Consider the following 103,875-nt stretch of genomic DNA (forward strand, 5'->3'; position numbering starts at 1 on the left):
CCTAGATACTAATGACATCCTAAAAAAGTCTTATCCCTCTGTTTCAGCAGAGTTTGACTTTCTAACTCAATGCAAAAAACACTTATAATTCCAGTGGGATCAGTGGTTCAGATCTACCTTAAATTCACAAATATATTTCTTTAAATGCGATCCATTAGTAGCCTAAGAACTTTTCTTCTAGAAAATTATCTTAAGGAAAAATAAAAAATTCAGATGAAGCTTTATCCCAGGATGATTATCATAATATTATTTATAATACTGAAAAACCAGAAACAGCCTAAATGTCTAATAGTGAGTAAACAGTTAGATAAATTATGATATATTCAGAAGATTACTAAGAAACCATTGTAAATATTTTATGAAGAGTATTTAATGTGTACAAAGAACTTTTAATGATGTGGGAGAATGATAGTGATATAATGCTAAAAGAGAAGAGAAAACTTGTTATGAAATGGTACAGAGGATGCCAATCGTTTTTTTAATGCATTAAAAAAATTGAAAGGAAATATCCCAAAATGTCAGAGTAGTCTCTAGTTGAAGGAATTATGGGAGCTAAAAAAAAGGAACCCAAAGCATTCTTTCTACTTTCTGTACTTTTAAAGTGACTTGCTATGTACGTGGATTATTTACATGGTCAAGAAAAAAGTAAAAACTTTGAAAGTGCTGTGTACGTGGTTTCCGCTTTTATTTTCTTTGATGGATGATTGCACATCAGCAAACCTATGCTAACTACTTAGGCCGGTCACGACACACACGTACAGAAGTCACATGGGCTGTGCCCAGCTGGCTGTAGCTTATGTACATCAAGTTACACAGGTGGACTTGCTAGGCTGGTTAAAGTACACCACCAAACGATGGGACACGGTTGGGTCAGGCTGCCTCTCCTGCCTGCCGCTGTCGTTTACAGAGGTCTGTGTGTTGGGCTGGTGAGTGGGGTCCTCTGGCACTCCTTCCGGGGGCCCCTGGGGTTGGGGAAGAGCGCCTGGGTCAGCATCTGCTTGGGGGTCCCCTGCTTGTCTCCCTTGCCTTGGTGATGGAGCCTCTGGCATTTTGCTGCCTCTTCCAAGCACTGGGCATGCTCCAGCCCAGGCTCCATCCCCTCTACTCCACATACCTGGGCAGCCATTGCAAGGGAAGGAAGAACCAAGAGCAAATGGACAGGGTCCCGGTGTGAGCCGTGCCCGGGCATGGGAGGGGAGGAAGCGGGAGACGTGACCGTGACACCACACACAAGCTCACTTTTACAGATGGGCCTCTGCCTCCAAGGTGTGTGGGCTGTGTGGAGCCCTCCAGGGCACAGCCCCTGGGAAAGGACAGCAGAGCGAGGAGGGTAGACGGGGGATGTGTCCAACAGGGTGCTAGGTTGTTGAAAAGTCGCAACTATACACACCTGGGGGTCATGCCCCTCTCCCAAGTCATTTGCACGGTGGGTTAGGTACAGCTAGATAGAAGTGGAGATACATTTTTTTTTGAGGAAGGACCTTTTCCTGGTGGTTTGGATAAACAGTGAGACAGACTCCTGGGTTCGGCATGCTCTGGGGAGGGCCATGCGACGGGGAGGGGCTCCCTATTGCTACACTCTGTACAGGGCGGCTGGGCCCGCCCGCTGCGCCCGCAGCCCCGGCGGCAGTCAGTCACAGGCTTGCCTTCAACCCCTTCCGCCTTTGAGAGCTCTTGGGCCCCAGTGACATGGGGGCTGTGAAGACAAGTGGATGGGAGGGGGAGTCCCCGTGGCCCCAGGGGCACCCCACACGGGGGCTACATGATACTGCACTGGGTAGCCCCACAGCAATCCTTGATGAGTGCCAGCCCGGTCTTGGCCACTGTGGGCTTGCTAGGCGGGGGCTCTGCTTTCTTCTCGGCTCGGGAGCCTGCAGCAAGGTAGGAGCACAGAGAAAGAGAGGGAAGAAGGGAGAGAGAGAGAGAGAGAGAGAGAGAGAGAGAGAGAGAGAGAGAGAGAGAGAGAGAGAGAGAGAGAGAGAGAGGTGAGGTAAGGAGAGCCCTGACCATCTGCAACCCCAGTCCCATCCCAACCCCCAGCCAGACCTTGCTTCACCTGGTGATGTGGAGAGCTGGCATGCATTTTATATGGTCATACTGACTGTTCCCACTGGCCTTTCAGGCCTCAGCTTCCGGTCACAGTTTATAAACCTTATCCTATTCCGTTCTCCCTGCCATTGTATCTGCCAAGCTTATCACAGGGCCTGGCATTCAAGCAGTAGTTGGTGAATGACAAAATGGAAACTTTGTTCAAGTCATTCTAGTCTGAGAGCTCACATCTCATTCATTAGCTGTTCAGATACGTCTTCCACTCAGTCTCTGTTAGCTCTTCTTTGGGAATGTCTATGAGATGTAAGTTGGGCCTTCTTATTCTATCTTCCATGTTTCATTCCTTCTCTTTCATAGTTTCCATCTTTTTGTCTCTGTGCTGCATTCTGGGTGGTTTTTTCAGCTCTGGTTTCTAATTTATGAATCCTCCCATCAACTGTATCTCTGTATCTAACCCATTGAGTTTTTGCTTCAGTACTGTAACAATATTTTTTTTTTAGAAAGCCAGGTGTTTGCAAATCTACGTTTTCTTTCTTAACAGCATCTTGTTCTATCATTTGTGTTGAATTCCTTCGCATTTTAATAATTTTAAATATATTTGTCTCTTTTAATAGTCTGTTATTTCTAGTTCTTGGGAGAACAGGCATTCTCTTTTCTCTTTGTTGATTCAAATGGACTCCATTCATTGTGGCTCCTTTTAATTGGTTTTACATTTTTGGTTATCCTTATTTTATTATTTTATTCATTGATTTCAGAGAGGAAGGGAGAGGGAGAGATAGAAACATCTATGGTGAGAGAGAAGCATCGATCAGTTGCCTCCTGCATGCGCCCTACTGGGGATTGAGCCTGCAACCCGGGTATGTGCCCTGACTGAGAATCCAATCATGACCTCTTGGTTCATAGGTGGATCTTAACCGCTGAGCCACATTGGCCAGGTTGGTTTTATATTTTTATTGAGAGCTTATCTTCATGGAGGTTATCCTATATGTGAACTGTGTACGTATTATGGAATACACTGAAGGGTCCCTATTGAGCAATTTTGCACTTGCTTTGCTGGGGTCCCAGAAATTTCACTTTTTTTTTTTTAATCAGTTTTAATTTTTCCACTTGGGTTCCCAGCACCAGACAAGTAATTTAAATTTGGCCCCACACTTAGCCTCTTGAATGTGGTGCAGGCTTGGTGTTTTGATTTCTTGCTATAACCCTACTCAGAAAGCAAGTTTCCTTACTCCTCCACAGTGCTAGGTGGAGTTTTTCTAACTCCCATGGATTTACAGGGGGACCAGGGACCATGTGCCATGCTATTTTAGGGGCCTGCAGAAGGGACCATGGCTCATCTCTCTCTTTATTCCCCTATTCTTTACAACTGTATTTTCCTGGGATGTTAACGGATGACCAAGGAAAACCGGGCTTACAACTGTAGTCATCAGCGGCGGCTTTTGGGTTTTGTCTTCCTAGCAAGGTTTCTAGCCCTTTTTACTTTGGTAACAGTTGATGTCCCTGTGGCTACAGGAGTGAGCATGTGACAAAGATCTGGCCAATCACAGTATTTTAGCCACTTGATAAAAATGATGGGCCGAAACCGGTTTGGTTCAGTGGATAGAGCCTCGGCCTGTGGACTGAAAGGTCCCAGGTTCAATTCCAGTCAAGGGCATGTACCTTGGTTGTGGGCACATCCCCAGTAGAGGGTGTGCAAGAGGCAGCTGATCGATGATTCTCTCTCATTGATGTTTTTAACTCTCTGTCCCGCTCTCCTCCTCTCTGTAAAAAAAAATCAATAAAATTAAAAAGGAAAAAAAAAATGATGGGCCTAAGACATGGGAACAAAATCCAAGAAAGGCCAATTAGCATCTTTCCCTGATATTTATATACTTACATACCAGCAGAGAGAATCTGTGCTACTGCCTCAGATCTTTTGCTAAGTTTTATGGCTCTGGAGTTTTGGCCTCACAGAGGAGAAAAATGGAGCTAACATAGAGAGAGGGGCACAGATGAGAAATGGAAGGAAAGCAAGGGTTCTAACAGTGTCCAGTCCCTGAAGCCCTGGTTCTTGTTGCTCTTCTTCCAGATCCTCTGTTTTGCTAGGGACAGTTTGAATTGGGCATCCCCTTGGTATAACTGATAGCAACCTCACTGGATCAACAAAGAGAAGACAATTCCTTGACAGCAGGACCATTATCAGCTTATTATGCTAATGAACATTAGAACCTTCCATACAGAGGGTCAAATATGCAGCATTTCCCAAACTTACTTCACACAAAACCCTTTATGCTCTGAGTTTCTTGTGAGACTAATATTCTGAGAAACGTAATTCTGGTTCCACTGCCTTAGAAATTCCAACTCCAATAGAAGCCAGAGCTCCCACCTCCTTGCCTCAGTGGCCACCTTGCTCCTCCTGTAAAACTCATCAAACTGAGTGGTTCGAGAATGGCAGCTGCTGCCAGAACCAGCTCCACAGTTTGCAGAACCAGTGCAAAATGAAAATGCAGGGCCCCCTGTTCCAAGATTCTTAAGAATTGTAAGACAACACTAGCTAAGCACTGATGCAATCACAGGACCTCCTAGGCATGGGGCCCTGGGCAACTGCACAGGCTGCACAGCGATGAAGCTGCCCTTGCCTGCCTTCATCCCGTGCACAGGTTTCACCTCTAAAAAGCATTTTGTTTTGCCTTCTTTGGACCCCACCCCTCTTTTAAATTTCCTTTTCTCTTGGATGGGAAGAGAAGAAATAATGTATGCACTCACTGGCTGGAGATTTAGTTACTTTGTCTAGAGGTTTTAACTTGATTCTCAGGAAATCAGCCATTTCCTTGTCTTCTTCCTGCTCCCTGTGAAGACAGATGTGTAAAGACAAGAGGAAAGTAGAGTAAGCAGGGAAAGCATCAAGGAGCTGAGGAAATGAGGCAAGAGGTTACGTGTGTGGGGCCATGTAATGGGCTTTGTGGGTGGTGCATGCACGTTGTTGTGTGTTATATATGGTTGATATGTGTATGTTGTGTGTTATGTGTGGGTGGTAGTTGTGTGTTCTGTGTTATGTATGTGTGGTGTGCATATGTTTTCTGTGTTATGTGTGCCTGGTATTTGTATGTTGTGCTTGATAAACCTGCTCTGAAGCAGACACATAAGGAAGGAACAAATGCCTAACTGAAGCATAGATGAGACCCCAGGGTAGAGGAAAGGAGTTAACAGAGCCCAGTCTCCCTTCCAGTGTTCAGGGAGCTGGGCAGCACCTCTCCTGACCCTGTACCTTTAAGTCACCCTAGATACCTGTGCTTCCACACGATACTTGGCAAGTCTCAGAGGTGCTTCCATAACATACATGGCAGGTCACCTCACCTCTTCCAACAGTCACCAGGAGCAAAGACAGTGGGCCTGGCTGAGTTAGGCAAGGCGCATCCCAGGGGCCTTGGATGACCCAGGAGGACACACAGAGTAAAGAGGAAGTTGCCCTCTGAGTTCGAAGAGGCCCTATGAGCCCCTCTCCTTGGGAAGGGCTCCAAAGGCTTTGCTCCAGGACAAAAATATTCAAGAGTCATCATTCATGTTTCCTGGGCTCAGCCTCCTCCAGAGGTAAACCATGGCTCCAGGGCCCCTAGTTGTCCAAATCCAGGGGATGGGTACATCTGCAAATAGGAGGGGCATCGGAACCACCAATGAGGAGAAAGAACAGAACAAGGCTAGGAAGGGGACAGGGCAGGCAAGGAAGCAAGTCAGTACAGTGGCAGGGTTTCTGTAGAAACCAACAGAAGTTCCTAGAAGTTGCCTTGATGAGTTCAGAGAAAGGTCAGTGAAGAGAAAATGTGTAGGAAGCACACCTGCATTTATGTGATGTAATTTCTCCCTTCTCACTGCCTTGAATGACATTCAGTTAAGTAAGACCCACAGGCATTTGCAAGACGCTAGAGCTGGATTTGAGTTTCTCTTGAATGTGAAATGGGTTCTCAGGCCAGAAGGCTGGGGTTCATTTGGATCCAGTGTTAGGGGACCCCTTGGATGAGGCCATGCCTGTTGGGCAGGGCTGTGAGTCCCAGGAGCAAACAATGGGTTTGGAAGGAAACTGAGGGCTGTGCTACGGCAGCCTGGTACCCACTCACCTTAACCGCTCGACCTCTGCATCATCCACCAGGAAGTCTCTCTTCTGCACCAGTCTGTGGATCTTCTGGATTAGCTCGTCCTCTCTCTGCTTCTGCAGCTTGGTTTTTTCTTTTTCTGGGAAGAAGAAAGCATCAGCAAAGAAACAATTGAGTGAAATTGGTGGAAAACACTTGCATCTGAGGGGCCAGGGTTGGAATCCTGGATCTACGATTCTAGTAGTTGGGTGAACTTAGAGAAGCAACTTAGCCCATTTGAGCTTCAGTTTCTTCCTCTGTAAAATACAACCAGTGAGGCTTAAACGCAGGGGCATTAGTAAATGGCTTAGCAGAGCTCAGATGTGGTGAGCGCTCAGTAAGTGGTAATGAAGCAGCAAGGGGTTCCTGCTGAAGAAGGCAGAGGGTGAGAAGGGCTCAGTGGGGGTGCTGGGAGAGAAATACTCCATAGCAAGGGCATCCAATCTGTCAGATTCCACGCTGATGGCATGAGTCCTATCCCAATTACCCAGGGCTGGAATGCCAAAGAGAAAACAAAGGAACCAGGACTGGAAATGAGGACTGAGAAAACCACAAGTGCATCAGCTCTCTCTGCTCAGACCCCTTCAGAAGATAAAGTAAATGGGCAGCTCATCCGTCTGCCTGCCTAGGGCTGGCACTGGCAATTTCCTCTAGGTTTAGAGACAGAATCAAGGTGAAGAAAATATAATATTTGGATAAGAGACAAAATCAACTTCTTTCATTAACCAGAAGGAAAGTGAGGAAGGGGGAAGAATTTCTGGCAGCCCCTGGGTTCCTGACCATTGCTACATTGACAATGGTGGCATCGCTCTTCCTATAGTTGGTCCCATGGGCTTGTTAGCATGGCAGAGTACCTTCCAGCCTCAGCAGGTAAGTTCACACAGTGCCCACAGACTCGCCATAGTACCCTGATTGCTCAGCTCTCTCAGGAGGTCCGGAATGACTTGCAGGTCCCCAAGGAAATGAGAACGTCCCTCCCCAAATTAGTCACCCTGTTTTCTATCTCTTTTCCGTTCAGGCATCCCCAGACTCCCAGGTACTCAGCTGCAGCCCTCCACTCATGCAACTCACAGGAAAAGCCACCTACTCAAAGTGGTCTGTGCCAGCTACAAACCGGTTACTTACCCAAGTCTCCATACCACAGGCCAGTGCTACTCACCTGCTTGTGTGTCACATACCTTTTCTGCTGGTATCCCTCACCTGTCTGCAGGCATCATCCACCTGCCTCCAGGCTCCATCCATCTGCTCACTGGCATCACCTACTTGCCCAGAGGCCCACCCACTTATCTGCAGACACTGTCATTGATTGGTGATGTGACCTCTTTCTTGTCAACATCACTCATCTACCTACTTGCCAATAAGAACCACCAGCTTACCAACTTGACCCACTGCTTGCTGCCATCGCACAATTGATTCTTAGCATCTCAATGTGCTTGCCCGTGCGTCCCTCTAACATGCATTTCATCTCCACCAGCACCTCATTAGCCCAGGCCACCATCACCCCTCCCTGGACCAAGCTGTGGCCTCCTCGCCAATTTCCCTGGCCTGTAGCTCCTATCACAACTGTGAGCCCTCCTTGTAGAACCAGACAGTCCTGCCTTGATGCCCAACTTTCTACCCCTCCCAGCTGTGTGACTCTGAGTACAAATGATTAAATGCCCTCCAGATTAACTATTTACTGAACCAAGTACAAAAGAAACACATACTTAATGAAGGAAAAGAAAATCAGGTAACATAAATGTGCAAATGGTCAGTGCTTAGTAATTGAAAACTATTATATTTATACTAGAGGCCCAGTACATGAAATTCATGCATTGGCGGGGAGGGGGGTGGGGGGGAGGTGTCCCTCAGCCCAACGTGCACCCTCTCTAATCCAGGAGCCCTCAGAGGATGTCCTACTGATGGTTTAGGCCCACTCCCCTAAGCTGCAGTCTGGCCTCTCTCTGCAGGAGGCAACCGGGCTGATCATCAGGGGAAGATGCCACCCCCATCAGCTGCTGCTACTGCCACTGCCGGCCGCCTCAGCTTCCAAGGTGTTTTCATCAACACAGACTCCAGTCCCTTCACCACAAAAAAATGACAACTTTCTTTAGGCATTTTCAAGATGTCTCTTTCATAGGATATGACCTTCCTTCCTTCCTTCGTTCCTTCCTTCCTTCCTTCCTTCCTTCCTTCCTTCCTTCCTGTCTTTCTTTTTTCCCTCCCTCCCTCCCTCCCTCCCTCCCTCCCTCCCTCCCTCCCTCCCTCCCTCCCTCCCTCCCTCCCTCCCTTCCTTCCTTCCTTCCTTCCTTCCTTCCTTCCTTCCTTCCTTCCTTCCTTCCTTCATTTTTTTCCTCACCTGAGAATATTTTTCCATTAATTTTTAGAGAATGTATAATAGAAGAGAGAGTAAAAGACAGAAAGAAACATCAATGTGAGAGGGACATTTCGATTGGTTGCCTCCTGCATGAGCCCTAACCAGGGCCCTAGCCAGGGAGGAGCCTGCAACCTAGGTACATGCTCTTGACCAGAATCAAACCCAGGCCCTGCGGTCAGCAGGCCAAGGCTCTATCCACTGAACCATACTGGCTAGGGCAGGAGATGACATTTCTTATCCCCTCCAGCAGCGGACCTTCATTTTTTCCTCCAGGAATGAGGTGGGAAAACCATAGATCACCTTCTTGGATTCTTATTACCCAAGTTACCAAGAACACTGCGAGTGGCTTACAAGGAGCTTAGCCAATGAGCAGTCAGAAAAGGTGTTTCCTCTGCAGCTCACGCACACAGGCGGGATTGCTGGTGCACCGCGGCTGGCAGGCCCTGTTCTCCGTGGGCCTGCGCCATCCGTGGCTTGCCTCACTGCGCACGCCGTCCTTTCCCACCCACCTGCCTGGGCAGTCTCCTCCTGAGCACTCGTGACATTACAGTGTCCTGAACAATTTGCATATACCTCTTTATACTATATAGATTCTCTGAGGGTTTTTTTTTTCTTCTCATTCTCTGAGGTTTTTGTTTTCATTTATTCTAGGTTTCTCAACCTTGACACTATTGATATTTGTGCTGGATAAATCTTTATTATGGGGACTGTCCTGTGCATTGTGGGATATTCAGAAGCTTCCCTGGCCTCCTCCCACTTATGCCAGAAGCACTTCCTCCCCGAGCTGTGACAACCAAAAATGTCAGCTGATTGCCCAATTTGGGGGGGGGAAATTGTCCTGGCTGAGAACCAGTAGTTTAAACCTTTCCAATAATCAGGTGAGGGTGGTACTATTTCTATGTCCAAGGGGAAGGTGACATCCCCTCTACAGCCAGTTCTAAGGCAGCAGTGGTGATGGGAGGATCACATTTTGTCTTGTTCTTGAGAAACCCTCAAGGCAGGAAGGGTCCAAGGTGTTTTTGTTTTTGTTTTTTCTGTAAATTATCTTCTGACCTTGGCTGGTGAAACATAATTTTCTTGGCCATTCGGTGCTCTCTCTCCTTAATATTTTTATTGATGTGTTGCCTGAAGCATCATTCCCTGCCCCTCCCCCTAAATTCAGCTAAATCCATCTAGAAATCTGACACTGATCCAGGGAATACAGGGAAGACTCTTAACAAGGAGTCAGGGAGAAGGTGAGAGAGGTGAGGGGAAATGCAGGAGAAATAAGAAAATGTTAATATCTGAATTTCCACACAAAAGCAATTGGGACAATACAATTTTCAGGGGAATTAATGTGACCGGCATTAGAAACCTGGGCTCTGTAATTAACTGGCCCTATAGCCTTGTGCGGCCTATGTTTCTCAGCAGGACAGTCCATGGCATTTGGAGAGGAACATTCTTCATATGGAACTGCCTCCAGGCTGCAAGTTTTAGCATCCCTAGCCTCTACCCACTGAATATCAGTACTAATTTCATCTTTATTTAAACTTTTGGGTTTGCTTCATTGTGTATTTAAGCTTCAGAGAGATAGAGTGACTTGCCCAAGGTCAAGGCTGTGGCCAGAATTAGGACTTGAAATGGATCTGCCTGACAGTTGTGTTTGAATCACAGGATCAGGGAGCACTGCACTGCAAGAATGTGGTCGTGTTAGGAGACCAGATAAACACTGTCTTCCAGCCCCAAGGCAGTACAGATGGGGGGGGGGGGGGGGAGCTCTGAGCAGCTGGAGTCCCAGATGCTTACCTGGGATGGCAACCAAGTTCTGCAGCTCCTGCTTCAGGTCCATGATGTCGTTGCACAGCTGAATGTCATCCATCCTGGGGAAACAGCACACCGCCGTCAGCAGGTTACACTGAAAAGCATTCCACACCCTGAGCACCTCCCCAATTTCAATGAAAGGAAATTGTGGGAAGGGGTGGCCTTTGTAAAGGCCATACATGCTTTTGTAGAAGTTTTCCCCCAAAAGAAGAAAAATAAAGATTTCCCTATATCTCACTACTTAGAGATGATCAGTCACTACTACTAACACCTTGATAGTGTTCCTCCCAGTCTTCATGTGCCTGGCTTTTGTTTGCTTGCATGAGCAAGCTCCGTCCGTGGTCAGCAAACTGCGGCTTGCGAGCCACATGCGGCTCTTTGGCCCCTTGAGTATGGCTCTTCCACAAAATACCATAGCCTGGGCGAGTCTATTTTGAAGAAGTGGCATTAGAAGAAGTTTAAGTTTAAAAAAATTTGTCTCTCAAAAGAAATTTCAATCATTGTATTGTTGATATTTGGCTCTGTTGACTAATGAGTTTGCCAACCACTGAGCAAGCTTATGTGGCAGGTTCAGTGTATTCTTTTATCATCTTGTTGTTAAAATGTTTAAACATTACAGAAATTCACAGCATAGACAGGGAAAATCTCACTCTGTCCTTTAGAGATAACTATTTTCAACAACTTTGTATATATTCCTCCCGATTTAAAAAAAATGTTTATGCTTATACTACCATATAGCATATTGTTGTTATTATATCAACACACATGTTGTAACTTTCTAAAATTTAATGATATATCTTGGGTATCTTTCCACATCAGAACATGCAAATCTTCTCATAATGGCTGTATACTATTCCAGTGTGTTGCTATTCAGTGATTTATTTAACTGTTCCCATATTCCTAGACATCTGGGTGGTTTCCTCATACATTCCTAGGATAAATTCCTAAAAAAGTAAATTCCTAGAAATGTAATGGCTGAGTCCAATATCATGAACACGTGCATTTTAATAGCACTTTTCAAACTGTCCACCAACAGTGTGAAAGGATGTTCACTCCCATAATCTCAGTAATCAGGTTTCATGGACAGTTTGCTTTATGTACTGTGTGTGTGTGTGTATGTATGTGTTTTTTTGCAATATTAACTCATCTTATTGTAAACTATATTTGTAATGGCTGCCTGAAATTTCACCGAGTAGATTTATTGGGTCTGTTTTCATTATGCCTGCATCTTAGTTTATTTGGATTATTTGGTGTGTGTGTGATGGCAGCTATAGAATCTCAGAATTGGAATGACTGAGTACAAAAGGCTTGGCATGTCTGGGGCCATTGAGATACATTATTAAACTGCTTCCCCTTGAAGGAGGTGGGGGGTATATGCCTTTATTCTGCAAGTCTTTATTGAGCATTTACTACGTCCGCCACTGTCATAGGCTCCAGGGAGGCAGCAGTTTCTCCTGCCCTTATGAGCTGAAATGTAGGCAGAGGAGACAGTGGGTAAACACAAAACAAATGCTAAGAAGAATAAAGCAAGAGCGGGGATAGAGTGGGCCAGTTTGGACACAGCATCCTACTGTCCCAGGAAGAGACAGAGGGAAGCATTAATATTCTCAAAGGGCTCAACTGTGCCCACACCACATATGAGGGTGGGGCTGGGACTAGAAATTAATCCAAGTCCACTGATCTGCCTCCTTCCACAGCATCTTGGCCAAGAACTGGTCTGTTCCCTCCACGGTGTCATCCACAGACTAGCCCTTTGCTGGTCAAGCATTGCCCATGTTACCCTTTTTAATCCCAGTATCCCAGCTTTCAGGACAAGAGGCATGGACATCACACTTTAGCCCGTGTCTCCTGTTGCCAGAGGCACTCCAACCATTTGTCAGGCCCTGTCCTGGATCGTCCTGAGGTGGCAGCTGCCTCGAATAATCTTGGGGAATTGCCAGAAGCATACACACTGTTCCCTTTGGTTTCTATCAGCAATAGTTCAACTAGTGGAGCTCCCTGGCCCTTTTCCACAGCTACTATGCAGATCAGGTTACATCGGTGGTTCTTAATGGGGACAATTTTGGTCCCCAGGGACATCTGACACTATCTGGAGACATATTTAGTTTCTATAACTGGGTGTGTGTGGAAGTGCTACTGGCATCTAGTGGGTAGAGTCCCAGGATGCTGCTCAGCACCCTGTAATGGGGAGGATAGTTCCCCTCAATAGAGAATTATCTGAGCCAAGATGTCAATCATGCTGAAGCTGAGAAATCTAGGGTTGCACCATGCAGCTGACACAGGTCCCGATCGATCATTTTTCCCCCCAGAGATCAGAGAAGGAAAGGTGGCGAAGTGCTTAGAGGCAAGAGTACTAACACCAAACAGCTCCAGAGGGGAGGGAGGGGGGCTTGCGCCAGTGATTTAACATCTCTGAGTTTCTGTCCTCATATTTAAAATAGAAATTTTAATAGCACTTCTCCCTAGGATTATATGCACATCAAGCATTGAGACATCCATAGTAAAGTGCTTGGAAACTGTTATTATAATATCATTAGCTGCTAGAAAGAAACAGGGAGGAAAAGGTAGAAAATGCTGCTGGACAAGCAGTTTATTTGACAAATGGAGCTAACATGCTCAACCTTTTAAAAAACAAACAAACAAACAAACAAATACACACAAACACACACACACACACACACACACACACACACACACACACCACCAAAAAACCTTGATTATTTTTCTCTATGAAAGTTTTAAAATAACATTCCTATCTGATCATAGAACAGGTCCCTGATCACTAGAAATTTTGAAAAACAAACAAGTATGAAGAAGGAACCTAAAATTATGCCTAACCTTGACCCACGTGCACCCAGAGGTCAATGTTCACTCCCAAGTATTTTGGTGTATTTCACATCAATTATTTTTATGGATGTAGCCCAGGTGTAGCAGACTTGCGCCTTGGGTGACCTTAGTCCATCTCTAAACTGCACTCAGCATGAGTTTGAGTCCTCCCAAACACATCCAAATCCAGCACACATTAACAAGCGAAATGGAGTTCTGATGCTCTCACAGGGAGTCAGCACTGTGGTTTTCCTCAACTCTCCCTCTTGCTGCCAGGCAGTTTCTCATCTTTCTTTCTCTTCTTCCTCTTCCAAATGCCTCATAGTTAAAGGAGGGTCAGCTTTGGTCGTCAACTTAAAAACCCCAATTGGCAAAAGCAAAGATTAGTGGTTTTTAATATTTCCCCAGGAAAGGAGCTTGTCTTCCTCCCCCACCTCCCCCAACACACACACACACACACACACACACACACACACACACACACACACTCCAAGCTGTCTATCAGAGCATTCCACTAATGAAAAATCAGGTCATTTTCTGGAAGATGGAGGATGGGTTTCACCAATAAAGAAAACAAAAAGTCAACGTTTACTGAACATGTACTATGTGCTGGTCATTGTCCTCACCACTTTCCATGCATAAACTCATCTAAATCTTCACGGCAGTCATGTGGAAGAGGTATTGTTCTTATCTCCATTTCACAGAAGATAAAAAAGAAGTCAAGCAATGTGCCCAAAGTCCCACACTGGCATGTGGATGCTGGGATTTAGCCCAAGTTCGTGCCCTTGATCACTTCCCCATGGTGTCTCCCCTCCTCTTGGCTGTATGAGTTGCTGCTGACATGGTTGGTTGCCCACATAACCGACCTTCCTCTTCCAAGAGCCCTGACTTGTTTGGGAGGCAGTGTCTCCATCCTTTGATGGAAGCCAGTTACCTCAGCCTGTTCAGGCTGCTATAACAAAAATACCATAGGCTGGGTGGCTAAACAACAGTCCTTGATATCTCAGATCTGAAGAGCTGGGAAGTTCAAGATCAAGGTGTTAGTTGATTTGGATACTGGTGTGGCTTCTCTTCCTGATGTGCAGATAACCATCTTCTTGGTGGGGAACGAGATCACTCATCTCTCATTCACCAGGGCTTTGCCCTCGTAACTTATCACTTCCTGCCCTGGTCAGGTTGCTCAGGTGGTCGGGGCATTGTTCCATACACCAAAATGTTGAGGGTGTATGTTTAATTCCTGGTCAGGGCACATATGGGAGGTACCAATCAATGTCTCTCTCTCTCTCTCTCTCTGATCCTCCTCCTCCTCTCTCTCTCTCTCTCTCCCCCTCACCCCTCCCTTCCATTCTCTAAGAAAAAAAGCAAGGAATAAAATATATCCTCAGGTAAGAATTAAACCCCCTCCTCTCCCCCCAAAAAAAGAAAAAGGAAAAAAAAAGAAAGAAAATGACCTAGTTGGAAGCCTAGTGAAAACCAGCAGAGACAATGAAGTGAAAGCTGAAGCAGACTGACAGAGGAAAGGAGTGACTTTTTAACATTTATTTGGATCCTTCTTTTATAATTTGTGGATGCGGTGGACATCTTGGGATGGCTGGGAAGAAGAAATGCCTGGTCATAGAGATGGAGCATTGGACCTGAGTCCAAGTCCTACCACAAACCTCCTCTATGACTAAAAGAAAAACTCTGATTTTCTATACACTCTGCACACTTGACACCAAATGTGTGGGTTTTATGGGGTCCCACCCCATGTCCTCTCCCAAGCAATTCTCCAGTTCCCAGTGGACACTCACTAGGTGTCTACACTCTAACTCAATTCTGATACTCACTGCCCAGAGTTATCATAGACCCTGTAAGGCTCAGGCCTACTTCAGACGCCAATCAAAAGTCCAGGCCACCAGTACTTCTGACCAACTCACTATGAACTGGGGGTTGCGAGGAACCCCTCTTCAGGTTCTATAATTTGCTAGAACTGCTCACAAAACTTTTACCTGCATTCACTAATCTTATATAATAAAAGCCTAATATGTTAAGTGTCCAAAATTTGTTCAACTGTTCAACCAGTGCGGCTATGACACACACTGACCAGCAAGGGGAGACACTCCAACTAGTAGGTTAGCTTGCTACTGGGGTTCACGGATGGGGACTGGGAGAGATGGGCTGGTCATGACTTGGAGACCACCCACAGTTCCTCTCCCCAGCCCCAATTGTGCACTGGTGGGGTCCGTCGGCCTGGCCTGTGCCCCTCACAATGAGGATATCAGAGAGCCAGTTTTGGCCTGATCCCCACAGGCCAGGCTGAGGGACCCCACCAGTGCACGAATCTGTACACAAGGCCTCTCATTTATTATAAAGGATACTAGAGGCCCAGTGCATAAAATTTGTGCACAGGTAGGGTCCCCAGTGGCTGTTGGCTGCCGGCCGGGGCCTCCCTTACCCCGGCTGCCTGCTGTCACCTCCAGCCAGGGCGTTCTTTTGCACCCGCCTTGGCCTGGCACCTGCTGCTCACCTGCTCCACCATTCTACTGCAATCCTGCTCTCATAGGGGCCCATCAGGGCCAGCAGCACCTCCACAGCCACCTGCTGCGGGCACTGCATCGCCACCCCCTGGTGGTCAGCTCACATCTAACTCCCACCCCGAGCTCCCACCCGTGTGTCAATTTGCATATTAGCCTTTTCTTATACGGGATTATAAAGGATACAGATGAACAGCCCATGGAAAGGAACATAGGGTAAGGTATGGGAAAGGGGTATGGGGTCCCACCCCATGTCCTCTCCCAAAACCTTCCCAACACATCCACGTGTTCACCAATGTGGATGCTTTCCAATCATCATGTTTTAGGCATTTTATGAGGCTACATCACATAGGCATGATGATTAATAACTCAATCTCCAGCCCTTCTCCCCTTGCCAAAAATGGGGGATGAGGCTGGACGTCCCATGCTCCTAATTATGTCTTGGTCTTTCTGGTGACCAGACCCCATCCTGAACCTGTCTGGGGCCCCACCCATCTCATCAGCACACAAAAAGACACTCTGACCACTCTGGAAATTTCCAGGGTCTCAGAAGCTCTTGTGTCAGGAGTGGGAGTCAGAGAACAAATAGAATAAAAGGTGTTTCCATCGCCCTTATCACTCAGGAAATTAGAAGAGTTTCAGGAGCATTTTGCCAGGAACTGGGGGGCAAAGAGCAAATACATTTCTTATTATACCACGATAACTTTGAACAAGCTATTCCCCTCCCCAGACCTCTGCTTCCTCATGTGTAAAACGAGGGGTTTCAATGATCCCTAGAGGCCTGTTCTGTCAGTGCATAGAGGAATTTTTAAAATGCTTTAGAGCCAGTCAAGTGCGGATCTCAGTTCCACCGATAATTGGCTGTACAACTCTGGCAAGCCCTAACTGCTCTAGGTCTCACTGTGGAAAGGAATAATACCTTTGCCTTGGGATTATATGAAAATGAAATAAGCGGGCAGTCCTGAGCTTGGTACATACATCATAGGTACATAGGAAAGGCTACTTCTGTCCACCCCTCTGCTCTGGGTAAGTAAGGTGAGTCACTGAGCTGTCAGCTGGCAGACACTCCTGAAAAATATTAGCCAACATTCCTACGTCAAAGGATTAGTCTCCTGTGCTATTTCAATTTCCTGAACGCTTAATGGCCCTGAGATGATGAGTGTGTACATTTGTTTAGTGTTCTCTGATTAATGAGCTTAAACGCTCTTCCTGAGGGAGAGTAAGTGCTGAGACAGCTCCAGGGAGCCTGTGAGCTCAGCCATCTCTCAGCGTGACACTGGGGATCCTGTGCTCAGGTGACTCATCCCTGAAAGGGACACCTTTGTGATGCATTGCTGGAGACCATGCTGCCTGTTTCTCCCGGTGGCATGCTTATGGTCTGTGCGTTAACCGGCTTCTCACTGGGTTGTAAGCAGACCCTCATTCCTGGATGTGACACGGTTTCTCCAAAGCATGTCACCTCCCTCAAGCACAGATTATTCCTCTCTGCCAGGGGTTTTCTATACTGACTCCATTTTGATTCATCCTAGAAAGAAAATTACTAACAAGGAAAAACTCATCAAACTTAGGGTTTCTGCCCTTTCCTGTATGTTCCATGTCGATGACAATTTCACCTGAAAAAATTACCAACTAAATATTGTTTAGGGTTGTTTTAAACTTAAAAGGACCCTAGCTGGTTTTGATCAGTGGTTAGAGAATCAGCCCTCAGACTGAAGGGTCTAGGGTTTGATTCCTGTCAAAGGCATGTACCTTGGTTGCAGGCTCCATCCCTGGCCCCAGTCAGGTGCAGGAGGCAACCAATTGATGTGCCTCTCTCATATCAATGTTTTTCTCTCTCTGGCTCTCCCCTTCCCTTCCACTCTGCCTAAAAAAAAAAAAATCAATGGAAAAAATATTCTCAGGTGAGGATTAACAAAATAAGTAAGACTAAAAGGATACTTTTAGTCTTTTCAAAATTATATAACTACTAGAGGCCTGATGCATGAAGAATCATGCAAGAATGGGCCTTCCTTCCCCTGGCTGCTGGCACCTCCTTTGCTCTGGCTAGAGCCGCCTTTCCTCCTTCCCATGTTGCCCAGAGGCCCGGAAAGGCTGGGGCAGTGCAGAATGCCTACGTTCCGCCCAGCCCCTGGCCATTCGGCACCCACGTATGAAAATTAGCTGGCCATCTTTGTTGGGTTAATTTGCATATTCACTCCTGATTGACTGGTGGGTGTCACAAAGAAACCAGTCAATTAGCATCCTACTCTTTTATTAGTGTATATTATATAAATAATACCTCCCTGTAAAAAAGTCAAACAAGCCAAAACTGGTTTTGCTCAGTGGATAGAGCATCAGCCTGTAGACTGAAAGGTCCCAGGTTCGATTCCGGTCAAGGGCATGTACCTTGGTTGCGGGCACATCCCCAGTAGGGGGTGTGCAAGAGGCAGCTGATCAATGATTCTCTCTCATCGATGTTTCTAACTCTCTATTCCTCTCTCCCTTCCTCTCTGTACAAAATCAATAATATATATATATATATATATATATATATATATATATATATATATTTAAATATATTTTATTGATTTTGTACAGAGAGGAAGGGAGAGAGATAGAGAGCTAGAAACATCGATGAGAGAGAGAGTCATCGACCAGATGCCTCCTGCACACCTCCCACTGGGGATATGCCCGCAACCAAGGCACATGCCCCCGACCGGAATCGAACCCGGGACCTTGAAGTCCCCAAGCCGACGCTCCATCCACTGAGCCAAATCGGTCTCGGCTAAAATATATATTTTAAAAAGTCAAACAATATAGAATTATAATCATAGCTGACATTTATTAATGTTTTTATACTATTAATGCCAAGTTCTGGGCCAAGAATTTTATATAAATTATCTCAATGAACTCTCACAGCAACCCTATGCGGAGGATATTATTTTTATTACTAAAGGCACGGTGCACAAAATTCATGCAAGATTGGACAGCTACTGGCACCAGCTTTTCTCTGGCACCTGGGACCTGGGCTTCCTTCGCAATCCTGGCTTCATCATGAAGGATATCTGGTCTAATTAGCATATTATGCTTTTATTATTATAGATCCCTCAGGTGGTGTTAGGAACTTGCTCAGGTCACAGAGTGATAGGAACTTGAACCCCAGAAAGTCTGATCTCTCAACTGAGAATATGAGTCCCATGTGGTAGATGGAGTTCAGGGACGATGGAAATCAGAGTAGTTTGGGGGAAAGCTTCTCAACTTCTGGTGCCATTTACAGGATGGGCACAATCTGGATGGCCAGGGGAAAAGGGTACCTCACACTCAAGTCGAGGGGGCAGTTGAGTCAAACACCAACTGCAGAAAGGGGTGTGGTATCCCGCATGTTTGACGGAGAAGAGACCAGCCAAATAGGATGTGTTAATGACATACAAGTCTGGGTTCTGAAGGACTTAACATGGGAGCCCTCTTAGGTTCTAGAGTGAGAGCATGGCACAATGTGTCTATGAAAGCCAGTTTGGCAGACACAGTGATCATTATGTGTGCATCAAGGAGCAAGAGTTTCCTCACTCTGAGTTTCTGTTTGAAGAGCTCACTGGACTTCCTGGAAGACAGGTTTGCTCATAAATTTTCAGCAGGACTGATAAATTATGTCCCATGGCCAAATCCAGTGCCTGCTTTGGTATACAATCCATCAGGTAAAACTGGTTTTTGCATTTTTAAGTGGTTGGGGGGTGGGGGAATCAAAAGCAAAATGACATTTTGGGATACATTAAAATTATATGAAATTCAAAGTTCAGTGTTTATAAATAATGTTGTTGTTTTTTGTTTTGTTTTTTTGGAACACAGCCATGCCCACTCATTTACATGTTGTCTTTGGCTGCTTTTATGCTACAACAGCAGAATTGAACAATTGTGACATAGACCGTATGGCCTGCAAAATATAAACTTTTTACTAGCCAGCCTTTTATAGAAAAATGTTGTGGGGTCCTGACCTTCAGAAAGAACCATCAGAAGTAATTAGAAACTAACCAAATTGCTAGAGATGGAAGAGCTCTCATCTTCCAAGGATGAAAAAATGAATGCCCAGAGAGAGGAATATTAATTATTGATTCAGTGATTTGCTGACTCATCCAATAAATCAATGATCTCAAACACACTTATTGAGAGCCTAAGGTGTATCAGGCTTCCTGACTCAATTTTCACTTCCAAGAGACACCAGGAATCGAGGCCTGCTATCAAGGCCACATGGCCGAGACAGCAGGGCTCTCAATGCTCTGCAGCTTTGACCGAAGGTCCAGAGCCCACTCCCACCTTCTTCTCTGGGTTCCAGCTGGGAGCTGGACTGTGCCCAGTGCATATAAAGTTGGCCAACAGATTTCCTGAGGACACCTGCTGATGCAATCTGGAGTTTCCACAACAGCATTTGCCCTTCACACCCTTTGCTTCACTGAAGGAGATATTAAATGTCTTCATTTCTTAGTTTCTACTTTTATCCCCCAATCGCTTGCCAAGATGGTGCCTAGACTGAGACATACAAGTTATCCCATTGGATGGCTCAGCAAGCTCTGAAGGAGAGAGAGGTTCTGGCCCTGGGTTTCTCTAATCCTAGCCCTGAGGCCCTGGGCTGAATGACTGGAAAAGAATTAAAGATGTGGACAAAGATTAAGATCTAAACAGGTGAGAGAAAGAAAAAAGAGGAGGAAAAGGTAAATGTGAAAGAGGAGGAGAGAGAGGGGGAAGACAGGGAGGAGGATGAAAGGGAGGGAAAAGGGAGGGGAAAGGGAGAGAAAGGGAGAGGAAGAGAGGGGAGAGAAAGGGAGCAGAGGGGAGAAGAGAGGAGGGGAAGGGAGAGGAGGGGAAACAAAATGAATGTCCAATAAAGTGCATTGGTTACATACATAATTTTCCAACTATATAAGGAAAAAATCAACAACTATTAAAAAAATTATTGTTTGCCAGCTTTCAATATTTTCTCAAAAGAAAATTGAGAAATGTAGAAAATATAATTGAGAGTGGAATAAAATTGAGAAAATACAGCCAACACAGACTGAGTCAAGTAAGACCCTAAGTGCTAGGGTAGCCAAATTTGGCAAATCATAACACAGGGTGCCCAGTTGGGTTTAAATTTCAGATAAACATCAAGTCATTTTTTAGTATAAGGAGGCCCCCATGCAATATTGGGAACATACTTTACAATGAAAAATGACCCACTGTTAACCTGAAATTCAGATCTAACTGGGTGACCTTTGTTCTCTTTGGCAATCCTAGGTGAGGATTGCGTTTTCTAAACAGGCATTAGCCCAGGAGGCCAGTTTTGTGCTTGGGGAGGAGGAAAGTCTGCAGGCCAGAATGGTTAGAATAATGGCCAATCTCCTATCTTAGTCCTCTCCATTTCCACTGGAGAGCCCTCTGTTGATGAGTTTCTAGAGATGTGGGGGTTTGAGAAAACAGCAATGAAAAGCCCCAAGGAGAATTAACAAAAATGGCCCGTGAAGTGATGGGAGTAGAAAATTGGAGACAATTTGGAAACATATGTCAAGGGGTTTGAAAACATTTAAATTCTTTAGTTATCCCATTTCTAGGATCTCATCCTAAGGAGATGATTCAGGGTACCATAAAGATTTAGCTATGATTATGTGCAATATAGCCTAGCTTGCAATAGCAAAAAAGCTGAAAGCGACCAAAATGTCCAACAATAGAAGGGACTGCTAAAATTATGGTATGTATGCATAATAGAATTCCACATTAAAATGGTATGCAGAAGAGATGTTATTGATATTTTTAAAAACTGGTTAAGAAATATGGATCCAATTTTTCCAGTACATATACATAGGAAAAAAAAAAAGATAGCAAGACTTCATTAAAATTTTGCAGTGATTATTGTGAAGAAGTTTTTATTTCTTTCCTTTGCTGTCTGTGTTTAAAATATTTTTTTATAATATGCATGTATTACCTGAATAATTTTTTTAAGTTTTATGTTTTACATTACTGTGGACTACCCCGTTTGTAAGAAATGTTCACCTGTCTGAATTCAAATAACAGACGCGGAGACAGAAGTTATGGCGAAAATGAGACTTTTAAATAGGTTCTCGAGAGCGAGTGTCTGCCCCTGAGCACAGCCTATTTACCAGTCCCTCCTCCGATTCCTCATTGGCTGAGTACCATGGGGTCACCTGTCTCCTCACAGGTCACCTAGGTCTTATTGTCTGCTATTGGGCAAACGGCTGAGGCCTTTTCTAGTTGCCTCCCTGTCCCCCTCTCTAGTTGAGACTGGCACCTTGGGGGTTTCCACCATGATGCTGGCTCACACCCACAGTTCTTTGTTCTTATATCCTCTTCCTCCTCCCTACCTCTTGTTTGCCCTGGGGAAATTCAGTAACCTTTTCCGTTCAAAGTTGACTACGCTGGAGATGGATCCCAGAGGCCTATTTCCTACACTTTCCTCAGAAGCACACACAGCCAGTCTTGGGTTACTACAGCCCCAACAGAAGCCCCTCTTGCCCTGGTCTCCTCAGCCTTATCTCTAGCCATAGAGATCACATTGAGCTGGCAGCCCATCTGCATGCTTGTGTGAATCCCGATCTGCATCCTTTAAGCCTTGGCTCCCTTCAACTCCCCTTCCCACCCCAGAACACCGCTGTCTCAGACTAACTCCTATGCATCCTTCAAGACAACCTCAGCACTCTTCTGGAGCCTTCCTGATGCTCCCAGCCTGGATCAGCTCCTCCGCCTTCATGCTGCCCCAACCCCCGGGGGACCATACCACAGCTCAGCTTCCTGATAATCATCTAGGCACTTGTATCTCTCCCTAAATAGACTGTGTACCCTTTAAGGGACTTTTGACTCTTCCCTCTGTGGTTTGAGCTGTCATCCATGCCTGACACATGGCAGGAAGCAAGTGATGAAGAAAGGAAGACAAGCTGGCAGGCGGGCAAATAGGAGTGAGTACACACAGTCCTGGATTTTTATCGAAACAAGGCCTCATGACTACAAGTGCATGATGGAAAATTTTCAAAGCCCATGATAGAGTCCCCACAAGGGCAATAGTATCAATCAAAGGCAGTGAGTCACAGGGCAATAGTATCAATCAAACACAGTGAGTCACTCCCCCCCGAGAGAAATCCAATTAAACATTGTAATCCAAGTGATCCTGCTTGGCATGCTGCTCTCAATGCAGTTTCTATTCTGAGCTCCCTCAGCATTTGGGCCCTTCTGTGCCTTCCATTCTCCACTACCTGCTGAGTTCCTGCCAGTGGGATGTCTCCTCTCCCAAACCTTTCCTCCCTGCCCCCACATCCATCTCTCTCTCCCATGCTGATACCAGCAAAAGCATTCATTTGACCCTAGTACTATCTCTTTTAATTCTACAATCTGTAGGGCGGGTTAGGTAGAAAGCTGGTTAACAGCCCCAAAGGCAATAAAACTATACGGCTAGCTTTTCTACTGAACAAACACTAATATGGGAATCCATGAGTTTGTAGTTGGCTAGACAGAGTGTGGGTGGCCCAGAACTTCAGATTGGCATCTGGATTGAAGGCAGTTTTGTGGGAGTGAGCCCTGAAACTTGCAAGATCAGACCGTAACTCCAAGTAGACAGTGTCAGAATTGAATTGAATTTTTGGATATCCAGTTGGTGTCATGAATCGGAGCATTGGTGTGGAAAACAACACATATTTATTTATTTTTTAAAAAATATATATTTTATTGATTTTGTACAGAGAGGAAGGGAGAGAGATAGAAAGCTAGAAACATCGATGAGAGAGAGTCATTGATCAGCTGCCTCCTGCACACCCCCTACTGGGGATATGCCCGCAACCAAGGTACATGCCCTTGACCGGAATCGAACCCGGGTTCCTTCAGTCCCCAAACCGAAGCTCTATCCATTGAGCCAAACTGGTCTCGGCAAAACAACACATATTTAATGTCAGGAGAAAAGCATGTTTGGTGTCAGAAGGGGTGATAAAGTTCATTTGTATAGTGGAACACACCAAAGAGGGCCACCCCAGTGACCTGGCCCCCAAGTCACGGATCTACACCTAAGTCAGCCCGTACTTACAGGAAACACCTGTTGAGAAAACCTAACAGACACCAATCACAATCCTCTAACTCAGCTTTGGCTAGCTTCGTTTATCCTAGAAAACAGGACCTGCTAGCCTTAGAAGGAGATCCTCAGCCACTAGCCAACCATGCCGTTTCATCTCTTCTAACACGCCATACAACTCACTCTTGCCCGAGATCCTGGAGGAAGAGTGCTCCACTAACTGTGAAACACTGCACTACCCCAACCCATGGACTGTTTTCGCTGGGATAAAGGACATCATACTTGTTTCTAAATTGTTTTTGTTTTGTCATCTGATAGTAGTGTCAGAAAACACTATACAAAGGAGTTTCAGAGAAGTAAAGCAATTTGCCCAAGATCACCCAGCTTACAAGCATCTTGGCAGGGACACCAGCTCTTAAACAGGCAAAACCCTGAAACTGGATCACTGTTTGTGCTGTGCTGACTACCTCCCACCACCCACCAGAGGCGACAGTCACATGGCCCTTGCTCATTGTGGCTAAGTAAGTGTTTTCCAATCATCAGTCATTTGCATCTGGAAATGTCTTCCAGATCTTATGCCCTCTCCACTATTACTTACTCAATATTTTTCTGAATATTACTAATTCAATATGCTTCCTCACAGAGAGGAAGGGAGAGGGATAGAGAGTTAGAAACATGGATGAGAGAGAGACATCAATCAGCTGCCTCCTATACACCCCCTACTGGGGATGTGCCCACAAACAAGGAACATGCCCTTGACCAGAATTGAACCTGGGACCCTTCAGTCCGCAGGCCGATGCTCTATCCACTGAGCTAAACAGGCCAGGGCTCAATGTTTTTCTTTTCTTTTCTTTTTTTCTTTTTTTAAATATATTTTATTGATTTTTACAGAGAGGAAGGGAGAGAGATAGAGAGCTAGAAACGTCGATGAGAGAGAAACATCGACCAGCTGCCTCTTGCACACCCCCTACCGGGGATGTGCCTGCAACCAATGTACATGCCCTTGACCAGAATCAAACCTGGGACCTTTCAGCCCGCAGACCGCAGACCAACGCTCTACAGCTGAGCCAAACCGGTTTCAGCTCAATATTTTTTGTTACATTGATTCACTTTTCATAGAAAATTTTAATGTAAAACTTTTTACAACATCATAAATGGAAAAACCAATATTTTTCCTTAGAAGACATGAAAATTAGTTAATGTTTTCCCAAATACTACCTAAAATCATCCCAGTGTGCACCCCAGTTCAGGAAAAAACGGGACCACCTGAATCTCATAAGGTCACACAGCCAAGATATCAACCAGGTCCCATCTCCAAGTCTAATCCTCTTTCAACCAAAACATGAATCCCTCGACAGTGTTTCTGGTTAACTATGCCAGGGCAGTAAGCAGAGTGGAACTAAAAGTCCCTCAAGATGGCCCAGTGTAACCAAAAGGAAAACCAAACAGAGACGACAGACAACAGATGGTCAGAGGGCTGATTCCTCCAGGCAGATACTGATGCCCTGGGCAAGGCTCCCTGAATTTAATCGCCGGAGCACGCAGGGGCTGAAGCAGACCTACTCTAAGCTGTTCTAGGAGCAGATGGAGTTTCCCCAGAACCGCTCGAGGACAGTTACGGTGGCCCTAAGAGGCAGCGGAAGCACCTGCAGACACGGACTATAGTAGATAATCACATGTTCAATGTGGGCAGAGGGTGCCGAGTTCCCTTTTCTTTTTTCTTTTATTTATTGTTTGATTTGAGAGGGAAGGAAGAGAGAGAGAGAGGGGTGGGGTGGGGAGGGAGAGAGAGAGAGAGAGAGAGAGAGAGAGAGAGAGAGAGAGAGAGAGAGAGAGAGACTTGTTCTTCCATTTATGTATACATTCATTGGTTCTTGTATGTGCCCTGATTAGGGATCGAACCCACAACCAGAGTTCCCTTTTCATGATCTGGAACAACTCATCAACCTTCATTTGGAGAAACCTCATGTCAAACCAAAATGTCAGTTTATTTAGGCATTTTCTAAAGTGTTGCTTTCAAAGTGAAATCAAGATCTCATTCTGTAAATGAACAATTTTTTTGTCTTGGTTCAAACTCTAGCTTCAAAACTCTTTCATAGGTTGCAGGAAGATTTACCTAAGAATTCTCACAGCTAATATGTAGAGGGGAACTTATAAAGGGCTAGGCTCTGTACTAAGTTATTTTCTTGTGTTATTTCATTTAATCTTCACTCCAACTCTATAAAGTGTAAACTGTTAGTGCAGCAGTTGTACAGATGAGGGACCTGAGACTTAGAGTTTACACATTCATTTAATTATAGGGCTGGGATTACATTTATGCACATCCTGCTCCAGAAACCACCTTTATTATTATTACACTCTAATCCCAAAAGCCCTCAGTGAAGAAGCTCAGAAATTCCATGTCTCCCAACTCTTGGCTTCCTCACTTGATCGCTTTAAAAAGTAAGGATTAAAAAGGAGACTGTTGTTTTTTTTAGAGCTTGGAATGGAGTGAACTGAAAGCAATCATTGCTGAATAAATTCCAATTCTGTTTATAAGCTTTCTGAAAGCTTATCATAATTTTATTGGTAAATATACCATCAGGTTCAACTAACGGGTTTTTCAATGGATTTCGAGGACGGATGTGATAATGAAGACAACAGATGGCATCGGAATTCTTATATACCACAGGAGACCTCAAACATGCATTTCTTTCTGATTCTGATCACAATTCTAAGCTAATGGAGGGAGAGGCACCTATTGCTGTGCAAGGAGACAAGCCAACACAGGGCAGTTTTGATACTTTTAGCCTGAAGCCAATTTTCATCAAGGAAAAAAAATGTTAAGAAAATAAGATGAGCCATTTGTAAGCAGCTGATGGACACCAGGATTCTTTTACTCCACCCAGAGAAGAGGTTAGGGGATGGGGGCCTATGCAATGGGGGTTGGAGTAATCACCCCAACTGTTTTAAAAACTCCCAGTGGCCAGGCCACACCCTAGACCACATGTGTCAAATACAAGGCCCGCGGGCCAAATCCAGCCCACCAGGCCTTGCAATGTGGCCCGCACCTCGCTCTCATCACTGCACTCCGCTGTCAGTTTATGACATTGTCAGTTTATGACTGTTCAGTAAACCATTCGGCCCGCGATTTAGGCTGGATTTTAGATTTTGGCCCCTTCTCTGATTGAGTTCGACACCCCTACCCTAGACCAATTAAATAAGGCTCTGGGAGTAAGGTCCGGGCATGAGTGTTTGTTTTTTAAACTCCCCAGGTGATTTCAGTGTGATTGCTTGACTCCAGGAGAGTCAAAATTAAGAACCAGTGCTCTTGGGAAACTGGCAGTAATGCTGGTGGGTGTTTCTCGGCATCTAGAAGGGTTCAGGAATCTGGAAAAGGCACTGAGGCATAAATTAATAAAGAGACTAGAATATAAATACAAATTTGTAATCCATGGAGGAGCCAGAGGAACTTAGCTGTAGGAACCAAGTTCTCTGAGTCTCTGGACCCCTAGCTCTTTAATTAACACAAATTGTCCTAAGGCAAGGCAGATATACACCTGAAAGGTTTTGGTATACAGTAGGCATTGTTAGTTTTGGGGGAACTGTCTTCAGCTGTTCAGGTGTTTGGCCAGCAGGAAGCAATAACATGTAGATTAAAATGTCCTCAGTGTCTGGCAACAGGCAATAATACATGCAAATCTTTAGGTGTGGGAAAATGCCCTTGGCAATTCCAGCAGCAGGTCATAAGTATTCAGCCATGTAGAACCCCCAAGTTCCATCAACCTTTTGATGAAACTTCTTGCATTTATGACATGCTGGAATTAGCTTCCGGCCTGGCAGCCTACTGAAAAATGGACGTTTCACTGCCTCCAGGCTCTGGCTGCTGTCAGCCAGGGCTCTATCAAGGTGGCAGAACCATAAGTTATGGGGACAAGGAATTAGACCTTCCACAATCGTGGGAGGAGCAGAGGAGGCATCAACCAAATGCCCTGGCAAGTCAGGCCGCACAGCTAGCCAGGTGGAGCTACAGAGCGGGAGCAGGTGGATGGGCCTATGGGAGGCTGTGCCTAGTCTGCCAAGCGTCTAGAACACATGTGTCAAACACAAGGCCCGCGGGCCAAATCCAGCCCGCCAGGCCTTGCAATGTGGCCCGCACCGCGCTCTCATCACTGCACTCCGCTGTCAGTTTATGACATTGTCAGTTTATGACATTGTCAGTTTATGACTGTTCAGTAAACCATTCGGCCCGCGATTTAGGCTGGATTTTAGATTTTGGCCCCTTCTCTGATTGAGTTCGACACCCCTAGTCTAGAAGATATGGGTTTGCTGTTGGTCATCAGACCTGGTGGTCACAAAGACAAGCCAGATGGGAGCTGGAAGAGAGTGAGGACAAGCTGGAACCTCTGTGGCCCTCTTGGTCTGGTTACCTCTAATCTAACCAGGGGCCCTTAAAGAGCAAACACTGCTGCTTCCCTCTGCCTCCCAGATCGCCTACTGTTAACCTGGGCCAGACAGGCATAGGGATTCTAGGAAAGAGAGTTCTCAGCGTAGCTAAGTTTTTGATAGAACATTCTAATTCTAGCACAAACTAGAAGGAAGAGAAATCTACTCAAGCTCACTTAATGAAAAGACAGTTTGGTAAAGGTGTAAGAAAACGGAAATAAATGTTATTACCTTAACAGGTGGCACCAAAATTCATCTTGGGGAAGAAATGGTTTTTGCTTAGGATCATACCTTGACAAACACCTGGGGGAGTGTTCCTGAGAGCTCAAGAATGTTTTGGTACCATGGCTTCCTGGAAGAGGGCAAAACTGCCCTGCATAAGACAGGGAGAGGAATCTGTCTTACTTCAAATGAAGTAACATAACTGACTGACATAAAGGAGAAGAGCAAGAAAGATGGTGAGACGGGGCCTTGTGTGTGGAAAAAGTCAAAGGGAAAAAGGAACTGTCTTGGTACAGAGTTGTAAAAAGGACCTCATTAGCCATGAATGTCAAATGTGGATTTTAAAATGGTTTGCTGTGAAGAGTTCAAGGTGATCCCTTTCTGTGATCCTTAGTTCAATGACTCCTCAAATGACCTGTGGGTTTAGCATTGGGCTTTATTATGTTTTGTTGTTATGGAAACTGGTGAAGCATATGAATTTCATACCCATATGGAGTGGGGTACAGAACCCAGGAAACCAAGTGTAGGAGCAGAGAAGACCTGTGAATGAACCCAATGGAAATTCAGACATCTTCGTGGTGGATTTTGGATTTCCCCAGGCTGTGGCAACATGGGTGGGCGGCATTTCTCCAAGGGTCTGGAGAAGATCTTACACTCAGATGCAGTTGTGCTATTTTTTCCCTCCAAAGACAGCTTACTCTGCTCATCTATAGTCTTTGATTTGCAAATCTCTCATCACCTAACTGGCCCAGTCTCTCTATAACCCAGAAGACAGACTTTGATTGGCCCAGACTGAACCAATCTAGACCAATTGGCTCTGGCCTGGAAGAAGAGCATGAGAGAGGTAGGAACCCCTACCTCTAAGGAGGGGCAGTGGGTAGGAAGGTAATGATTGGCACTGGATGAATATACCAGAGCCAGGCCCTGGGGTCAGCTGATCTACTAGTTCTTAGCTGGGTAACCTTGGGCAAGTCTCTCAACATCGGTAAAACTCAATTTCCTCATCTCTCAAATGTGGCTCACAATAGTATCTGCCCCATCAGGTTGCTAGTAAGTTGATATCAGGAGATTCATATAAAAATTGAGCATTGGCCCAGTCAGTGTGGTTCAATGGTTGAACATGTATCCACGAACCAGGAGGTCCCGGTTCGATTCCCCATCAGGGCACATACCCAGATTGCAGGCCCGATCCCCAGTGTGGAGCGTGCTGGAGGCAGCCAATCAATGATTCTCTGTCATCACTGATGTTTCTATCACTTGCTCCCTCTCCCTTCCTCTCTCTGAAATCAATAAAAACTTTTTTTAATTTTCATTGTACCTGGCAAATGCAAGTGTTCAAGAAATGTTAGATACTAATGATGACAACCTTAAGAATTGACAATAGTATCTCAGCACCTGCTCTCTTACCTCACCACCTATCTAAGGCTTCCATCAATCACACAGGAGTCATCCAGCTTTTGTTTCCTCAGCTGGACTCCATGGGGCAGAGCCCTCATCTGTACTGTTCATTGCTACATTCCCTGTAGCTGGCACATCTTATGGCGATTCTACCATAAATGATTGTTGAATGAATGAAAAAAAATAAATAAATGCTTGAATATTCCCAGATATGAAAATTCATTACATACCAAGATTTCAACTTTTCATAGCTCTACGTAAATATTTGGAAAGACCTCTCTCATTCTAAGAGAGGGATCTGATTCACAGCGGCATCTGTGTATTGGTTCTAGTTTCACATAAAAAGAACAAACTCCTTTTCCCACATGACAATCCTTTAGAAGTTTCAAGAGAGCTCAGGTGCCCCTTGAGCCTTGTCTTCTTCAGTCATGGAAGAGATCTTTACTCCACTCTCCAATCTCCTCCCTTCTCCTATGCCCCCTCTTAAAAAATAAGAGCCCGGGCCCAATGTCTGCTCTTATCAATGCATTTGTTAATTTCCAAACTCAATTCTTCCTGGAGGAAATGAACATCTAATGAGCACTTACATTATGGCAGGAACTGGCAGGTGCTTAATATACATGATCACTTTTATTCCTCATAATCACCAGTTGAGATATTGGATGCATTTCCCATTTGACAAATGAGGCAACTGAGGCTCAGAGCAGTGAAGGTATTTGTCTGAGGTTGCAAAGCATGCCAGTACTAGTAAATGGCAGAGCTAGAATTCAAACGTAAGTGTAATTTAATCTGGAGCACATGCAGGTTTCTTTATTTTATTTTATTTTTTTAATCAGAAAGCAGCCCTGTCAAAGACCAGCTCATCTGGTAATGAAAAAAACAGGTGGCCCTTACTTTGGCAGAACTCAACCAGGAGTGTCTTAGATTGACCTAAGCAGATTCAAAACCCCTGAGGATTTTAGGGGACTGAAGACAGAGGACCAAGAGTGGACCAGAATTCCAGGAGAAAAGAGCTATGTAACTGATCACTCAATGAGGAGCAGCCAACTAAATAAAGTGAAAGATATAAACCAGATATTGTCTTAATGAGTGACGGGGGCCAGCATGCTTATGTAGACCCAAATACCATGGCATCTCTGCTAAATTATTTATATCTTTCCTCTCCTCCCATGTGTCTGAACATCCTGTCCCAGAAATATTAAGAGACTGTGGTTCTTATCTGAAAAAAAAATATGTGGAAATGAGGCCCAGCCAAGCATTATCTGATTCTAGACTAAGAACAGAGCAAAAAGCTGAGCCCTCAATTGAGACCATCAAGTGATGTGGACAAGCACTTCTCAACCTCTGCTGCCAGTCAAATCAGCATTGCCCAGAAATAAGCAGTCAAACCGCTGTACATGCATTATTGCAATCCTCTTTTCTCTTCTCGCTCCTCTCTCCTCTCCTCTCCGCTTCTCTTCTTTCTTCCTCCTCCCAACCCTACTTTTCCTTTGGGAAATTGCAAAGAATGATGACAACTCACCATAAGATGAAGCAATGTGTGTTCTCTGCACAGTGTGTGCTGCTTAGCCTTGCAGTGGCCATCTCTGTGACTGTGGTCAGCTGAACAATGTCTCTCAAAGTTATCTGTGTCCTAGTCCCTGGAACCTGTGACTATATTGTTGTATTCATGCAAAAGTGACTTTGCAGCTGTGATTAGATTAAGGAACTTGTGGTGGCAGATTATTCTGGATGGGTGCACAACACTATGAATGTTCTTAATACCAATGGACTATATACACTTAATACCAATGGACTATACACTTAAAACTGGTTCTGATGCTAAATTTTATATTAGATGTATTTTACCACAACAAAAATGTTGGAAAAAATACAGGAGTAGGCAAAAGTAGGCTTACAGTTATAAGTACAAGAAACACAGTTTATTCTTGTATTATTCTTTATTAATTTTTGTGTTATTTTTCCATATGAACAACTGTAAGCCTACTTTTTCCCACCCCTGTGTGGGTGTATTTGTGTATGTGTGCATGTGTTTAAAACATGTGCATAAAGTACATATTCACAGTTAATGAAACAATGAATAGTTATGTTGCCATCAGCCTGCTTTAGTATTAACCTGTATAAGCCCATTAGAAACCCTGGTATACCCTATTCCCTGGTATTTTTCTCATTCCCCCAGGGGTAAGACCTACTCTGAATTTGGGCTAATGCCTTTTATTTGTAAAGTTAACTGTCGCTATATGAATGCCTGCACAATATGTTAGTTTTACATATTTTGACCTTTACCCAGTCAAGTTGACACAATATTCGCCATCACATAGAGCTGATATGGTGATTTCCCTCTCAGCTCACCATAATCCAGGAGTCTCAGAAGAGATCCTTGGAGCCAAGAGAATGTAATACATTTATGGTGAGACAGAGCTCCCAGAAAGAAGAATTTCCTTCCCTGGAGCTTGTTCTGACTTCAAAAGGCAACTTGTAACAGCAGAAGCTTGTCCAGTGGGGGACATGTCTTTCTCCATTTGATCAGCCCAGACCCCCACCTCATCTCTACCCCCCAGTACGTGTAAAAATTAAAGAGGGTTCATACAGAGGGCAACTGACCGATGTTTCTTTCTCACATCAATGTTTCTCTCTCACGTTTATGTTTCTCTCTCTCTCTCTCTCCCCCTTCTCTTTCCAAAATCAATGAGGAAAAAAAAACAAAACATATCCTCCTTGCTCAGTGGTTGAGCTTCGATCCATAAACCAAGAGGTTACAGTTCGATTCCCAGTCAGAGCATATGCCCAGATTGTGAACTCGATCCCCAGGGTGGGGCATGCAGGAGGCAACCAATTAATGGTTCTCTCTCATCATCAATGTTTCTATCTCCCTCTCCCTTTCCCTTCCTCTCTCTGGAATCAATAAAAAGGTATTTTTATTTTATTTATTTATTTATTTTTTAAAAAGGTATTTTTAAAAATAAGGGAGGGTATGTATGGGGGGAGGGGGCAATGTTAAAATATGTACACAGATAATAATTTAATTATAAAAAAATAAAAATAAATAAAAATATATACTCTTGGGTGAGGATTAAAAAAAGTAAAAAATAATAAATTCAGGAGGGTCCTTCCATCCAGAGGTCTAACCTGGAACATTACCATCCTCTCTCTTCTCTCTAGTCTCTCCATCCCTTCCCTCTTTCCCAGAGGCCTCCTCCCTCCCTTTCCTCCCCAACTCCTCAAATATTTTGTTCAAGACAAATTACTTTTTAGATTTTTCTACAATTAAAGGCACCCACCCCCGTTATGTACAGTGGTTCTGGCAACAATGACCTGTTCTTAGGAGATGCTGTTTAGAACCCAGAGTACAGCTGGTGTGACACAGAGTGTGGCTGAGATGTGTCAAGTCCCATAAATGCACATGCTTCATTTTGCCCCCCCGGCTTGAAGCTTTTCCTCACAGACTTCAAAATGATCAGATCATTAAAGGGAAAAGAAAATAGCAGGCGAATACAATTTTTAAAATAATAATAAAGTCAGGGCTGAAGGGTAGAATTTGGACTTGATGGTTGAGAGCCACTCCCCAGATTCTCAGCAGAAGAGCAGTTCCTCTGGCCATGACAAAGCCGCCCTGGTCCCCTGCTCCCCCTCAAAGCACAGCTTTGACAGTTAGAAGAGGGAAGGGAAAATTTTCAGTTGCTTACTTCCTTGAGTCAACCACCCACTTTCATGTGCCCTCTCTTTTCATCCCTAGCTATGACAATGCCAGGGAAACAGTATTGTTCCATTATATAGATGGGTACAACTGAGACTGGAACAGGGCAAAAGATGTGCTCCAGTCCACAGAATTGGTAAGAAGTAAAACTGTTACTCAAAACCAGTTGAGAGACCGTGTAGCATGATGGTTGAGATCATGGACTCTGGATCCAGAATTACCTGGGTTATAGCACTGTCTGCCATTGAATGGAACCTGTGCAGCCCCAAGAAAATTACTTGACTTCTCTGTGCCTCGGGGTCCTCACCTATAAAATAAGGGTGGGTCATCTGCCTAGATCAGTGGTTCGCAAACTCATTAGTCAACAGAGCCAAATATCAACAGTACAACGATTGAAATTTCTTTGGAGAGACAAAATTTTTAAACTTAAACTTCTTCTAATGCCACTTTTTCAATATAGACTCTCCCAGGCTGTGGTATTTTGTGGAAGGGCCACACTCAAGGGGCCAAAGAGCCGCATGTGGCTCGCGAGCTGCAGTTTGCCGACCACAGGCCTAGATGGTTGTGCTGAGAATTAAATGATTTAATGCATGTAAGAAACTTAGGAAACTGATCAGCATAGCCAGTATTTGAAAAGCCGCTATTTACAACTCAGGCACTTTCTACTACCCTATCCTAAATCTCTGCCAGTTCTAGGGCCTGACCGCTTTACCACACTTGGAATTTGTGTTTTGTATTTTTTTTGTTTTGAAATATATTTTATTGATTTTTTTACAGAGAGGAAGAGAGAGGGATAGAGAGTTAGAAACATCCAATGAGAGAGAATCATCGACCAGCTGCCTCCTGCACACCCCCCACTGGGGATGTGCCCGCAACCAAGGTACATGCCCGTGACCGGAATCGAACCCGGGACCTTTCAGTCCGCAGGCCGACGCTCTATCCACTGAGTCAAACCTGTTTCAGTGGAACTTTTTAATAAAATGAACTCACTGGGGTCCCAGCTTAGGCTCTGGAAGTATTGGAACTCACAGGCTGAGCTCCTGAAATCTGCCCCTGGCCTGCCCGTCTCCCCTGCCTGCTGCAGTTCTGACTCTCGCTTGATTAAAAGCCACCCCTGCCCAGAGCAAGTGGAGAGACAGTGCACACCCTCCCTTTTATGAAAAATCTGGCAAGCGGTTATAAAATGAAGATAACCGCCACCCACCGCCGTTTAGAGGCCGAAGAAGATACCTAATTATCAGAAACCCAGATAAACAGCAGGATTAGGGCGTACGGAGGATGCAGAGAGCTGAGGCGGGCACCCGCAGGAGGAGTTATGAAAAGCTAATGGTGTGATTCAGTGCTGGAACTGGGGTGAGAAAATGAGTCTGAGGCTGTGGACAGCCTCCAAAGGACAGGATGGTGAGAGGCACAGAATGGGGCAGGAGCGGGAGGGACCAGGGGAGGGTGTGGGAGGCGGGGGGGGGGGGGGGGATGGGGGGAGGATAGTTGCGGGGCTGGGGGGGGGTGTCAAGGATGGAACAAAGCAGGCATCAAGCTTAATCTCCTGGACATTCGGTGCCTATTACAGAGATACTGAGGAGTTTATTGACTCATTCAAATGAAGCTCATAAAATTGCCGCACTTCAAGAGGGAGCCCTCTCAATGCCACTTAGCAACTTGGAAACCAGAGGACAAGCGAAGGGAAGACAATGAGAGAAGATGTATTGTGGGTGCGGAGTAGGGACATGTACCCTTCTCTGAACCTGACTTCATGGGCCTTCCCCAGGGCAAGCAGGTATGCTGGAGGTGCTCCTGATTCGTCCTCCCTTTAGTAAGCACTTCCTGAAGGTTATGTAACAATTCTTAGCACAGGGTTGGGCCTGTAGCAAGGGCTCAATAAATGTCGACTATTGTGGTCGCTAAGAACCCCTATAGGAAGAGGATACTACAGCAAACTGTGACTTTCCAAGTTGGATCTCATTGTTTTAGGTTCCAAACAAATCCTTTTTCTCCAGAGAAAGGGTACGGAGAAGCCCAAAGTCAGACTCAGGAGAATCCTCTCCATCTCCATCCACTACACCTAATTCAAGATGCTGGAATGCAACAACTCCCAGTGTGGGGCTGTGGGATTGTGGGCACTCAACCAGGAGTTTGCTTTTGCGTTCTAGGAGAGCTGGACAACAGAAAAGGGTCCTTGTGTTGGGAATAAAGTTCATAAACTAGGGTAAAGGGTTCTGCCTCTAGGACAGACACCTGGGATTCAAATCCCAGTTCCTCAAACAAGCGATTTTACCTTCTCTAATCTCAGTTTCCTTATCCATAAAGTAGAAGGAATAGATCCCACCCCCTCAGGGTTCTTGTGATGATGCAATAAACTAAAATAAGTGAACTAACGCACATAATGCATGTAGCATGTGTGTGGCCTATCAGTGCCCCTGATAAACAGCAGTTCTTAGCATTCTGTCATGTGTCCAAGGTCAAGACCAAAGGCATGGGAGAGCCAGGATGACCACTAAGTCCACTTCCCATGAGTTTACCTTAGTTCTCTGAAAATGAGTAAATCCCCCTCTTCTACTTCCCCACTATTCTGGCAAGGGGACAGAGAGAACCATGAGAGGCTGTGAGTCCCAGGGGAAAGGGCAAGACAAGAAAAGAAAACCCATGAAAGAGTAATGCTCAATGTTGGGTGTGTTGGAGCAGCAGCCATTAGATCTGTTCTTAATAGAGTTGACATGGCAGGAGACCATGAAAGTGAGAAGACACTCTCAACCATGAAATATGGTCTGACTCACACAGTCTCCACGGGAGCTGATGGATATTAACTTGATTACTTCCGAGCAGGTGTGACAAAGCCAATGTCATCCCTGTTATTACAGCTACAGTCACTGGGACTGCTTTAGCCAAGGCTGTCACATTCCTGTCACTCAGCGCTTCCTCACTTGAGCCAGTAAATGCCTAGTACGGTCTGAATTTTCCCCTTCTATTTCCCCTCATACTCTAGGCCAAGAGTCGTGTGTGTGTGTGTGTGTGTGTGTGTGTGTGTGTGTAAAGGGAAGTTGTTGAGATAAGAATGGAGTGTGAAAGAAAAATGTATTGCACACTCAACAAATATTAATTGTTTAATAAGTGCCAAGTACTGTTCAAGATGCTGGGAAGATATACGTGTGGAAGGTGGATAAGATTCCTGCCCTCATAGAGCTTATGCTCTTTAAGGAATTATCTTGGTAGATATATTCAGAACTCCCTTCCTCTCTCCCTTTTTCCCTCCCTCCCTTCTCCCTTCCCTTCCTCTCTCCCTTTCCTTCCCTCCTTCCACCCCACATTCCCTCATTTAATAAATACTCTGGAGTCAGACTGCATCCTCCTTGGCTACTTATTAGCTAACGCAATCTTAGGCAAATTTTAAACCTCTAATCCCCTCTTCTCTAAAATGGAAACAAGAATAGGACCCATCTACATGGTAATACTTACAGCTAATGTGAGGGCCTAGATCTGAGAAATGGCCAGGAAACTGAATTTAAGAATAGCTCATGCACAGCCTGTTAACTTGGGAGGCCAAGGAAGATAGATGAGGCTTTTGCCCAGGTCTGAATAGGCCGTGATCTCTACCCTGGCCATCCCAGAATCCATCATGCACCTCTGAGGTCTATGAGGTGGGTGTACCCCCAGGCCAGGCTCCATTCTGTACCAGGCTAGACCTGAGGGGGATGTGAGGGACTGTCATTATCATCCACTGTCATCTGCGGGTTGCTAGGGAGACTTCAGGGGCCTGGAAGCTGGCCCCTCCCCTGGAAAAGGTCTAAGCCACGCTCTATATCCTGACTACACTGACATCTTTCTGAATCCTCTGGATAATTTGATTTATTTAAGTGTCTACTGTTGACATTTATCCCTAAGTGATTAGACTCATAGGCACAATGGGGAAATTCAGCGAGGTCGTAAGTCAAGAGCTTAGCGCAGTGCTGGCCCAGAGCTAGAGCTTACCTGTTAGCTATTGCTGTCTCATTAGGCATGGGCCAGGTGGTGGGAATAATGCATGCATGCATGTGTGCATACACACACACATGCACATGATGCAGAGGTCAGTGAGTGCAAAGAAACAGCCTTTGTTCCTTGCAGCAGCAAAAGCAACCTCTGGCCCTTCTTGAGCACCTGCAGGTTTCTGTACCTTAAAGCAAAATTCATGTTCCCTGTTTTTCTTCCTTTAAAAGCACAGGGAGGGTATTGTGAATGCAAGAGATGTGTATTTTATGTTAGAAACAATCTATAGATAAGAACAGTAGTTTAATTATAGTTGTAGAAATGCATGTGTGTGTGTGTGTGTGTGTGTGTGTATACACACACACATAAGAAGTAAAAGTTGGAAACAGAAAATAGAAAACAGATGCAAAAGCAAGACCCAGGTACTAATTTCATCATTATTTATAAGAGGGAGTTAGTACATCCTGACTGTTTATATATTAATAAATGAAATAGTAGTCATAAAAACACCCATCAGAATTAATAAATAAAAACCAATACTATTAGCATAGGTCACCTCTATGGTATGTGGTATTTGGTATGTATTATTTATAGACTATGATAATCCCAAACCTTCTTGTTGCCACTGAACTCTCAGTTATTTCACATTTTTTCACAAAAACTTTGAGATCTGGCTTTCCCCTTTAACCCAACTTCATCTAAAAGGAGGAGCAGTGTGGAGATTTCAGCATCCCCCAGATCCAATACTTGGATTGTCACTGTCTTTTATGTAGGGTGACTGTACCCATTACTTCACGTCAGTAACTGCTGATATCCAGGTGAGCCCCTAATCTCTGTTATTAGTTCAGTGGTTTCCCCTACACGCCAAACTCAGAAACAGAACTTCCTATCACTCGTATCAACGTGCTAACCCCCAGGCATTTCAAAGTCATCATATCCAGTCTTGGAACCACCTGACCTAATAGAACATGTGGCCTGAGTTGATTCTTCTCCCACCCAGACAACACTACAAACTCTTTCAGGGAGCAAAAAACCCTGGGGAGGGAGGGATTGCTTCCAAATACTCATGTATTGGTTTATCATATTACCAGTGAAAGAGAGGATGTTTCTTATCTGTAAAGTGGGAGAGGTTCTAGAACCTTCCTCTATGGACTCCCATAAGGAGGAATCGTGCGTGTGCATTTAGCACAGGGTCTGTCCCATATATAGAGCTACATAAATGGCCACTATTAATACTGCGGTCCATTTCATGGGATGAGAGAGAAGGGCAAAAAAATGTAATTGTGAGAATATGGGTTTTGAAAGCAGGAAGAGCTGGGCCTCAATCCTAACTCCCTCTTTTAGTAGCTGGGAGGCCCTGAGAGAGTTAACTTGCCTGAGCCTCAGTCTCTTCATCCACAAAATGGGATAAAACCTTAACGGCCTCATGGCATTGAGAGAAACAGGTGACAGAATGGGTGAGAGGAGCTTAGCACACGCCTGGAATGTGTGATGTTGCTGCTGCTTTGAGTGGAGTTTGTGCTGGGAGCTGACAGGCAGTGTAGAAAATTTTCCTCTTAAATGGTCTGTTTTTATTTTGTTCTGTTTTGCTTTTAAACTCTCACTGTTTCTCTTCAGAGTTCAATTTTTAAAATTACAATTTTTTTTCAAAAAGACTACCTGTAATTCTTCAGAAATGCTGTGCTCTATAGACAATAGATTTTCAAATCATGTGAGTCTAAGGCTGCTCAGATCCCAGGAGAGAGGTATTATTTTCCTCCCAATTTACAAATGAAGAGAGGCTAAATAACCTGCCAATCTCACCCAGCAGGTTATTTCCTGCTGGGTGAGATTGTTTTTCCAAATCTCAGGCCTATCTGAACCCAGAGTGTGTGCCCTTAACCACCTCTGGTCCCCACCACACTCTCACCCCAAAATCTCCTACCCCCATCTATCTCCTTCCACTTCTCCTCACAATGGTAGCATAGAAAGAGTTTAGGCTTTGGAGTCAGACTGTCCTGAATTCAATTCCAACTTCAGTGTCTTGTTTAAAACACCAGATTATGCCTACTTCTCTAGGCAGTAGTGAGAATCCAATGAGATTTATTTTTGGAATTTTTCTAACGCCTTTATCGCAGTGCCTGGCATGCAGTAATAAAACAGTAAATGTTAGCCTCTTGGGTATTCTCCCCCTGAACCTCCTTTTTCCTCTCGGCTGCTTCCCCAGACACTCACATAAACCTGAGCTCTGACTCCCGTCGGACCAAAACTTCCCGGAGACGCTGGATTTTCGCCATTTCCAGTTCGATCTCCTCTGGCATCATGGTTGTCTCTGCCATGGAGATGATGTCCAGCTGACCTGTGTGGGAGACATGAAATGCAGGGGTCAAGGCCCCAAGTGTACACTGGTTTGCAAGGATTCCCTCACTTCAGGGAGCAGATTCGATCCAGCGACCTTCACACATGGCAGAAGCACATGGTCTCAGCTTTCACAGCAAGTGTGTGTTTTCCAGAAGGCCCTTCGGAAGCTGGAAAACACACTTTTCAGAGGGAACCCTGTTACGATGGCACATGGAGGCTCAGGTGGGCTCACCAAAACTTGCTCTCAATTGTGTCTGTGGCCTTGACAGTCCCTGGCTGTTCCCAGCTCCTGAGCCTCTGCTCCCCTAAACCATGGCCACTTTGCCGGGTCCCGGCCCCCAAGACCAAGTTCAACTTTATAGAGAATAAAGTTTTATAATAATTATCTTATAGTAATACCATTAATTATCATCTTACAAGAATACTAAGTGATATAAGCAATAGTAATATAAAATAATACAAGTTTGTTGTAGAAAATTCAGATAACACAGACAGACAAAAAAATAACAAGGTAAAAAGTCACCCACTACCACAATGCCTAGAGAGAACCACTATCCACATTTTGATGGGCAGTCATCTGGTCTTATATTTATAGTTAATTATATATATTGTTATATATTAAAAGCATAGTTAAAACATATATAACTATATATATTATCACATACACATTATCATCTATATAGAGAAAGACACTACATATATATGTATATATACACATACACACATACACTGAGTGGCCAGATTATTATGATCTCTGAATGCATAACAATCTGGCCACTCAGTGTATATCCTATATAACAAAAAGCTAATATGCAAATTGTCTCCTCAGCCAGGAGTTCAACCAGCAGGCAGGCTGGCCAACCACCCATGTCCGGACCCCACCCATGCACGAATTCATACACATACACACACACACACACACACACACACACACACACACACACACACACACTGAGTGGCCAGATTATTATGCGTTCAGAGATCATAATAATCTGGCCACTCGGTATATATACAACTAGAGGCCCAATGCATGAAATTCATGCAAGGGTAGGCCTTCACAGCACCAGCTGCCTTACAACCCTGTGGCCCCACCCCCCACCCACTGGTCACAGAAGGTCTTTCTGGCATCTGGTCTAATTAGCATATTAGCTCTTTATTATATAGGATTATATACATAATAGACGCCTGGTGCACAAATTCATGCACAGTCCCAGGGAGGGGCCGCAGAGGTTGGCTGGCTGGTTCCAGCCCTGATCAGACCAGTTAGCCAGCCAAAGTATGCATCATAGTAACTGGTCTTTCTGGTCACTTGGCTTTTATATATATAGATACATTCACTATTTTATAGGTCTGTTTTTTGTCATACTGTATGATGTTAGGGTCTCACATTTTCCTACCTGCTCTTTTTTACTTAATAACGTATTATGAGCATTTTTGCATGTCCTCAGATGGTCTTCCCCAGCAGCAGTGCAAAAGGCTGTGTAGTTTTCTATTTGCGGCTGTATCATGAGTCACTTCACCAACACCCAGACAGTTAGGTTGTTTTCTATTTTCCCCACTAAAAAGAGCCCTGTGATGAGCATTCTCAAAACTTAAATCTCTGCGTGCATCTAAGAGATTCCTTTAGCCCACATTTCCAGAGGGAATCCTGCAAAGGATGCAATATTTTAAGGTCTTTCCCAGGGAGAGAAAGAGACCCAGGGGAGGGGATGTTCTTGCTCCACTCTAAGGCCAACATCACATCTCCTACATCGGCTAACTCCTTCCATACCTGGCCCCTCAGTGCTGCTACCCTGCAGTTGTCTTTTTCCTTACATCCCAGCCAGTGGTTTGGAAAGACTACCTGTCTCTCTTCTATAACGTGGAGCCCTGACCCAGTACACCTGCCCAGGTACTGTGATTACAGACCTCCCTAAGTTAGTTCCTGCCTGCTTGGATCTCAGAAGAGGCCCCATTCCCAAAAGCCTACACAATTGCTTTGTTATCTGTGGGACTCTCCTGACCCAAAGTTCTTCATTAGATGTCAGATTTTTGGTAAACTGCCATACCCTTCAATCCACCTCTCCCACCATTCAAAAGGCCTGGCTTGAGAAAGGAGGGAAGGAAAAAAAAACCCCAAGATTAGATATTATTATGAATTGAGCATTACTGTGTCCTGGGTTCCAACTAGGCTAGAGGACCAGCTTCAAGGAGCACCACCTTTGAGCACAGGACAATATGGGGTGGTGGTGACTTTGGGATGGGAGGTAGGGGATGTTCTGAAGTCAATTGGTTTGGGTTTGAGTCGCAGCTCTGCTCCTCACTAGCTGTGTGGTCTTAATAAACCTCTCGTGACTCAGTTTGCTCCTCTGTAACATGAGGATACTAAGAGACCCAGCCAGCCAGGGCAGTTGTGAGACCTGAATTAACTTAGACATGCCATGCTCAATGCATTGTTACAATTACCTTGGTTATCACCACGGGGCCCACTCTGCTGTGCCATCTCTTTATCCTCCCCACAAGCCAGCAGGATTGGCATGTTCTCTTTTTTACAAATAAGGAAGCAAAACCACAATGCACACTCCTTGCCTCATCATCTCTGGCCCTTTCCCAGACAGGTGTTCTAAGTCCAACACCCTAATTATTCACATCCTACGAGTCCTAGGGCTGCCATAACAAATCAGCACAGACTGGGTGGCTAAAACAACAGGAAGGACTTCCTTCACAGTTCTGGGTGCCTAAGTCCCATATCGGGTGCCAGCAGGGCCACACTCTCTCCAAAGGCTGTAGGGGAGGGTCCTTCCTTGCCTCTTCCAGATCCTGCTGGTTCCTGCAATCTCTGGCTTGTGGCAGCATCGCTCCCACCCCTGCCTTCCTTTTCACATAGCCTTCCTCCCTGTTGCTCTATGTGTCCTCTGCCCTCTTCATCTCATTGGATTTAGGGCCCAACCTAATCCACTATGATTTTGTTTTGATCTTTATCTTTTTTAAAAGAACTGTTTTAATTAATTTTGAGAGAAAGGGAGAGGGGAAGGGAGAAAGAGAGAGAGAAAAACAGGATGACACTCAACCAACGGAGCCACTCTGGCCAGGCCAATCTTTATCTTAATTGCCTCTGCAAACACTCTATTCCCAAATAAGGTCTGAGGTTCTGGGTGGATATGAATTTTGGGAGAACACTACTTAGCTCACTACAGTGACGAATGGTCACAAGCTTTCATGCTACCTCAGAGTGATGTCACATTCTTCAAGAGCTTTAGTCACATGAAGCCCAGCCAGCCCTGTCTTGAAGCAGCAGGAGTCCCAGGAAATGGTCAGGGGCATGGTGACAACTGAGGGCCAGAGTTGGAGATCCTTGATCTGAGGCCAATCACTGGTTATATGACCTTGGATGTGCCCTTTTTACCACTTTACATCACTTTATTGTTTGCAAAATGGAGTAAAGTAGCTCTTGTGTGTTACACTGTGCTGAGGCATATATATTTTCCCATTTAATCCCTAGTTTACAAATGATGAGTCTGAAGCTTAGAGAAGGAAAGTGACTTGACCAACATTGCACAACTAGAACATTGCAGAGACAGAATCCAAACCTGGGTCTGTCTCTCCTTCTGTCTCTCTCTCTCTCTTTCTCTTAACCATTATTATATAGCCTCCAGACAAGGATTAAATGTATTTGAGGATGCAAGAGCTCATGGTTAATGACCCTGCAGATATAAATGGGTTTCTCACATCAGGGTTCAGACAGGCAACCGATTTCCATGGGACAGATGCTGAAAATGACAAAGCATCCTGGAGCAAAGTGTGTGACAAGAGAATTAATCACACCCCATGGGTTGGCATTTCATTTTACCTCTGTGCTTGGGGGAGGATCGAGGTGACGGCACTGCCAGGCTCCAGGTACTGAGATGAACATTTAGCTCTGACTTTGGACAGAGAATGAGGCTGATGCCTCTATTGAAAAGACTCCATCAGGCAGGGATACTTTCCTTCCCCTGGAGAATGGAGTGAAGCCTAGATCTCAAATCAGATATAAATTAACTAGAATCCCTTCTTGGAGTGCCAGCCACTGTGCTAGGCTTATTCTAAGCCACATCTCAATTATCTTCACAACACCTATGCACCAAATCCAGGCCCTGGCATGGTTTTGTAGGTAAAGTTTGACTGGAACACTGGCCATGCTCACTCATTTACATGCTATTTATGGTTGTTTTTGCATTACAACAGCAGAATGTAGTAGCTGCAACAGAGACCATGTGGCCTACAAAACCTCAAATATCTACTATCTAACCTTTTACAGAAAAAGTTTGCTAACCCCTGCCCTAGGTAGTAGATGCTATAATTTCCCCCGTTTAAAGGGTTTTTTAAAAAGCACCACAGGTTTATTCAATAACAGTAATAACTAACATTTATTGAGCACTTGTCACATGCCAGGCTCTGATTTGCAAAACAGACATGGGTGGTAAATATAGAATCCCCATTTCACAGATGAGCAAATTGAGGCTCAGGAAAAGAGTAAGATTTAACACCAGATCTGTCCTACTCCAAAGCCCTTATTGTAATCAGCCATATTCATTTAAGAACTATCTCCCCAATTAAGACGTCTTCCTCTTAACACTAGAGAGAACTGAATATATTCTATTGCATTAGGTATATGGAGAGTAGCTGTTCTCAAGTATTAGCAGGCATGCTGATTATCTGGGGAGCTTGTTAAAAAGGCAGCTTCTCTGTCTCTACCCCCAGGGACTTTCACGCAGGAGGTTTTCAGACCAGACTCTGAGAAATGCTGAATAAATGTGTCTCATGCGTGGTGGGTTGCTTTTCCGTGTGAATTTGTGTGACAGAGCTGGTGTGATGGAAACCTTCTCGACAACATTTCTCAGCTAGAGGGCAGGCATCCAACTGCTGCTAAGGAATGTGTCCGTGAGGAGGACAAATCCTGGAAGGAGACAGACAGCATTTCAGGCTGGCTAGAGAAGACAGTCTCTATGAGGCTCTACTGCCTGTTTCCAGGCAGAGCCCCGCTGCTGTGTAGACAGAGCAAAGCACGAAGGCAAGGAAGGCCCCAGGGCTCCAACTGCCATCGCTGTCACTGAGCCTCCAGGAGCTGAGTCACTTCTGGGGGAAGAAGCAACTAAATCCATCTTTTATCCCCAAATGCCACACCAGGGAGATGCATGCCTCATGAGGGCGGAAGCACCAGCGAACACGAGCTGAACACCGGGCATGACTGGGACGCACCAGCAGGTTTAGTCATTTATCTCAAAAATGTAAAGCTACCCAGAGACAGGGTTGGCAATCTCCTAGAAACCTGTAATTAAATATAGCTGAGAAGGGTGAAATTCTGGGGACCAAAGAGAAGTCTTCCCTGGCCTGCTTTTCCAACCATGGCTCACAGGAGGAGTTTGAGTCCACGGTCCCCTAAACAACCCTGCTTCTGTTTCTGCTTCATAACTGTATGCACCTGAATATGCTCCAGAACTCACTCATATTAAGCATTGGTCTACAGTGAGCCAAGCACTCCTAAATAGCTTAGCAGGTAGGTATGATCATTATCACCGTCCCTTTAGAGATTAAGAAGAGGAGGTTCAGAGAGATCATAAGTGGTTGGCCAAAATCACCCAACCAGTGAGCGCTGGGAGTCAGAACCAGGTCTGCTTGATTCCAACACATCGTGCTGTAGGTCAATGGGCTGCAGAACAAACTCTGAGTCACTGCACAGAATTCATCCCAGCCATGTACCATCTGTTGTGGACTGAATGTTTGGATCCTCCTACCTCAAATTCAGTTGTTGAAATCCTATCTCCCAATGTGGTGGTATTAGGAGGTGGAGGCTTTGAAAGCTAATTAGGGTTGGATAAGTTCATGAGGATGAGGCCCCCATGATGAAGAAGAGACACAAGAGCTTGCTTCCTCTCTCTGCTCTTCACCAAGTGAGGACACAACAAGAAGGCAGCCATCTACACACCAGGTAGAGGGTCCTCACCCACCAAACACTGGATCTGCCAGTGCTTTCACCCTGGGCTTCCCAGCCTCCAGAACCCTGAGAAATAAATGCCTGTTGCTTACACCACCTAAATCTATGGAATTGTGTTACAGCAGCCAAAGCAGACTCATACGCTATCTATGCTATCATTTACTCAATATTTCTTTACATTGACTGTAAAAAAATTCAAATAAGTTTCTTAAAGGGAATTTTGTATTATGTCAATAATAATAAGTCCCTATCATTTGGCATAATTTAAAAAAATCCATGAAAATAAACTCAATGGGAATACAGTAATGTTATCAAATTCTAGCTAAATACTGTAGGCTCAAGGCTCAAATTGAAGCCTAATTTTTCTTTCTTAACAAGGTGAATTACCAAGTATTAGAAAGTTAGTAAGTACAGACAGTCCTCAGGTTAAGTCAGACTCCATGAACATCATTTCATGGTTACGTTGCCATCTCCCATTTATTTATTAAAAAAAAAAAAGTTCTGCCGGAACTGGTTTGGCTCAGTGGTAGAGCATCGGTCTGCGGACTGAAAGGTCCCAAGTTCGATTCCGGTTGGGGGCATGTATGTTAGTTGCGGGCACATCCCCGATAGGGGGTGTGCAAGAGGCAGCTGGTCGATGTTTCTCTCTCATCGACGTTTCTAGCTCTCTATCTCTCTCCCTTCCTCTCTGTAAAAAATTAATAAAATATATTTTTAAAAAAGTTCTGTCATTTCCACATATGTACATATGTGCTTTATGTTTTTATTACTATTTATTTACCACAAGTAAAGGCCAGAAATTTTTATCTTCCTTTTAAATTTATTTTGCTGTTTCACTTCACTACTGCTGTGTATGTGCTCCATGTGAGTGACGTAGGTGCTTATGTAGGTGGGTTCCCACTTACAGCGAAAATCATGTTACGTCGCGCCATAGGAACGGATCTCTGATTTAACCCGAGGACCTACTGTACTAGAGAAGCATTAGAAACAAAACACTAGATTGAGACTTTCTTCTCTGGTAATTACAAAGGTTGGTAACTGGAAAAGAGTAATTTTCCCACAGTGTAATTCAATGTGATTTGATGCTAGAAGCATCTGAGTACCACTAGGACACCCCTCCCACCCCCGAGAAAGCTGCTGCAGAATGGAATTCCATTGCTTTGGGTTGGAAGGGTCTTAGAGGTCCTTTAGGTCAGCCTCCACATGTGGGATAAGATGTGGAATGGCACGACAGGATGCAGTTCTTAGGGTCTTTTGACAAGCAGCAGTGAGCCAAACTCTTGATTCTCACTGGAAATTAAATGAGAACTCAGGCCTGAAGGACAATTCTCAACCATTTGTCAAGTTTTTCATCCAAAAATGAATCATCCATTTTGAGTCCTTATTTCAAACTAGGTGATATCACCCAGGTAATTAAACAAAGGTGGACCTATTCATTTCATCCCCTCATCATTTTTTTTTCCAACTATCCCACCTTTTATTCAACAAATGGACGGGGATGGAGACACAAGGACAGGACAACAGCAGTTTCAATAAATAAGAACCGGGGACAACAGTGGGGCTGCGCCTGCACAGCCTCCCATAAATAACCAGGTTGCTGAGCCAGGGTGGCAATGGGCTGGGCAGTTGCCCGCACTGCCCACACCAAGGGACACACACCAACACCACAGGGACACAGACCTATGTCAGCAGTGCCTCCCCCAAAGCTCCTGAGACCTTGGGGGTGGCTGGGCCCTACCCAGGTCAAGTCTGTTTTATCGACTTAAATAAACACAAACAGCAGGGTAGGAGGCAGGCACATGCATGAAGCCCCTTCTGAAGGCAGAGCCATGGATGGGCAGCCCCGTGGGGGCCTTGAAGGCAGAAGCCCTGGAAGCAGCAAAAAACAGGGCCAGATAAAGCTACTAGTCATCCCCTCATCATTTATTAGGTGTCCAGCATCCTTAAAACATATTCATAAGGACACGTGAGAGAAGGGCCATAGTGGCTGCCTTGGAGGATGTGGGTAGGGGGCTGGAGGGGTCACTGTTGGGAAAATCACCTTCTACCTAATATGCCCTTTTCTACTGTTTGAATTATTTAGTAGATTTTTTTTATTTTGGAGTACTTTTAGATTACTAGGAAAGTTGCAAAGATACTACAGTGATTCTCCATATATCCTTCACTTAGTTCCCACCACTGTCAACATCACCAATATGCGGATGCATTACTTCTAGCTGTATTGTTTGAAATTTTACTATGGCAGGTGTCACCTATTTGAGAGAGTTTTAAAATAATAAGCAGGATGGGGGAGGGAGGTGGGAAGAAAGGAAAAATAATTGGTGTGTGCAGGCCCCATGGAAACCAAGTAAGTCCTCGAAGAGGGCAAGCAAAGGGCACAATTATGAGCATGGACTTTGGGGTCTCCGGGCTGGCTCTAATGCTGACCTTGATCCCATTAGTTGAGACTCTGCCCTCCTGCAACATTGGGAAAATCATACACATCTCTTAGGAAATTTATGTAAGTGCCAGGCACATACAAAGTCCTCTCCATAATTCTCTGTATATTATTTGTTCTTATTCACTTAATAAATATGCATTGAAAACCTGTTTTATGCCAGATACTGCTCTCACCAAGAGGAATGAAACAAAACAAACAAAAGCTGTGCCCTCCTGGAGCTGATTTTCTAGCATGGGGCTTACGTGTCAGAGAGTAAATTAAATTTGCTTCAGTGCTCTGTGCTGGTCATTGGCTCACCAGCAGCTTACTCCTGACAGTAGATTTGGACAGATTCTGGTTCAAGTCCCAGCTCTACCACCAGTTGCTTGATCTGGATCCATTACTTAATATTCCCAAGTCTCACTTTCCTCTTCTATAAAATGGAATAGTAACTCCTACCTCATGGACTTGCTGCCATGGAGATAAAATTAAGTAATGTGTCAAGTGCTTGAGCATGACACAGAGTGGTCAGTATCACTCTTTTTTTTTTTTTCCTTCCAGGATTTGGATGATCTTTATTTTTAATTTCCAGAACAACTATATCAGCAAAAGTATAGGATAAATACTTTTAGATCCTGGTCCGCCATGTTAAAGATAAAATGACAAGAATGTTTTACTAGCATTTCTTAATGCAATCAGAAACTTACTTCCATCCCATTTCCTTTCCCTGGAAGAAGCCAGACTAATGTGGAAAGAGGAAACAAAACTGGGATCATCAGCGCTGGAGAACAACAGACTTCTGCCCATTTGGGCCATTCCTCTGCCCCTCTAGGGACAACTGCAGTCTTACTCCAGCAGACCCATGCCTGCTCTGAAAGGAGGACCCAAAGGGGGCCTCATCAACCCTCTGTCAAGGCCCCAGTCCTTTGAGTCTGTATGCAGAGGCATATCTTCCTGGCATCAACCCAACAGAGAGTCTATACACCAGGAAATACATCTGAGCTCCCATTACTGGGAAGCACATATCCGGATGCATTTCAAAGGCTCCTGGTGACACCCAGCCTTTTATTGTCATCAATCATTCATGTAGGTGAGAAGCTAATTTCAGCCCCCAAACATCTTATGGGATGTACCAAGCATCTCATCTTCTTTGCTATACCGTGGATATAATGGGAAATGGCTGGTTGCTTTTAATGAGTCACCATTTCCCAAGAAGATAAAGTAACTGCTTTTAATTCAGATGCTCCTGGATGCTCCATTCCCCCTTGGTCTGCCTTTTGAAGGAGAATGTCCAGAGAGCAATTGTACCTCCCATGGCCCAGTGCTTTCCCATACATGATGCCTCTTTATTTTCACAATCAACACTGCAGAGAAGGTTTTGCAACTGAGAAAACTGACTTGCCTCTGAATCCCGGCCATGGGTATTATTCTCTAATGTTACTTCGAGAATATTTTTTAGCTTCTCCAAGTTTCTATTTTCTTAGACACATCTCACTGTCCAAGGTCACAAAAGTAATTAGGGGAATGCACAATCAGCAGTGGGGTTAAGGATCAAGCACTAGAATCAAGCTCACTTGGGTTTAAATCCTGCATCTGCTTCTTTCAAGCTGCTGACCTTGGGCAAGTGACTTGACTTCTCTAAGCCTCCGGTTCCTTACCTGTAAATTGGGGGTAAGTAGAATGTGAGACCCCCTAAAGACTCATTTCTGAAAGCTCAGTTAAGAGTTATATTTTTATTTATTTTTAATATTTTTATTGATTTCAGAGAGGATGGGAGAGGGAGAGAGAGAGAGAGAGAGAGAGAGAGAGAGAGAGAGAGAGAGAGAGAGAGAGAGAGAGAGAATATCAATGATGAGAGGGAATCATTGATTGGCTGCCTCCTGCATGCCCCACACAGGGGATCAAGCCTGCAACCCAGGCATGTGACCTGAGCAGGAATCGAATTCTGACCTCTTGGTTCAAAGGTTGACACTCAACCACTGAGCCTTGCCAACTGGGCTCATGTAAGAGTTTTATCTCACCGCTGCTCTGAGCACTTGTTCCAACCTGAGTTTTTCACCCTAGGCACTACTGACATTTGGAGCTGGATCATTCTTTACTGGATTATTCTTTACCTCTGCATTGCAGGATATTTAGCAGCACCTCTGGACTCTACCCACTAGAAGCTGTTTGCATCTTCCCACCAACCTCAAATGTCTTCAAACATTTGCAAATATCACAGGGGGAAAATTGTCCCAGGTTGAGATGGATTTAGACCCACTTTTTCAGTAGTGCTTTGAGAACACTTTAATTCTTATTGTCCATATAAAGTAATATACTCACAGGTCCTGCAAATTAGTGTGTAGACATCTTTGGGAGGTGATTACATAATAGAGAAGGCAAAACAAAACAAAACAAAACAAACAACCAAAAAATAAAACCCTACTGTGGAAGATCCCATGACTGGGTCACCCTCCTCCCTCAAGGGTAAAAAGTATGGTCTGGAGGGAGGGACGCAGATTCACTTAAGGAGTTGGGATAACCAAGCAGTGCGACTGCCGTCCTGCTCACTAGGAATTGACGGCATGGCAACACTTGGCTGATAGCATGACTCAAGTCAGAATGAGGGCCCTGCCCCTTCCTGGCTTGTGTCCCTAGAAAAGTTATTTAAATTCTCTGACTTTCCTCTTTCTCCCTTGTAATGTGGGTCTAATGATTCTCATTTGCCATATTTGTTCATTCCATAATAACTATTTGCGTAGTTGGTAAGTGGGTTATGCAACCTTCTCCTTCCTCAGAATCCGTTATTTAATAAGTGGGGATAATAATAGAAGCTACTCATTGGTGGTGATGAGGGTTGAATGAGAGAGTGTATGTAAGATTAGTATATAATAAGGACAAAGTGAGGTCTTGGTGAATGTCAATTGTTATATCATCATCGCCATCATCACAGTCATCAAAATCATCATCATCACTATCATTACCATCACCATTATCATCATGACCATCACCATTATCATCATCATCATCATCATCATCATGACCATCAAAAGATAAAGCAGCCAACCTGACTTCTACCATTGCTAGGACAGGGGGTGAAAAAGGAAAGTCCTGGCAGAGCCCCTGCCCCAACCTTACTTCCCTCATGGAACTCCCCTCATTTGGGAACACCCAACCTCATATACCACCCTGTACCGTGCCTTCTTAAGGAGAATGAGAAGCACCAAAAGTCATGTGTCCCAACTGCTTCATCCACAAAACCAGCATAGGCAGGAGGTGAGGGGGTGGAGGGAAGGTGTGATATTAAGATAATGAAAATACTTTTAAGCAAATATTCTAGAATATTATTCTTTAAGGAATCCTCTTAGAATGTTTTATATTTCTAACTAGAGGTCCAGTGCATGACATTAATGCACGGGGGTGGGGGTGGGGACGCATTCAGCCCAGCCTGTGCCCTTTCGCAGTCCGGGACCCCTCGGTGGACATCCCCCAAGGGGTCCTTAGCACTGCCATGGAGGAGGGAGAGGCTCCCGCCACCACCACTGCACTTGCCAGCCATGAGCCCAGCTTCTGACTGAGCAGCACCTCCCCTGTGGGAGTGCACTGAACACCAGGGAGCAGCTCCTGCATTGAGCATCTGCCCCCTGGTGGTCAATGCACATCATAGCAACTGGTCATTCTTCCATTTGGTTGATTTGTATATCCTATATAATAAAACCCTAATATGCAAATTGACCAAACATTGGAACAACTGATCGCTATGATGTGCACTAACCACCAGGGGGCAGATGCTCATGCAGGAGCTGCCCCCGAGAGGGGAGGTGATCTGTGGCAGTGGCAATCAGGGGCAGGGCCAGCCAATGGGTGATGCCAGGCTGCCAGCCATGGCCCTGATCGTAGGCCTGGGACCCCTACCCTATATAGTACATTGGGAACAGTCTCTTAGATTTAAAAATTAAAACCTTGCAAAGCTACTACTCTAACACTGAAAAAAATAAGATGGCATGAATGGACTCTGGCTTGCACGTTTTGTGGTCAGTCCTGATTCTGACACATCACTGTGTGACAAAGCCAATTACTTCTCTCTGCTTCAGTTTTTCCACCCATAAGATGGGGAATGGTACTACTGCCTCAGAAGGATTATGTTATGTACTACTTTTTATAATTAGGGCAAAAAAATGTAGCTGCCCATACAACAGCAAGATGCCTTTCACTTGTATGGAAAGTATGTTCACTGGTGCTTGTAGTGTCCTGGATTGGGAGAGGGATGTCCGACTGCCAGTTTAGGCCCAACATCCCCTGAGGGGTCCCAGATTGTGAGAGGACACAGGCAGTGCTGAGGAAACTCTCCTCCCATGCACAAATTTCATGCACCGGCCTCTAGTATAGGATAATACCAACATTTCTTAAGCCTTGTAAAACTTTTCTTAGTCTCCTATATGACTATTAAATCCTTTATGAAATAAGGAGATGTATTAATAAACAAACTCTTCTTTGACAACTGCTTTCAAATCAGTTTATGAGCCATTCAGGAAAAGCAGTTTAATATATTTATGTTCACATGATCTGATTACCCACTCTATTTGCACAACTTGGCTCAGAATGACTTTTGATAGTGTCAAAAAAAAAAAAAAATCAAACTCCCTCTCCATCAAAAGTTCATCATGGCCAAAACCGGTTTGGCTCAGTGGATAGAGTGTCAGCCTGCGGACTGAAAGGTCCCAGGTTCGATTCCAGTCAAGGGCATGTACCTTGGTTGCGGGCACATCTCCACTAGGGGGTGTGCAAGAGGCAGCTGATGGATGATTCTCTCTCATCGATGTTTCTAACTCTCTATCCCTTTCTCTTCCTCTCTGTAAAAAATCAATAAAAAATAAAATAAAATAAAAAAGTTCATCATGGACTGGGATTGCACTCCCAGGAGGAGTTCCAGAAAGGTTTTATTTCAACAATCTGTATGTTACCTCCAGGGTGGGGTTTTGAAGGAGATGACACATGAGTTCTTGCAGTTTATGCAACAATCTATAATGTCATTTTTTTGTCACTTAGTGCCCTTAACCAACACTTCTAAATGACCTTCAATGAGTCACCAAACTCCTCTGTCATATTTCTGAGGTTCTTTGAGGCCATACCAAAAAAAAAAAAATAAAGTATTCTTCCTCATTCAGAGGGAATTGTTAGAGATGCTGAGTTAAAATTGTAGAAATTGATAACCCTGAAATAACAATAAGGTAATTGTTGAAATGAAATTACGCAAACAACTAATGTTTTTTGGCACTTGTGCAGATTCATCCTATTATTCAAGTTTCATTTTTTTAAAAACTACCCTCCAGTCCTGCAATTTCAGGCTTCATGAGTATAGACAATTATGAATCTACCCTGAGCTGTGATTCATGATCTTTACTAAGATGCCCTAAAGCTTCCAATTTATAAACCAATTCAGAAGTAAGCAAAGGGCCTGGGTCATGCAAGGATGGACAGAGAACCAGATGGCACTGCTTTAAACCGTTCTTGGTGGGGCTGAAATGATTGGAATCTAAAGGAAAATAAATTGGAACTGTCTAAAGTAATATTTCAGTTTTTAAAAATTGCTTAGCCTGAAATCATGTGGCTCATTGCATCCCTCACTGGCTGGAAACTTAACTGGGGAGATAAACTGCTTGGAGAACATTATTTTCATTCAGAAAGCTTGGAACTGGGGAATAGCATGAGACAAATGGAGATGGCTTGGGGTGTGTTGTGGGATCCTTGAGGATCAGGCAGAAACAGCCGGAGATCCTGTGTATGGGCTGTGTGCAAGCATGGGTGGGCCAAGTTCAATATTCACAAACAGAGACTGCATGTGGGAGAGCTTGAGGGAGAGCCAGAGGGAGAGAGAGCCTGGTGATGGCTGAAGAGGGGAGACAAATATGGAAACAGAGATACTGGATTGAAAGTGCAGCATGATACCTGGCCGGTGTGGTTTGGTGGTTGAGCTCTGACCCATGAACCAAGAGGTCACTGGTTGGATTCCCAGTCAGGGCACATGCCCTGGTTGCAGGCTTGATCCTCAGTAGAGGGCGTGCAGGAGGCAGCTGGTCAGTGATGTTTCTCTCTCATTATTGAAGTTTCTACCTCTCTCTCCCTCTTCCTTCTTTTCTCTCTAAAAATAATCAGTAAGAACATACATCTTTTAAAAGTGCAGCATAAGAAGAGAAGGCCCTGAACAGAGAAATCAACCACGGAGGCAAATTAATCAGGGCTGGAAATACTAAGGGATTTACTTTTTTAATTAACTAAAGTTCATACTTTGCTCAGATTGCCTTGGTCTTTACCTAACATCCTTTCTCTGTTTCAAGATTCCATCCAGGATATCACATGACACTTAGTTGTCATGCCTCCTACGCTCCTCTGGGCTGTGACAGTTTCTCAGACTGTCACTTGTTTTTTTTGATGGCCTTGACATTTTGAGGAGTACTCATAAAATAATTGTATAGAATGTCCCTCAGTTGGGATGTGTCTGATGTTTTTCTGAAGATTAGACTGGGGTTATAGGTTTACAGGAGAAAGACTGCGGAGGGAAACTGCCATTCTCATCACTGCCTGTCAAGGGCACGTGCGGTAAGGATGCCTTGTCACTGTTGATGCTGACCTGGGTCACGTGGCTCAGCGGTGCTTGTCAGGGTTCTCCACTGTACGGTCATTCTCGCCCCTACGCCTTCCCATTTTGTCCTCTTTGGAAGGAAACCACTGAGCACAGCCCACACTTACAAGGTGGGGAGATATGCGCACTTCCCTGAGGGCAGAGCATGCTTTTACTGTTACAATTAGAAAAAAATAAACCCTCATTAGAAGAGGATGAGGATCACATGCCAGTGGAGCAGAAACCCAGAACGTGGGAGGCCCAGCTGGAACTGGAGGTGTGGCAAAGACCCGCGTCCCAACAATCCTGCAAGAGGTCCACTGTCTGAGTGTTCAAGTCCAAGGGTCAGCCTGGCTGCAAGAAAGGAAGACACTAAAACCAAAACCAAAAACTGGGCACAAAAGGGAGACAAAGGTTCATCCAGAAGGGATAATTTTCCTAGGTGCTGATTTTAATGCTCTCCACATCCCTTCAGAAAGCTCAGGGCTCTGCCCCATTGGGTGGTCCTTCCTCTGTGGGGCCTTGGGCAACTGACATGGCCTCATATGTCATTCGAAGGCTCTTCATGTATTCAACATAACTACCACACCCTAGACAATGTTCTAGGAGCAGGCCTACAGAAATGAAACATCCATCTAGTGGGGAAGGTGGGTGGCAGGTAAAAAGATAAGCCAATATCCTTTAAGTTAACAGGGCTATGCAGAGAATAAAATGTGGTTATGGGCTAGAAAGCGATTGACAGGTGACTCCTTCAGACAGTGGAGTCGGGGTGGACATCTCTGGGGCAGTGATGTTTGAGCTGACACTGAATGACCAAAAGGAGCAAGCTTGGGAAGAAGGAAGCAGAGAATGCTACCTACCTGCAGATGGAATTGCAAATGCAGAAGTTCTGAGATAGAGTAAGCTTCCTGTTGGAGGACAGAGAGAAGGTCAATGTGGGTGAAGCAAACTGAAAAAGGGAAGGAATGTTGTAGGATGGATGGAGAGACAGGCAGGAACCAGATGATGCTGGGCCTGTAGCTCTGGTGAAAAATGCAGATTTCAGTCCCAGTGGTTGACAAACAGAATTTTAAGCAGAGGAGTGATGAGATTGACGGTGTCTTTGTTTTGTTTTGTTTTTAAACCCGTGACCGGAATTGAACATGGAACCCTTCAGTCTGCAGGGCAAACGCTCTATCCACTGAGCAACACCAGCCAGGGCTGACAGTGTTTTTTAAAAAAGTCTCTGTCTCCCACAAGAGGGTGCACTGTTATGAGAGCAAGGATAGAATTAGGAAGACCAGCCTCTTGCTATTGCTTCAGAAAGTTACTGAAGGATTAAATGCATGATAATGTGTGCAAAGTGCTCAGTCTAGGGCCTGGTCATAGTAAGCAATCAATAAGTGCAATAAAATCAAATAAAGGCAATCAGTAAACCCACTGCTGCAGTGATGCAGATGCTTCACACTCCTTCCAATGTAGCCACTGCTGTCTCTATAGCTCCCACTCTCTGTGGATTTTTGCAGAGGGTAGGACAGCCTCGAAGTTGCTAGCCATCCTATTCCCACGGGCAGGGCTGACCGAACTGGGGTGTAACAGGACAAGTCCCAAGGAGGCAATGTATTTGAGTGCATCACAATTATTTGGAGCCCAAAGTAATTGAGGAAGGAAAAAAAAAAAATGGCCGAAACCGGTTTGGCTCAATGGATAGAACATCGGCTTGGGGACTGAAGGGCCCTGGGTTCGATTCTGGTCAAGGGCATATACCTTGGTTGTGGGCATATCCCCAGTAGGGGGTGTGCAAGAGGCGGCTGATCGATGACTCTCTCTCATCGATGTTTCTAACTCTCTATCTCTCTCCCTTCCTCTCTGTACAAAATCAATAAAATATATATTTAAAAAAAATGATACAAGAAAAGCTGTCTTCTCTCCCCCCGTTTGCTAAAAGCAGGACATAAATTTGTAAACCTGTCTCCCTTCCCAGGAAGTTAATCGCTTTATAGATCCTTAATTTGAAGTTGGCACCAGAGGAATCTACACAACAAACTTATCTCCCATTAGTTTCTCCCACAGTTTCCTTCCCATAAGAAAATCTAAGTCATTTTCCTTTGTCTTGTCACTTCTCTGAACATTAATTGTTCTTTTGTTAAGATGCTATGTGAGCCCAAGTTCTAACCACCCTTAAGTTACTCATTGCTGAGTGCTCCTACACAGAGGTGCAAGGCACAAGTTAATACACTTCTGTTTGTTTTTCTCTTTTAATATGTCTTTTGTCAGTCTAATCTATAAGGCCCCAGCCAGAGAGACTCTGATGGGTGGAGAAAAAAGTGGATTTATTTTTTTCCTTCCACACACCTGCTTAGCATCTCTTAAAGTGGTGTTTACAGTCTGGGATTGGCCAAGGATGAAGGGGAAATACACTGAATCTGAAATGGGCCACTAAGAGTAAAATAAAAAACAGGGTCGAATGAAGCCTACCACAGGATATATTTAAGGTGGTACATTGTATTTGGGGAAAGTTAAAAAAAAAAAAAGACTTTGTGGGAAGGGTGGGAGAATGGTGCAGGGCGGGCGGGGGGCCGGGCGGGGGGAGCAGGCTTAGTAACTATCAACAATACCCACTGAGCTTAGGAAAGTCCAATGGAAATAAGGGAAAGCCCACATCAGGAAACAGCTGTTTTGAGCCCAACTAGAAGGTGTACTAAGGGGGTGAGTGTCTGAGCCAGGCTGTTAGCTATTCAAGCCACTATTTCCCCTAAACAGAATTTGAATCAACTGAGTGCTGTGAGTCCAAGCCACCTGATCGCTACCGGCAGAAAATGAAAAAAACCTCTCTAAAGCTCCGGGTTTGCCAAACCCAGGTCTGCTCCAGAGAAACTGGAACCTGCAAAAAGAACGTTGCCGAAGGGAAGACAAGCAATTCCTTTCAGAAGAGGGGGTGTGAGTGACAATTTCAGAAGGGGGTGAAAGTGCCTCTGGGGCAACAGGGCTGTGGATCCAGGGCAGTCCCCTTGTCTCTCTCCTGTGCACACTCAGAATGCCAGCACAGCCTCTCCTAATGCTCACAGTCAGCTCAACCATCTCCTAATGCTCACAATCAGCACAACCATCTCCTAATGCTCACAGTCAGCTCAACCATCTCCTAATGCTCACAGTCAGTGAATGCTCACAGCCAGAATGCCAGCAAGGCCTCTCCTAATGCTCACAGTCAGCTCAACCATCTCCTAATGCTCAGTCAGCTCAACCATTTCCTAATGCTCACAGTCAGCACAACCATCTCCTAATGCTCACAGCCAGAATGCCAGCTCAACCATCTCCTAATGCTCACAATCAGCTCAACCATCTCCTAATGCTCACAGTCAGCACAACCATCTCCTAATGCTCACAGTCAGCACAACCATCTCCTAATGCTCACAGTCAGCACAACCATCTCCTAATGCTCACAGTCAGCACAACCATCTCCTAATGCTCACAGTCAGCACAACCATCTCCTACTGCTCACAGTCAGAATGCCAGCACAACCATCTCCTAATGCTCACAGCCAGCTCAACCATCTCCTAATGCTCACAGTCAGCACAACCATCTCCTAATGCTCACAGTCAGCACAACCATCTCCTAATGCTCACAGTCAGCACAACCATCTCCTAATGCTCACAGTCAGCACAACCATCTCCTAATGCTCACAGTCAGCACAACCATCTCCTACTGCTCACAGTCAGAATGCCAGCACAACCATCTCCTAATGCTCACAGCCAGCTCAACCATCTCCTAATGCTCACAGCCAGCACAACCATCTCCTAATGCTCACAGTCAGCACAACCATCTCCTAATGCTCACAGCCAGAATGCCAGCTCAACCATCTCCTAATGCTCACAGTCAGCACAACCATCTCCTAATGCTCACAGTCAGCACAACCATCTCCTAATGCTCACAGCCAGAATGCCAGCTCAACCATCTCCTAATGCTCACAGTCAGCACAACCATCTCCTAATGCTCACAGTCAGCTCAACCATCTCCTAATGCTCACAGCCAGAATGCCAGCTCAACCATCTCCTAATGCTCAGTCAGCTCAACCATCTCCTAATGCTCACAGCCAGAATGCCAGCTCAACCATCTCCTAATGCTCAGTCAGCTCAACCATCTCCTAATGTTCACAGTCAGCACAACCATCTCCTAATGCTCACAGTCAGCACAACCATCTCCTAATGCTCACAGCCAGCACAACCATCTCCTAATGCTTACAGCCAGAATGCCAGCTCAACCATTTTCTAATGCTCACAGTCAGAATGCCAGCTCAACCATCCCCTAATGCAGGCTCTGGAAACTACAGCCCGAGGGCCAAATCCAGCTCACTGCCTGTTTTTATACTAGTACAACATGTGAGCTTTTGAGAATTGTTTTTACATTTTTAAATGGTTGGGAAACAATTTTTTTTAAAAATAGTAGATCATGAAAATTATACAAAATTCAAATGTCAGTGTCCATAAATAAAGCTTTATTGGAACACAGCCACGCCCATTTGTCTTTGTATTGCCTAGGGCTGCTTTTACACCACAACAGAGTTTAATAGTTGGGACAGAGACCATATGGCCTCAAAGACAAAAATATTTACTATTAGCTCTTTAAGAAAAGGTTTCCAGACTCCTGTCGTTAAGTATCCTTTAGACATCCAGGAAAAGAGATTCTGTAACTTGACTTTTATGAACTAGGGCTTTAAGTTCCAAACTTAATATACTGATAAACTTAGTAAAATGATTGGTTTTTCTTGCCAGGTTATGTACTGATAAACTTAGTAAAATGATTGATTTTTCTTGCCAGGTTATGTCACTCGAATTGTTAATTATTTATATAACCTTGTTTAGAGTTCTGAACATTTTTATGTATATTAACACATTAATTAAATGGTTTCAACCACAGTATCAGGTAGGTACTATTATTATACCCATTTGGTAGATGTGAAAACCAAGGCACAGAGGCAGGTGAAGTAATTTGCTTAAAGTCACACCACCAGAAAATACTGGAGCCAGGATTTAAACCCCAGTAATCTGGCCTCCTAAACTGGATGATGCTCTGGAGTAGACCACCTCAGCTTTATTTAAAAGAAGTAAGACTAACAAGATTTCACAGTAGTTTGAAATTTAATTAGTAGCACAATGAAACATGTACTTTTTTTAAAAATGTAGAATACCACCTTTTCTGAGAGGTGTCTTTTCTCTGACTAGCCAGCCACATGGTTGTGTTCGTGCAACAATACCCCCAGCCTTCTCCAGTCTCCCACATCTGACTTGAGTGACTGTGGACATCTGACCCAGTGAACCAACAGGCTTCTCCCAGAGACTCTGGCACTGAGATTCAGATTCCAGCCTCAATCTAACTGCTGTCTTAAAACATACACCTGGTGGCTGTTAGCCACAAGCTTTGAAAACCAGAGAGAGCCACTCTTCGGTGAGAGAAGAATGAAGGCGACATCAAGGTGAAAAACACAGATGAGAAAGGGAGGTGAAGGAAGGGACCTTCTGGGCTCGCAAAAGGCTCGGATCCCTCTTTTCCCTTCCTGAATTCCAGGAGAACTCCAACCTTGGGTATGTATGACACCCCTGTGGCGGTTAATTTTGTGTTTCACAGATTAAACATCGTTTCTGGGTGCGTCTGTGAGGGTGTTTCCAGATGAGATTAGCATCTGCATGGGTGGATTTTGTAAAGTAGAGCACCCTCCCCAAAGTGGGTGGGCAGCATCCAATCTGTTGAAGGCCTGAATAGAACAAAATGGCACAAGAAAAAGGAATGCACCTCCCTCTCTCTCTCTCCCTCTCTCTCTCTTCTCTCTCTCTCTCTCTCTCTCTCTCTCTCTCTCTCTCTCTCTCTCTCTCTCTCTCTCTTTTCTATCTCACTTATTGAACTGGGACATTTCATCTCATTTTCTTCTGCCCTCACATTGGTATTTATATCATCGGCTCCCCTGGTTCTCAGGCCTTCCTCCAGACTCAGACTGAATTACCCCAGCAGGTGGTGAGAATTCTCAGCCTCCAGAATCGCATAAGCCAGGGGTCAGCAAACCCATTAGTCAACGGAGCCAAATATCAACAGTGCAACGATTGAAATTTCTTTTGAGAACCAATTTTTTTAAACTTAAACTTCTTCTAAGGCTACTTCTTCAAAATAGACTCGCCCAGGCCGTGGTATTTTGTGGAAGAGCCACACTCAAGGGGCCAAAGAGCTGCATGTGGCTCGAGAACCGCAGTTTGCCGACCACTGTCATAAGCCAACCCCTCATAATAAATCTCCTAACTAATACAGACCCAGCATCCTTAAACACTATCCCCTTTTGGCTAAACCAAATGGGTTTCAGTTACCTAGAGCCAAAACAATCCCTGATGGTAGGTAGCCATAAGGGCAAAACAAACTCCCAGTTTTCATAGTCTTCGAATCAGTATGGGCTCTGAAGTAATGGATTTGCTGGATTTATAACTATTCCCTAAGCTGTGCATGAAGTAGGCCAGCTCTCAAGAATTATTGGTTTGCAGGTGGAGGGACTAGCTGAATATGACTAAAATGGTGCATAAGACAATCTGGGTGTCATCTAATTGGTCTTAGTTTAGTTTTTATTCTTGTTTACTTCCTTTCCTTTTTATGTAAAGAAAACAAACATATTTCCACTTCCCTCTGATGAAACAACTCGAAATGGCAGTTTATACTTGGGACAGGACTGCGGGAGATAAACAGTGTCTCGGAAACAATTATCAAAATGGATATAACATGCCGTTGCATCATTTTCTCATAAGTCACAATGCTCCAGGTGGAAATGAATCAAAGACCATCCAAATGCTTCTCTGAAGACATTAAGCAGGTGGGACTGAAAAAGCAAGTGATGGCTTCCCAAGGTTGGTAGTAATTGGGGTTTAAATGGGTCCGATGGTCCCATGTGTCGATGCGAGTGTGAAGACCTGAATGGCCAGGTGATTTACTACTGATGACCAGGTCAGGATCAGGCTTCTGGCCTTGAAGTCCAGCTCAAGCCCAGTGACCTTGGATCTGTTCTTTTGCCCCAGCCTGAGTCCACTTCTTCACGTTTTTTGGGGGGACTGGGCATATGATGGAGAACTTGGCCAATGAAAATATCCCACTACCACCTCTTCCTCTCTCTCCTGCCAAAGCAATTGGTTCAGGTCTGGGCAAATTACCCAAGTTGGAGCAATGAGAGGTAGTCCCAAGACCTTTATTGAAACCATTACAAAAAGTATTCTCTCTCTCTCTCTTTCTCCGCCCCCCCCCCCCCCCCTCCTGGGATTGCAAGCTGATGGCTAATGTAAGCTTGGTGTTGTTGAGATCACCACACAGAAAGCGCCAGTCGGAGAGTAAAGCCAGCCAATACAGATAAAATTGGATGCAGTATACATAATAAGATAAGAAAATAGGGAAACTGAGTTCTATTGGTCCAGAACAGAACTCATCTGTATTTAAGCCCCTAGATCCAGCCATGCCAGAAGTTAGATCAGTCTATTCAGGGATATACGCCAATAACTTCTTTCGTTTAGCTTGAGCCAGTTGAATAAGTTTATTGTCTGAACCTGAGAACCCTGAGTAGTGCAACTGTAATCCTGTAGCCTGCAGAGCAGCACGTTCCAAATACAGGACACTTATCAGCAAACTGAATATGACAATGACCATTCTTGCAAGCACTGTTTATTGAGTGCCTAATATGTGCCAGGCACTGGGCTCAGGTCTGCAGACACAGAGATGAACAAGGTAGGCCTACTCCCTATCCTCACAGAGCTCAGAGACAGACAATGAGGTCAGCTCTAAAGGGGTGACATGTAGTATGGCAGGGGGAAACAGCAAGACCTTAGCTAGTGTAGGGGGTTAAAAGGGTGTCCCTGAGAAAGTGACCTCTAAGCTGACTCTCAAAGAACGAGTCAGCTGTGCAGAAGGAAAGAAAGGACACAGGGAGAGTGGGAGAAAAGAGCAGAGGAGGTGGAGGGGAAACCTACAGAGACCTAGCAAGGAGCAACAGGGAGGACAGCCAAGGATGGCTACAGGGTAATAATATTTGAGTTAGAAACTGGCAAGAGACAAGGCTGCAGGTTCCTCTCTTCTTCTCACCGGGAGATCTGTTCACGATACTGCAGAAGCATATCCTGACTCCATCCACCTAATGCCATCTCATTGCCCCTCTCCTAGTGCATCCTCTGAGCCACTGCGAGAGCTGCCACCATTCCCCGCACCCCCGCCATCCATTCTTCTCGCAGCAGCCAGGGCGAGGGGACTAGGGAGCCACAGAGAGGACAGGAGCAGCGTGACAGCAGTGTTTGGTGATGGGAAAAAACTGAAAATAACCCATACTTTATCACTAGACATTGCTTGAAGAATTTCTGGTATATCCATATACATACATCGAACAGCTAAAAAACTGATTGACATGTACCGGTATGCATAAACTCTGAAGCATGATGTTTAGTGGCAAAACTAAGTGGTAAGAAGATATGCATGGTATCACATTATTTATGGATATATACATGATGCAGTATTATCATGTAATAAGGATACGTATTAATTCCACGAGAGAGGTCACTTCTGGAAAGGAAGAGGACTAAGGAGGGATCATCAGCTACATCTTTAAGTTTCTTTCTAAAAAACTGACTTAAAGATGTTAGCATTGGCCAAATATGGACATGGATACAAGAGTGTCAGGTGCTTTTTTAAAAAAAAAAAGTATATTGTACTGATTTCAGGGAGGAAAGCAGAGGGAAGGAGAGATAGACATATCAGTGATGAGAACATCATTGACTGGCTGCCTCCTGTGTGCCCCACACTGGGGATAGTGCCACAACCCAGGGATGTGCTCTGTCTGGGAATGGAATCATGACCTCCTGATTCATAGTACATAGGTCGATACTCAACCATTTAGCCATGCTGGCTGGACAAGAGTGTTAGGTTTTTATCTATACTAGTCTTATGCCTGAAATTAAAACACACACACACACACACACACACACACACACACACACAGAAAAAATGTCATACTTGCTCCGTGAGGCTGGGGCATACCCGCATTTGGAGCTGTAGGATGAAACCGCCTCAGTGCTAAGGCAGCTGTGTCCCTAGGAGCAGGAGCTGGAGTGGGGCCTGGGGGTGGGGAGATGGAGACAGAGGGGTGGGGTGGCTTTCCCAGCAAACGATAGCTCCCCCCCTGCAACCGCAGGGGATATGTTTCAAGACCCCAGTTAGATGCCTGAAAGAGCAGATAGTTTTGAGGACCTTTCCTATACATATGTAACTATGATAAAGTTTAATTTATAAAGTAGGCACAGCCGAAACCGGTTTGGCTCAGTGGATAGAGCGTCGGCCTGCGGACTGAAAGGTCCCAGGTTCGATTCCGGTCAAGGGCATGTACCTTGGCGGGCACATCCCCAATGGGGGGTGTACAAGAGGCAGCTGCTCGATGATTCTCTCTCATCGATGTTTCTAACTCTCTATCCCTCTCTCTTCCTTTCTGTAAAAAAAATCAATAAAATATATTTTTAAAATTTTAAAAAAATAAAGTAGGCATAGTAAGAGATTAATAATAAAAATAGGACAATTACAATAATATACTGCAATAAAAATTGTGTGAATGTGGTTTGTTTCTCTCTCAAAATATCTTATCGGACGGTACTCACATTTTCACTTAAAGGAAGCGCTTTCTGGCGTTTCTTTGGCGCGCCCGAATCGCCAGCATCACTGCTCTTGCACTTTGGGGCCGTCATTAAGTAACGTGAACACAAGCACGGCGACAAGCGCGGCGCATTTGATAAACAAGATGGCTGCTGCGTGACTAATGGCGAGGAAGCAGCGTGTGGAGCGTGGAGACGAGATTCTCGTCAGGGGCCAGACAACGCGAGATTTTGTCATGTTATGTACAACAACGTGAGATTTAAAACTTTGCCTGGCCACGTGGCTCAGTGGTTGAGTGTACCAGGGGTCCTCAAACTTTTTAAAGTGGGGGCCAGATCACGGTCCCTCAGAGAGCTGGAGGGCCGGACTATATGAACTACTAATTCCTACTGTAACACCTCGGCTGCGCTCACTGCCCAAAAAACCTGGCGGGCCGGATCAGACTCCTCTGCGGGCCGCATGTGGCCCGCGGGCCGTAGTTTGAAGACCCCTGGGTAGACCTATGAACCAGGAAGGTCACTGTTCAGTTCCCAATCAAGGCACATGCCCAGGTTGTGAGCCTGGTTGGGGGCTCAATCCCAAGTGAGGAAGGGGGTGCAGGAGGCAACTGATAGATGATGCTCTCTCATCGTTGGTGTTTCTCTCTCTCCCTCCCTTTCCCCTCCTCTCTGCAATAAAAAATATATATATTCTAAAAAATAAAACTTATGCCCTATCAGTCGGCAAACACATTAGTCAACAGAGCCAAATATCAACAGTACAACAACTGAGATTTCTTTGGAGAGCCAAATTTTTTTAAACTTAAACTTCTTCTAATGCCACTTCTTTAAAATAGACTCGCCCAGGCTGTAGTATTTTGTGGAAGAGCCACACTCAAGGGGCAAAAGAGCTGCATGTGGCTCGAGAGCCGCAGTTTGCCGACCATGGCTCTAGCCGGTTTGGCTCAGTGGATAGAGCATTGGACTGTGAACTGAGAGGTTTAGGGTTTGATTTTGGTCAAGGACACATGCCTGGGTTGCAGGCTCAATCCCCAGTAGGGGATGTGCAGGAGGCAGTCGATCAATGATTCTCTCTCATCATTGATGTTTCTATCACTTTCTCCCTCTTCCTTCCTCTCTGAAATCAATAAAAAACTATTGGAGGGTTAAAAAACGTGTGAATCGTTTATTTCTGGAATTTTTCATGTAATATTTTCAGGCCATGGTCAGCGGCGAGTAACTAAAACTTTGGAAACAAAATGCTCCAATAAGGGAATTCTACTGTATAGTTTCCAGAAGTGGCATCTTTGGGGGAATAGCTAAGGAGGGAATGACTATGATCTTTGTTAAAGCTACAGTGGAAATACAGGAGAGGAGGCTGTGTGAAAGCCAAGGTCAGGCTGTTCAGTGGTCAATGATGAGGCAAGAAAGGGTGGTTAAAGAGATGCACCTTTTTATGCCTCCTCCCTCCCCTCACACAGCCTCCTGCCAGGCTCCCAGGCTCATTCCCTCTTCTTGTTGTGACCCGGCTACCCTTCTGCGCCAATGGTGGCACAAAGGATGCCTTCAACAGTATTTCACCCAGAATGCTATTGGAAGCTAGGACCTCGCTCCTGCCATAAGATTCAGAATGGCATTTCCCCTCCCTCCCAGGATTTCTCACCCTCAGCACGACTGACACATGAAATACATTTTTGTTGAGGACGAGGTGGGCTGTCCTGTGTGTTGTGGGAGGTTTGGCAGCATCCCTGGCCTGCATCCATTAGAGGCCAGTAGCAACCCCTCAAACCCAGTTGTGACAGTTACAAATGTCGCCAGGCTTGCCAAAAGGTCTCTGGTTGAAAACCACTGCTCCACGGGTTAGTGTTTACAGACAAAGCCGGGCTCATTTGGGGATGACACTGCATGGTTTGAGGATCTTGTGTGGCCCGGCATGCCAGCCTCCGCGTCGGCATTATGTGACATCTGGCAACAGAAGGGCTGAGTGAGTCCAGCGCACGTCTCCCCTGACTAATCTTTTAGAATCAATAACCTGAGTCACTGTACCTGACATTTACTTGTACAGCACCCTCCTTAAAAACGTGCTATATTTACTCATTTTCCAATTGCTTCTCCTCTCTCCATAGCCCAGTGAATTAAATGTCTGCTCAAACCCCTGGGGCCTTCTCTCAGATGCTCTGTCCAGGCTACTTTCTGCTCACTGTTTCCTCCTCCAAGGACAATCTCCTCTCCCTGACTCCTCTCCCAGGAAAAGCCTTCTGTTCCACAGATCTCAGTATCTCTGACCACCCTCCCCTACCCCAGACCAGGCCCTCCAGCCATGTAATCTCATGGCATGTGGGCTTACAGTTGGCAGGTTGAGCAAATAAAAATACAGGATGGCTTGGCTGGTGTGGCTCAGTGGTTGAGCATCGACCCATGAACCAGGAGGTCAGGATTTGATTCCTGGTCAGGGCACTTGCCTGGGTGATGGGCCCAATCCCCAATGTGGGGCATGCAACAGGCAGCCAATCAATGATTCTCTCTTTCATCACTGATGTTTCTCTCTCTCTCCCTCTCCCTTCTTCTCTCTGAAATCAATAAAAATATATATTTAAATTATATATATATATATATATATATATATATATATACACATATATAATCAGAGTTAACTATAGGATATATATATATATATATATATATATATATATATATATATAATGCCTAGTTAACTCTGATTTCAGAAAAACAAAAATGCTAGTATATGTCCCAAATGCTACATGAGAAATATACTTAAAATACATATTTGTTGTTTATCTAAAATTTAAGGTTAACTGGGCATTTTTATCTGGCAAACCAATCTAGACTGCTCCTTCAGCACACTTGCTGCAGGTGGAAATTACATTTTGATTTGCGTGATTAGCCCCCTGAGGACAATGAATGGGTTTGTTTCTCGCCTGTTTTATTCTTGGCTTGTAGCAAGCGCTAAGTTTTGGGCGCCAAGGGCATGGAAAAAACTCTGGTAGGTGAAGAAATGAGTGTAAAAAAGGAGGGAAGACTGGTGGTATTTATATCAGCAGCATTTTGTTTCATTGACTCTAATCACTTATTTGACAGATCAATTGTTTCGTTCCACAAAGATTTGTCCAACATCTCCACGGGTCACACACAGTGGTGGAGAACGGGAACTCAAAGAGAAACAGGTCATAGACTTCTGTCCTCAGAAGAGGGGAGCGGCCCAGACAAGAAAGTCAGCCATTATCATACAATATTAGTGCTACTGGTACTTTATGGAGGAAGCCTGGGGTAATATGTTATGTCCAGAGGGGCCACAGGAGAGATATCTGTTCCAAGAAATCAAGGAGCCCGAGCTATTTATTAAAGAACGAGTAGGAGTTAGCTGGTCACACAAGTGGGAACCAGTGTTCTAGAAAGAGGGAACAACCTGAACCAAAACCTGGAGGCATGACAAACTCTGAGCCCTAATGCGAGGAGGGAGGACAGCTGGGTCAAAGGTCCTCTCAGGCATGTGAAGGGAGAGGAAGCCAGCCAGACAGGCTGCACACGTTGGGCGCCAGTTGAAGTGTCCCCCCACGTCCCACGTGGGGTTCAGGGTTCAGGTTCTGGAGGAGGTAAGAGAAAGAGAAATGAAAGAGACGAGACAAGAAAATACTAATTTGGGAATTGGGGGCCAGGAGGAAGCCCAAGAGAGGACTCCGCTTTGCTCTGGTCTTGCAACCCCTTTTATTCAGGTTTGGGATCCACCTATAGCCCTGAGGCAGGAAGTTTCCAGTAACAGAAAGGATTCCCATGAGACTAAAAGGTGGAAGTTGCTTCAGCTATCTTTGTCTCTACCAGACCGTGGGCGTACGGCTCTGACCCTTGCCCGAGCCTTAAGGTTGGCCAGCCTTCCGGACTCCTTGTCCACCCCTTTCTACTAGTGAAAGCAATGGGCAGCTTTCAACATCTCCCCTGCTTCTTTTTCTTAAAAAATCTTGAAAAGTGAATGCTGCCTGAAGGGTGCAAGTCCTTTTAGGACTCTTCATTCCGCTTCTGCAGACTAGAAATAAACATTTGAGAATAAAAATGAGACAAGCAATAGTGGTTGCTGTGTGATCACCTAAGGCAGTGGTCGGCAAACTCATTAGTCAACAGAGCCAGATATCAACAGTACAACGATTGAAATTTCTTTTGAGAGCCAAAATTTTTAAAGTTGAACTTCTTCTAACACCACTTCTTCAAACTAGACTCGCCCAGGCCGTGGTATTTTGTGGAAAGGCCGCACTCAAGGGGCCAAAGAGCCGCCTGTGGCTCGAGAGCCACAGTTTGCCGACCACTGGTCCTAAGGAATTTCACTTCATCCTAAAGGCAATGATGAACTTCTCATGCATCTAAGCAGGGAGTCATGTGTTCACTGTGGAAAATGGCTCTGTAAATTATTTGGAAGATCCAGGAGACAAGATACAACTGGGGATAAGAGTCAGAAAGGTTGAGAGGATTGTTGAGGTTAAATAGTTAATTTAGGGATAAATAAGGACTGGAACAAAGGTATCTGATTCCCAGTCTGTTACTCCCTTTTCCACTCCATCATGTTGCCTTAAGTAATGATTTTTCTTTCTGCCTCAAGTTAAGAAGTTTAATTTAGTCTCAAAATGAACCCATAAAGTGAATTCACACTTTTGTGTCTCTCACATTCCAAACCTAGCTGAATGCCTTTAACTCAGCAATTCCACCTTTAAGATTTTTTTTTCCAGAGGAAATAATGGGACATATGTGCAAAAGTAAGAAAGATGTTTATTTGTAGCATTATTGATAAGAGCAAATATGTTAAATGGCCTAAATGTCCATCAACCACCATTGTTCCACCATCCAGAACTGAAATATCATGGCTGATATATAAACATAAGGAACTGTTTGACATTGAAATTGGGTCTCAAAAGAACTGTTGGCCCAGAAAAAAACTTACTACAGACTGATTCATATGCCTTTCAGCATAACCATTACTGCTTGTCTCATTTTTTTAAAAATATATTTTATTGATTTTTCACAGAAAGGAAGAGAGAGATAGAGAGTTAGAAACATCGATGAGAGAGAATCATCGATCAGCTGCCTCTTGCACACCCCCTACTGGGGATGTGCCCGCAACCAAGGTACATGCCCTTGCCCGGAATCGAACCCGGGACCTTTCAGTCCGCAGGCAGACGCTCTATCCACTGAGCCAAACCGGTCCCAGCTCATTTTTTATTCTTATTAGTATATCTCCAGTAGGACATGATCTAGGGGAAATTGTGAACAACATAAACTAATGAACAAGAATAGACCCAGAGATAAGGAGCCATGGGTCAGACTGTTGGACCTTAAAGGGAGGGTGGGGATAAAAGGGAGAGATCAGCCGAAACTGGTTTGGCTCAGTGGTAGAGTGTCGGTCTGCGGACTGAAAGGTCCCAGGTTCGATTCCGGTCAAGGGCATGTACCTTGGTTGCGGGCACATCCCCAGTAGGGGGTGTGCAAGAGGCAGCTGGTCGATGTTTCTCTCTCATCGACGTTCTAGCTCTCTATCTCTTTCCCTTCCTCTCTGTAAAAAATCAATAAAATATATTAAAAAAAAAAAAAAAGGGAGAGATCAACCAAAGAACTTGTGTGCATACATATGAGCCTAACCAGTGGTTGAGGACAATAGGGAGATGGGGGCATGAGTGGGGAGGTGTGGGGGATTGGAATGGGGGGTTGAGGACAAATATGTGATACCTTAATCAATAAACAAATTTAAAAAAAAAATTTTTAAATGTCCATCAATAGGGAATTGGTTAGGTATATCCAGACATTAGGAAATTATGCAACCATAAAAAAGGATGAGATAGCTCTACATTACTGACATAGAAAGATGGCGATGGTACATTATTTGAATGAAAAACTAAGCTATGTTTAGTGCACATAATATAACCCTCTTTATTAAAAAGTGCATGTTAATATATTTGCAATAAAAGACTGGAAAGATATACACCCAATCTGATGACAATTTGAGATTGGGGAATGGCTTTTACTTTCTACTTTTTACACTTCTATATTGAGCTGTTATAATGAGTATGACTTTATAAAGACTTCTTTAAAGCTTATTGGCAGTATCTAGCAATAAATGCCACTAAATTACTTTGGTCTCTGAAGCCTCAGCCACCTGAAGAGAAAGGAAAATGTCAACTTGATTAGCCAGAATTGCTGCAAAGAACAGTCAGATGTTCACTACAGCCCTTTTCAGAGAACAGAGTGGCAAAGTCAGGCCAGAGGCTTCCTGGTTTCATTATATAGCTTAAATGCCTTACTATTTAGTACCGTGTCAAATGTATATTACCTTAAAACAAAGCTGTTTTCTGTCTTAACATCTAGTTAACACAAGTCCTGCTTTGTTGATCTGATTATCATGCATCCTATACACTAGCTCATTCTTAATATGTTTCTCTTCTGGGGCAGCAGTCACTCTCAGCATCACAATACCTGGCCACAGATAAGGAGAGGGAGAGCAGTTGGTACTGTTCACCATTGGGTGGCAAATGCCTTCTCAACCCTTGCAATCTCCATACAACGGGTAATGGTAGGCCGAAACTGGTTTGGCTCAGTGGATAGAGCGTCGGCCTGCGGACTGAAAGGTCCTGGGTTCGATTCCGGTCAAGGGCATGTACCTTGGTTGCGGGCACATCCCCAGTAGGGGGTGTGCAAGAGGCAGCTGATCGATGATTCTCTCTCATCGATGATTCTAATTCTATCCCTCTCTCTTCCTCTCTGTAAAATATCGATAAAATATATTTTAAAAAACAACAAAAACAAACAAACAAACAAACAAAAAACGGGTAATGGTAGAGCGACCCGTTGATGTTTCCTGGGACATGAGACTTTTCAATGCTAAATTCAGGACAGTCCCAGATGAACCAGGATGGTTGAACACTCACTGTTGCATATTTTTTCAAATTACATTTTTCTACACTTCCCCTGTTCCCTGTTGCAAGAGATTATTAATGCTACAGAGCCCATGTAAGTGATTTCTCACAATGTACTCATTATAACCGAATTCTACCAACCAAACTGTTTCTCTGTTCAAAGGACGCCTTTCAAGTGGAATTTCCTGAGAGTCAATTGCCATTTCCCCTGCTTGGTCCTTCAGGAAGTTCATGGTATAATAGAGCAGCAGTCTTGATCTTGTGGCTTAACACAAAGTCATATTGGATCAGGGTGGTATCCAAACACACAGGTAATTTTAAGATGGGCCCAGGGAGAGAAAATGACTCCAGGTAGACTGGTAAGGCTGGAAACTTGACAGTTCTTCTTGGTCGTTTCCAAAGGCTGGGAAAGTGGACAGCTACCACTCTGCACCAAACCTTTTAATGTTTAATCATAAGCTATGGCTAGGCTTGTAATGATTACAAGTGAGAAAATAGAATGAAAAAAAAAATCAGTTAGGTATTAGCAGAATGTCATAAGTTTTGATACTGTGATCTGATTTGGGTATAGCTTGACTTTCAACTATGTTTAAACATACTATACTCCATTAGAGGCCCGGTGCATGAAATTCATGCACGGGGGGGGGGGCGGTGTCCCCTCAGCCCAGCCTGCACCTTCTCCAATCCGAGACTCCTTGGGGGATGTCCAACTGCCGGACATCCCTCTCACAATCCTGAACCACTGGCTCCTAATCGCTCATCTGCCTGCCTGCCTGGTAGCCCCTAACTGTCCCCCCCCCCCCCCCCGCCAGCCTGATAGCTCCTAACTGCCCCCCCCTGCCAGCCTGGTCCCCGCTGATTGCCCCCCACTGCTAGTCAGGTTGCCCCCAACTGCTCCCTCCCTGCTGGCCTAATCACTCCTAACTGTCCCCCTTGCCAGCCTGGTAGCCTCTAACTGCCCCCCTCACCCCCACCACCACCACCAGCCTGGTCACCCACAACTGCTCCCCCTGCTGGCCTGGTTGCCCCTCACAGCACTCCCACCAGCCTGGTTGCCCCATGCAGCCTGCTGTTCAGTCATTTGGTAATCCCTCACTAACCCCCTGCCGGCCTGGTCGCCCCACACAGCCTGCTGTACAGTTGTTTATTTATCTTTTCATTCATTCTACAGATATTAATTGAGCACATGTCAAGTGCTGGGCAAATAAAACAGGCAAGACTGATCGGTTACTTCCTGTACCCACCCTGCAATCTAGGTGTGTGTTTTGACTGGGAATGGAACCCACAACCCTTTGCTGCACAGGATGATGCTCCAACTAACTAAGTTACCTGGCCAGGGCCAGTTCCTAGTCTTTGTAAGGCCTGGCTATTTAGTTTTTTCTTGATTCTGGCAGGATTTCATACGCTTCCAATAAACCTCTTTTTTTTTTTTTTTTCCTCCTTAAGCTCCTGTGCTTTGCAAACATATTTAATGTGACTCATTAAAGATGTACAGAGTGGCCTGGTGTACACAATCACAGAGAGGCATAAGCAAAATTAAAGTTGCACAAAGTAATCCTCACCTTTAGTGCCTTAGCTGCATCTTTACAGCGTCTCTTCTTTTTCGTTTTTTTAAATTCTGGCTGCAGCCCCTTAAACTGATTCGAAGTCTCCTCAGGGGGTTGCCCCCCACTTGGAAAGCCTCTGACTTATCCAGAATCAACCTCAGTTGCTTGAAAATAATCCCCTCTCCCATGTGTGAAAACCCCCAAAATGAGTACATACAAACTTTTCTCTTGGATGGTGCCTTCTCCTTAGCCACAGGACAGGCTCTGTGAGCAAAAGGCCAAAGAATGATGGTAAGGAGGAGCCAAGCGGAAGAGCCAGAACGTTCTCCTCCTACAGCCATCCGAAACTCAACGGTGATCTGACCACCTTTTACGTGCCAGTCATTTGCCTAGGCCAGGGACCCACTCTCCGCCAGTTTTTACATAGTCCATGAGCTAAGAATGGCCTCTGCATTTCTAAATGGTTAAAGAAAAGCAAAAGAAGAAGAGTATTTCAGGACACGGGAAAATGATAGGAAATTTAAATTTATAATGAACTCAACCTCGCCATTTGTTCAGGTATTCATCTATGGGCAGCTTTGGAGGTGAAGGAGACCAGTCTAACTGCATCAGAGGTGCATTTTAGAGCGAGGAGGGAAATAAGGTTTGGTTGGGAGGGAGAGCAGGCGTGGATTATGGAGGGTGGGGAACACCAGGCTGATGTATCACACCCCACTTAAAACGTTAAAAACAAGCAACCAACAAAATAGAACAGAGGAGTTTGTAACTGGAGACGGAGGCAAGGAAAATTTTCGTGAAAGGGACACCTGGGCTGAAGGGAGGGTGAAAAAGGCACTGCTCAACAGCAGCGTGGGCAGAACTGAGGGCAGGAGGCAGGTTTCACGCGCCTCTGGAGGTTCCCCGTACCCGTCAGCTGACTGAAGACTCCTACAGTCAAGAAACCTACATCATTAAATTCCACCCAGCAACTTCCAAACGTAAGACAGTCCTCCCCTTTACTTAGAAAACCTAGTAACAGCTGCTGTTAGAAACATGGTTTAGAAAAAGCTGCCTCCAAGGAAAGGCTCACAGTCATACGAGAAATCATTTTATTGGACAATGGGCACCCAGATGGCTGATCTCATAAATGCGGCAGCAAGGCAAATAGATACATGGATTTCTATCTCTAAACCCTGCCTCTGATGTGCTCCTTTGTGGAATCGCCAGATCTTTCTCTGCACACCAAGCAGCTAGGAAGTAATCAAACAGCAGAATGGTTAGACGCACAGACAGCTTCAAGCTGCTTTGCTTTATGTTTGGATAATAGAAATGGCAGCTGAGTAAATACTGTAAAATCGAGCTATCTGATTCCCATCCCACAGAGGCCAAAGTAATTTCTTCAAGACCATTTTTAGAAGCTTGTTAGCTGCTTGCCCATTGTCCTTAACCTCCCCAGGAAGTGAGGCAACTTTCTTCAGTTGCTTAAGAATCAAATACCTGGATGCAATTGGCAAGTGTATGTTAAATTCCTAGTGTATGCTACCCCCAGTGTTAACAGCCAGCCTCCTCTTCAAAGGGAAGACCCATTTACCAGGAGGGATTGGTAGCTGTCAGCCACAGAATAATATGATGGTGCCCTTTACTTAAAAATATACTGTAGCCGAAACCGGTTTGGCTCCTTGGATATAGCGTCGGCCTGCGGACTGAAAGGTCCAAGGTTCAATTCCGTTCAAGGGCATGTACCTTGGTTGCGGGCAGATTCCCAGTGGAGGGTGTGCAAGAGGCAGCTGATCAGTGTTTCTCTCATTGATGTTTCTAGCTCTCTATCCTTCTCCCTTCCTCTCTGTAAAACAAAGATCAATAAAATATATTTAAAAATATATACTGTATTTATGTTATAAATAGAAGTTGAATATAAATATTACAAAAGTATAATATATAAATATGTCACACACACACACACACACACACACACACACACACACACGATCATTTTAGTTTGCAGAGCAGCTAAATGGGGAAACAGCAAGTACTGGATTTACCCACTGTCAGCTTTAATCAAGCTGAACATCTGGGTGATGCTTTTATTTTTATTTATTTCATTTTTTAATTGACTTCAGAGAGGAAGCAAGAGGGAGAGAGAGATAGAAACATCAATGATGACAGAATCATTTATCGGCTGCCTCCTGCACACCCCACGTTGGGGATTGAGCCCACAACCTGGGCATGTGCCCTGACCGGGAATTGAACCGTGACCTCCTGGTTCATAGGTCAACCACTGAGCCATGCCGGTCAGGCTGGATGATGCTTTCAAAAATCAATAAAGTATCTAGCATTTGGCATCAAGAGATAAACTTCTGAATCATTAACAGGCTGAATTTTCCAGTCTTCTCTGAACTCCATGTTTCCAAGCCCAGCCTTTCAATGGTCCAGGTTTCATTTGAAGACATTGTCTTCTCTATAGGATAATTTTCTTAACTGTAACTCCTGAAAACTTAGTAGCTTTCTTTATGTTTGAAAACTGTGTTTGATTAAGAACTTGAATTCTGCTGAAACCGGTTTGGCTCAGTGGATAGAGCATCGGCCTGCGGACAGAAAGGTCCCAGGTTCGATTCCGGTCAAGGGCATGTACCTTGGTTGCCGGCACATCCCCAGAAGGGGGTGTGCAAGAGGCAGCTGATCAATGATTCTCTCTCATCCATGTTTCTAACTCTCTATCCGTCTCTCTTCCTCTCTGTAAAAAAATCAACAAAAAATATATTTAAAAATAATAATAAATAAATAAATAAAAAGAACTTGAATTCTCATTGCTTCCCCTTCAGGGTGGCGTATAGGTAATGTAGGGAGGGAATGTGCTTCAGTGGAAAATTGCATGGCCTGGAGGTCACCTCTCCAGGTTATCGATTCTGGTCTTTCATTGTCTTAGCCGTGTTTCACAACTCTGTAAGTACTGTGTTTCCCCCAAAATAAGACATCCTCTGAAAATAAGACCTAGCGCATGGAAAGATAAGACATCCCCTGAAAATAAGACCTAGCGCAACTTTGGGAGAAAAAATTAATATAAGACCCTGCCTTATTTTTGGGAAAACAGGGTAGTAGGTAACTGTAACAACTCAAAAATAATTCTTATATGCATGCAATCCTCTCCTGTCTGGTAGAGATCCAATTGACTTCCCCCTCCTTCATGGAAAAATTCCGTTTTACTTTCCTTTGCTCTTTCTTTCAATATCCCTGATCTACAGTATAAGTCAGTCTATTCAGATTCTTTTGAATCGGTTATAACATCTACTTGGTTCCTGCATTGATTTAGTAGAATAAAATCTTTTACACCCATTTATTGTTATATCTTTGTGAGTCACGATTTTACCTTTTTTTTCTGAAAAGTATCTTTTAATAGCAACATAGGAAGATACATTAATTCTTTTCCTATTTTCCCTGACATATGCCTTTGTCTCCTACCCCTTGCCCCATTTGAATTATGGGTAAATTTCTACAGCAACTGACACGTTGTCAGGTAGTAGTAGGCAGTTTCTTTGAAAAACCCATTAGCTAATGGATAACTATTTTTTTCTAAATACAGTGTATTGTGTTTCCTTTCTTCAGAAAAGGAGCTAAATTGATGGAGCAGCTGGTCCACCAAATATAGGTGATGCATCTCTCCATCCATGACAAATTTTTGAATAATGGTTGCTAATAATAATAGCACTCGTATCTTTTGCATTCAGGAATGGATGACTGATCTAGGGCAACAGGACCCGTGAGTTGAATTGTTTTCCCAGGAGCAATAACAGACTTCCAATTGAGGATGTAATCATTTATTTTGCTGAGAGATTTCAGGTGTTGGCCATTGTGGTCTGGTAAAAAAAAAAAAAAAAAAAAAAAAAAAAATCCTCTATTAGCAAGGGAACTCTTATTTACTCAATAGCTTTTGAATATACAAGATAAATGGCTTCAATTTCTATTCCTACTGCCTACCTTGAGCACTTGGGAAAATTCATTTCCTTTTGGACAAGGGGTTCCTAATCCATTCAGAAAGGAGGTGGGGGAAATGGGCTAATTGTGTTAAAAGCTACCCGAGGGATTCTAACATGCAGACAGAGTTTGAAACTGCACAAGATTAGACTATCCCCAGCAATCATTTCTATTCTATGCCCTGTAGATGCAATTGAACATAAACATAGACAGATGTATACATACACAGCTATACTAAAATAATTCATCTAAGAACATTAAAAAATAAAATAAAATAAAAAACTAGGCATTCTCCTCACCCCACCTAAAAGAGTGCTCATTTCAGTATGCAAAAATTGAGATGTCATCTGTCATCTTGGTTCTTTTCATTATTGCCTGGGCACACTTTGGGGTAGTAATAAAGAAGAAATGATCAGCCCTTGGCTACAGGTACTGTTTCAGAGAAAACTTAGAGCCAAGGTTCTCTGGGCCAACATAAATCCCTCTCATTTTGGTAGCAGACTTATGGGCTATTGTTGGAGGGGTGTTTCTATTCATCCACCTGAAGCATTTTCTTTGTTGTAAATGAAAATCACAATTTCTTCCTCACTTCAATTTGTAGTAAGTAGAAATCTTCCCAGGCAGGAATGCCTTGAAGAAAATCAAATCCATTTTGCATGGGGAGATTTCTTTATGCTTCAGGAAACTCATAATCATGTTTCTCTTGGCTTAACCCTGAGTACATCCAACACAGTGCTGTGTGTGTGTGTATGTGTGTGTGTGTGTATGTGTGTGTGTGTGTGTGTGTGTGTGTGTGTGTACAGAAAACAGAGATCTAGAGAAAAAGAGGGCAGAAACTTAGGGAACCAAGATAAAGAGATAAAATAGAAAATTCTTTGGACTTGTCTGCACCATAAAACTGAGTATCTGTATAAAAATCAGATTTGATCTCATCAGTGGTTTTCAATTGAGGACAATTTTGTCCCACTAGGGGCCATTCAGTAATGTCTGGAACTGGGGCAGGAGCAGGGGGGTGTGGAGGTGCTATTGGCATCTGGTTGGTAGATGCTGCTAAACATCCTATAATGCAAAGGACAGACACACACACACCCCCAACACAGAATTATCCAGCCCAAGATGGCAATGTCAATAGTGCCAAGGTTGAGAAGGACTCCAAATGTCCTTCCAGGCCTAAAACATAGAGACACTAAAACAAAATTTCCAGTCCCAAATAAGAAGTCTATTACTATGGATTAAATTGTGTCCCCCAAAAACCATATGTTGAAGTCCTAATCCTTAATGTGACTCTGCTTGGAGATAGGACCTATAAGGAGGCAATTAAGGTTAACTGAGGTCAACAGGACAGGACTAGAGTCCTTATAAGAAGAAACCTTAGCGCGCTCTCTCTCTCTCTCCATCCCTCCCTCTTTCTTTCCTCCCTCTTTCCTTCTCTTCCATCATGTTCTCACACAAGAGGTCATGTGAGCACACCGTGAGAAGGCAGCCTCCTACAAGCCAAGAAAAAAGGTGTAGAAAAAAAACCTCCCTCCCCAGCACCTTGATCTTGCACTGCCAGCCTCCAAAACTGTGAGAAATAATAAATTCCGGTTATTTGAGTCACCCAGGCTATGGTATTATGATATGGCTGCCCAAGCAGACTGACACAGCTATTTATAGTAATTGGCATTGCCAACATATCCTTATGTGTTTACTGTATACTAGGCACTGTGCTAAGCATTACATATATCTTATCATCTTGGTATATGTAATGCTTACTCCTCAATATGCCCTACAGAAGAGTAAATGAAGGCCCAGAGAGATCACATAACTAGCCTAAAATCAACCAGTTAGTTAGTGGGAGAGGGGAGCTTTGAGCCCAAGCAGCCCGACCCCTCGTTAAGAATTCACGTATTCAATTACCACAAAATACCACCTTTGGAAACTATCTACCTGAAATTATAAACTTCCAGGGGAAGACAAAATAAAGAAAAGAATTAGAGCTGAGTGACATTGCCAGAGATTGTGAAAGTCAAAACTCTCTGTATTGTCCTCAAAAAGTAAAACATAAAATTACCACATGGCCCAGAAATTCCACTCCTAGGTATAAACCCAAAAGAATTCACAACGGGCACTCAAACAATTATGTGTTCACCAATGTTTATAGCAGCACTATTCATCATACTGAAAAGGTAGAAACAACTCAAATGTCCATTACCTGATAAATGAATAAAACAAAATGTGGTATATTCATCAATGGAATATTACTCAGCCATTAAAAGGAATGAAGTACGGCTCTAACCGGTTTGGCTCAGTGGATAAAATGTCGCCCTGTGAGCTGAAGGATCCTGGTTTCTATTCTGATCAGGAGCATGTGCCTGGGTTGCAGGCTTGATCACCAGTAGGGGGCATGCAGGAGGCAGCCGATCAAAGATTGATATCTCGCCGGGTCTGGTTTGGCTCAGTGGATAGAGAGTCGGCCTGCGGACTGAAAGGTACCGGGTTCGATTCCGGTCAAGGGCATGTACATTGGTTGCGGGCACATCCCCAGTGGGTGTTTCTCTCTCATCGACGTTTCTAACTCTCTGTCCCTCTCAATTCCTCTCTGTGTAAAATCAATAAAATATATATATATTTTTTAAAAAGATTGATATTATATTTCATCCTTGATGTTTCTATCTCTCTCTCCCTCTCCCTTCCTCTCTTAAATTAATTTTTTAAAAGGGATGAAGTACTGATACATGCTACAACATAGGTAACCGCAAAATATTAGGCTAAGTAAAAGCAGCCAGACACAAAAGGTCATATATTAATATTAAATAATTTCATTTATATGAAAACATCTAGAATGGGTAAATCTATAGAGATAAAAGCAGTAGCTGCCAGGGTCTGGGGAAGGAGTACATGTGGAGCGACTACTTAATGGGTTTCCTTTTGGGGTGAACTAGGTAGAGGTGATGGTAGCACACTGTGAAGGTACTAAATGCCACTGAATTGCATGCTTTAAAATGGTTAAGGATTAATTTTATGGTCATGAATTTTGCCTAAAGAAAAATCTCAGTAGAAAAAAAAAAACATATAAAGCTAACCTCATCCTGGCTTTGGATAAGCATCTATAATGATAATCTATAATAATAAAAGCATGATATGCAAGTTGACCAAACGGCAGAACAGTGGAATGACCATCAGGACGACCTTCCAGATGAAGTCAGGGCTGCAAAGGCCTACTTTTGTACGAATTTCGTGCACCGGGCCTCCAGTATGAGAAATAAAGCATTGTTGTAAGGCAGACCTGATCCCTAGGAAAGCGGGCCTCTCAGCTTCTGGAACCCAGCCAGGCCACTGGGCCCCTGCCGGCTGCTATTCTGGATGTCGGATGTCATTTGCACTGGTTGTAATCACCAACATGAGCTCCCTATGTCTGTTTGCACAAGATGAAGATGGATGGATCCTGGAGGGGTGGATAGCAGGTCTCTGGCATTAACACAGCACAGCAAACCGGGGGTAGGTGAAATGGTTTCACTTGACCGGCCGGGTGTGGAAGAACCAAATGGAACCGAGATGGAAACAATTTAAGCACTTTGGTTACTTATCAAAATGATAGCCACTTTTAAGAGCCACCTACGAAAAGCATTTCAACCCTGGCATAGGGACTGGGCCAATCTCCAGCTTTCAGCTCTCTTAATTCCTTCCTGGACTGAGGAGGGTGCTATAGACTACAAGTTTATGTTCCTTGTCCCCAAATTGGTACATTAAAATCTAATCCCCAATGTGATGGTACTACCCTGTTTCCCCAAAAATAAGACAGTGTCTTATATTAATTTTTTCTCCCAAAGTTGCGCTAGGTCTTATTTTCAGGGGATGTCTTATCTTTCCATGCGCTAGGTCTTATTTTCGGAGGATGTCTTATTTTCGGGGAAACACGGTAGGAGGTGGGGCCTTTGGGAGGTGATTAGGTCAGATGGGTGGAGCCCTCATAAATGGGATTAGTGCCCTTATTAAAGATCCCAGAGACCTCCCTCACCCCTTCTTGTAGCTTGCGGGCACAGCCTCAAGATGGCTCATGAACCAGGAAGCCTTCACCAGACACTGAATCCGCTGGCACCTTAATCCTGGATTTCCAGCCTCAGAACTGTGAGAAATAAATCCCTGTTGTTTATAAGCCATCCAGTCCATGGTCTTCTGTTATAGCAACCCAAACAGCGTAAGACAAAGGGTATAAACACAGGAAGAAAAACACTGAGTTAAGGAAAAACTGGTTTGTCCCTTCCTTTGCTCATTGTTGCCTGCTTTCCAAATGTATTTCTGAGACCAGGATTATTGGGAGGAAAGTGTTTCATTCTTCAGCCCTGGGGACCACCAGGAGAGAGCTGGCAGGTGGGAACTACCAATGAGAGAAGGTCTAGATGAGAATGGGCAGCACCATGACCACCCAGGTCTTTAAAATAGGGCCCATGAACTTTCCCTCTTAAAGCTGTGGGCTACCACGCTGGCCAGGTGGCTCAGTTGGTTGGAGCAGCATCCTATACACCAAAAAGGCTGTGGATTTCATTCCCCAGTCAGGGCACAGACCTAGATTGTGGGTCAATCCTTGGTCAGGATGCATACTGGAGGCTACTGATCAATGTTTTTCTCTCACATCGATGTTTCCCTTCCTTTCTCTCTCTCTAAAATCAATAAACTTACCCTCGGGTGAGGATTTAAAAAAAAAATTAAAGATATGGAATACCAATGAAATGTAATATAGTTGGAAACTTACAAATAACCGCAGAGGGAAGGAAATGAACTTTTTAACCACACAGTCCTAGATCCAAATCCCTTTTCTATTGATTAATGGGACAAGATTTGTATCTCTCTGCCTGGAGATTTACACACACACACACACACACACACACAAACACACACAGAGGCATCTATTGTATATGTACTAGAAACAGACAGACAGAAAATTTTGTTTTACAAAAATGAGATCCTGTTACATACATTTTCCTGGATCTCATTTTCCCCCTCAGTAATACCTCGAAGACAACTGTTATTATTCTAATTTATTCCTCTTTAACGGGCCATAGCATTTCACAGTGAATGAACAATAATTTATGCAGCCATCCTTCTACTGATAGGTCTTCACTCTGTGTCCATTTTTATTTTAGTTTTGCATGTTTCCTTGTATGCCAGTGTTTTTATTTCTGTTGGAGATAGTCCCAGCAGTCAGACGGCTGGGTCAAAGCATATGAGCATTTTACATTTTAATAGATCTTATCTAATTGCTTTCCCAAAAGGCTGGAACACTCAACAGTTCCACCAGCTGCATCTAAGATGACTCTGTTCTCTGCATGAAATTAAAAGGCCTTTTAATGGACCGGTACATTCAATCGGCCATGCTGTTGTTTTGTTTCTGTTGTGACTGACTGTGAATGGTGTGCCCCACCTTTGCTGACATCTAAGAATCAAAGAGTACAGGGAAAGCACCTCGCCCAGCCTCCACAGCATTCTCAGAGCACCGCCAGCTGGCAATAAGGGCACCTGTTCACCTTGCTTTGTATCTGACCTGAAATCCTCAAGCCCTTCCCACAAAGCAGGAAAGCAAGAATGCAAATGCTAAGCATCAGGAACAAACAATCTAAACCAGGAGGTGGGCAGGCTACTGAGACCAAGACTCCAACTAACCACTACATTTAGTTTTCAATGAGACTATTTCAAAGGTTTACAAAACACGATTCAGTCATCTGCACCTCCGTCTTTGTGTATTAACGCCCGCCCCATTCCACAACCATTTATTGAATGAGAGGCTTCTAAGAGCTGGGCAGTGTGGTAGACACCGTGCGTCCAGCATTTAGCAGTGAGGATGACACAGGGTTTCTGCGGTCGTGGCTCTCGCAGGAAGACGCGATCAAATAATTGCCCAGGAGTTAGCCCGTAACACTGGGTTTGACCCTATTAGGACTCATGTTCTCCAGGGCCTGCAAAAACATGCCTATAACAAAACAAACAAATTAATCTCCGGACAACATTTAGCTAAGAGGGCATTAGGGTCAGCAAAGTGACTGCACTCCGTTTCTGAAGGTCTGGGAGGAACAGACTTCACCTCCCCTTTGGTTTTACATCATTGGAAACAGGGATTGTTCCTAGTAGACCTTTCCTCCCAGCTTTATTGTGGTGTAATTGACAAATAAAATGGTAAGATATTTAAAGTGCACCCAGTGGTGATTTGACATATGTATTGTGAAAGGTTTACCCGTCTCTAGTTAATTGACACATCCATCACCTCATATATTTTACCTTTTTGTGTGAGAGAGAACATTTAAGTTCTACCTTCTTAGCAAATTTCAATTACACAATGCAGCATTATCAACTATATAGTCTCCACGTTTAATGTGAGAGCCTCAGACTTTATTCATCTTGTAAGGGTAAAGTTTATGCCTTTTTTTTTCTTTCTTTTTTTTTTTTTTTTTTTTTTACCAACCTTTCCCTATTTCCCTCATCCTCCAGACCCTGGCAACCACTTTTCTACTGTCTATTTCTATGAGTTTGACAGTTTGGGGGAGAGTTGCACACAAAAGTGATAACCATGCAGTGTAAGTCTTTCTCTGTCTGACTTACCTCACTTAGCATCATGCCCTCGAGGTCCATCTATGTTGTTGCAAATGACAAAGAGCATATCTTTCTCATAGCTGATAATATTCCATCGTAGATTCACACCACATCTTTGTCCACTCATTTGTTGGTGGACACTTAGGTTGTTTCTGTACCTGGCTATTGTGAATAATGCTGCAATGAGCACAGGAGTGAAGGTGTCTCCTCGTTTCCTTTGGATGTATACCCAGAAGTGGGATTGCTGGACCATATGGTAATTCTATCTTCACCAGTAGACCTTAAATCATCTGAAAGCATGGACCAGGAACATCTACTCTAAGTGCTACTGTACTCTCAAGACCTAAGCACCATACCTCGCCCTATCAGTAAATATGTGTTGAATGGATGAATGCATGAATGGATGGATGGATGGATGGATGAGAGAAAAAATGAATGATTTTCCCCTTTGTGAATTTAAAAGGAACACAATAATTAGTGTCATGCATGGTAGTCATTTCCTAATTTGAATTTTAGGGAATCCAGACATACTTGTTACCATCTTGTAATGCCATTGTTGTTTGTGTGTTTATATAAACACACCCCTGGCAGCCTAGTCTGGTGCATCCTGGACTGTTGTGTCCTTGCTCAGTCCTTACAGCTCTACCCCTACTCTGGTGTGAGCCCTTAACCTGTTTTCCCACTTCCAAAGGAGCATGACAACTTCTGCTATTTGCCCTTTCTTGTAAAAAGTAAATTATAAAACATAGGACTATAAAGTGGAGAATGCTATATAAATGTGAAGTCATTGCTATTCTCCCAAATCCATAATCCCTGCATCTCTTTTTTTAAATTAATTTACTAGAGGCCCAGTGCACGAATTTGTGCACAGGTGGGGTCTGGCTGGCCTGCCAGGCTGGGCCAACCAGGGAGAGGGGCCATGGCAGTTGGCAGGCTGGCCCTGCCCCCTGGTCAAACTCCCTGTTGAGGGGACAATTTGTATATTAGCCTTTTTTTATGTAGGATTTGAGAGAGAGAGAGCGAGAGAGAGAGAGAGAGAGGGAGAGAGAGAGAGAGAAAGGGAGAGAGAGATAGAGGAAGGGAAAGAGATCTAGATTTGTCATTCCACTCATTTATGCATTGTTTTATATGTGCCCTGACTAGGGATCGTACTTAGGAGAATTGGGAGACAACGCTCTACCCCAGTGGTTGGCAAACCACGGCTCATGAGCCACATGCGGCTCTTTCACCCCTTGAGTGTGGCTCTTCCACAAAATAACACGTGTGGGTGCCCACATACAGTGTGAATGAAACTTTGTGGCTCATGTGCAGAAGTCGGTTTTTGGCCTGGGCGAGTCTATTTTGAAGAAGTGGCGTTAGAATACTCAAGGGACCAAAGAGCCACATGTGGCTCTCGAGCCATGGTTTGCCAACCACTGCTCTAACCAACTGAGCTATTTGGCCAGGGCCTCCATGTACTCTTTAAATCCTATTGAAAGCAAGAATGGGCAGTACTGATGTTGATGTATTTAAATTCCTAACACCCCAGGCTAACAACCCTGTTATTTCTCACACATTGCCTGCATTTAGAGTCAGAGAGGGCTAGGATCAGGCTCCAGCTCTGTCACTTACAACCTTTGTGACCTTTGGCAAGTTTCTTAATCTCCCTAGGCCTCAGTTTTCCCAAATATAAAATGAATAAGAATTCCGTTGACCTAATAGACTTGTTATGAGAATTTAGTTAGCTCAAGCTTATACATAAAACTCATTAACTCCTGTTATTATTAATAAGTGTTTAATAATTAATCAGAGACCAAGAGCAGGCACAATGGATTTTTCCTTCAAATTAACACATAAGAAGGAAATGCTTGCAAAAATGAGACTTAAAGTTGTGAGCAAACACGGAGAATAATAGGGTTTGTTCAAACTATATACTAGACACTATCATATTCATACTCTTCACATTCCTGCTAGTATAGTTCCTGCAATGTTACACAGTCAATTGTCCACCCAGGCCCAGTGCAGAGGCTTCTCTTAAATCTTAACCCAATGCTCCATCTCCCAGAAGACAGCCTTTACCCGTTATCACACCTTTCCCACTCAAGGAAATGCCTAGGACTTATCCAAAATGGGGCTGGTTAGAAAGGAACCAGGGACTGCAGAGAAAGGTAAGTATATTGATCACCACTTGCTCCCTATGGTTTATTCTCCATCCAGTAGCCCACGTGACCTTTTAAAAGCAAAAACAGCTCATGTGAGTATCAAGCTTAACCATCGGCAACAGCTTCTCCTGCATTTAGAATAAAATGCATACTTTTTTATTGTTAATCCTCACCAAATGATGTTTTCCCATTGATTTTTAGGGAAAGTGGAAGAGAGAGGGAAAGACAGAGAGAAACATGGATGTGAGAGAAACACATCGATTGGTTGCCTCCTGCATGAGACCTGAGCAGGGCCAGGACCCAGGAGGAGCCTGCAACCAAGGTACTGCGCCCTTGACTAAAATCGAACCCAGGACGCTTTAGTCCACAGGCCAACGCTCTATCTACTGAGCCAAACTGGTTAGGGATAAAGTGCATAGTTTTAAAAAAAATTTTTTTTTTTATTGATTTCAGAGAGGAAGGCAGTGGGAGAGAAAGACAGAAACTGCAGCGATGAGAGAGAATCACCGATCAGCTGCCTCCTGCACACCTCACACTGGGGATTGAGCCTACAACCCAGGTATGTGCCCTGACCAGAAATTGAACCGTGACCTCCTGGTTCATAGTCTGATGCTCAACCACTGAACCACGCTGGCCGGACAAAAGGCATCCTTTTGAAAACCACAACCGTCTTTGATTCATTTCCACTCTCTCCTCTAGTTCTAGCCACCCTGGCCACCTGTCTCTTCCTGTAACACATCAAGGACCTTTGTGTTTGCTGCCTGGATCCCTGACATTTACTTGGCAAAATGTCACCTCCTTAAAGAAGCATTTCCTGACCACTGGATAGGGAATGCCCATCCCTTATTAATTTCTATGTAACACTTATTAGCTAAACCACATTATTTGTTTGCTTATGGATTATCTGACACCTTCACTCCCAGCCCAGGTCCTGCTTTCCCCCGAATGGAAGAAGCTCCCTGGGGACAGGAACTTTGTCTATCTGGCTCCACACTGTATCTTCAGCCCATGGAACACTGCCTGGCACTCCATACCATTTGCTGGATGGATAAATGGGGCTGGGAAGCAGATTACAGTCATTTTCTGTTTTCATTTTTATCTTTCAGAGGAATGTGACTTTTTCTATAAACTGCATGTACTACTTGGGTAATAAGAAAAAAGAAAATAATGCCAAAACAAAATGAAATTTAAATTATAAAATTAGCATATTTAACAAAACAGATGAAAGCAACACAAAACCTTTCCCAAAAACCTATTACATAGATTGCCAGTAATTCATATCCACTCTGTTTATTAAACCTGAAGCATTAGCCAATTTAATGATCTGCTTGTAAATCAGGACACAACCATGGACTTTTAAATAACAGTTCTCTCTCTTGGGCTCATAGTAAGATGGCTGTTTGAGCTTTCCATTTTATTCCAATCTCCTTCACCCAGTGCATTTATTTTTAACTTTCTGCTCTTGCCAACGCTATGACCTCTCGTGGAATGTCCTCCCCCAACTTCTCATGTCCAAAATCTTGATAATCCTTTAAGGCACATTTAAATCTATCAAGAAATGGCCACAACCAACCAACTGTGCTTCTAAAAAGCTCTGTGCTTTGTCAAAAGGCATCCTGTCTTTGTGTCTCCCCCAATCAATTACAGTAGGTTGAAAGCAATATTTTTTTATATATATAACTACACTGAAATGTCACTATACATTTTCCAACTGAGTAAAAAAAAAAAAAAAAAATCACTGCTAGTGGGAAAATTCAGTCAAAGGTGGATGGGAGCAATTGCTTAGAATCTTTCTCAAATGAGAAAATACCAGGTGGTTTTCAAGGGTTCAAAAGCCATTTTCCACACATTCCCGTGAGGAGGAAGATGGCATATACACAATCATTACCTGGGTTTTACAAAAAAATGAATGCAGGGAAAACTGACTAGCAAGCTTGGAATAATCTTTTCCAATGTTATTGGGCACCACCCACACTATGTCAACCAGTCAGCACTGATTGAGTGCTTACAGTGTGCTAGGCACTGTGCTAAACGCACTATATACATTACTAGAAGCCCAATGCATGAAATTCGTGCAAGAATAGCCCTCTCCTCTTTCCCCCCCGCTGCTGGCACCAGTTTCCCTCATAGCCCCAGCTTAGTCTGGAAGGACATCCGGAAGGATGTCTGGCCTAATTAGCATATTATGCTTTTATTATTATAGATCTTATTTATTCCTCCCAATAGCCCTAAGTGATCATTATTATTAGTATCCCATTAGAAGGGGTCATTGAGAGGTCACTGCCTATAGACCCTTAAGCTGGATAGAGGCTCCTCATGCCCTCCCCTATCCTTGGAATGTGTACTCTGCTCATTATTCCCATAGTGGAAGCTATTCCAAGGATGTAGCCTTGAAAGAGTAAGATTTTGTTGGGACCACCTGGACAACATATGTGACTGAGCCCTATTACGTCTTCTATATAAACTTTAAGATTCTAGTATGGGGTACAAAGATCTACTAGTCTTGTGGCAATCAAGACTTAATTATCCCTGGCACCTACTAATCTGGAGTGGTCTGCTTTTGGCTTCAGCCTCTCCTATGCTGGGGCCAGTTTCAGATTTCACCCAAAAAGCTCCCAAGGTTTCGAACCAACATATTTCCATTTTACAGAGGAAGTAACTGATTCACAGAGAGGTTCAGCAATTTTCCCAGGATGACAAGGCAACGAAGTGTTAGAGCTGATTTCAAAACACCCATTCTTTGCCACTCTAACATACATTTTTTTCCTATTCTAAAAACTATAGTTAACATTAAAGATAGCAGTTAAATAACCTCAACTAAATAATACCAGTTCTAGACTATTTTCACCCTTTTCAATTATTTTTAAGTAACACAAACTCAGTGTTCAACATAAAATAATTAAATATGGGTAGAAGTTAAATTGAGCCTGTCTTCTTTTTAATGGGCCTCTCTTTTTCTCCAGCATTTCATGCATCGCAATGTTGATTTGACAATTGTTATGCTAGGAAGTCAATAGTACTAATTTTCATACTTCATTAATAAATAAATGGAGGCCTCAGAAGTTATGGGATGGATCCATAGATCCCCTGGGAATTGATAGGGAATTCCAATAAAGCCATTTTAATCAAACAATGCCAAGCTGTAGACAAGGGTTTAGAGATTCAAACATGCTCAAGGTAATAATCCCAGTCTTAAAACTTAAAAGTGGGACTCTAGGTCAGAGCTTTAAGAAGATTTCAAGTTTGAAGAGACAAAAAGAAAAAAAGCAGATTTGGGGATCCATGCAAAAGTAGATCAGACACTATTGTCTTGCATTTGAATAGAAAAGGAGACTCAGAGTCTTCCATGGTTTGCAACCGAGAAAATAAGAAAGCCTTTCTGCCAGGCTTTTTAACAGTTGGCAGCCTAAGACATGGAAGTACAAAAATGTCAGGAGCTCAAATGCTATACATTGGATATTCACAGCAATTTTTCTATGTGCTTGAAAATTTTCCTAATATAATGGTGAGACTATAAAAGAGGGGTTTATTAGGGAACTATTAGGAAACTGACCAGCGTTGGAGTTTTGGCCCAGGGTACTACTTTATGTAATTCCGTGTAAAAGGATAAAAGCAGGTTCCTTCTACGGATGAAGTAATAGAATAATTGAAGCAGCCAATATATACTGAGCACTTACCTTGAGCTCTGCATACATTATCTTATTGAATAGTCACAATTAAGCTCTAAGGTAGGTTAACTTATCATCTCCATTTCAGAGAATGGAGGCAGAGGAAGGCTTAGAAATGTGCCAAAACATCACATAGCCAGCAAGGGACAGAACCAACATTCAAACCAGGGCTTATTTAAAGGTAGCTCCTATTCTGCACATTCTTTTTTATTACTATTATTTTTTGAAATATATTTTTATTGATTTTATACAGAGAGGAAGGGAGAGAGATAGAGAGTTAGAAACATCAATCAGAGAGAGTCATCGATCAGCTGCCTCTTGCACACCCCCTACTGGGGATATGCCCGCAACCAAGGTATATGCCCTTGACCGGTATCAAACCCGGGACCTTTCAGTCCCCAAGCCGACGCTCTATCCATTGAGCCAAACCGGTTTCGGCTTATTACTATTATTGATTTCAGAGAGGAGGGAGAGGGAGAGAGAGATAGAAACATCAGTGATGAGAATCCTGGCATGTGCCTTGACTGGGAATCGAACTGGTTCATAGGTGAATGCTCAATCACTGAGCCACACCAGCCAGGCTGCACATTCTTTCAAGGCCACTGTGAACTCCAGAGACCAACAGGACTGCCATGTATTTATAGCATGACTTGAATGTGTTTGGGACTCTCAACAGATTGAGAAAGCTTCCTGAAAACATGAAAGTACTAAATCTTCATGTTATTATAAAAGCAGAAAGGGGGCCACGGGGTCCAAACTGGGGTTCAAATCCTGGCTCTGCTACTTAGGTCACATCACCTAGTGAGCTGTAGTTTGTCCATCTAAATAAGGGAGTCCCCTTGTGAGGATGCTGTGGAGATAGACTGAGATGGTGCGTTTGAAGTTCTTACACAGGAGCATGGCAATCTACCAGTGAAAGACACCACTGTGGGTATTATTTCAAACTTGTAGGAAGCAGAGACCCTCAGCCCTGCTGTCACGCCTAAGTGCCAAAGCCAAAGGCGTTTGAAAGAATGAAACGGGAGGAACGACCAGTATGTTAAAAGGAGGGTGGGAGCACTATGCTTTCCAGGTGCAAAACTAAGGCAATTGATTGTTATTTCAACTTGAACCCGTGAGAACCAGCATCCAACTGAGCCATTTAGGAAGGTTTTCTGAATTTGCCATTACTGGCATGAAGAAAGCACACACACACACACACACACACACACACACACACACACACACGGGCTACCAGGTGAAGGCAGGACAAGAGCACATTCACAACAGTTTGGTCCAGCATAGCTCTGAGATTGGCGCCGCCGAGCAGGGTCCCTCACTGGGAAGGCAGGAAGCTGAGGGTCCTTGAGCCGGAGGAGAGGGCCTTCCCTCGCCCAGCAGGAGGCGCGGTCCAGAGCCAGCAATGCAAGGGCAGGAGCACTAAGAAAGCGCCCTGGGTTTGCAGGGAGGGCTGGTGACCCCGGGGTCCCTGCGGCCGCCTCTATACTCTGAGGGCAGGAGTTTCACTCAACTATTGCGTCCTATTAAGGAAAAGCAAACACCCTTGTTTTGTTTGGAAATGTTGTGGACCCCTCCAAATCGTGGAGAGACCGAGCAAACACAGGAAGTCGGTCTCTGAGCTACCTTCTAGGATTGTACCCAAAGCAAAGACTCTGAGTGGAGGAAGAAAGGCGAGCGTGTGCCCAGGGTTCGCCTTCCTCTAGCCCCTTTCTTCCCACCCGCAGCCCGGGAGAAGGCGGGGAAGGGACGCTGGGCATTTCAGGGGTGCCCTGACCCTCATGCGGGGAGAAAGGCACAGCGGGAACCCAGAGGACACTCCCCCCTCTCTGGGGACGGGGGCGCTTTCCAGGAGGGTCCACCGGCCCAAGCGTCCTAGCGCATCCCGGGCGGGCGGAGAACGGACTCTCCACGCTCCGCGGTGAGAAAGAAAGACCCTACTTTCTAGGACTAGCTGAGAGCTTACAGATCCGGGACTCCCGAGTCCACCCGAGGCTCCCCGCGAGCTGCCTGGCTATGATTCCTTCAGCCTCCAGGTGCAGCCCAGCCCGGAGAGTCCCCTTTTGTTCCTGGGAAAGCGCGGAGCGGAGCGGAGCGGCGCATCCCTCCCCGCGCGAGAGCCCGGCTGCGGGGGCGCCTCCCCGGGTCCGCTCCCTGCGGGGCCCCCGCGTCCGAGACCACCGGCCGCAGGGTCTATACGGACCCCCAGAGGCACCCTCCTTCCTCGGAAGTACTCACTTCTCCCCAGTCCCTCCGCTCTCCACGCCGTCTCCTCCACCGCTCCATAGCGCCTCAGAGGCTTCTCGGCTTCCAGATGGGTAGATAGAGATTGCTTCAGTTCCATCGCTCGTCCCTGTGTGTGGCAGGTCGATGGGTCGGTCTCCCCTCACTCCATCCCTGCCGCGGGCTGCTGGGAGGGAGGCGGCTCCAGCCAGCAGCGTTTTTAAGGGGCCGGGCGCTCGTGACGCTGATCCATCGCTTCCGCCCGCGAGGGCCTGGGAGCGCCGACTGGTACCCAGGAGGGGAAGGGAAAGGGATGCAGGGCGCATGCGCAGTGGAGGCCTTGGGGGCTGGGTAGAGAGAACAGGGGGAGATGGTAACTCTAAGGAGGACAACAAAAACAACTAAAATAGAACCGACCCAGAACAAGGCCCCTGCCCCATAACTGGAGCCCATGGAGATGTTTTTGCATGGGGCTGGCACTGCGTGAGAAGAGCTCCTGAGATGTCAGCGGGAAGCGAGGTTTTGAGTGGGATTTGGGAGCGCAGTCTCTATCTGTGGGCGATGGATCCATCTTTGTGGGGAGTGTGCAGGAGCTGATCGTGGACCTGGGTCTGTGCTTGGCTGAGTGCTTTCTCTGTGTGTGTGAGAATCTGTCTTTTGCATCTGCGTGTATGGTTTGAGTATGAAATGGGACAGTCTCGTGGGCAGGTACCTGTGTCTACTCGGTGTGTGTTTGCATGAACTTGAGAGAACCATAAAAATATTTGGTAAACAAGTGTAAAAAAGGTGCTTGAAACATAGGTCATCCTGCTCAGAAACCCAGGGGTTTGTCTTACTAACAAAGCAAGGCAGTATTAAAGGTATAAGCAAAACCAGAAGCTTGATTAATAAAAATTAGTAGCATTTCCCAATAACTCTGTGAAACAGATACTGTGCGGTTGGCCTTGTTTTACAAAGGATGAAACTGAGGTGCGAAAATATTAAGTTATTTGCCCAAAGTCCCACACTTTCCAAGTGGTCTGGTCAGCACTTTTGGTTGAGATCAAGTGTACACTGCAACCTCAGTCATATTAATTACTTCATAGAACAATGGTAGAAATTAAATAAAAATGCTGTGATCCCACCCTAGGTGGTTTGGCTTAGTGGATAGAGCATAGGTCTGAGAACTGAAGGGTCTTGGGTTCAATTCTGGTCAAGGTCATGTACCTCAGTTGCATACTCAGCCTGATCTGGGTGCATGGGGGAGGCAACCAATCAATGTGTCTCTCTCACATCGATGTTTCTCTCTCTGTGTCTCTCTTCCTTCCTCCCACTGTCTCTAAAAATCAATGGAAAAAAATATCCTCAGATGAGGATTAACAACAACAATAAAAATGCTGTGATCCCAAACTTGTTACATGTTTACATATGCATACATATGCAAAAAAAAGGAACACTGACATGACATACACCAAACTTGACAGTGACTCCTTATGAAGGTTGAGATAACAAATGTTTTATTTGAATTCTCCAACGTTCCTACAAGGTATATGTATTACTTTTATAATCAGGAAAAAATAAATTATTTTTTCATGCATTGAAAATAAAAGGACGAGGAGTAAATACACAAAAATATTAACAGTGATTATTTCTAAGAATTGAGATTTGGGGAAAATCTTTTTTCTTTTTAGTTTTTTCTTTTTCTAAATTTTCCAACATCTATCCTGGGCACAGGTTGCTTTATCATTCAAACATGAATAAATGTTGTTTCGAAGAATGTGTGAGTAATACAAACCTGTAATCCTAGATGACAAAGCCTTCCCTGACACTGCAGTGCCCAGAACCCTGCTGGCTTGCATTAGTTGAGGGTGATAATGCTTCAAGTGCAATAACTGGCTGAAGTAACAGTCTGCGTGGAATTATTAAGTGGCTCTCTCAGGCCTGGCTCCTCGTCCTGGCTCCGTGCCTCACTCTGCTGGGAATGCCAGCAACCCAGAGGGATGCTGGGTGATTACAAAGGGCCACGGCAGCAGGGACCAGTGGAAAGACATGTTTATAACTGTCATTTTCGGTTGATGGAAAGGGAAAATAACGCATTATCACCTTGGTAATTTGATACTTTATCCAGCATGTTGACAATTTCAAATGTACGTGATACTGAGCTTGTCAGAATAGCATCGTTTAAAAAAAAAAAAAAATACAGGCTTTGAAATCTGGTGGATCTGAGTTCGGACCCTGACTCTGCCACCTGCCAGGGATGTGACCCTGAGTAACATGTCACCATCTCTCTCAGCCTCACTTGCTTCATCTTTAAAATTCAAATAGCACTGCCTAAGCCAGAGGACTGCCACAATGATTGAGATAATGCCCCATGGCACATCAAAGGCCTCAATACAAGTCTACAAGATACTACCATTATCAGTATTGCATGGTACTGGCTGATGTTTTGAGTTCTGACTTTTTGGGAATATACCCATTGAAGTCTCCAAACCAAAAACAGAAACCTATTGAAATGATATTGAGTAGAGAAATTGGACTCATCATGCATTGCTTATAGAAACGTATAATAATGCAGCCACTTTGGGCCCATCATGCATTGCTGATAGAAATATACAATAGTGCCGCCACCTTGGAGGACAGTCTGGCAGATTCTTAAAAGGGTACCATAGCTACCATGTGATTCAGCAGCTCCACTCCTGAGTATATACCCAAGAAAAATGAAAAATACATCCACACAAAAATGTGTGCATGAATGTTCATAGCAGCATTATTCACAATAGCCAAAAAGGTGGAAACAACTCAACTGTCCATTAACTGATGAATGAATGACATGTGGCAATCCTAACAATGGAATACTATTTGATAACTAGTGGCCCAGTGCATGAAATTTGTGCAAGGGGGGGGGGGTCTTCAGCCTGGCCTGCACCCTTTCCAATCTGGGACCCCTCGAAGGATGTCCTACTGCTGGTTTAGGAATCAGGCCTAAAATGACAGTCGGACACCCCTCTTACAATCTGGGACTGCTGGCTCCAGTCAATCACCTGCCTGCCTGCCTGCCTGATTGCCCCTAACCACTCTGCATGCTGGCCTGCTCACCCCCAACTGCTCCCCTGCTGGTCTGCTCACTCTAAACTGCCCCTCCACTGTCCTAATAACCTTCAACTAACCCCCACTGATGGCCTGCTCACCCCCAACTGCCCCCTCTTCTAATCTGCTTATCCCCAATGGCCCCTGTCATCCCATCCTGGCCTGATCACACCCTGGTGAACCAAGGTCTCAGCGGTTCCTTTTTTTTATTTTTATTTTTATTTTTATTTTTATTTTTATTTTTATTTTTATTTTTCAGCACCTCCTTTGAGTGGAGGTCAGGGCTAGCTGGAAGCAAGTATCTAGGATTTATTTATCTTCTACAATTGAAACTTTGTAGCCTTGAGCAGAGGCCAGGGCCAGCCAGGGCAGGCAGGAAGCTTGGCTTCCTCCATCGCTGGAGGCAACCCAAGCCTCCTGTTGCTCCAGCTCCATGGCCAACCGCCATATTGGTTAGGTTAATTTGCATACTCACTCATGATTGGCTGGTGGATGTGGCTTGGCATAGTGGGGTTAATTTGCATGTGTAGATAAAAGGGAATGTAGTATTGATACATACTACAACATGGATAATCTTGAAAACACTATAAGTGAAAGATGCCTGTCATAATAGATTACATACTGTATGATTCCATTTATATGAAATATCTAGAACTATATCTATAGAGAAAGCATATCTATTGCAAATCTATTGAGAAAGAAAGGTTAGTGGTTGGCTATGGCTGGGGATGAGGGAAAGTAGGGAGAAGGGGGCACAGCTAAAGGATACAAGGTTTCTTTGGGATGTGGTAAACTGTTCTAAAACTGATTGCAATGATAGTAAATAACTCTAGGAATATACTAAAAATCATTGAAATGCACCCATTAATGGGTGATTTTTATGGTATGTGAATTATATATCAATAAACCTGGGACCAAAAAAAAATGACAATAAGTGAGGTTTAATCATTTAAATCACAATACATAACCATAAGGTTAAGGAAATGACTGGGTCAGCCTGAGCAGCAGCCAGTAGGGAATTGCAGTGGTCTGGCCACATGATACAAACCTGTCCTGTTCTTGGCTGGGATCTGACATCACCTAACAATGATTGTCCACCCAGCTTGTGTGTTTATGGGGATCACGTGAGGTCCCGGAGGCTGACTGGAATTTGCACAACTGTGACAGTGATTCCAGAAATTCCCTAGTTAGTTGCTCCATTGCATTGGCCTAATTCAGAAAAAAAATTTAGACTGGAAAAACACCTCCCATCCATTATCCCACCCTGCCCAGCCTTCTGTCTCCCACTGAATGTGTACTTTGTCCAGCATTTTCATGGGGTTTTCCTGAATTACTAGCCATCTTGCAACTAGCAAATAGGCTATCTGTTAGCAAGACTATATTTATACTTCTTTATCTGGCAGTGATCATAAAAGTTTAAATTGTACAAATACACTCATGAGAGAGAAAAAATTAGAAAAACCATTTTCTCTTTCCATTATTTGTCCTTTTGTGTTGTTGTATGTTGTGTTTTATTTTCAAAAAGGAAGGAAGAAAGACAGAAACATTAATAAGAGAATCATTGTCTGGCTGCCTCCTGCACAACCCACACTGGGGATATGCCCTAACTGTGAATCGAACCATGACCTCTTGGTTCATAGGTCCAGGCTCACCCACTGAACCACAACAGGATGATGTGTTCTTTGTTCTATTTTAAATCATGGAGAAAGGGAGGGAAAGTGGGTGTGAATATGCATTTATATTGTTCTAACTCTTTCTTAGCCTCACAAAATAGGCTCTTTTGCCCTGACCGGTTTAGTTCAGTGGTTAGAGTGCTGATCGCAGGTTGGATTCCCTGTCAAGGGCACATACCTGGGTTTCAGGTTCAGGAGGCAACCAATCAATGTGTCTCTCTCACATCAATGTTTCTCTGTCTCTCCCCCTCCTTTCCATTCTCTCTAAAAATCAATAGAAAAGGAAATATCCTCAGGTAAGGATTAACAAAACAAAAAAATGGGCTCCTTCCCTAACATTCCCAATTTCTCAAAATAGATGGTTCTTTTTGTTGATTAATTGTTTGATTGATTTCAGAGAGGGAGAGAGAGATAAAAACATCAATGATGAGAATCATTGATTGGCTGCCTCTTGCATGCCCCTACTGAGGATTGAGCCTGTGACCTGGACATGTGTCCTTAACTGGAATCGAACCTGGAATCCTTCAGTCTGCAGGTTGATGCTCTATCCACAGAGACAAACCAGTTAGGACTAGATTCTTCTTTTATAAAAGCATATCATTTATCCATTTTGTCTCTCTTTGATCCCTGGGAAACATTTAGACACTGAGAAATATTGGAAGGAATGAAGTTGCTAGCCATGTAAATGGACTGCCCCCCCCTAATCCGTGTGGTGCTATGCCTTGTGTTCTGGCTGAATCACAGCCTGACAGTCATGCACAGTGATTACAGAAACAGCAGAGCAACCAGAGAGGAATTTACCTGTGTTTCAGTGAAAAGCCTAATGCTGAGATGGGAGGGGAGGAGTCTTCCAATGACTCAAAGAAATCTAAGTGTTGCTGCTAGAAAATGAGAATTCTAGAAATCATGATTTTTTAAAGAAGAAATGTCAATTTTCAATTTAGAAGAGAAATTTCTTGCCCTAACTGGTTTGGCTATGTGGATAGAGTGTCAGCCTGTGGACTGAAGGGTCCCAGGTTCAATTTAGGTCAAGGGCACATGCCTGGGTTGGGGCCTGATCTCCAGCAGGGGACATGCAGGAGGCAGCCAATCAATGATTCTCTCTCATAATTGATGTTTCTCTTTTCTCTCCCTTCCTCTCTGAAATCAATAAAAGATATATTTTTTAAAAAGAAGAAGAGAAAGTTGTAGAGGGTAATCCCAGGCATGTCACTCCCCCTTTATTCTACCAAAAACTGCTCTCAGATTCCTGATGGCCCATTTATCCTCTGGTTTATTTTCAGTTGTCATCCAGCTTAATCTCTCCCCCAAATATGCAGCACTGTGGGCCAGACCCTACTCCATACTTTCAGCTCACCTAGCTTCCAAGACGGACATCTCTCCTGGGTCTCCTGTTTTCTACTCCTACTGTTCCAGCCCTCCCTTCTCTGTCTCCTTCCCACGCTCTTTCTCTATTGCTCACCCAACTTCAGTTATGGTTCTCCAGTGCCTATTCCCTTCCATCTTCTCATTCTTCACCACTTCCTAGTTAAACCTGTCTTTTGTTATGTTCTCAGCGCCAATGGCTTGCAAGTGCCATCTTCAGCCCCTGTCCCTCTCCTGTGCAAATGCCTCCCTCTTGGATACCCAGCCTTGGGAAAATTGACAAAAGGGGAAGAGGATTTGGAAGAGGAAACAAAGTTAAAGAGAGTTCCAGAAAGCACACTGCGTATTGCTCTTAGAGAAGGCTTAGGGGTGGGAAAATAAGCTCAGAAAATGTGTTTAAGCTTTAGGATCTAAAATCCTGCATCTGCAAGAGAGCAGGAAGCTGTTCCTTGTGCACGAAGTGCTCAGTCAGTGGGATCAGGTGTTTTGGCCGAGCTAGAGAAGAAGTTATTAGGAGCAAAGCCAAGGCTACGTGCCTGTATAGGGTGGGGAAACAGTCTGAGAAAAAAAAAAACTCCCTCTATTATGGCACTTTCTTTTCTTTTTTCTTTTCTTTCTTTCTTCCTTTTCTTTTCTTTCTTTCTTTCTTTTTTTTTTTTTAACTCAGATGTGTTTTCTAAATATATTTTTATTGATTTCAAAAAGGAAGAGAGAGAGAGAGAAACATCAATGATGAGAAAGAATCATTGATCGGCTGCCTCCGGCACACCCCCTACTGGGGATTGAGCCCACACCTGGACATGTGCCCTTGACCAGAATCAAACTTGGGACCCTTCAGTCCGGGTCCTGGGCAGATGCCCTAGCCACTGTGTCAAACCGGCCAGGGCTAAACTCACATGCATTGAGTGGTTACTATGTACCAAGCACTTTGTAAGACTTACCCAGCTTACCTCTATACTCTCTAAAGAATATCCTATGAGATCAGAAATTGTAGCTCAGAGTGGTTGGGTAAATTGCTTGCTCCTGAGTGGCAGAACTTGTATTCAGTCTCAACAGCTGTTATCAGAGCCCAAACACTTAACCACATTCCACATCTCCTCTCAAAGAATTTGTAACCTCAGCCTCAATGTGTTCAAAATCACACTCAGATTCCCGCCAAACCTCCATCTCCTCAATTCAAAATATCAGATTTATCCTCACTTCCTGCTCTCCAATATTTCACACTCTTCCCATTTACCACCGGTCAGTTAACAAATCCTATTGATTCTACCTTGAAGAGCTCTCCCAGATTCAATTGTCTTCTCCATTCCCACTCTCTGCTCTAGCTCAATTCTGCATTATTTTTGTCCCAGATGATTGCAAAAATCTTTTTTCTGTTTTTTCCCCTCTAATAGAGACCATTCTCCACACTGCTTCTGAAATTACCTTTTGAACACACACACACACACACACACACACACACACACACACACACATCCAATGCCACTCTTGTGCTAAAAACAAAACAAAACAAAAATGCTCCACTGAGATTAAAAATGGTGGCAGAGTAAGTGGGTGCTGCACAGACACAATCCCAGGACCAAACTGGAATTACAACTAAAATATAGAAAAAACTTCCTGCACAATCAATGGAAGACTCGCTGGAGAGAATCCTGATACCTGAGGACCATGTACTCTTTCAACAAATATTTCTTTTTTTTTCTTTTTCTTTTTTTAAAATATATTTTATTGTTTTTTTACAGAGAGGAAGGGAGAGAGATAGAGAGCTAGAAACGTCGATGAGAGAGAAACATCGACCAGCTGCCTCTTGCACACCTCCTACTGGGGATGTGTCCGCAACCAATGTACATGCCCTTGACCGGAATCGAACCTGGGACCTTTCAGCCCGCAGACCGACGCTCTACCATTGAGCCAAACCGGTTTCGGCTCAACAAATATTTCTTAACACCTGTGCTGCACCAGGTAAATATGGGTTATCTGTGCCAGATGCCAGGGTTCAGCCATGAAGAAGCATGTTCATTAGCTGGCAGAAAGAGTGGCAGATGGCCATGGCATAATATATCACCCTCTTGGAAATTCATTTTGAATATTAGCATCTTAAAAGCTATGAGAACCGCTCAGTTTTGTGTAACCCTGTGTTTCCCACATCTTTGAACAAAGAATCTTCTTGTCAGATAGCAGCTACTAGATTCTCAAAATCATACCCCATCCTGCCTGTGTGGCTCAGTGGTGGGCATTAACCTATGAACCAGGAGGTCATAGTTCTAGTCCCAGTCAAAACACATGCCAGGGTTGTGGGTTTGATTCCCAGTAGGGGGTATGAAGGAGGTAGCAGATCAATGATTCTTTCTCACCATTCTCTCTCTCTCTCTCTCTCTCTCTCTCTCTCTCTCTCTCTCTCTCCTTTTCTCTCTGAAGTCAATAAAAATGTATTTTAAAGATATATATCCCACAAAGTACATATAGGCAAATTCTCATGAGAAGAATATAAAGCATTTAACCAAGGATTTGTTCTATTTATTTCCCCAGGGATATCCTGTTTTGCTAGATTCTGTCTATAAAACAAGCCACATTTGTTAATATATGATTTCCCCATTTTGTTCATCACATTTGCATGTAACTCAACATCTGTGAAGAGTGCTGTGATAGAGAAAAGCAACGAATGCTGAGTAGCACCGATTTAGTTGAAGAGGGTGACAAACAGGGCTTCCCGGAAGAGGTGACATCTGAGCTGTTTTGGGGGATGAATAGTAGCTAAATACGTAGGTGAAGGCCAAAAGCCCTCCAGGCAGCTGGAACAGCAGGTGCAGAGGCACAACTGTGTGAATCTAATGATTCAGGGGAATTCCAAACACACACACACACACACACATACACACACACACACACACAGCTATTACACTGAGAGTTTGCTCTCTGCTAGGCTCTGTGCTAAGAGCTCATTAGAAGCTTATGAGACAGCTTCTATTATCTACCTTCCCACACATGAACCTTAAAAAAATAAAAACAGATAAAGATAAAAGCCTCAGTGAGCTTAAGTTAGATTTCTAAAGTCACACTGGTGCTATATATTGAACTCAAGTCTACAGGAGACTAAGGCCCATGTGCTCGCCACTGAGCTATCCTGCAATTAAACAGTAATATAGGTGCAAGGCAAGGGCTGGCCAGGCAGGAAAGCCTTTTAGGTCAAAGGAATTTGGACGTTATCCAAAGGCCACAGGGAACCATTGAAGGGATCATTGACTTAAATCCTGGATTTGAAGCAGAGTAAATATATAGTCCATACTTCCGAAAGATCATGTGAAGGACAGGAGAAAATGAGATGAAGGGGTGGAAGTGACATATAACTAGAGGCAGGGACATAAGTTGGGAAACTCTAGTGGTAAAATGCGTGTTTCTTACAGCTTAATGTGTTAAAATGGACATTCTGATCCCAATGATGGGGATGGGGAAAAGGGTGTCTGAAATTCTTAGATGTTCCCAAATGATGTCAACACTGCTGGCCCATGGGCCACACTTTGAATAGCAAGGCTTTTACCTGAGATACGAGGGCTTGAAACTAGTGATGGCAGTGGAATCAAAAGGAGGGGACAGACTGAAGAGATATTAAAAAATAGGACTTTGGACCATGCAACATAATATGGCTACGCTGAATCCACATTGCTCCTGTGAATGGTAAAGGTGGAATGTTTGAATTAATCTGTGCAACTATGCTTTAGAATGACAGCTTTTTCTCATAGTTACAGAGAACAGATTGGTGGCTGGCAGAGGCAGGGATGGGGGATGAGGAAATGGGTACAAACTTTGGGTTATAAAATAAATAAGAGCTGGTGATATAATGATGACTATGCTTAATAATATGTATTGCTTATTTAAAAGTTGCTGAGAGTATATATTAAAAGTACTCAACACAAGAAAACTAAAGTTATAACTAAGTGTGATGATAGGTGTCCATAAGACTCATTGTGGTGATCATTTCACAATATATGCAAATATCAAATAATTATGTTGCACACCGGAAGCTGATAGGGGTAGGGAGGGAACAGTGGGGCACTAGCAATGTTCATAGATATTATAAATCATGTCTTTTCTGCCTTGATCAAAGAAGGTATGCTCTGACCTGGTTGCTGTGTCTGGATGCTGACACCCTCTGGGAGTTGGCACCAGGAATGCTATCCATTTTCCAGTTTCCGGAAGGGCTAAGCTGTTTGATGTTGAAAAAGGTTAACTGCCTTGATATCAAACTTCAAGATCCTGGGAGCGGACACACTGACTACATACACCCAAGGCCTTATCCTGTTATTACATCCACCACCACCCCCAACTCCCATCCCACTGCATAGCTTTTCTTCCCTATCCCTATTTAATCAGCCAACCAGCAGAAGATCTTAGAGCATTTTTCAAGGTGCCATACCGGCTGCTCTCTCCTACTTCCAGCAATTCAAATAAACACTCATTAAAAATTCAACCTTGCCGAAACCGGTTTGGCTCAATGGATAGAATGTCAGTCTGTGGACTGAAGGGTCCCAGGTTCGATTCCGGTCAGGGGCATGTGCATTGGTTGTGGGCACATCCCTAGAGGGGGGTGTGTAGGAGGCAGCTGGTCAATGTTTCTCTCTCATCAATGTTTCTAGCTCGATGTTTCTAGCTCTTTGTCCCTCTCCCTTCCTCTCTGTAAAAATCAATAAAATGTATTATAAAAAAAATAAAAGAAAAGACAGAGGCCCCTGCAAAAGCAGGCTTTAAAAAAAGAGAAAGAAAAAAAATTCAACCTTGTCTCTGTGTATTGGCTTAGTAGAGACAGGCAGTAATGGACCTGTTGTGTCTAGTATCAAAACTAATATAATGTTATATGTCAATTATATCTCAATTAAAAAAGAAAAAAAAAAGAAAGGCAAAACAAACAACTGTTGGAATTCGGCAGAATAAAAAAGAATTACAGCTTTTTGAAGGTAACTCTTAGTCCCCTGGGCTCAAGGACCCAGAGAGTTATTGAGACCCTCTAGTAACGATTCTGTAGCAATGTAAATTTTTCAGAAGGATAAAGTAAAATGAAATAGGAAACATTTGGCATATACTGTGAGTGTGCCATTCCATGCCTCTATACATCTTATTCCTTCTTCTAAAATACCTCCATTCCCACACCACACACACACACACACACACACACACACACTCCTTTCTTTGTGTCATTAATGTGTCTTTCATATGTCTCTTATTGCACTGAAGAGTGAGAAGCACAATCATAGAAGAGTATAGGTTTTGGAGTCAATCAAACTTTGATTCAAATCATAGCTCTGCCATGTATCGGCTTGATGATAAAGGGCAAGAAGTATCTTTTGTTTCCTCAACTATAAAGATGGGAGTGATAGCTACTGTGAGGTCATGGGTAACCTTTAAGATACTTTGCTTCAAGTAACAAGAAACCAAATTCACAGTGGTTTAAACATTGAAGGGAACCTACCAGCTACAGCAACAGAAAAGCCCAGTGGTAAGGCATGAATTACATGCAAATTTGATGAACACAGTGGGGAAATCATATAATAACAAATGTGGTTTGTTTTATAGACAGAATCTAGAAAAACAGGATATCCCTGGGGAAATAAATAGATATGTAGGTTTGTCCAGAGGTTATGAAATCATCAGGGTTTCTCTGAAATTCTTTCAGTGATATCTCCAATTCTTCCTGTGCCTTCAAGCTAATAAAATGGTTAAAGTAGTTCTAGGTCTATTAACTGTATTAACACCTTAAACTGAAAATGAAAGAATGCCTTTGTCCTGGTTTTCTCAGCAAAAACTTAGGAGGTTCACTCTAATTGGACTACTGCAGGTCACATGGCCATCTCTGTAGCCAGGGGCAGGAAATGCACTAATTGGCTTAAATTCGGTTATGTGTTCCACCTCTTGTGCCGACAGTATCCTGAAACAGAAATGAAAAGCTATAGGGAAGGAGGGTGGAATGGATGCTAGAGAGGCATCCAACAACTATTCACTATACCATGCCCGTTAGTATATTATTTAAGGGTATAGCACAGCGTCTTGTCTGCAGTTTGTGGACAACACAATGAGTAGTAGTTGTAATTTGCTTATAAGTCATTAGTTTGTCCACTAGACCATAAACACACAGAGCAGGGTCCTTCTCTTACTCAGCTCAGCCATCCCTTATGCCTAGGCTAGTGCCTGGGACATAGACAGCTTAAATATTTGTTGACTTAATGTTAATGATTAGAATGAAAAATACAAAGTGATAAAGTAATAGAAATTAGTTCAACAAGAAAAAAAGGGGTTGCAGACATCAGGGAATATAAAAACAAGCTGTTGCTAGTTCACAGTATTAATAAGATAAACAAGCTGGAAATAGCTGAATTATAGAGGGGGTTAAAACTGGGGTGTATTCCAGGACAGACTTTAGGGATCTGCTATAATTTTTGGCCAATTTAGAAAATAAATGCTAAATAAAGTGT

General features: G+C 44.1%; 1 protein-coding gene across 1 annotated transcript; it reads right to left on the bottom strand.

Annotated features, from left to right (window-relative positions):
• Positions 1 to 664: 664 nt before the first annotated feature.
• On the bottom strand, positions 665 to 91,612 carry BMERB1 (bMERB domain containing 1). Its single transcript, XM_084881177.1, has 6 exons — positions 91,323 to 91,612; positions 39,593 to 39,716; positions 10,300 to 10,373; positions 6,144 to 6,258; positions 4,795 to 4,877; positions 665 to 1,871 (listed from the first exon to the last, which is right to left on the bottom strand). Exons 1-6 carry the CDS (start codon positions 91,426 to 91,428, stop codon positions 1,759 to 1,761), a joined length of 615 nt encoding a protein of 204 aa, XP_084737303.1. The 5' UTR covers positions 91,429 to 91,612; the 3' UTR covers positions 665 to 1,758.
• Positions 91,613 to 103,875: the final 12,263 nt, after the last annotated feature.

Source organism: Pipistrellus hanaki (assembly GCF_964339955.1).
Source record: "Pipistrellus hanaki genome assembly, chromosome: 4".
In the NCBI taxonomy this organism is placed as follows: Eukaryota; Metazoa; Chordata; class Mammalia; order Chiroptera; family Vespertilionidae; genus Pipistrellus; species Pipistrellus hanaki.

What these genes read in the sequence shown, in the direction of transcription:
- BMERB1 (XM_084881177.1), bottom strand. Translation starts at nt 91,428, where the DNA reads ATGGAACTGAAGCAATCTCTATCTACCCATCTGGAAGCCGAGAAGCCT. An exon ending in AGCGGAGGGACTGGGGAGAA is followed by an intron (nt 39,717 to 91,322) that starts GTGAGTACTTCC and finishes TCTCCCACACAG; the next exon opens with GTCAGCTGGACATCATCTCC. An exon ending in GAACTTGGTTGCCATCCCAG is followed by an intron (nt 6,259 to 10,299) that starts GTAAGCATCTGG and finishes TCTTCTTCCCAG; the next exon opens with AAAAAGAAAAAACCAAGCTG.